The sequence below is a fragment of the Parasteatoda tepidariorum genome, chromosome 3 (genome assembly GCF_982258835.1).
Source record: "Parasteatoda tepidariorum strain Cologne lab strain chromosome 3, Ptep-v5.0, whole genome shotgun sequence".
In the NCBI taxonomy this organism is placed as follows: Eukaryota; Metazoa; Arthropoda; class Arachnida; order Araneae; family Theridiidae; genus Parasteatoda; species Parasteatoda tepidariorum.
Window position 1 is genome coordinate 53,928,668 of NC_141757.1, and position 125,324 is coordinate 54,053,991.

A 125,324-nucleotide genomic window follows, 5' to 3' on the forward strand; every position below is an offset into this window, starting at 1 on the left:
AATTAGTGTATATATATTTTATAAATTTAATCCATCAAGAAAACTGTTTTAAATATGCTGATCAGCTAGTAACTTAATTTGGTATAGTTAATTTAAGTTATAATTTGAAAAAGACAAAGGATTAAAGTAATTTTTATAATTGTTCATACAACGGTAATATAATAAAGATAAGAAACTATAAGGTCAGATGGAGAAAATTAAGAGGCCTGTTATAGGCTGTACATTTTGGCCTGTTTATAGGCTGTAATGCTTAAGAACAAGAATGAAAATTCAGTTGTAATTTTAATAAGAATTAATAACTTGTATAAATGAGTTGAAAAATTTTTTTATTCAATATTTTCAATTTTTACACCCTATCTAATACAGTCATTTGTAATACTTTAATAAATAAAACAGGGAAAAATATATACAAGTGTGTAATTGAATTAATTTGAAGAGGAAATTTATCTTTTAATCGGATACAGAATTTTCACCTTTTAGACAACAAAAGATAATTATTACAATCAAGAGATATGCTTCTTATAGCTTCTCTCAAAAATAAACCCTTCAAATTATGAATCATTAAAATTTTCTAAGATTTGGTCCTATGAATAGAATAAAATAACTTAAAGAATTAAATATGAATGATCTCGAGCCAGCAATTAATTACAAATTCATAAAGTCAATTAAAAAAAAACTTTGTTTTGTGGCAAGAATAAGATCTGGATAACATTTGGTTATCAGGGACATTTTTAGCAATAATGCCATAAGGTAATCTGATTGACTCAGGGTGCGTAGCCAAATTATTCAACAAAAAATAAGCACCTTTTAAGCACTTTTCAAGCACTCAAATAATATTTTTAAGCACTTTAAAAAAATATCATACTTAGGTAGGGTTGGAAAGTTTTTGACAATTGACGGTTTTATCTGGTTTTAATCGTCATGTCAAAAAAAAAAATTTTTGTCATTGTTTTTGAGAGTTGACAAAATTTTTGAATCATGTTAATCGAATGGCGTTTTCATACGCTTCGGATTGACGATGCGCCGAAATAGATTGGGGTTGAATTAATTGTGAAAACGCTGAATTGAACATTGTCTTTCTGCATAATTCTTAGCAAAAATCAGCATGGTAAAGGAAAACCCCCATTTTAAAATAGGGAAAATTAAGCACCTTTTAAAAACACCCAATGAAAAAAGCACCTTTAAGGGCTTTTAAAAAACGAAAATAAGCACCTTTAAGTACTTTTTAAAAATGCTACGCACCCTGTTGACTACTTATGAGTGTAATAAATGTTACAGGACATGAGTTCAGTTGAAGTAAAACAATGGCAAAGCATTGCCATTTTAAAAATAAAATTTTGAACAGGGTTTTAATACTTAAGCCTAAATACAAAATCAAAATTTAACATTCGTTTTTTATGAAACTGGTAATTTTAGCAGCAATAAGGGAAAAAGAGAAAAATTACTGATCTTAAAATAAATTTTTGCTGATTATTTCTTACAAAAATTGATGTCGGAGACATGCCCATTTTTTCCTTCCAAAATAATGCAGATGATTAATGATAATATACACAAATGTTGAGAATTATAAAAAAATTTTAAACATACAAAACAATGTTTAGTTTTCATTAAAAGGTATGAATAAATTACAAAGTCCAACATCATCAGTACTATCAAGGAATGATATTTTTTCTTTAGGTGGTAGTTGGAAGCTCTTTAAATTCTTTATTACTACATTCCGTTTGTACTCTTGACCAACGTTAACCTAGAAATAAACATTACATTGTTGTAAGTACTTTTGAGTTTTAAATTTTTTTAATCTGGCATATGTGTTGTGAAAATATTTTTAAATTTTAGTGCATCTTTCTCCATTAAAAACAAGTTTCACAAAATCATTTGACATAAATAAGTATTTTTTATTCAAGAACTCACCATGGTTGAATTTAAAAGAAATACTATATCTTTCAATCTTTCTGAGATTATCCAAAAACTTGTTTAAAACTATTTTATTTTTAAATTACATACTTATTTTTAATAATTTGTTGCAATATTTTTACCTTTTTACAATACTTTCTTTCAGATCTAAAGTAAACAAATAATATCTCATACCCCAATGATTTTCTGAACCACATTTTTAAAAGCTTCTTTCACTGGTTTAACAGGTGGTTGAATTTTATTCAAAAGATCATTCAACTTCTGTATAAAGAAAAAGAAAAACAAAAACATAAGTCAGTAAATACTTTTTAAAACATTTAAACAATGTTGAAAATATTAAATGAAAGAAAATACTTATGAGCATAATATATGCATTAATTATACCGACATAGAATATCGTTCACGTACTCGAATATTTACACTCAAGGATATTCTTCAAACTTTCAGTAGTCATATGAAATATGTTTTTAGTGAATAGTATGCTAGTTTTACAATAGTTATGACTTTGTTACATTTATTTATGAATGTTAGGTTACGTTTTATCCATCTTTAGTCAGATTCCTAAATGCTAATTATGAAAATGGTGGAGAATGTTCAGATGAAATAATGCTTTTTAGTGAATATAATATGCCATTTTTACAACAGTTGTGTTTTTGTTAAATTTATTCATGAATGTTAGGCTACGTTTTATCCATTTTCCTCTATGCTAAGCATGAAAACGGTGGAGAATATTCCCTTGAAATAATGCTTTTTAGTGAATAACAGGTTATTTTTACAACAGATGTGACTAAGCTACATTTATTCATGAATGTTAGGTTATGTTTTATCCATCTTTAGCCAGCTTCCTCTATGCTAATGGTGAAGAATATTCATATGAAGAAAAGCCTACACCACAGTTTTGTGAAAAAGAAAATTGTTTGTAATCTGTATTATCTGTTTTATCATTAAAAAAATTACTCAAATACGGTATTTTCTCATAATCTACGCAAAAATTGAGAATTATTCATTTATTTCTAAAATTTTTCATATAAGTAGATAAATCTTGAGAAATTAACTTTCTTTTTTAAAATTATAAATTGAAAAAAAAATATTTCAGTTATTTTTTATTTTATTTTTAAGTCCAGACAATTCTTTTCAGCAAAATAATATTAATAAAGTTTATAATTGAAGCCTTACTTCAAAAATAAGACTGTTAAACTGTGGCTTTTTTATTTCCCATGGCTGAACAGCTTTGAACAATACACATATTAATCTTTAATATTTGTATAATATTATAGACATTCTAAAAATATTATTAAGAAACGGCAACAAAATGTCAAAAAACTTAAAATATTGAAAATTAAAATTTTTTTATAAACTGGTCAGTAAAAACAAAAGTTTAAACATAATCCTTAACATTAAATTAAAAGAAAATGCTTACATCAAGACTAGAAGGATTACAATTAGTTGAATCTTGCAGAACCTGACTCAAGTCAGGGAATAAGAGCTTTAATGATTGATAGATAGTAATACCAAAACCTATTAAAGCACTAAGATTGCATTCATGCTGTCCAAGTTCCTTGATGCTATGTAGAACACTCTGAAGAAGGTAAGTAGCTTCTTGAATGGATTGGATTAACCTTTTATCAGCAAGCTATAAATTAAAGGTAAAAATCACTTAGAGGTAAATAACTTTAACCAATGGATTTAGGATTGTGCATAAATCATGTGCTTAAAATATATATGTAATATTTGTCAAAAAAAATTATTATTATGGGGTGAATGAAAGTTCTCATAAAATTATTTGAATAAAATTTTGTAATAATTATTTTTTCCTTCAAAATTATTAAAAAAATAAATAAATGGAGGAAAATGTAGGAACATTAGAAAACATAATTCTTAATGATAATAGTGTAGTCAATTAATGATACATATTTAATAATAGTCAATGTATTGTCCATACATAATAGTAGTAGAACTTTTAGCTGAATGAAAGTGTTTTGAAATTATTTATCCCCTGAATAAATTTAGAATATCTTATATTGTTAGGAAGTGAAAAGCACTTTTATGAATCAAAATTATAATATTCTCATTCACAGCGGTGCAGAGTCTCTCTATAATGAAAAGTGATTGGTTGGTTCTGTTCCAGCTAAAAAATACACCATAGTAAAAATTTTGTTATGCAGATTTTGGAGATTTTTCCAGTGATTAATTAAAATTTTCAGTTAATGATTTAGATAAATTTGTAGTCATTTTGAATTTTTGATATAAGTAAAATGCTTAGAAGTGAACACAGCATATCTATTTGGAGAATAGTAAGTTACTGACATAGTATTAATGTTTATTTCACTTGAAAAATTTCCTGACTTTGCATTGTTTTATTAAAGATTAACATAGAATTAATATGCATTATCGTTGGAATGATGAATAATGCGAGGAGATTCAGAAACAGGCATGCGCAATAGTGAATTGGTTGCACAGAAATTCTAACTTATTTCAAAAATGATGAAAATCAAGGTAAAAATCTGAAAAATCCTGAAAACTATAAAAAAAAAGGCCAAATAATAATTTCTTTGAAAGGAGACAGCAACTACATTGAATGGAGAATATTTTTACTGTAACATTCCAGCTATAAATTTCATTGTAAGTAGGAATCCACAGTAGAAGGCTTTCATTGTAAGGGGACTTGACTGAATTTCTATTTCTGCATTTAAAACAAGGCTACAAAGCAATCGAACTAAAGGTAATAAAAATTAAGTAGTATAAAAAAGAATTTAAAAAAAAAAAACTTACTTGCTTGAAAATTAATTCACAAATCATTATTGATTTAAGATTGAGTGAAGAATCAAGCCACTGTAATGAGTTGAAAGCAGTGCATATTATCACAGTTCGTATATCCTAAAAGAAATTATTTCTATGAATTAGACTTTCTTATATTTATGTATTTCAAATATCACAAAAACTATATGCAGGGAAAAAAATAATGCACACAATAATTTTTATTTAAATAAATAAAAGTAAAGAAATCTTTTTTCAACACCAAATGTAATTTAGGTTTTATTTGTGGAAATATAAAAAGAAATTGATAAGATATCATTAATGTAAAATTTGAGAAAAGTTAAAAAGACCACCCCATAGTCAAGAACTGTTTCCATGGGGTGAGGCCAGAACATGACTGGGAGCTGGTATGACAAGAGCTCACAAGAACTAGCACAAGATCTAAAAAATTACAATGATAAAACAGGCTATTACTTAGAAAACGAGGCAAATCTTCAATCATTAAAATGAGATAGTTTAGTTTTTTTTCTTCTGGAAAGCAAGTAGACTTTTGGTATTGACCTAATAATAATACTTAACAAAAATTAAAATCATATTTTTAAATGATGTTAGTGTAAGTACATTATATTTTTAAATAATATTAAGATTTTAATGTTTCACTGAACTGTTAGCTCTAAAACCATGTGAAGCTGATTTTCATTGCCAACAAAAATGTTAGAAAATGAAACACAGATAAATGTAAATAATGATTTAATAAGAATATTACTAATTCAAAATATCAAAATTATATATCACATGAAAATTAAGTCTTTATAATTAAAGCTTATCCTTAAAGTTTAAACTTTCTAATTAAAGTATAATTCAGAATTTCTCTGGTGAGCTAAGTGCACAACATACTTTTAAAAACTGTTTGGAAGTATCAGATCAGATAAATTTTTAGGTGGTATATGCTGCAGTTCAAAAGTATTTAATTTAGTATTCATCTTATTGCATGCATTGATAATATGCTAAATTCCACATTTCAAAACTTTTTTTCCAGAGTTTATTAATTATAGAAGGCTGCATGAAGCCTGAGTCAGTGAGATACCTATAGAACAAACTTCCCATATCATGCATATGAAAGCAGTTATGGTAGCAATGGTTATGAGGCTTAACTATCTTAAGTAAGGGTATTTTATAACCATCGTTGAACAGTAGACACAATTTTTTGGGTTTATGGCTACTAATGTTCAACGCTGTAGCCTTGTGAATTTGAACCCAATCCAGAAGACAACAGAACTCCTTGATCAAGTATTGGGAAAAATTTGCCTTCCTGGAGAACTTTTTGATGAAACTAACCTACATTTGCATTACATGAAAAGGAAAATTACAAAATCCACCCACGGTTAGCCTGATGGCAAGGGGACTCTAGCCCATGATCCATCTACCACTGAGGATATTTTACGTCAGCACTGAGGTCAGTGAAAGCGGGATGGGCAATTCGCATCGACCAGCCATCGCTGGGATTCGAACCTGGTTCACTTCATTGAAAGGCAAACACTCTATTCCTTGAGCAATCAAGGCTCAAGTAGGAGTATTGGGTCAATATTTAAGATAGGTTTTGACTCAAGTCAGTGAGAGAAAGGGAATTAGGGGAGAGAGGAGATATTATTTTTGAAAAGCGACATTTCTTGTTTCCATAGCAGCGGATGGCATTAAACTTAGTGGCGAGGGGAGTTCCTTCTACTGTCGAAGTATATTGACCATTATATGCTACTTTTATTAGTTACTTTTTTTTGTTGCCATATTATCATATTTTTATCATAATGAATGTATAAGACCCTTAATAAAAGAGGGTACACTTGAACTGAATAAAAAGTATATTATAATAGATTTTTGCCTATTTTGTTTTTTTATAGAACATGAAAGGCGAACTACAAGAAAATACTCTAATGTTAATAAGATGCTAGATTACTACCGCTTATTTGTGAATTTTTAAGTAGAGAGCTCATTTAAGTTAAGTTAATGATTATAAAATAAAACATTTTTTACAAAAATTAATGGCAAGAAATTATTTATAATACTTACTAAAAATAAACTCAATTTGTAATGTTTAATGTAACAATGCCTTTTTCAGTAACTTGATGCAATGTTAGATCACATGAGAGTGTAAGTGTAAAAGTTTAAAAATATAATAGTTTTACTTGCATGAATATAAAGAATAATTTCTCAAAAGAATAATTTCCCACATATGCCAGCATACTAAATAATTCAAATTCGTTAAAATTTACAAAACAAGAGAGAGGAAAATGGATAATACCTCAGCATTCAATAGTGCATTTCCAAGAGGAGAAAGTGCTTTATTGCTAAATTTGAAATTTGTTGATTTAACATCATCTTCCATCGAGTCATTTTGCAGAGAAGAATGTTTGTCACACTTAGTGAGTAAATCAACTACAAAATACAAGTATATAATGTAATATCTCATATATATATGTATATATATATATATTATATTTACAGCTAGGCGAACTTGCTCTATTTTGGTAGGAAATTTTATTCAGTAATCTTTTCTTTCATTAAGTCTTTTCATTAATAAAAACTGAAACTAGGAGCTTAACGTTTAACACTATCATTTTGCATGAAAAATATTTCATTACTATACATTATAACTTATATTTAGTAGAAAAGTGTGTAAGATAGAAACTTGTCAGATAAATTTAACTAAAAATCTTATTAAAAAAATTATTCTCTAGAAGATAAAATCGCATTGAACAATATTATTAACTTTCTTTTAAATAATTATATGATTATGTATGAAAAGTAAATTTATTCTAAAATAAAGTTTAAAATAATAATGAAAAGAGAAAAATGGAATTTTTTCTAATGGAGTTATCACAAAAAAAAATTGATGCCTTAATGTTAATCAGCATTTTTATAATTTATGATTATTTTTTAAAAATTCTTGCTGTATTTTTCTATATTTTTTTAATCTTATGATAATATTGTTTTTGTTTTATACAATACTGTAATATAATTACTTTTAGCATGCTCTTACTTTAATTATAACAATATTTTTAAGAAAAAGATAATAGCATTTCAAAAGTAAGCCTCATGACCTAATAGTCAATGGCTGGCATTTGCTTAATAAATACATTTAAAAAGTTTTGCAATGTGTTCTGCCCAGGGCCCTGCAAAGTCTAGAGAGGACTACATTGAAAACTCCTCAATCTTTTTTATTACTTATTTTTTAAAGAACCACTTATGCCTTGCTCTGCAATTTATGAACTTATATAACTGTAAAATTGCCAACAACTATGACATGCAACTAAAAAATATATTCATAAAAATAAATGAAATACTGAAAATATCAATACAAAGTAAAAATTCAACAGAATATAAGATAGTGATATAGATGTGAATTTTTTCATACTTATAAAATCAATGTGCGTTTTGGATAGTTGACGGTTCATTTGATCTTCAATAATTTCTTCATCTTCTGTTTGTTGTTCCTCATATTTTATGCTAGATAATTTGAAAGAAATATATTGTATTTTAAATAAGCAAGACTCAGTATTAAAAAAACATATTTTGTACAATGATCAGAGATGTTGCTAGTGTTTACAATGCTGGGGAAAAAACTAAATTTTTGCGGTCCTTAACAGCTTGATCTTATACTTTGGGACCATTTAAAACTTTAGATTATGTTAAAGCTGAAGTTCACCACACTTGGCATCCGATTGTTAAATAATACACTGAATGAGATTTTAAAACTTTAAATTATGTATTTTAAAACCACTTAACTCGATAACTTTGTACATTTGCAATTATTTTTTGTTAAAAAATTTAACTATGTATGATATTGTGATATTACGCATAATTTTTCCTCCTTTTCCCTTGTTCACTCAGATACTTCCCAAAACACAATTGGTCAAAAAATGGCAACCAATTTACAACACAAAAAAAAAAACATTTATTAATAAAGGTAAAGGATTAGAAAATTAATATAACCAAGACATCTAAACAATTCCCTTCCGCTTTCCATCAGAGCATCCCCTCCTCTGTCTTCTAACAACATCTACCTTGATGACAGCGCCATCACAACATGGAGGCATGACAGATATTGACATAGCTTTGATTACATCTAGATGTTTTTGAGCATGCGTATTGTTTTTGTCAAATTAATTAAGTAGCTTAACTCAATAAATTGTATTTCAATTGATTATTTTTTAAAGTTAACAATGTATGATATTGACATAGTTCTGATTACATCTAGATGCTTTTGATTAAGTTTATTGTTTTAGTCTAATTAATTGAGTAACATTTATAAGGATACTTTTCATTCAATGTGTCCTTGATTTGTCATTAAAAGAAAAGAAACGAAAGAAAACCTATGAGCAAAGCAAACTACAATAATAATAGATTTCCTACTGAGTTTTTAGGTAAATTGGATAAAAATTTAAAGAAGCTATAGGGCTCGTAATTAGCAAATGAAACTGGGAGTATAAAAGAGAAAAATATTTTATTCTGGAATTCGATTTTCCTGCAATTAGCAATCACTAAAAGAAAGCCAAGGACAGATATATTGTATTGAGAGTACTCTTGTCTCCCTTGCTCGCTATGCCACTGACAAAGATTTACAATAAAAAATTATGAATAAAAATGTATTTTTTAAGGATGAACAAATTTTCAATTAAAATGAGTAATTTGTTATTTTTAGGTTATGTTTTTAATGCTACACTGTAACCATGTAAACAGTGTTTTGATAAAGATTTATTACTACTCTAGAAAATAATAACATGGAAGAAACTTTTAAAACATATAATCTTGTATGAACTCTAATAACTTTATAATGACTTATTTATGTAATTTGTAAATGGTTAAATTAATACAGTTGAAGCCAAAAATTACAGGTCTAACTATTAAAATGAAAAAAAAAAAGACACAATAACAGGTTGTTGCTGTATTGAGAGTGTACAAATATAATGCAGAGATTAATTTAAATATGAAAAACTTCATACATTTTTGCAAAATGATGCTGTCAAAAAATTTGTAAGAATGTTTAAATTGATAGTTTAACAATAAACAGCATTGCTTGTTTTATTTAGTTTAAATATACAACTATATATGTTCATCCTTGATTTTTAAAAAAAAAAAGTTATTTATGGGGAAAATTTTTGCTGGTAAAATTGAAAAAGGAAAATTTGTGTGGGAATTAAAGAAAACAACTTTAAGATTTAAAGTAAAATTATCTATAATTCCAAAGTTAAATGCAATGATTTAGCAAAATAAGTAAGAGTGTGAATAATAAAAGTAAAATGAAAGCGAGCGGAACTAGAATTTTACACAAAAGAGTGAATAAGTAAAATTGCCAAAAAAGAAAAATATAATTGATAAATGAATAGCTTCATTTAAAAGAAAAATTACACAGGTAATAAATGAATCTCTTTTAAAACTTTATGAATACAGAAGTGATAGTGAGTCCAAGTCAAAATTCCAGAAAATTTTTTGTTAAAAAAAAAAAAAGTTTGCATTGAAAAATTAGAAAAAAGTTTTAAAAAGTTTTTTTTAAAAACTTTTTCTCAATATTTCTTAGTTTACTTAAAATATATTTAAAACTTTACATATACCTATACCATTTACACATACCTATGACGACCTGGAGAAGTAATTAAAACTTACAAATGTGTCCTTCTTTCTAGAGTTTATGATTATAACAACTATTTACTGATAAAAAATGAATATTAATGATGAATATAAGCTTATAAAGTATCTCTCCGGCTCTCCCTTATAAACAAATAAAATAAACTGTGTTCTTAAGTTTCACTTTTGAAAATTTGATTTCCGGAAACTTCTGTGGTCAATGATTTTTTGAAACTTCTGGACCTTCGATCTCCGGAAACTTCCGAATCACTGTTAGTGAAAAATCCGGAAATCTGGAGCACAATCAGCACTGTGAATATGTACGAGACAGTTTACAATTTAATATTGTATTATTTTAAATTATTTTAATATTGTATGATAAATGATGAATTTTGAGAGCTCCTGTTAAGTCTCTTTCTTTCAAAGATAATCTAAAATTATTCAAACTTATTGTATCATAATAAAGCTTTATAACAAATAATTCCCTTCTCAATAGAAGGATTTTTGGTCTTGTTTTGTTTTGAAAGCCCAAAAAGTTTAACACTATTTCAAATCATTATTTTAGAAATTATATTGAATGTCATAAATGATATTTGAATAAATGGTAATCTTGGAATTCATAATGGGTGTTAAAATAACATTGCATCTGTAGAATAGCAAACGAGATTTTATGGATTATTATAATGTATGGAAGGATCATTAAAGTAGAATGTTCGCACCAAAGACCATAGACTGTAATATAAAGATGTTAGAAATACTAAACTTATAAAATGAGTTTTATTGAACATATTTACTCAGAAATTTCTTAGTTGAATTCAAAGTTTTAAAATAAAATGTACCAAATTGCTAAAAACTTATATTACCTATTTCCATATTTTAATTTGAATTTATTCCATGAAGAAGTTAGTTTCTATAAAGAAAGGAGAATTCTCTTATTAGAAAAAAAAATGCACAAAAACATTTATAAATTTCTTTTTATAAAATAATAAACGGTGGAATGTTAACCACCTTTTCTGGTTTAACATTTATTAATTCACTGACATAATACTTTTGAATTAATTAAAAAGAAAGCTGTTTTATAAATACGAAGAAATAATAATGAAAATTATTAGAGTAAATTTGATTAGCATTAAAAAAACTTCCATTGAATGTTCATATAATAAGAACTACCAGTTTACTAAATTGTTCATAACTCAGGGCCCGTGCTAAGGATTTCAACTTATTAGCCAAATATCAAAAGTATTCGTAAATTTTTGAAAAGTCTTCCCCAAATGCAAAGCTTATCAATTTTTATGATTAATTTTTTTTCCTACACAAAGCTATTTTATGGTAGTTTGCTTCAGGTTTATATTATTTAGACCTAATTCTAATTGGCAGTACATCTACAAAAAAACACTTTGTTTAGAAAAATTCATTTTGATGAGTTAAATATAGATCTTTCCAGTGGAAAAAATCCTTTGCCAAAGCGCAATTTTATTTGCCAAATTTACACTTTTATCGCATTTGGTGAGGTGACCCTGTTTACAAATAGTCAGAGACTGAAAATTATGAAATTACAACTGTTATTTTTGAAGAAAATTAAATTTGAAAAGAAAAAAATTTCTGTTCCATTTCAAACAAGCAAATAGCAAAAAATTATAATAACAATTAAATAACTTATTTTCATAAATTTTTGTGAGAAAACAAATTAAAAACAACTAATATTAATTTACGGATAACATTGTAACAATAAAGAATTAAGTTTAAATAAAATTGCATTAACTTCATGTAGTTCTAATAAGTGTTTCTGAAATTTGATGTATTCGAATTTAGCAACAATTAAAATAAATAAATATAAAAAGCAAAAAAGAAATTAACAACAAAAAAGAAATTTCTTTTAGTTTTAAATATTTAAACAATACAAAATTTTCATGAGATGCTACATTAATTTTATACTATTATTTAAAATCTGAATTATTTAAAATGATAAGTTGCAAATGAAATTAATTGGTTACAAAATTATCAGTGAATAGGCATTTAGTAAAAGAAAGACACTAATATATTTCAATTTTTATTAAATTCCAGATAATAATTTTTTTAAGGAGAGAAAATTCTATTATAATTTCCCCATATTAACTATAAGAGAGTTATATGAACTCTCTTAGTTAGAGTTATATTTACCTCTTTTTTATATTAAATTTAATAATAATAATACAAGCTATATTTTAAAATATTTCTTATTTTATTTTATTCATTGAAATAATTCGATTGAACTTATCTATCTAAATTTAAGATTGTCAGTTATTTACAGCTTTTTAAAAGGTTATTATTAAAGGTTTGAAAATTTTTAAAAAACATACCTGGACATTAAAATTTACTAAATAGGTTTAAGAGGTTATAAATAAAATGAAACAAAAAACATTTATAAATAATTCAGATGAATTCACATTCATATAATTCTCTGCTGGTTAAATATGGAGTAAGTAAAATTCTCTTTTTTTATCTAAAATTTTTAAGTGTAAATAAAGAAAAGACTAAAACATGCTCTTTAACTAATTATTTTAAATTCTGGCAAATGGTTATTAACATATGTTTAATGAAGTGAAATCTTACCTGAAGCATAAATGTGAAATAAGCCAATAAAATAGACATCAAATCTGGATTTGTAGTTCCAGGACAATTCAAAGAAAATTGTAACAAAAAGCTACTTAAAAACAATTAAGGATACATCAGAACAATTATTAATTTGTCAGTAAAAAAAATAAAAATTTGAGGATTGATTAATATATACACACACATACCTTAACATTTTTGATCAGCAATTTAATAGTTACTGGATTAAATTGTTATTAAGTTACTGATTTAAGTAATTGAGTTATTGATAGTGAATTAGGTTTTAAATTATTAGAACTTTTAATTAAATGGTAACACTAAATTGATGTAAGATGCTATAACTTTTTCACTTTAAGATTTAACAAATAAAATAAATTGTATTCTATGAATTAAAAATATTTTGTGTGAGTTTATAATTACGGTTTATTATAATGCTCTACAAGAATTCAAAATTTTCAGGAGTCAGGAAAGAATTTGAAGTTTTGAACTATTTGTACATTTTGGTGGAAAGAATAACAAAGAATTAAATTTACTTAAAGAATAACATATTTTTTTTAAAAAAAGCTAATAATTTAAACATATCAAATATGCCTCAACACTTTATTTTTTAAATGAAAAAATCTTTAATGAATAGCAAAGATATGATTGGTGAAAATTGCTAAAGATTGAAAGGAATTTAGATTGGCCCTTGTGTCACTAAACTCTAATCAAAGTATGTAATCTTTGATTAGAATTAAGTGATTATTGTTGTCTAAGTAAGCATAATTATTATTAAGTCTCTAATATATAAAAACAATCACTGAAATACAAGAAGACCAAGTGACTCCTGTTTACTTAAGAGGCCTCTTTCCTCACAATCTTGAATTTTAGGTAATTTATTGGATTTTTTTGTTGTTCATTGATGTTCATTAATTCTTTATAAACTTGTTATGACAGACTATTATTCAATCGCACTATACCTGCCAAAATAAGGTGGAAAATAAAGGCCTCTATTTATAAGATTAGGAGAAAACTCGAAAATTTTTAGAATTTAAATAGATTTTTTTCTCTCTAAATGCAAAATAATAAAATTATTCAGTTTGTAATTATGGATTGGTAATTTTACAGCATATTTGTCTGATTTAAAATTTTTTAAAGTTTAATTGCATTATTGCTTAAACTAATCAAAACCAGTTTAGATATTAGTGAAAAGATTTTTTAAACAAAAGTTATACAAAAATATAGATATTTATCAAACATCTAAAAATGGGCAGATGTATAATTCTAAACAAATTTTCAAAAAATGCTGATTGCAGAATAGAATTGCAAGTGCTTTGTCCAAAAAAAAAAAAAAAAAAAAAAAAAAAAACAGAAATCAATAGAGAATTTAAAATATCATATGCTAGATTCCTAAAATTTTAATACAGAAAGGGCCTTGTATTTTACATAATTAAAAAGGTGCTGCTAGCTAGATAAATATCTAAAATTAGTTCTTTTTTAAAAATTAATAAAAGAAAAAGAATTAAAAGTTAAATTATGTTTTTCTCCCTCTGTCACTACTCCATAACAGGAGGAAAGAACACTCTTAACTTGTCACAGTTCAATGGCTAAACAATAAATTATTGCTTTCTGAATTTTACTCATATTTCAAGAGTCATAAAAATATTATTAAAACAAAATTACAACTATAAATAAATTTTAATACTTTTCTTAAAAAAAGAAAGGATATGAATGAGGTGTTTCAGTCTTGTATCAGGAACATGCTGAATGTTGAAGAAGAGACTGTCATATAACATATCTTTTAGATTAGGAATCATATAAAAATCTATTGTACAACTCTCTGCACATGTGCCCATTATTGTAATGCTGTAAAAAAATAGAATGATTAATCTAAATTGGACAAGGACAGTCATAAAGTACATAAATTAACTCAAGAATTAAAAATCTTAATGAAAAAAAGGCAATCAAAAATTTAAAACAATAAATATTTTAAAATTTTATATCTAAAATAGTTGAATGAATAAAAAAATGAACTGATATGTTGTGCCTCTGCACCCAATATGAGGTCTGGAATGGGTTTTTTTTCTCTCTCCAACCACTTTTGGCGCCACTTTCATCACAAGCTGAGATGGTATCAAATATTGAAATTAAATTCGAAGTTCACTTGCATTATGGATACTTTTTAACACAAAAGGTGCATTTCATAAAAAATGCAGATCTATACCAAATGTTATGCAACTGTTTTATTATGCGTCTGCACCTGATGTCAAAAATAAAATCAAACATTGCAATCCAATGAAATTCGAAGTTCACTTGTATTATGGTCAGTTTTAAGCAACAGCGTTCATGGTATGCCAGACAATTACAATTGCACTTAACCTTAAAAAAACATCAGTGTAGTGTATACTAGGTAAATAAATACTGGGCAGTGGCAGTAAACTTTAAAATAACAGTGTAAGGTATACCAGGCACACGTATACCATACAGTAGTACTAAAAGAACAAAACTAAAAAAAACTCAACTTTCAAAAAAATAAATGTCTAGTACACAAGTAGATCTCAACATATTGGGATAATACCAAACTATAACTTAACAACACAAATATGTTTTGTTATATCTCTGCTGCAAGTTCCATACCATAGAAATATAACATATAAATGCAAAACTATTACTTAACGATGCTAAATAAGCATATTATAAAGATGGACGTTGAAATTACTCATTTAAAAAACGTGTATCCTATTTCCTGTCTTCAAAATACCCTGAAATTACACCAATTTTTAATCATCGGTTTAGCAAACGTACACCAATAAGAAAATTTATTCCACAGTCACACATTAACTTTTTCAATATATAGTTAATTTACTTAACACACACTCAATATAGGCAGGATCTTGAGACAAAAACACAAATCTAATTAAAATTACAGTCACAATTGAATATTTTCAATAGCATCTAATGATCCAGAATTTAAATTTTTATATGACAGGGATATCAAAAACTGTTTAAAGCTTTTAAACATAAATGAAAACAACCATAACAAGGAATAGGACACATAAAACAATATTATTCAGCAGGATGTCTTGTTTGCAACTATTAATGAAATAACAGCAAGATTGTTACATTGTTTTTCATAATTAAACAATGCAGAAATATATTAAAACCTGCTGATTTAAGATCTATTTCACAGATAAATTAGAAATAATTACAATATAATTATGTGAATTAAAATATTTTTAATACTTTAAAGAATTTTTGAAATGTTACATTAGATAATAGATAGCTGTTCAAATTTAGATTAAATAAATCAATAATAAAATATTTTGTTTCCACTTGTTAATTGAAAGCTCTCTTTTAAATGGGTAAGTAGATAGTTTTTGAATGATATATGTACAGGTTTTGTCAAAAATAAGAAGGATGTTTCAAAACATTAGAAACTTACCAAGTTTGACTTAGGTCTAGAATATAATTTTTGATTTTGGTCACACGGTTTCTGGACTTTGGAGAATTCAAACCTGAAAAATATCAATTAACGAATAAAAGTTTGAAAAGAGATAACATCAGAAATATTAGAACAAATGCATTGAAAATTTACAAAAGTTGTAGTTGTAATCTAATATAAAATAATGTTACGAATTAATTAAAAAAAGAAACATATATTTACCAAATATGGCACTCATATCTCTTAAGTCAGCACCTAAAACGGGTAAATAACTTGGATGGATTTTTTGTCGATTCTGGGGATTATAGATAGAATTCAATAATCTAGAAGAAAAAAAAAGACATGAATAATGGTGAAAAAAAACCCCACACATATAACAGCACATTAGAAACGAGCTTGTTCTCAATTTTGGTGATACAAGCTCAAGATCAAGAGACATTTTTTTGAGCCCATATACGTTCAATATAAGCATGTCCAAAATCAATAATAATTATTTGATCCTGTGTTTTAATAAATCTGAAAAAAGGATATAAGACTAAAATTTTCAGAGCTAAAAGAAAGAGAGAGATTAAGACATTTACCTAATAATTTTAAGTTGATTATTCTTAATAACTTTACATATTAATATTTTTTTTATATTAAATAACTGAAACAAGCATGTTTTTGTGCAAGGATCAGTTTGAAGGTAGAAAGAAAGTACATGAAAATTTTTTATCATAAGCCTACTTGAGCACAAAATGCTTTTACTGTTAATAAGATCAACTTACTTCTTATAAATATATATACAGCTATTACATTCCATTAAAAGCAATAATCCAAATAAAATTTCCTTTATTCTTAATAATTATTATTAAAGAACTCACTTTGCTAACTGGAAAACTTGAGGTAACTTGGGAATTAAAAATTCAGCTATAGGACTTCTGTAGTAAATTGAGTTGGTTGATTCACTTAATGGATGAATAAAATTTCCCTTCTTAGCAACCTGAAAAATATTTTAAAGTAATTTTGTTTACAAAAGTCAAATTAGATAAGTATTTTTGCCATAACAACAAGCGAAATGGTAAAAGAAAATGATTCATTCTTAAAATGTAGTTGAAAGAAAGAAAGAGAGAGAAAGTAAGGAAAAAAAGACACTGTGTAACTCAAAAGAATGCAGAATAAGTTTTTCTTTAAAATTTTTGTCTCAATAATCTGTGATAAAAAAAATAATGAAGATCATTCAGAATAGATTTACTGCTTTTACTAATAATGCTACATCATAACAGCAAAAAATAGGCTAAATTAGTTTATCCCCATTACAACAATATTAATCTCTGGGATGGCGAACCAATGGCAAATGATACAATAGTTTGGGTACGCCACCTATCACAAAGTTTGCTATGAAACGTACACGAGTGATCCTTCGTTACGGAGTATTTGGAAGCACGAAGCACGCTAGTTTGTTATTGTAGTTACATTGTGGGCTACAACAGCTAATGACGCATAGCATAATAATCAATTTCGTTGTCACAAATGTATTGTTAAGTTCATGTGTTACATTTAAAATTTTTAACTGTTATTTAATATGGCTAGTTCAGTAAAAAAACAAAAAGTGCAAGATAGTAAGTGTATCAGAGAATTTCCAGCTTGGTGGACTGAGAAATATTGCATGATTAGAACAGGCAACAAAGTAGTGCGTCTTATGCTCTGTAACAGTGGTATGTAGAAGATCGTCTGTAAAACAGCATTTTGAAACAAATCACAAATTCGTTAATCAAAAAAGTGAACCACAGCAAAAGGAATTAATTGCAAGTGCAATGAATGACAGAAATAAACAGTTGACCTCTATGATTAAATATGTTGGCAAAAATTATCATAGAAGTGTGGCAAGTTACTCGGCTGCTGTCATTGCTTGGCATAGTAAACCTTTCCAAGAGGGAGAGTTTCTGAAATAGGCCGGGTTAGAATGCGCGGCCTCATTTTTTGATGATTTTGATACAAAAGATAAGATAATTCAGCACGTCAAAGATACTCTTTTATCTAGAAACACAATAAAAGAAAGAATCTTAAAACTGGCCAAAAATGCGATAGAACAACAAAAAATTGACATTAACCCTGTTCCTTTTATATCACTATGTCTTGACGAAAGTACTAACGTCACTAAATATGCATGTTTAGCTGTTTTTGCTCGATACTCGGTAGTAAATGTCATTAAGGAAGAATTAATTGCGATAATATTATTGCTAACAGCTTCAAAGGGAACAGTTATTTGTACGGCTATTAAAATTTTGCTTGGTGAAAAAGAAATTAGTTTGAAAAAATTTGTTTCAGTAACAATTGGTGATGGTCCAAGCATGGTGGGCAAAAAAAAAGAAAAGGTTTCATAAGCTTTGGAAACATGGAATTCGTTACCAGACACATTTAACTGTTTGAAGAAGCCGGCTCAGGTTTAACCATATTTTCATCCACCTACGCCTGTGAGTCATCAAAGATGAATAACATTAAAGCATTGCTTAGAAACTGTCTGACAGATGACTCCAGTGCAGCATGCATTTTGCTAAAAGTAACATCTTACAACCATAATATAAGTTATTTGTCGTATAATCTGCAATAACAGAAGTCCTACTAATGCTACTTTAATTTGAATTATTTGTATAACATAGCAAAATGTATTTTCTTTTTTTGGTAGTAAATAAAGAGTTTTGAGTTGATAGTATTTAGTATTATTATTTACCCTATAATCATAAAGTCAAAACTACTTGACGGCACATCTATGAAACTATAAAATTTGTATTATTTTTTTATAAAAAATGCCACATAGAACCATAAAGGTTCGTCACCCCTGATTTATCTGGTCTAAACACATTTGAAATTTGATTTTTCTATTTACAAAAACTATTCTTTGAATTCTAAGATTTGAAAGTATTGTTATCATCATCAAAGAATATTTAACACATTGCAGTTACAATCCTCAAAAAATAAAAAAGTAGTTAAAAAAAGTCTGAAGAGATTCAATATCACACAGTAAAAAATGAAATCAGATAAAATAAATAAGTAAAACTTGAGAAAGTGAGGAAAAAGGATAATAGTTAAATAAAAAGCTACACTTCTTAGTTTATTATACGTAACTAAATACATCATCAATGGTTTGAGAAGTAATAAGTTCACAAAAAATTTAATAAAACATGCTTGTATTATAATCTACGAAGTAAGAAATTATTACAAAAATAAGAGTCAGTAATTTTAAAATAAGGAATATCTAATACATGCAATTTACAAATGATTCTTCACATTTTTAACTTACTTCGGGATCTGAAGGGTAAAAGCAGCGTTTAACAGTACTGTAAAATACATTTACACAGAGCTTGATCTATAAATAAAAAAAAGAGGAAAGTTCAATACATAAAATTATTTTTAGTTTATACAGATATTACTCAACTAATTTGTCAATTAAAAACTTTATACTTACTTTTTATATTACCCATAAAAATTCCCCAAATAATACAAAAATAATAACTCATCCTTTACTCATAAAAATAAAATTACAACTTTTAGTAGAATGCTGATAATCAAAACCAGATGGGCTGATTTCAATAAAACCAGATCTGGAGATAAAAAAAAATCTGGATAGTTAAAAAAAAAGTTATGGCTAAATAGCGTGTGTATTCAAGCACGCGTTTCAAAAGCGAATGAAACTAGAAAACCCTAAATGAACAGTTGTGCAAGAAAATTGCAAAAATAATAGCGTAATGTTAGAGATAAAATTACACTTAATGCATTTCTTATTGAAAACTCAGTTCGGCAGCAGACTTGGCGATAATTTAGAGATTGGCGATGCTTGTCCACAAAATGATAGTTTTGGAACATTTGAGTTATGAAGCATAGGACTAATATTCACAGAGTTATATGAGAATTGATTTTTTAACCAATTTTTATAAACCGCTAAAATTTATGCTAAGTACTGGTACAAGCATAAATTTTGAATCATCTATGAATGTAGGTTGTGTTATCGAATTTACTGCTCTAGTATGCAGAGTTAAAGATGCTTGAGAATGGTCACTTTATTTGCAAGATTGGTATATAATAAATTCTTGTCTGGTCTTTGTTAGAGACCGGGACTAATTTTATTTTATAAACGTCATTTAACACATGACCTAATTTTGAGTTTACAATTATCAATGTTAAACTTTGAAGCTTTGTGAGTTTGAACCTAATCCAGAAGACAAAGTTAACTCTTGGATTAAGTATTGGGACAAACTAGCCTTTGTGGAGGACTTTTTGATGTAACCAACCAATGTTTGCATTACATAGAGAGGAAAACCATGAAAGCCTCCCACAGTTACTTTGATAGAAAGGGCATTCTAAGCCAAGAAAACTTCAAAGACTTTGGCAACCTTAAAAAAAAAAGAATTTAAGTAAAAGAAAATTTTGTGACACTGCTATAGCTCTGTAACACTTTTATACATTTCATGCCTCTGCCTGACATTTAAAAGTAATATATTGAGCATGTATTAGCTCTTTGGCATGTTTTTTGTCACCCTGTATTTACCAAAATTAATCAATTTCATTTAATGTTAGATGCTAAAGACACACATACATCACTTGCTTGTTTTGATAAACACTGTTCTTCAGGTTTATCATTAAAAGGAACATCAATACCCAATATAGATATGAAGTTTTCAACAGATGACAGAGCTCTGAAAATAACATATGACATAAGAAACTTATATAGATTAAATAATATGGCATTTAATAAACCTCACAAATTGTTTAAAAACTTTCATTTGAGAAAAACTATTTTTTTATTGTTTCATTCTTTGCTTCCGAAATTAAAAACAAACCATTAAGTTTCTTTAAAGCATTCAAAAAAATTTGTGTCTCATGTAACTGACAAACTTCAAGTTTAATTATAATGATAGAACTGTTTTAAAACTATAAAAATCTAAAGTATAAGGAAACTAAATTTAAATCTGGGTATAACACATAGCAAACGTAAGTCAATTTATGAAGTCAAACAAAAACATCACACTATATTTATATTTTCTGTATTTAATTCAAGCATACATTAAAAAAGCGTATGACAAAAACATATCTACAGTGAAGCCTTCATCAAACAAACACCCTCAAAACCGAGAAAATTATAATTTGTATTGCCTTATATACACATTGAATAAACAGATAAGTGCAAATTTCAAATACAGTTTACAATATTATTGGTGCTCGGTGGCTGAAATATACCGCTTTGTGCTCTCGTGACACAAGTCCGAGGTTCTATCCTCAAAACCGCAAGGCTGACTGATTCAGTGGGTTGATAAAACGAGTACCAGGCAGGCGTGGGGACTAAACACTGGGGGTTCTACATTCGGTTGATCACCTAACAGGAACATCTGCTCCTATACCTCAGAGCCCAAGATCAAGAAATTTGGGATGGCCACAATAAGCCTTGGTCCTCCTACGTTTGTCATGCAACTGAGTTTAGTTTATAATTTTGTCTTAAAAAACTTTATTCAAAGTAAAAAAAGAGAGGTAGTTTTATAGTATGAACATTGTAATTTAAGAAAACTAAGTTGACCTTTTGTAACTGGAAGCTTTTTATGCAATCTTATGCAACTAAAAATTTATAATTTATTACGAACATAACTATATCAAGAAAATGGTAACTAAGCCAAATTATGATGCATTCTGTCTCACATGAAATTTAACTATCTTAAAAATTACATTCAGTAAAGCTGATTTTCATATGGCATAAAAAAATGAGAAACATTTTATATAATATGAGGGTCAGAAGGAAAAAATTGATAATTTTGGGTAGTTTTTTGTTATATTTCAGTGTAATCTCTTTTTAGCTTACCACATTTTCCCCAACGTTTCTTCAGCTAGCAGACTTCTGAAAATCTACTTTTTAACCATCTAAAAAGTAGAATTTCAGAAGGTCCTCAAAATAGGAAATCCGTTTGGGTTAAGGCCTCTTCTGTTAACGCAAATCGTATTTCTGAGAAAATTTTTTTTGTGTGTGCGTGGAACCAAATAAAGTTACTGTGACTCAAATCTGGTGGTGAGTATTGTAATATCTCTGCCATTACAAATGTGCTGGTGTGCACTTTAGTGAATTTTTAATGAGAGCAGACAAGGCACCCATTTCAAAAAGCCTTTTTACACCAAATTTTTTTGCAAAATTTAATTTATTTCCTTGTGATACGTCTGTGACCTCCACTATTTTGTGCTCTTTGATTTGTTGGTCACTCAAAATCATTTCCTGGATTCTATCTCTGCCATGGATGTCTCAAAAGATGTTCCTCATTTGCGGATGTATGCTACAATGATACTCATTTACTAAATTCTAAAATAGCTGCTAGCACAGGAGCAGATTTAGCATGAGCTTCATCCAACTTAGTTGTGATCATTTTGAGTTTCAAACATTTAAAATAAAAGTGTTTAATAACCGCACATAGCTCCCTTTTCCCCCTGTTTCAGCTTCCATAAACTGTTGTTTGTTTTTTCAATCAATTATGACAATGAAACACTGTGACAGATAAAGTTGTAACTTTCATATCAATCTAGAAAGGAATGGCAGTTTCTAAAAGCAAACCTTTTTTTAATACTAAGACCCTTTCGCGCTGACTGTCACATATACATGGCAGCAAGAAACGCACTCACTTCCCGGCCAACACGCCGGCGCGCCAGAACGTTTTGTCGTTCAATCCCGGCCGCAACTCATTTGCGCCAGTGTACTGGAATGCTTTAAAAAATAAAATTTCTTCCAGAAGATGGCATTGTATGTCTATATGGTTTCAGATACATGTAGATTTGACATTCTACTCAAAATGAGAGTAGTGTGACTCACATACAAGTGGTTTTTAGGGGTAAGAAATGGAGGAGAAAGAAATGTTTTATGACAGCTCTTTAAATTCACACGTTGTATTTGTTTACAGTAAGCAGGGGAGTTTTTTTTCCCCCAGCTACAGCGTTGGGTATTTTGATTTGCGGTCTAGCTTTTAGTGTAATGTTAGTGTTTTAAAATTTTTCATACGAAAAAAGAATTTTAAGTCATATATTTTGTTTTCAGATATATAATGTTAAAAGTTATTAAATTGGTAAGTACATAATGAAAATAAAATGCGTAAAACATATATTTAAAGAAGAAATAACTTAAGCAAATAAAGTATCTATAGAAATATATATAAAGCATATGTCATTTAAATACTCTACAGAACATTATTAAACAACACGTTGATATTTCGGTAATTTCATGGTTTTAGGGTTAACAGCAAAAATCCCTCCAGCCCTGGACAGACATTCGCGAGAGAGACTGCCAGCCTCAACGATAAGCACGCGTTTGCGCTTCCCTCTGCGAAAGGGTTAAGATTTTCTAAGGACTTATTGAAAGATCCTCTTATGTTATATACACTTCACAGTTATAAATGTAGCAATAAGTTTCACTTACGTTTGAACTTCATTGGACATCCACAACAAACCAAAGAAACTTAAAATATCTTGTAAAAAGTATGATTGTTTATCATAATCACTAAATTCATTGCTAAAAAAAAAGAAAACAAATTTAAATTGAGTTATATTATAAAAAATAAATTAAAACCCTCAATTTTTAGTAAAATTTTTAGTTAATATATTCTATCTATCATGTTTTCTAAATTAAATATAACAACACTAAAAAGTTATTTAATAGGACATACTTGATAAATCAAATTTTACATGTAATCATTAAAGTAATCGTTTTTGAAATGCAATTATCATCAGAGTTCATACTTAATTTTAGAAATATAATTACCTGACCTCCTCAGGTATTTTAGAAAAATTTCAATAAAAATTCTGAAATAATTTTATCTATATTTAGAAATTATTTTTTCAATAAAAATTCAGAAATTATTTTATCTATATTTAGAAATTATTTTTTCAATAAAAATTCAGAAATTATTTTATCTGATTTCGTTTATTTGTTATGTCAAATATTAGAATTTGTGATAAAAAAATATCGTTGAATAAGGATGGAAGCATGAAAAAGTTTTACTAAAATATGAAAATTTTACAACTAATAATTATAATAGATGTTATAATTATTTAACTGGAATATCAATAATGGATTATTACTGACAATTTTAAGAGTGGTTATTTGCCAGATGTGATGAACTTACCAGGTTTTTGTAAAAAATGCAACTTTCCCTGATTATTCCCTGCATATTAGAGTCAAAATAAAATTCTCTGACAATTCCATTTATTGTCTGTTCTCCCTGACCCATGGGAGCTCTGTTATCACTAGATACATTATTTATTCCTAAAAACAACATTATTTATCACAACGTTCTTTGCGAGACGGGTTTTTTAGCGGTTTGTCTTTTGAAACATGCAGAATGATGATGAGGACTTATCATATATACATATTTACTTTAGGTTTTGGATTATTGTGCTCAATATTTACAAATATACAAATTTCGGAATCAAATAAAAGCACAGTTCTGCTTCTATTTCTGGAGTCCCACTGCTCCCTTCGCCTTCAACTACACTCTATCAGAATCATGTCCATAATCGTCTCACCCTTTCACAAGAGAGTCTATCTTTTTTTAAAACCTTTTCCTCCCACACAAATAAGGGAACGACATTTCCCGTGTTCACACCAGCTGACCTTCAGGTCAGAGGTCATTCAGATGCCTGGGAGTGGAATCAGAATCCTGACACAATTCTTAAAATGTTGGTATCTAATTAGTCAAATCTGGCTCAGAGAACACTCATATTTACTAAACATCCTATTTATATAAATGGTAAATAATCTAATTTTTGTCTACATTTTGGCAAAAATAGTTACTTTTTCTCTAAAATAATAAATTTAGTTGCTGAGAGCAAACCTGATTGCTCATAACATATATTTATCAAGTACTATTCCATAAAATATTTAAGCATATTTATTAGATAACATTAGCTATGCACAATTTCATTACAACTTTGCATTAAAAATAAAATAACACATTGAAATTCCAACATTAATGAATTAATTTGTCACAGTAGATTAAAAAAAGTTTCCGGCAACAACTAAGTAACTTTACTGCGAAAATCTGCTTGTTAAATATATGATTACATTATCAAAAATAACTTACCTAAGAATCATAATGGTTTCACAGAAAGCAACTTTATCAGGAATACTAAGGAATCCAGACTGGCTTCCATTAATGTTACAGATTTGTTTGAATATATGCTCAAAATAAGGCTGAAAAAAATATAATTATTTTCTAAAAAGAACCTTAATTTAAAATCTGAAGTAGAATACTTTAAAGCTGAAGAATTTAATAAGAAAACCTAATTGCGAAATTTCTGCTCACTAGCTTTTCACCGGTGACCAAATACTTAGAGCAGGCAAGTATATTTTGACTCGTAAAATAGCGTGTTCAAACTACCATATTGTCCCCACAGTTTGCAGTGGATAAATATTAAAGATGGTGATGTTTCAGAATTTAAGACGCATGCAAAGATATTCATCACAAAAAGACTGAAACCGTTGTCATCATATGTTTTAACATATGGTGATAAAAAAATCTTGAATTTGGGATAGTGATTAAAACATTTCTAATTAAACGTTCATGGGATTTAACCCAAATCTCTTTAATGAATAAATGGATGTTGTGTTATTAGATTGAACAGAATTTAATTCATATTCACTTCATTAATATGGCCTCAGATACTGGAGAAGTTTATTAGTGAAAAGCTTTCAGGAAGTTTTCTGAATTTGGCAACAGTTTTTGAAAAAATAAGGTTATGTACTTAAGTTGCTTGTTTTTATATTTTAATATAATTGATTATAGTTTAGATTAGGGCTGTAGCAGAAAATATCTTAGTCTTTCTCAGAAAATGTCTTTCTTAGTATAACATACCCCATTTATTATCATCAAGAAATTTTAAATCAATTGTTTGCATTTTATAACAAAGTAACACAAATAAGATATTATAATTAGTAACACACAATAAATGGTGATTTAATGTTATGGAAAAAAGTGAAACATTTCAAATATTTAAACAGCAGTTATTTTCAATAAAAGAACACAGAAACCAATTTTGATACAAAATTACTAACATTCCTAACATTTGTGAACAAATTTATCAGATTTGTAATGTTCCGTATAGCAACAAATTAAAAAACGTCCATCGATTGATGTTACTTGTCAAACTTCAGGGTTTTGATTACTCTTAAGAGTTTTGTTTATAAAACTTCCAATAGTTCGGCTGCGATTTGTAAGGGGACAAAACTTTCGGAATGAATGTCATAAGTAAAAAATTAACATATATTTTCTTTTCCAAGTAATTTTTAATAGTTAATATTAACATTAAATGGTTGACTTCAATGATATGTAAATTAGATAGCAGGATTTTATTTCTTCAATAACCTCTCAATTTCACAACTGTGACAAAAGTGATAATAAATTGGTCTTAGTTGTGTAGCCTCTCCTGCGATGAACTGTGTATCCTGAATCTAATGTAAAGCCAAGCCTTGTGTGCAATGAAATATTCTTCATACTTGAGGCTATTATATAGCTATGTTCTTTATCAAGTTCTAGTTCTCAGTTTTCCACTAATTTACCCTGGGCAGCGAACCTGTAACAAAGCTTGTTTACTTCTGCTATTTCCTGTCTGCTTAATTCTATGCGTAGTAAGTCACAGATTGCAGCTCAAGCTTTGACAAATGAGACAACATACTCATTGGAATAAAGTGCACTATTATTTTTTAAATCAAATGCATCAAATCTTGTTAATAAATATTTTCAAAATAGTAAAAAAAAAAAGAGATGCATAGCTTAAAATAGACAAATAAAATAACTAAAATTAAATAAATAAAGTGATAATTTTTAACTTAAAATTATCAATTTCTTTATTGAAGCTTACAAAATATTTTAAAATATACTCACAAACAATAATTTGGGATGATTACTACTTAACTTAATAAGTATAAACGCACAATGTCTTCTCAATTCCTTGTATTCACCATGTTCATCAGTAAGATTATTATTATTACAATAAGCAAAATTTCCAAATATCTGGAATTTGGAAAAAAAAAAAGATAAATTGTTTGGTTATGAATATATCTAAAAAATTCAAACAAAAATAAAAATTGTCAAGAGATAATATTTTATAGAATGAAATTTTAAAACAATTGAGCCAGAATTAACCACAAAATTACAATCATTATATAAGGTAAACATTAAGAAAAAATTATTGCTCTTATGCACTTGCAGAAAAGATTGAAAAAAAAAAAAAAAAACTCCATGACAAGTTAAGCTTAATTTTCTTTATGAAGTTGCACATTACTTCCTTCAAATCCCTGAGGTTCATCTAAACATAAGGAATACAAGCTTTTTTTGCTACAGTTTGGTGCAGACAAGAATTGTAGCAATTAAAAACATTCTCACAGTAATGTCAGAGTGTTTCAGGGTGGAATAAACTATCATGTGGATCTTTTAAGTGTAACTAATAATGCAAATGTTGTAATGCACAAATTGTTATTCACAAAGCAAAAATCATTTTATTCTACTACATTATTCCTTTCATTTACTTTTTGTTGAACAAGTTACTTACTGTCAAAGTTAAATTAATTATTATTTATTCTATTATTACAACTAACACATATACAAATAATAAAATTTAGACAATAATTAGAATTGTATTTTAGCTTTTAAAATTAACTATGGTAATGTATTGTGTATAATGTGTGTATAATGTTCCTTATAAATAATTATTTTCAATATAAAATTAAATTACAGTAACAGGTGCATTCAGGTTAAATATTCTCTTTTAGCTGACATAATAATACAGTTTATTTAAATATGTAAGCAAATAATTTATAATACATTCCTAATTGATTTTTATAAACTTTATGTTTAAAAATATTTTTCTGATAAAAAAATTGAAACTGTCTAGCTTAAACGATACAACATATATTTTAATCAGCTATATGTAGCTTAATAAGGTTTTACAATTATTTCAAATTTTGTTGGAAACAAAATTTTTGTAACAGTGCTAAAAATTAATCCTTTAATTAAATTTAATAAAAATTTTGTTCACTTTACATCTAATTAAATATTTATCAATGTAGATTTTGTCTTCATTAAAAAATTGCTTTTCACTATCAATGCATTTGAAATGATAAAAGTACAAATCTTTTTCAATTTGAGTGAACATTAATGGCAACTAAAAAGGTATAAGTGCGTTGCAAATCACGAATTATTGTCATAATTACTTAAAGGTAATTTTCAGGGTAAACCTTTATAGCACTACTATTCGTAATACTTCTAAAATTGATTTGATCTCATAAACTTATTTAAAAAACTACCGTAAAATTGATCTCCTAAACTTATTTAAGATTTTTAAATTTTAACACTGTAACTTATTCTTGTAGAAAAAAAAAATCTTGAAAATTTCTATTTTTTTTTGCCAGCTACAATAATACTTAACAAAGAAAGCATTAAAAGAATCAATGTTGAGGAACTTTGTGATATGTCAAAAACCGGGGAAATAATATTTAAAACAGAGCCCTATATAAACAAATTATTAAAAAAAAAAAAAAACTCACTTATTATTTATCATTACATAAACAACATTGTTTACCTTTTCCAAGATTTTAATGCAAAGATCAGGCTCGGAAGATGCAGTGAAGATAAATAAACAGGATATACAAGATAATGCATATGAAACAATAACTGGATCCTGAAATTGAAAATATAAAAGTACTATTTCAAATATACGTTGCTATAATACATAATTAAAATTGAATAAAATCTTATAAAAAAAAAGTAAGTCCATTAAAATAGTCATATACAATTGTGTAGAGCATTATTGCATAGAAATGCTAAGACGTTACCATGATTGGTTTCATCTAATAAATCTTGTATAAATAAAATAGAGTTACTAGAAAAGGCAAGACTAAGTTGATTGAAACATAGGCAATGATTAAAATGTGAAATGTAGCAAATGTTGTATCAGAGAGGAGGTTCCCCAAACAACAAATGAAGATGAATTAATGGATTATGTCCTGTTTGTAGATGGGTTAGTTTGACATGCTCAGGGCAAGTAAAAAATATGTAAAAATTGAAAACTTTTAATATTTATTTTTAAACACATTTCAGGGTTATTTCTACTCATTCGTCAAAATTTAAGCACGGTAAATGATTACTATTATTTTATTTATATTAAACACATGCTTGACTAACATTTGATTTTTTTCCCATTAAGCTTAAATTCAAAGATATGTTAAAAAATGTGATTGATATTACAAGTATTTTCAAAATTTTAGAAAAAAAAAAAAAAAAAAAAAACTTACATTGCTATCGAAATCTAGAAGCTTTTGAAGAAGTATGGCTCCCTCCAGAGAAACTTTCTACAAACAATAAACTTTTCATTAGTACAAAAAAACAAAAGTACATAATCATAATCACAGTCAGAACATAAAAATATTAAAAAAACAAACAAACAAAGAAAATAGAATAAAAAGTAACTTATGTGGCATTACTAGTGAATGGAACTTATTTTAATTGTCAAATAGTGGTTATGATTTAAAGGGTGGTTTGCAAAAATAGTACAGTTAATACTAAATACTAGGCTACTCAAAAACATTGAGATAAATAAGGCACATAATAAGGATTGTAAATAGAATAGGAACCCACGACTAGAAATGTCCTTTCCTGTATCCAGCTGAGCAGTGCTCTGAAGCCGATTACTGTAATGTTACTGTGTATTTCAATAGAACTGGGTGGGCGCAGCTAGGTGTCATCCCTCACCTGATTAATCAAACTTTTATTTCTTTCTGTGGGTATCTTTCAAAGATAGAATGTATCACAAGTATGTAGGGTTTCCCCCCTTTTTTTTAATTAAAAATTAACTTGCACACATTTTGTTTAAAAATATAATGTATCCATATATGATATATAATATATTGATATCCCTCAAAAAATATACATCAATGAACCTAGTATATTCATACAATAAGTTGAAAGTATTTTATCCCTACAATAGTTGTATTAATTTTACTATCTTAATAAATGTGAAACAAAAATGGAATTTTTTATGGAAGAACTTCATATTAACACAATTAAAAGTCACACAGTTTTAGTCATTGAAATAAGCGTACTGATAGCAATGAAAATTATAAATCTTTGTTTCCTTTTCTTAAAATATTATTCAAATTTCATTTTTACTTATCAGACAAACTGGTACACATCAATCTGAAGCAGCATAGACTTCAAGTTACAGTTGAGGGTTGAATTCGGAATTTTCCCAATGATATATCAGTGCCTTAACTACTAAACCATTGCAGCTCATTTAATTAAATGGTGTCTAAACAGACATTGTGACCCAATATAAAAAATTCTTTAAAATTAAAATGAAAAAAAAAAAAAAAAACTTACAGGCAAAACAATTGTGTCACCAGAATGAAGATATTTTGATAAAACACTACAGACAGAGTCCAAATAAAAGACAAGTGCTTTCCAACATGCATGAGGACTTTCAGCTAAAATTATTATAAAATGATACACTCAAGTTAGCCAACATTAAATATTCAAAGTTAATAAACATTGACATTTAAAATATTAGTGAAAGATAAAAAAAAAAGTTAAAATGATTCACAAAGTAATAATGTTCAATATAAATAATAACTATATATTACTGTCACACAAAATTAGGTAAAAAATAATCCAGTGCACAATAAAGTGTAAATTAACTCTTGAGCAAACAGTTTTATGATCATGAGAAATAGAGTTAAAGATTTAAAAAATGATATTCAGATCTAAAACATCATTTTAATTGCAGTTGTAGATAAAAATCAGGATAATTATAAAAGAAAATAAACATTTAAATTTAATTAACATAAAATTTTATTATTTTTTGTATAAAACATCGAAAAGCGTTAAACAATTAGAAATGCTTCTTTTTAATTTATGCATAACATTTAGTGAATAAAGACATTTCAGATAAACAAATAAAATGCTTTTATAAATGAAACCAAGTACTGAATAACCATTTCTTGATGAGAAAACATTTTATTTACTACTCAACTGAATATTAAAGATGATATTTTTCAAAAAAGAAAACTAATAGTTTTAATTAACTCTGAAAATAAATAAATTAAAAAAAACAAACAAAACAAATCAAATATTAAATAGTACTTTAAATGAAAATAAATCATATATAAATAATTTAAATTAAAACACATAAGCAAATAGATTTTGCACAAAATGTAAATTTTCCAGAAAATTAAAATTATATTATACATAATTTCATACCAAGAACATTAGAATCAATAAATGAAATCCAATTTCCTTCAGATAACAACTGGTGAAGCAAAGTCTTTGCGAAATTGAAAGAAATTTCCGTTTGCAATCTAGTTATCTCTCTAGTAATGTCATTTACAAATTGACGGAATTCTATAGGAAAAGGAAAACATATGTCACAGGGCAGTAAATTTATAAATTTAAAAACTGAAATAACAATAGAATTTTCTTACTAATACTAAAATTATGAATGTCATCCTCATCTTCAATTTCCAAAGCTAATTTTAATGATGTAGAGTCAGCTTTAGGTAGATAATCAACCTAGAAAAAAAATACATTTCTTTATTTTCAGTGTATAAATGTTTTAAAGTCATAATAATTAAAATGAATTATTAAAATCGTGTCCCCTCCAAATTCAAGAGCCATTTCATTATAATGATTAAAAAAAAAAAATTTCTGTTTCATTGATATAATGTTATTTCACTTGATGCAGCATTGATTATATAAAATTAAACATATAGAATGAAACTTAATACGATAATTAGTAAATTTAATGTAAATCTCCTTATTTAAATACACTAAAAATATGGCAACTGATTTGATGCAAACATTCTTGTTTAATTCTTTTCTAACAGTTTCGTACAATATCATCTTGCTATTTTTGAAATCAGGGCAACACAGAGCCTCCCTGACAGTTATATGCAAGAAATATATATACATATATATAGTAATATACAATATATACAGTAATATACGATATATACAGTAATATACAATATATACAGTACTGTACAATATATATAGTAATATACAATATATATAGTAATATACGATATATACAGTAATGTACAATAAATTTACAGTATCGATTACTCTAAAAAGCACACGACATCATCAGCATAAAATCATAAATATATAAGACATAACAATACGCCTAATAACATTTCTAAATTACTTTTATATTTTTATTTTTGCCTGAAAATTGCATACTTTCTTTTTCTGTAATTGATAGATCCTAATTTAATTATCTTTAATTAGTTGAAAAACGTTAATACTGAACAACAAATAAAATTGCACATTCAATTCTTGATCAAAAGTTTTTTTAACCCTCCTTCATAACTAATAACATCTTTACAAAATAGCATGAAAAAATAATAAATAGCATGAAAAAAGTCATGCAATTATTTAGCTGGTTCTTTTACAAATTTCTTTGTTTTAACACAGCCTAATTTTGTCATTTAAAATATCAATTTAGTACCCTCATGCTAAAATGTCCATCTTTGTTTCCACCACACAGATTGTTATAATTAGCAAGGATTAATTGAATTCGACACATTTTAATATAAATGGTACACCTTCCAAAGAAGTCTGAGTTTAATGCACCTTGATATGCATAAGCAGCAATAAGCACATTATATTTGTTATGGCTGAGATTCTATCACTGGTGCAAAAAGGAACTGATGATTCAAGTTGTTTGATTGTAGTGAAAATCATATGGTGTACTCACAATGGACATTGAAAAATAAAATTCGGAAAATGGGATAGAGGCCTTGTCGTACTTGGCGTGCCTTGTATGCTGAAAGTGGCACCATTAAAATACAAAAAGGCAAAAATATTGAATAAAAGAAAAAAATGTAATGGAGAAAAACACAATTTATTTATAAAAATTGAATATTTTTTGCACGTTAATAATAATATTCAAAATTTAAAAAACTTGAAAATATTCAAATTGTCAGATATACAAATTTTTACCTCTACTTTCTAAACTATGTAGTTTTTCATGACAAAATACAAAATAAATTAAATAGTTCTTGAGGAATGGAATTTTAATACAACTGTTTATAAATTTTACTACTCAAAGACTATTTGATCAAGATTTTTTTCCTCTCTCAATTTATTGTTTTGTCATTTAAAATTAAATAACTTTAAATAGAGTAAAAATTTGTATACTTTACAATTCAAATTTTTTTTAATGTTTTTAAATATAATAATAAAAAAATATAAATGGTAATTAAAAATAATTTTTTACAAGGAATCATTATTAGATAAACGAATTTTACAATTGTGTGCAAACATTTTTTGATTCACTAAAAATTTTTCTCATAAAGTGAAGTACACAAAAAGTAAACTTAGCCTGAAAATGGTCAAAATTTTCAACCATTCTGATGACTGAACTATTGGGATTATATTTTCCAGATTGTACCCATTAGAGCATTCTTGTGTATGTTTCTTTGACTTATCATTGTCTACATGAATTAATTCGCATGTTTGAAGTCACTCTTTTGAACTATTAAGTTTATCACTTGGTTCTAGAAAACCCAATTATAAGAGCACAAGTTATTCTGGGTGATATTTTTTCTTTTGCCCACTGTACATACTAATACAGGTAACTAACACAGGTACAGTGAAAATAGGTTTTTACAACCACTGAAATGAAATAGATACCAAATATGTTAAGGAATTTCATAATATTACCATTAAAAGTTTTTCAATTCCCATTTTCAAAATAGAAGGTATAATTTCAGTTACAGCTGATGTAGTTGAGAAAAAGGAGTCCCGTAGAAGGTGGAAAAGCATATTCTGCCCATCCAAACTAATCTAATGAAGAAATTATGAAAATTATTGATAACATTCAACACGAATTGATAACAATAAATAAATAACATTGAATATTAAACACAATTGCCTCCTTTGTTCAAAAATAAACTAATTTAATGAATATATTTCAAGGTTTTTAAAATTATAAAAACCCAATAAATAAATTTAAAAAAAATTTAAATCAACTTTATTTTATATAGATAAAATAATATTTTTATACTTTTGATTATATTTTTATACAACACAGTTATTATTGATTTACTAGCAGAAATACATAACAAGAGACATGCAAATTGCATGATTGCAAATTTTAAAAGTTATAAAAAAAATTAGCAGACAATTTTGTTTAATTTCTAATGTTGAGGTTAATCAATTTAATTTTTATACAGTCATTAATCATAATTGTAATATAAACTTACAATGCTTGAATGTTTACTGAACAATAACGCACAGTTAACTAGAGCTCCAAAATTCTTATGATTCCAAGGCTGAACTGGCAATTCCTTTTGCTTTAAAAAAATGAACATAAAAAAGTTCAAAATTTATACAATTAAATACAAACATGACAAAATCATATATATTAACATTTATTTTAATAAATTTATTATAGATTTATTTCATCTTGATTTCAAAATAATAAAAATAATAATAATATAAAAATGTATGAACTGAACAATTTAGATGCATTTATTTTTAAATAGTTCTTTAACAATGTTTTGGAACATAGAATAAAAGCACAGACAGAATAAAGCACAATGCATTGCATCTCTATTATTATTTGTTAAGACATAAGTATTTGGTCAAAATAAATTTAACCATACAACTTTCAAATTAAAGCAACACATAATATTTTAAAAACTATTTGACTACAAATAGAAATTAGTGAACGAAATGGGTTACAGGTGGAATAGAGCAAAACTCTCTACCTATGGCAACACTTTCCATGTTTTCACCTTTAGTGGAGAGTCACAGAAGAAGAAAGTATGATAGTTTTCTCTTGATTTTCAAATAGATTAAAATATTGTAAGTTATAAAACTATATGGAACTGAAAACTACATTAAACATAGTTCTAAAAGAAAGCATCATGGAAATTTTAAAAAAGATGTGTTTCATATGGCTTTATTAGGAATTCAATCCAGAAAATTTGACAGCTCACTGCATCACAAAGGAGCAGAAAAATAACAAAGAAACAATTCAATAATTTAGTTAAAGTGAACAAAAAAAAAAAAAAACAAACATTTGAATCAATATACATTTCAACAATATAAAATTTTAAACACTAACATGAAAAAGGTAAAGTTAGTGACATTTCATGAGAGTTCTTGCGTCCCCATACAATTCAGTGACATTCCCACTTTTCAGGGAGTTCCTATCTAGTCCCTTGCACAGCAAGCGGTGATCAATGAAAAAAGATTTTTAACAATTAAATACGAAAAAAAGAAAAGGAAAAATATTGTAGTACATTCCTATACAACTGAAAAGAGAAGGAGAGGGAAGGGAGACGGGCTAAAGACATGGAACCAGTCTTCTTCCCAGATGGTGTATTTGAGCAATGTGATCACCTATACTGGATGTTCCAAAAATGTCTGATCATTCAAAAAACAAATTAAAAAAAGGCAGAATAAGACAAAAATGTACAGTTTGCTGCATTCAGCTTAGAAAACCATGATTTTATTTACACTGAGTATCAATATTAGTTACATTAATCATTAGCAGATGGTGTTGCTAACTGTGGGTGAAATTGCAGCAACTGGAAAAATATAATACATCACTTGGAATTCAGAATAAAACATTTTATAATTTATCCAGTCAGTAATGCCAGCTGCTGACAAACTTCGTATTTGATTTTGAAACTCGATGGCAGTAAATTTCTAGCTGCCATAGGGGAATGTAATGTAACATTCATTTTTCCTTTCATTAATTGAATTTTGAAATCACCGAACCCCCCAATAACAGAAATATACCATAACAGAAAGAGTAAAACTGCAGCTGAAAAAAAAGAAAAAAAAAGAAAAAGGTTACAAGAGAGTTTAAAAATAAATTAAAATTTATTTGATATAATTCATAAGTTAATAATATATATATGTACTTACTTTGAAGTAAATCAGAACTTGTATTAAACTGAGGAAGATTTTACTAAGAAGTTTAAGAAAATTGTGCTTTTGTTCTTGCAGTGGGTCATATGCACTAGAAAATAAACAAATTAAAATTGAAGAGTGAAATCAAATCTCAAAAATTTATGAAAAAGATGAACATTTAAAATTAGCAAAAATTATAGCTGAATAAATGCTCCTTAGGGTAATAAAAGAGAAATATAATTACCCTGTACATATTTAATGAAAGATTAAAATAAATATAAAAATGTCTAAATATTTTAAAAGCTTTAATTTCCATACCAAGTCAAAAAAGTTGCAGTTGATTGAAAAAAAATATCTACATCAAATATAGCTTGCAATTCTTGCTTATCATTTGGAGTCATCTAGAGTATAAAATAAGTCACAATTTGAGAATTTTGATAACATGACAACAATGTTAAAATGACATAAAAAGAAAAAATAAACAATCTGAATTGAAAATCATGTTATTTTAATTCATGATAGTATTGGAAAAAGGTTTAAAAAATTTAGCACTAATTCAGCATAGTGCTGAATTGGTAAAAAATTTTAAACATATTAACCAAGAAACTTTTTCCAACATGCCTAGAAAAATAAATATCATAAAAGGAAATAAAATGCATGTTAAAATAAAACCACTTTATTCACAAAAAAAAAAAAAAAAAAAAAAAAAAATCATTTCCTTTGTAACATTATTTAAAAAGAAATGTGAAGCAGAATTAAAATTTATATTAATTTGCAATAATAGTGTGATCCACATTCTCATGCAAGACTTTAATAATAATATGACTCACTCCCAAACATTGTTTCACTATGTAATTAACTGAAAGAAGTTGAATTGTTCTTTATCAAAGCATGCAGGTCTAATAATGTACAAGACCATCTGACGGAGATATGGCCTTAAATGTAACATCATTAAATCTTGTTACAAAAATAAAATGTTTACTTTTTAGGTATTCAGTTGTTGCATTCAAAAATATTTTTTATTGCGCGGTCACTTGAATGATTCCTATGTTATTTCAGAAAAGTGTTTTTATACTGCCGTAACAAAAAAAGAAAATAATTACAGTGATCACAATGTTCAGGTGGCATAACGAAAAAGCATATATTTTCTTACAAGAGGTCACCAGCTTAAAATCATTGTCGAGGTATTTTTGTTGCTCCCTATTTTGAACTTGACCCTCAATTTACAGCATTTTTTATTAGTTTATTTATTACTTTTTAAACTTTTGTATTTTTGATTTTTTGAAGCAGGCAATACAATGTTTGCTAGTGATAATGAAAACTATCTACTTCATAATACATAAAGAGTAATTGCGACAATCAGCACACATTCTAAATTTTTTGCTAAAATATCTGTAGCATGTATCTGTTTAAAATCAAAAAAATTTTTTAAAAAGCATTTTAAAATTATGTTGATCCTAATTTATACACATTTCTTCCTCTGAGCAATTCTGAAGAAAAATGTTTAACAAAATAAATTTAAACAATGCAAACAAAATAAATTTAGTAACAAATTACGTTTTTGTATCTGCTGTTGTTAAATGACATAGTTTAATTTCTTCATAGATAAAAATTTTACTTGCTAAATGAAGTACACATCTAACAATTGTTTAAAACCTGTAGTACTCTTAGAGATTATTTAATTCTTTACCAATAAAATTGTAGAAAGAAGTTATTTTAATGGAACTCCCTTACTATGCATTTTCAGTTCCTTGAATTAAACCAAAGAACTGCTTGAAATTAGAAAGAAAGAAAAATCAAGAGGTTGCATTAAACATGCAGTTCTTTCTGAAATAACTTCAAACTTTAGTTCTTTACTGGTAAAACTGTAAAGGAGACTCATTTTAATTAGACTCCCTTACTATGCATTTCTAGTTCCTTGATATAAACCAGATAACTAATTGGAAAAAAAAGAGGACAAATAAAAACTATAAAACTAGAATTCCAGTTGACAGGAAGTTTGAACCTAACATGTCATTAAGAATGCAAACTAATCTATACAGTGTAATTTAACCGATTTATGTTTATCTTAATTGAGAAAACAAGCAACAATATAGCAAAAAATTAAGAAATGAAGCTATATCTTAAAAACGCAAATTAGTTAAAATAATAATGATACCATAAAATAATTAAATCACATTAGATAATATTTTTTTAAATAATATTTAAAAGCCTTTCACTTTTACCTGAGTTTCCACAATATTTAATAAACATAAGGCAGCTTTATTTTGAAAATCAGGATCTGCAAACAAGATACACAGCTCATAGAATCCTATTTCTTGGATAAATACGTCAATCGGAAATATATCAGTGAATTGAGTAAAAGTGTCGAGAGCAAGACTCGAAAGTCTGAAATTTGAAAGACTCTAAAAAAAAAGAGAGAAAAAAAACATAAATGGGAGAGAGACACAAGATAAAAAATTTCTTTTGCAAGTACAACTATAATGTGAAGGAATACTTAGACACATACATGCTTAGACGATTATTAGGGGTGGTATTAACAGCTCAAATCACAAACGCAATCATTTTTCCGAGATGATCAATTTAATTCAAATTTATATTTTCTGCAAAGAGTGTTGTTACTGCTTAGAAATGAAGAAGTAATTATTATATTTTAACACAGAAGAGATGTCCTAAGTTTGAAAGAAGTAAATGCTAACTTTAATTAATAAAACTTTCATTTGGAAAAATTTTATTGTTCAAAAATTATAATAATGCAATTGAGAATACTTTTTCTAATGGTTTAGGGGCAGTACGTTTAAAAATATTATAACTGATCCTCTTATTTAGTCCTACATATAATTTTTCTTTATTGTCCTACAAATTATTATATTTCAAACATTAATAATTTAAAACTCTGAAGTTATAATCATATTTCCGTGAGCTCCCAAAAGGTGACAAACCTAAGGTTGGGAAAAAAAGGTCTATAATATGATCGGCAATGTAATGCAGCAGCAAAAACTTCATGTTAATAATGGTTATATTACAATAAACATATACAAATTTTAATTATATGAATAGTAGCAACTATAAATGGACTTCAGTAAGTAATTAAGCTATTAATTCTTTTTAATAATTTTTTTTTTCAGTGGTGCAAGTGGCAAAACATGCTTTGGGAGAGCTTTGGAGAATAAAAAAGAAATTTTGTAGCAAAATGCAGTACTACGTTTTGGAACAGATTTAAATAAGAAGCTGTTATAGGTTACAAATTCAGCTTTTATTAAAAACAAGAACTTCATAAAACTTGAAGTTATAATTATTTAATTTTAAACTGTGGAAAAATGATAAAAAGGATTAAGATCTGAACTTTCAATCTAAGTTTGTATATCATACTTGTTTCTTTAGCGCACCAAATAGTCTTGGAACTGTAAGTACAATTTCAGAAAAGAAAATCATATATTTTAAACAAAAAGCTAAATAAAAATGAAAGTCGATTTGTACTTTCTTTCAAATTTGTGACATCTCCACAGTTCTATTACAGGGACTAACACTTCATAAATACTTCACTTTCGCTGAACAATAATTACACTTTTGGATAAGTAAGTTATTTAATAGCGTACTTATGACAACCCCAAAATGCAAATTAAACATACAGAAAATTCAAAAAGCACTGCAAATTTAAAAATCTGAAAATTTAATAAAAAAAAAGTTTGGCAGAAAATACAAATAAAAATTGACTTCATGCTGTTTGCAAAACAATTATATCGACAAAATTATCTTGTTAGTGATATCACAGACATTAACAGTATATAGATATTTTAATTTTTCATAAATAAACATATTAGTCTTTCTTCATAATTAAATCAGTAAGATAATAATGATAAAATATTAATATTTATATTTACAGACAATATAATAAAAAAAATAAATTAAAAGTGTTTGACATTTTTCGAGAAAATATAAAATTTTGTCCTGCATCAAGTAATGGAACATAAAAACAAAAGTATAACATTTTATCATTTATCAGAGCTAATTTTTTTTCACATCATAAGTCCTTTTTCGATAAGACAAATATTAAAAACAGGTAAAGTTTGTGAAAAATAATTCAAGCAGTAATAAAATTAAGATATAAGGCTTAAGCTGAAAAAAGAAACTATGTATATTGTAGTTTAAAAGCAGGAAATACAAAGCTTCCAAATATAACATGATGTAATATAATATAACATACTATATATAATAATCATATATAACGTAATTATCAAATATAACATAATCATAAAAAAAGTATGTATCAAAATTAATAATTATAATTACAATTTTTTTTTTAAAGAACTGAATTAAATAAAGAAATTGCTTACTTGATCTGAATTTGGATCCATACGTTTCTAGAAGAAATAAAAACAATACTTTATAAACAGTTCAACTTATACATAGAATAATATAGTACTACAAAGAGATATCTACTAGGTACAATACACACTAATCAAGCAGAAAATTGATAAAGAACGATCGATATAGATATTGATAAGAATGAAAATAAAGCAAAATTTTGATTTTTAATTTCTAGAATGGGAAAAAAACTAGTAAAAATAAAATGACATTTAATAAGCGTACCCAACCATATTAAAAAGGTAATGTAGATGCCCATTTTTTTCTTATGAACAAATAAGATAAAATTTTATTTACAGTAAACATGATTATATTTTTTAATGAATTTAACAAGAATTTAAAATTGTAGTAAAATTATCTTCTAAATTGATTGTGGTTGTACGAAAGATTAACCTTCGAGAAATCATAAAATTGTATTTTTCTTTCATTTCTTTTAATTAAATAAGATGCAAAAAAAAAATTATTTTTCTTTTTTAAAATTTCAAATAAAAATCCATTTTGAAAATTTAAAGGCAGAGTACAACAATTTAAATATTTATAATAGAAACAAATTACATATTTATAATAGTAACAAATTACATATTTATAATAGTAACAAATTACATATTTTTAACAGAAACAAATTACATATTTAAAATACATACATATTTCTGATATTTGTACTTGTGATCTTGCAAACTGTAAAATGTTTACTTGCATAGTGAAAATTTTAAAATAGTTGTTAACATTTTTCTCCTCTATAAAATGAAAACAATGTCCTTCAGTTAAGAAATTTATAAATCTTTCTTAATTGAAAGTCATCACTATTATTTTTTAAAAAAAATTTATTTCATCATCTAATTTTTACATTTCTGAATAAATTTTTGTTTTGCATTTTTCTCAGAAATATTCTGATTATAGATTATTTCGTCTAATGCTTTTGCCATTTTAATCCGGCACCACTGTGATTTGACTTTATTTTATTGCTAAAATTACATTAAAGCTACAGTAATAGGCAATTGCCATTTGTCTTGGATTACTTCTATAGTTTATTGAATATACAGTATAGAACCCGTTATCCGGAAATCAGAAAACCGGAAAACCAAAAAACCGGAACGAAATTCGGTAAATTTTCCCGCCATTTTTAAAAAAAAAATTTTTTTTCCTCATAAGATTTTAGGATTTTTCGTTCTTTTTTGAAAGATACCATCATTTTGGAAATAATCATTAGTAATAATTAGACCTTACCATAATTTTGGAAATAATCATTAGTGTATTACTCCATCGTTTTTTCTTCTTTTTAAGATTATTTCCAAAAAAAAAATTTTTTTTTAGTTGGGTTTAACAATAAAAAAACGGCTTTTTGTAGCGATTCAGAAAACCGGAAAAATCAGTTATCCGGAATAGCGATGGTCCCGATCGTTCCGGATAATCGGTTCCCTACTGTATCTATATTTTTAAATTATAGAGTTTTCATATTATATTTGGCTGTAAATTGCAGGCATTAGAGTTGTATTTAACATAAACTCTAACACTCCTATAATAATATTGTACACTTATAATAATGAAAAACAGATTTGTATCAAACTTTTTCAGGTATCAATCCATTTGCTAATTGTTTGTTTTAAATAGACAAAACTTGCAAAAAAAATATTTGATTGAATAAGAAATTAAGAGTTACATAATCAGCTATATTATACATTTATTAGAACAGAGAATAAAAAAATAAATAAACAAAAGATATTCAGTATTTCAGAAAAAATAATTTCCTTAATAAAATAAGTATAGTATGCTAACAACTGTTTACATTTAAACTACAACAAAACATTTGTCAGAATTGTAACCCTGCATGTTCTGTCTTAAATTGTCTTTGGCAGTTGAGTTAAATTGATTTCCTTCCTTTTTAGAACATGTTAGGAAGGTTCAATAAAATAAGATAGCCTATAAAGAAAGCAATCGAATAAAAAAAAATACAGTTATAAGGACTACCTGAATCAAAAACTTGTCATAATTATCAACAAAAGTGCTCCAAAAAAATTTTAGTAGCTTATTCACTTCAGAACATATTGCTTTTCGGATATCCTTACGTCTGTTATCCGCAAAATTTTGCAAGTGTACAGTGTCTTCAATCAATCTCAAAAATACTAGTAAAACAAGCTCAGTCTGTTTATCCTGTAGATAGAAATATAAATAAGTGGAAAAAAAAAAGAAAATTAAATTCATAAGAGGATATAAATTAAATATATAAATTAGCAATTAATATAATAAATAAATAAATTTATAAATTAATCAATATAAAAAATATATTGATTAAATTAATATTATTTATAGGCCATGGAAACTGTTGATGTTTGATGATTAAAAAATTTTTTTAAAGATATTATTCTGAAATTAATATTTAGTAAATATTTTAATTATTATAAAAGCTGCTCCAGGTATCTGAATTAGCCAAAAAATATCCTTAAAATTTATATAATAAAGTCATACCTTAAATTTACTTTTCTAATTTTAATATACCCTTAAAAACATTAAGTTATATACGATAACATACCTTATATATGTATAGACACATATATTTTTAGAAGAACCAACAAATCCTGGTCGCTTAAAATAATGTATCTGGAATATAACATTTTAATTATGCACAAATGAACTTGTTCACAATGAACCCAAATTAAACCAGATACAGAGTTTAATGAGAAAATTATTTATTAATAAACCAATGAGTTTCACCACTAATATAATCCCCCCCACTCTGATGATTGCCAAATCCTAATGAAAATCGTTCAAATTTATATGGCTCGCTTTGCAAACTAAGTTTTCTGTTTGCGACAAAATTGATTCTGTTTCAAATGTGTTCTAAGCAGGAGTGCAAATGACGTCTTTGCGGTAATAAGTCTTATTCACAGAACAATGACAAAGAAAGTGATGATAAGACAGTTCAGCCTTTGTACTCTACAGAAATAAAAAAAATTATTAAAATATTTTATTTACAATTTATACCAAATTGTAAATAGAGTACTTTATTTTTTATTTTATTTCTGTATAAGCTTACGCAATTTTTTCCCAGACCCAACTTTTTACAAGCACATGGTTATAATGAAAAAATATTGCATCCCTTTGTGCTCGTTATGAGCAAGTTCCACCGTTTTCACTTCATATACATTGATGTTTACTATAATCAATAAATTTTACACATTTACAAACAATTAAACGAACAGGAAAATTTGATAATAAATGTAGTCAATACCTAAAGTTTTAAATTCATACAAAAAAAAAAAAAAAAAAAAAAAATCACAAAAATTTATACCGATTAAAAGATAAAAAGGAATGATATTTTAAAAAATATAAAATTTTTATCCTAATTTTAGAACACTAAACAGTTGAGCAAAACTATACATACTCCTAATTTACATAGTTGATCAAGTTCATCTAAAAGAGTAGGCCACTGTTGAGGCCATTCTCGCTTGATTATTTCCACAATGATTCTGCTCCAAGCATCTTTAACAAAAATCTTTTCTCCTGTGATGCTTGTAGAATCCTTTAAAAAAAACAAGGCCGTACTTAAAAATAGTGGCATGAATTAGTAAAATTTGAAATACATAAAAACATTTGAAAAAAATATTTCTAAGAATCAAATTACTTTAGTTAATTATGAGCAACATTAAAATTAACAAACAAAAAAACTGCCTATCAAGGAGATTCAAAAGATTAAATTTTTTAGATACAGTGCCCGCCGTTTATTAAAATCACTTTCGTTTTATGCTCTTTTGATTTTATTAAGCGGCTGATTTTATTAAGAGGTGATTCAGCATTTGAAAAAAAAAAAATCACATTTTTAAAATATATTCTAAATGCACACACTTCAAAAGCTGAAATAATGACAACATTAATGCTTTATTCAACTAATTTAATTATTTTAATAAAGTAAAACCCTATAAAAGATTAAATTTACAAAACTTTTGCAAAAAACCGATCAATGGTTGCTTGAGTTGCACTATTTAAAATTAACTTTTCAACATCATTTGAGAGTTTATAGAAGTTTTTATAGTTTTCGATATTTCCTCCTCTTTGTTCTAAAGCTTGCCGCAATACATTAAGTGCTTTTCTGACTTCCGTTGAAGATGGCACTGATGAGTTTATTTCATCTTCTGAGTCTGATTCCTCCATTTCTTGATTGGAAATAACTTTGCAATTTTTGATGTCAGTAACAATTTCAGAATCAGATTTTTCTCCTGATGTTTGTAGGTGATCGTCAATAGCTACGTAACATGAAAAATTCTCGTCCATTTCATTTTCTTCATTGCTGAGCATTTCTTCGAAACAGTTATCAGCTCCATCACCAGTGCTTAATCCACACTTTTTAAAGCAATTTGATATTGTTTGGGTTGAAACAATGTCCCATGAGTTACGAATCAAATGCATTGATTCCAAAATCTTAAGGGATTTCGATAGTTTGTTTGCAGTTAAGAGTTCCGAAGAGCTGTCACAGTCTATGTCACTAATGATTTTTTGAACAACCATTTTTCTGTAATGAAACTTGAATGATCTTATGATTCCCTGATCAAGGGGTTGAATAATAGCTGTAGTGTTGGGTGGCAAAAACACTAATTTAATGTTTTTCAATCTCAAGTCCTCATCAGCAGGGTGCGCAGAACAATTGTCTAAAAGTAAGAAGACCTTTTCATTTTTCAGCTCCTTGTCCCATTCAAGAAGAAATTTTGTGAAGATGCTGGATGTCATCCATGCGTTATAGCTGTTGGCATAACTGGTGGGCAGGTGTTTTACTCCTTTAAAACATCGAGGTTTTAAACTCTTTCCTATCACTAAAGGATTTTTTTTCACAGTTCCTGTCATGTTGCATGTTAGCAGCACGGTTAGTCTTTCCTTCATTTTTTTACATCCACCAGTCGATTCATTTTTAAACAGCAGTGTGTGTTCAGGAAGTGCTCGGAAAAATAATCCTGTTTCATCTGTGTTGAAAATTTGCTCTGGTTTATAGTCTTTGATGAGTGTTGGCTACACGTCGTTTACCCAATCGGCGGCAGAGCTAAAATCAGCATCTTGCTTTTCACCATGCAATTTACGATAGACAATGTTGTTGCGTTCTTTCCATCGGGTTAGCCACCCATCTGTAGCTTCAAAATCAGAATCACCAAATAAGTTAGCAAAGTCCTGTGCTTTGTGAAATAAAATTCCACGGGAAATTGGAATTCTTCGTTCGCGTGCATTTTTGAACCATTCTAACAGAGCCATTTCAATTTCCTCCGATTTTCCTTCACGCTTACGCTTTCTTGACAGATTTCCATTCTTTTTTATTTCTTTGGAAATATTTATCCTTTGTTTCAGAATGTTGAAAAGAGCAGTTTGGGAAATCCCTAATTTAATTGCAGCTTCACATTGACTACATTTAGGAAGCTTATCATAGTTTTGCAACACTTCGAATTTATCTTTAAGACTCAAATCCTTCCTTTTCAGCATGCTGATAAAATTTAGCACCAAACGAACTTAAAAATGATACGTGCTCTAACTCTAACTATAATTTACTCAAATGGCCTAAATAATATGGAACATGCGCACAGACAGTTTTTGGAAATCTATTCATGTTCTCTGTTATAACAAAAGAAACTTCTTTCTCTCCCTTCTATGGTTCATTCAATAAAAAGTAAGATAAGAATTCAACCCCTTCGACCCTCTGTTGAGTGAGATGGGTTTCTCCAAACTTCATTTAAGTCAAGGAATCGACACTGTTAAATTGATTTCTATGAACTCGCCGCTTACCACCCACATTTTTCCTTAACTGTTACACTATGTATATCACAGGAAAGTGCTAATCACACCTGTTTCACAGGTTTGTGAGTAACTGTTGCTTCTTCTAAAAAAATCTTTAAACTTCGAAAAATTAAAATTTTATAAATAAGAACAAAAAAAGCTGAAATATCGCACTTTTGATTTATTATGTAGTCAAAATTTTGATTTTAAAAAGCGGCGGTGCTGATTTTATTAAAGGATGTTTTTAACATGTATTAATATTGTAACGATTCGGGTCTTGCCGATTTGATTTTATAAAGCGGCGGGCACTGTACTTAAAATAATGAATAGTAACCTCCTTTTAAGAATGTTTGATGCAATTGTTAACAATGATCACCGATGCTTCAAATCACCAGAAATCATTTTTTCATGGTCCAAGTCATGTTTTGGTGATTTCAAACATATACTAATAAAATAAGAAAAAATGTAACATAGTTTTAGGTATTTTAAACATCAAGATGAAAGAGACTGATCTGATTGTTTAATTTTCCATCACTGAATAAATCTTTCGAAAATTAAATTTAAGATGATAATAATGAAATTGTTATAAAATTTTTGAGGTTTTTGTACTATAGTAAACAACTTAACCTATTCATTAACATAAAATTTATAATGCTAATTAATATACTTCATTTAAGAATTTTTTTTTTAAATTATGGATAACAAATACATACTTTAGCAATACTATTCATTACATTGTCCTTTAACCAAACTTTTTCAGAAATTTCAATTTCATTCCAACGGAATCTGCAAGTTAAAAAATATTAATTAAAAAACGAATAAATAAAAAAACACTTATTTTTGATAAATTTGCATTGTACTTTATAGTTTCTCAAAAACTATATTGTTTTAAACAAATCTTTTTCAGGGGTCCGTCTAGGTTTTTTTGAGAGGTACCTATTTTGTGAAAATTTAGACATAATTTGTGAAAATTAAAAACAATATTAAAAAATCAACACATAAATATGGTAAAAATATGAATTTATCGTTTCGTATGGGATACAAAAATAAAATTTTAAGAAAAATTATTTTGTGAAACTACCGTTTTTCCTAAAGTTGAATTTGTGAAGGTACCGCTAAACGGTATAAACTTGGCCTGGACAGACTCCTATATATATATATACTGCTATCAGAAGATAAAAAAATACTTATACAGGGGCCTGTGTAGGTTTCTTTTAAAAGGTACCTATTTCATGAAAATTAAGATATAACTTGTGAAAATTAAAAAGTCAACACTACATGTACACAATATCATTTTATTTAGTATTTTACCAAGTACTCAGCATACATTTAGCATATTGAAATCTCAGTCAGATTTTTAATATTGTGACGCTTATCGTCACTCAAAATTAAAATCAAGAGAAAGGGCTAAGATTAGATTTCTAGAACATTTCAGAGTCTTCGATTAAATGAAACTACTGTGGGAAATCTCCATCGGCAAATAGTAAGTTAAATACGGATAAAGTAATTCAAATAAACGATTAGGTTTAAATCTTACAATGTCACCCCCATCATGTGATTGACCCATCACGGGACAAACTCGAAAACAACAATGACTTTTGAACTTGACCTTTCCTCAGATTTGTAACTTTTTATCACCCAAAAAATACGATATAAAAGCAGCCGAAGGAAAGGGTTGAAAAAGCAATCAAAGCAATCAGCCTAAGTGACAAAAGGCCGAACCATGACTAAACTTGGTAAGTCTCTCTCCATCTATTCTAAAAAGCACGTAAGAATTAATGTATAAATAAGTTGAATTAATTGTATATTCTAATTCTAAAATAGTCCTGTTAATTATTAAATTTTTGTTCAATATACCTATGTTAGTTCTTAAATTGTTTAAATAATAAAATGTTACTAGTTAAAAGTAATACTTCTATTTATCCTTTATTTAAAATTATGCACAAACGCCACAAGTGGTGCCTTAATAAATGCGGATTTTTAAATGAAAAAAATTCTATCAGCGTTGTAACTTAATTGTATAGTGTGCCATGCTTTTAAAACTAATTAATTTAAAACAATTTATTACTTTTTGTCATCTGATCTCTTTGGTTAATATATTTTGTATATTTTGACTGTTTTTTTTCTATGGTACTATGCTTTATTCATTACATATACAATATTTTGTTATCATTACTGTTTGGAATGCAATATAGTTTGTATAGGTTAATTGAGGTTCTATTTTATTATTCTATGTTGTGTTAATATGTTAAGAGAAGATCATAATTAGTTCGTACAACGAATAACTGCTCGAAAGAAGAAAAAAAAATGGATCCGAATCCAAATAAAATAGCGGGGTATCAGAACTTAGTTAATATTTTTGATGGGGAAATTTTTTCAAATGTTAATTACTTTTTCAACAATCTAAAAGAAATCGGTGAAATTGCTGATTGGAATGACGCAGAACTAATTGCGGTATTAAAGTCTAAACTCAAAGGGCCCGCACTTCAATTTTTTATCGAAGATCCGGAACTTATAAACGAAAAAAAATTTGAATCGATAGCAAAAAAATTTAAGAATTATTTTGAAACTAAAACTACGCTAAGTCATAGACAGCAACAATTTTCCAACTGTAAGCAGAACCCTGGTGAATCAGTTCGAAGTTTTTCAACCAGAGTGTCAAACTTAACCATCAACTATTTTGGTTTACAAAACGCGTCAAAAGCAGATGCTGAACCTATAGTTGATCAGATAAAACTCGCTAAATTCTTGGAAGGCTTAGAACCAGCTCTTAAGCGTTTAGCTTTAACTAGAAATCCTACTACTTTCGAAGCGGCTGTTGAAAACGCCCTTTTAGATGAAATAAATTCGCAATTCACTAATACTGAATGTGTTCATAATTATGCTATGGAAACAAAACCAAATTACCAAGAAAATACATTAGATCTTAAAATATCGCAAGTTTTAGATAAACACATGCAAATATCTAACGAAATGATAAGTGCATTAAGTAGCCAAATAAATAAACTTTCAACGCAAATCCCCCCAGAAAGGGAACACAGTAATAAATTTAGAAATCATAATGTTGTTAATCGCAAACCTTGTATTCATTGTGGAAAAACAAATCATTTCTCCTCACAATGTTTTACATTAAGACGATTCGAAAACAAAAACCCTATGGGCATTTATCAAAATACTCGTAATGCCAATCGGTCGTTTGAAAACAGGCGTGATTCATTTGACACTCGACATAATGTACACGAAAATACATGTCAACCAAACGAATTTCCATCATATGCTATCAGGGGTCGAAATCGAAACTATGATCAGCAAATGTCAACTTCAAAGGGTAGAGGACCTTTAAACCGATAAGGGAATCGTTAAAAACCCGCGAGTTCCCTAATCAAGCGGATAGGGTGCAAACAGTAACAGGGGTCACACATTTTAACACTAGTTCTCAAAATATGTTACCCATCATATCAATTACAATAGGAAATAAAACTTTTCAGGCATTATTAGATAGCGGAGCTAGCATTTCATTAATGAGCCATCAAGCATCGCAACAAATTTCATCTAAACATGTCGAAACAGCTCAGTCTGACCCATTCATGAAAATCTCTACGCTATCTGGCGAGGAGATAAAAATAAGTTCAACGACATTGTTATCATTCTCAATAGAAGACAAACCTTTAAGACACAAAGTTTTGATAACTCAGGGCAGTCTCAGTCGAGATTACGACTTCATATTAGGTTTTGATTTTTTGAAATCGTTTAATTGTACCATAAGTTTTAAAGATCAGTCGGTATCTTTTTCAGGCGGCAAAACCTTGATTGTAAAATATCAAAATGAAGTAAATAATAACATAACTGTAAATCACTGCGGTAAACTCTCTCGGAAAATCAAAATTCCAGCACAAAGTTCTTCAATAGTTGAAGTAAAAATTAGTAATTCTATTCCTACAGGAACTAATGTTTTAGTACAACCCACTAATTCCCAACACAATATTGAAATTCATCGTTCTATTTGTACCGTGAACAAAAACAAAACTATATCCTTGGTTGTCAATAATCTTTCAAATAACAAATTACATTTAAATAAACATAGTAAAATAGCTCATATTGAGCCAAATATAGATATTAAATCAAATGAAAATTTTCGCGAATTACGGAGACAAGAACTTAAGGAAGAGCATTTTGATTGGTCAGGTGTTCCTTTATACGCAAAACAAAAATTAAAAAATTTAATTTTTGAATTTTCTGATATTTTTAGCATAACATTGAAAACAATCGGTAAATGCACTCTCGAAGCCCCTCCAATAGAAATCACCAATTCCACACCCATTCAGTGTCGACCATTTCCAGTACCAATTGCATTACGTGAAAATGTTCGTAAACAAATATCTGATTTAGAAGATGCCGGAATTATAGAAAAATCAAAAAGTCGGTATTCATTTCCGCTCATTTTGGTTAAAAAGAAAACAGCAGGTGAATATCGTTTGGTCGTAGATTATCGTAAACTCAACGAGATAACTGTTTCTTCTACTTATAAATTACCCCTTATTTCAGACATTTTAAATTCATTACGAGGAGCAAATTATTTTAATACGTTGGACGCTAATGCTTCATTTCATCAAATAAAACTTTGTGAAAACGATAAGGCTTTAACTGCTTTTACCAGTCCCTACGGAAATTATCATTTTTTAAATAATAAAATGTTACTAGTTAAAAGTAATACTTCTATTTATCCTTTATTTAAAATTATTCAAAAACGCCACAAGTATTCAAAAGCGCCACAATATTAACATACTCAGACAAGTTTTGATGTTGTACTCAGTTAATACTGAGCAGTTGTAAAAATTAAATATCTATAAGTATAAATAAAGACGGAAATTTTCAGCAATGAAAAAAAGAAATATATATTCAAACATAATTTTATTGCATGCAATTATTTACTACTACTTAACTCATAAAAAAAAAGAAAAATGTACTACAAAGTTTCAAAAGGCATGGAGGAAAATTTTAAAATTTGCCTTTTAAAAAAATGTATTTTGTGAAACTACCGTTTGACTCAAAGTAGAATTTGTGAAAGTACCGTTTGATCGAACAATGAATTTGTGAAGGTACCACTAATAGTAAATTTGCCCTGGACAGACCCCTATTATAACATATATAATTTACTTTATATTATCCATTACCATCATATTATTAAAATGCTAAGTAAGACAGAATAATCAAATATTTCCAAAATGATTTAACTCCTCATCTAAACAAAATTTTAAAAAATAATAAATTAAACAATGTTTTATAGTATAATTCACTTCTTTGAATTTTGGTGATGACGTAAATACAAGACAATTGATATTGAAATTAAACATGCTTATGCAAAATTAATAAATTAAATAAAACTATGCAAAATTATTATTCATTGCAGTAAATTGTAAAGAGAGGTGGTGATAAGCACTATTCCATGTAGGAGTAACAATAGTAAATTGGCAAAACTTACTTCAAAAGCAACAGGAATTGAAATTTCTAAAACGAAGATAATATGCTCATGCTCATATAAATTTCGAAAAATATTTGAAGACTTGATAATAAATCTTAATTATCATTGAAAAAAAACTTAAAGCATTATTATGATGATGCTCATAAGTATTTATGAGTGACAGCATCAGTGGCATACGCAAGGGAGGGGTTTAGGGGTTTGAACACCCCCCTTGAGCTCAGACAAAATGGCAAAAATAAACATTTTAGTAGAAATTATGCGGGTATTATTTTTTAAGACTATACATTTTTATTTGCCTTATGCCTACCTTTTTATCTCACGGTATTTCTCAGAATACTGAAAAAAACATTTACTATAATAGGGTTGTACTTTTGAAACCAAATTCACGTGGTACTGTTATGGACTGGTTCCTTTCTGTTCTACCAGTCGCGATAGTTTTTGAGACTGGCTGTCATTCACGAGGTCTTTACGCGATGATTCTGGAATATTAGATGTTCTGTCGTCTTTGAGACAATTCGAGAATTTTGGAGATGCGGTGAAAAATTATATAAAAAGGGGAACGGAGTACAATGTAAGTTTTTCTGTTGTACAGAAATGTGATACTTTCGTTGAAGAAAACGTTTCTAGCATAACAAAATCTAATGAATGTGAAAGTGGCCCTCAAAGTGTTACTTCCCACCCATATGACATTGGACTTTTTTCAGAAGATATTACATGCGAGAAGATATTACATTATGTTCTTAAACTTAAAAAATCAAATCAAAATTTAACTAAACAATGTTGTCTAAATAAAAAGTCAAAACTGTCTGCTGTCTAAATTAGAGAAATAATAGTGCTTTATTACATACTCGAATTTCTTTTAGTAGCTTCAGAAAATTATGAACACCCCCCCTTGAAAAAATTCTGCGCACGCCACTGGACAGCATATTATCATAAAGCATGTTTGGCTAATTCCAGTAATTGTATTATAAAAAAGAAAAATTCTGAACCAAACATCTTCAAATAGCTATCTAACTAAATTAACTATTTATTATTTCCTTTATCCTAACTATCTATTATTTCCTTTTTTAAGAAATAATAAGCGCAATGGGTGAATTTGTGGTTATAAGCAAATTTAGTTATTAAAACTTACTTTATATAATGGTCAATCAGCTGGAGACCAATATGACGAATGGTAGGTTCCTCGTGATTTGATAGAAAAAATCCGCACTTCGCACATAATTGGGAATTATCCTTGAAATCATCAAGCATCTAAAAATGAAATAAACAAACATTTAAACTAGTTTCATAAAGCACCTAAAACTCTAATAATAAACAAATATTAGTAGATTTACACGATGAGCAGCTGTACGAGAGTTATGATCAATTACTGGATTCAATATTGTTTTCACGAGATTAACTATTTCGGAGGAGGCTTTTATAATATCTGAATCCATACTTTTTAATCATGTAACTATTATTATTTTACTTAAATAAATATTGAAATGAAAGTTGGTACTTGTGAAAAAAAATACCGGCTTTTGTTTATTTACTTAGGAATACGACATGGTTAAAGTTAAAAGAACAAAACTTCAAACTTCAGTATACAGCATTCAGACCGACGCACACTCGAGTAAGTTTGGGAGCGCATTCACACACTGGGAGAAAATTCCGATAATGGGAGAAAATTGATTAAATGAATTTTAAACTAGGAAACTGAAAAAAAAAAAAGTAAATAAAAAAGGAGTGTAGGAGGAGGCGCCACTTTTAGTGTAAAAAAACAGCTAGATTTTGGTTTTTATATTTAAATAAACTGTTCAGTTCCTGAGTTGTAATCACCGAAGTCAAGCATCACTGGCTACGGTCAGTGTGCGGGTGGGTGACCTCTTGGATTAGTCTGCGTAGTGACCAAGGGTGTGCGGTATTGGTCCTCGTTAAACTGTTCTACCGTAAAGCACTCGACTTCGCGTTCTGGTCGTTGGGATACCGAAGCGGGGATGCCAGCCCCTCTGCAGAGGATCAAAATTGTGATGGCATGTCTTCGGATCATCCTCAGGGATGTTTCCCAGGCCGTCACCAATAGCCCATTGCGTAGCTCTAATGCGACGTACATGAACAACAACAACAATTATTTCGTTAACAATTTATTTTTCGGTAGAATAATAATGCTTTGGATGATTTTCATCAATACTTATTTCAATTTAAAACTTTACTTAGATTACAGATTATAATGTGAAAAAATTAAAGTGAAGTAAGCAAAAACCATAATTTTATATCATAACTATATCTACTCAACCACTATTAATTTTTCATCCTGATTGTCGCCATCCTTAGTGCGGATGTTCGAATAGCTGTTAAAATAACATTAGGCAGATCAGGGCCGGATTGAGCGCACGTGTGGCCCTAGACTATTCAAATTTTTGGGGCCCTTAGATTAAATTTTTTTCTCTAGTATATTTTTTATTTATTCAGAAGTAAAAGTATTTATATATCTTTTCATTTAAGAAAGCATACTTAAAATAAATAATAACAAATTAAATTTTACTTTATTTTATTAAATTAGAATTAAAAAAAATCATAACATTTTGAAAAAATTTGAAAAATCATTGTTTTTCTTAATTTTTTAAATTTATTTTCAAAAAATCCATTTTAAGGGGGCCCTAATCATTGGGGGCCCCAGGCCATGGCCTAGTCTTGCCTAATGGGTAATCTGGCCCTGGTGCAGATAGAGTAGTAAACGGATTTTTTTGTATGCGTAGTTATATAGAAAAGGTCGTTATAATGAGGATTGTACTAAAGAGAGTAGACATATTTTCCTGTGCGCATGATGAGATTTACATATCGTCATGGCTAATAAGTGGCATTCAGTTATCAAAATAGTTATAGTAATTGTAATTTAATTTATTTTTAAAAATTTTAATTGTATTTTATCAAGCTTTTTGAGATAATATTAATTTTTACTTTTTTCCAAAAGATGATTTTCTTTGTTGGAACAGTGTAAACAAATGAAATGCCTCTAAGATTACTGGGATCCATTGCTGAAAATTTTACATAAAAAAAAATCAATATACTAATAAAATAATTTCAGATATATCCTTCGTTTTTAATCAGGTTAACAGATACTGGGTCAGACTGTGTTGTAGATATATATATGGTGTTAAATATATAATATTATTTATTTAAAATGCAATGCGAAATAAGCTCATGTCTCTTCAAACGTACCAGATTTACAGAATTTTCAAGAAATAAAAATTTCTTTCCTCCAACCTAAAAAATTAGATAAGAAGAATAAATGCCTTTTCAAATGAAAAGTAATTTTTTAGAAATATTTTTATCTGCATATGGTAAAAGCAAAAAGGATAAAATAACTTACTGATGTCTTTTTTCCCAGAGATAAAGATAAAAAAAATTATACAAAACCGATTAAGAAAAGTTTCCTAACCCTTCGCGCGTCTTTGGCTATTAAAGCCTATAAATTTCTTGACTGCTTTTTAAAGTAAGTCATTTTCATTATTAACTTTAATTGCAGCTAATTTTTTAAAATGTGTTTTTGTGTGCTCTTTTTCTTCAGTATCAATCAATTAATCATTTATTTACTTTCAATCATTTATTTATTTTCGCCCTGCGTTCATGCATGCAATTTTTTTTTAACTTATGAGATAAAAGTAAATAATTTGGCAAAATTTGATTATTAATTTTAAAAATTATTATTGTTGTCCAATTATCAAAAAAAAAAAAAAAAAAAAAAAAAAAATTTAAAATCAAGTTTTGATATGATTTGAAGATTAATATTAATTTATTTTAGCTTTAGTTCCCATGTTTTCGAATTTTTAATTGATTATTTCCATGGAATAAAAAGAAAAGTTCTTCCTCCATGTCTGCTTAATCCTTTGAATTTTTTTTTTTAAAGAATTGTTTGAATGAAGAATAATATCATAAATTTTCCATTCCATAATTGAATTCTATTTTTAATAAATAAAAGAAATCCATTTTATGAATCAATTCCATTTTATTATGGATAAACAATTACCAAGCTACAAAAATATATAACAAATAACGATTATTTCCATGGAATAGATAGAAAAGTTCTTCCTCCATGTTTGCGTTATCCTTTGAATTTTTTTTTAAAGATTTGTTTGAATGAAAAATAATATCAGTAATTTTCCATTCCATAATTCAATTCTATTTTTCATAAATAAAAGAAATCCATTTTATGAATCAATTCCATTTTATTATGGATAAACAATTCCCAAGCTACAAAAATATAAAACAAATAACGAAAAGACACCCTTTGCTTATGTTTCTAACTAATCTCTATAGGAAAAGCTTAAACTTGCTCAAATAAAAGTTTGTTTACAAGTAAATGAGCCCAAAAACTAAGTTGAAAATGGTAGTTAACAGTAAAGTAGCTCTGCTATGTTGGAAAAGAAAAACATATTGAACCAAAAAACAAGACAAAAAAATGTTGGAAAATCTTTTAATGTTGTATATCTCAGAACAACGTCATGCGAGAAAAGATTAATAAAAAATTAATCACAAAATGTTAATCACGTGCTTAGTATTTGATTACTTAATAAATAATGTTTCTCCTTTTCCCTCTATATTAAAAAATCGTAACCGACGCCGCTGTTTTTGGGTGTTCAACTTTGAGTTAGATTTTCTTTTGTAGCGAAAAAATCAAGACTCACAAAGTTCAATAATAGTATGGCGATTTTTTACCAATTTCTTAAACGACTCAGTACTATTTCTCCATTAATTTTGCTTTTCAGTACGCATCTTATTATTATTTTTATTTGAAATACCGTTTATTGAGCCGTGGTGGCTCAGGGAATAGAGCGTTCACCTCCCAATGAGGTGACCTGGGTTCGAATCTCAGAGGTGGCTGGTTGATACGAATTAGTTCCATTGGAGTTCCATGCGGATTAGTTCCATCAAAAAGTCCTTCACGAAAACTAGTTTGTCATAATACTTGATGAAGGAGTTCCCTTGTCGTCTGAGTTGGGTACAAAATTACAAGGCTACGGAGTTGAGCATTATTAGTCGCAAACCTTGAATTGGGTCTGCTGTTCAACGTCGGTTATGAAATAAAATACCGTTGATTTTAATTTTAAGTTTTATAGAAATACGTTTTAAAAGCAAGACAGGCTAACAGTGGGAGGTTTCGGTGGTTTTCCTTTCCATATAAGCCAAATGTGGATTAGCTGCATCAAAAAATTGCAGTTGCATCAAATTTCTCCCAATACTTGATCTAGGTAGATTGTAATAAATGTCAAATGTTTATAAATCTATAATAATAATATTGTTACAATAAGTTTAAAAGTTTCATCTTAAACCAAAAGTAGCTAATTGATTTAATAATCGTATTCTATATTCATTATAAGGATACATTTTCTTTTTTAAGGAAAGTAGTCATGTCTGCTGTTATTATTACTGTACTCACTGGTATGTTCTTGGGGGACACTTTTAATCTTGCGAAATATGAGAAGGGAAACGCTAATGTTTTTGATCAGAACGCAATAAACCAACCTAAGGTAAAGTACACAATTAATCTCTTAATACTTGTAATCGATTGAAAGCATGTATAAATTATTTGGATCGATAATATATTATGCTAGAATTTTTAAATGTTTCTGTACTTCTAAATGTTTTTAATTAAGGAAAAATAATGCTTAATGGGTTCAAAGCAGAAAGTATAGTGCGGCTTTCAGGAGAACTCCTCCAGACATCAGTCTCGCGTCGTGGCGTTTACCATGGTTACGAGGGAAAGTCACTTTGAGTAGGGGTGTGGGGTGAATAGTTTTGTCTTGACCTTTGCATTGGTCAGCTTGAGTAAATCAATCGACATCTTCATTTCTCCATTTCGCCATTTAGAGATGTGATCTCGCTTGTTACCATAGCAGCAGACAGCCCCAGACTTTTAGTCTGGGGGAGTTCTCCTCAAAGCCGCACTATACTGAAAATTGTGATGTTAAGTGCAAAAAAAAAAAAAAAAAAAAAAGAAAAAAAAATGAACCATCCTGAATAATTTTTGATTTCATGATCAAATCTTCACTTTCTAGGATTCAATCATAATGGTTCGAGGATGTAACCTCAAATATTCTAATCAGATGATATTCTGAGTTATGAAATCAGACTCAAAAATGTACTTTCTCTGAATAAACATGCCTTTATTGTAATGGATTCAAATTTCTGACATCCAAAAATATAGGGGGTAGATGAAAGTCTGGGAAATATGGTCCCCATAGTTTGGTCGGGAGAGCGATCCTAAGTTTGGACCCTTTAATGTCTATTTTACTTTTTGCGTATTTCGTTATATCTCAAGAAATTTTTAAGCGAATTGAAAATTTCTTTTATAACATTATAAAACTCGTTTATCTAAAAATAAATCATTGCAAAAAATAACTTCTAGTAAACATTTATTGATTTTGTTATTTTATTTAACTAAAGTCAGGAAATTTTTGATCTGTAAGGTATATAAGTTTTTAGATTACTTTAAAGAATGTAATTTTACTCGGCGAAAAACAAAATTTGATCGAAATCAGTCGAATAGTTTTTGAGAAATCGAATTTTAAAAAAGTCGTGTTTTTACGGTAATGAGCAGTCTGTTTGCACACGGTATCTAGCAGAAAAATTTGTATTTGGAGTAGAACAATTTACGTCCACTTCGCGGTCGATCCAAGTATGAGAATTTTATAGTTCTATGAAAATTATATAGTTTCACAATAATTTTGATTTCTTATTAGATTTTGTGATGATTTTTATGTACCGTAAACCGGGGCGAGTCTACCCATTTTTTCAGTTTGTCAACTTTCAAGTGGTCAAACTTTTGTAAATATGAAAGAAAAAAGGCTTTTAATAGGTGTTTCGGAATCGCTATTTATCCCTCTTTAAAGCTGTGAAATCGATTTTAGAAAATACTGTATATTTTCTGTATTGAAATACTGTTACTGTATATTTTTATAGAACTGCTGACAAATCTCTCGTATGAGGCGAGTCTACCCATTCTACTAAAATGAATGTTAACATTGTAAATAATCAAATTTTACTATTAAATTGTTATTTTAGTTACTATATAGGATATTTATGAAGTAAAATTCATAACTTTATTATATATTTCATTTTTTTATTCATAAAATAACACAAATTGAGTATTTGATCGATTATCACATTTTGATCACAGTTTTGTTTTTATAATCATTAACATTAGAATATAAAATTTTTTTCTGATTATTGTTGATAAAAATAAATTAAAATTAATATAAATTTACAATTAAATAACTAATAAATAATTAGGTGGCATTTTTTTATAACATTTAAATCCATTTGTTTTGCGAATATAATTTCGAACCATCTGTAATAATAAATAATAATTTATTTAACTTGCATTAAATAAAAAAAGTTAATTTAGTAATATAAAAATTGAAAAAATAGGTAAAATAAACATATTTTATATTTACATTTATATTTAACCTATAAATTTTCTTATTAATGATAAATTCATCAATGCAGTATTAAAATAATATACTCAAATTCATTTAAAATGACTTAATTTTAATATAAATAAAGTTCTAAATTATATTATTATGCTTTATTAAAACTAAATACGAATGGGTAGACTCGCCCCGCGAATTCTGGCTTTTTGTTTACCACAGCAAAACTTACATTCTTTTTGTTCTTTTTCGTATAAAATTAATGTAATCTTAGTCTTAGATAAGTTTATCACTTAACCAAAGTGAAAAAAGTAATAATAATAATATACTTACGGAGCACCAACTAAAAGTTTGCTGATTTTCAATACAAATCTCTCAAAAGACGTTTGAACAGGTCGGTTAAAAAGACACCAAATAAATAAAAATGGATCAAACTACTACAGCGCCATCTTCCTTAGAGTCTGAACTAAGTCCTCCGTCGGTAAAAATTTTTTTTATTTGCAATTTAAAAATAGTGAAAATTAAATAAAACTAAAATGGGTAGACTCGCCCCGGTTTACGGTAGTTATTAAGGTAGGCATGTCATACTATTATACTAATTACAGTCACTTTTTTTTTGCAATTTTATTTTTTAAAATAAAATTATTCAAATTTCAAGAGTCTTGTTACAGAACATTAGATATAATTCAGCTCTTTGGATCTTTTAGTACTTAATATTCCTCATCAAGTTTACTATAAAAAAGAGAGATAGCGAAAATAATTGTGAAAAGTCTCATTATCAAAACGAAATGTAAAATGTAACGAAATGTAAAAGCGGAAAGTTAAAAGAGATAGGCAACCGTTTCAGTACTATAAAAAGTACTATAAATTAACCACACAGAATGAGGTGAAATACGGGAATATAATAGATGTACAGTGCTTAAAAAACTAATTAATTAGCAATAAGCTGATTAATTAGTACAGACGATATTTTAAGTCACGAAATCAAATACAAAATTGTTTTTTTTCCTTTGTAAACATGACTTTTTTTTCGAGGAAATTAGATTTTCAACCCTCAAAATATAGGGGTTAGCCACATTCTCATGTGAAATTTGGTCCCTATAGTTCGGGCTGGAGGGCGGTCCGAATTCTGTACTCCTTAATGTTAATTTTACTTTTCGCGTATTTCGTCATATCTCGAAAATTTTTTAAGCGAATCGAAACATTTTTGCGCATATTTATAAAATTTGTTTATCCAAGGATGATTCTTCGCAAAAAATATTTTTCAATAATTATTTTATTTGCTGTTGTTGTAGTTCATTTACGTCGCACTATATCTGCACAATCTGCTATTGGTGACGGTCTGGGAAACATCCCTGAGGATGATCCGAAGATACGCCATCACAATTTTGATCCTCTGCAGAGATGATGGCACTCCCGCTTCGGTAGCCCGACGACCTGCATGCGAAGTCAAGCACTGCACGGTAGAACAGTTTAACGAAGATCAATGCAGCACACCCTTGATTCCTACGCAGACTGATCCAAGTGGTCACCCAACCGCACACGGACCACAGCCAGTGATGCTTGACTTCGGTGACACTTTTTTTTAAAATTTAATCATAGTCGAAAACATTTCGAATTCTAAGGTAAACAAATTTTTACATAATTTTATGAGATAAAATACAAAGTTTGAACGAAATCAGTCCAATAGTTTCAGAGAAATCAAATTTTAAAAAAGTCGTATATTTAAAATTGGATTTTTCAGGAACTATTTGCTCTCCTGATCAAGTTATTGGGACCACATTTCCCAGATTGTGACTACCCCTACATTTTGAAGATCATAAAATCCAAATCAATCGGAAAAAAAACATGTTTTTTCAGAGAAAGAACGTTTTTGCGTCTGATTTCGTAACTTAAAATATTGTTTGCACTAATTTATTAATACATCTGAGATCACCTGTTCGAATAACAATTGAGTCTTAGCACGTGAAGATCCGGTCATTAGATCTTAAGTTATTCAGGAAAATTAGTCTTTGTTCCATGCTGATTGTTTAATTATTAATGTTTTATGCACAATTTGTTCTATATTATTTTACTACAATGCAAAAATTCTCTTTCTTTTTTTAAACTCTAAAGAACTTAAGAAGCAAGGCGATATATGTAATTATGTAGTCGTAAATCATTTTAACTTGTTCCTGTGTAGTAAATGGTGACTGATGCAAGTTGGATCTGTCGAGTCGCAAAGTCCTCCATGTTCCCGTAACAAATCAATACCTCTGGGGGTACTGGATTGGAGATCGATCGTTCTCTGATTCAGGTCAAAATTAAGATGTATGGATGAATGAATGGATGTGTGAATGGATCCGCCCCATAAAACGGGCTGTGACGTGTGTGTGTGACTGAAGACAAATTCTTGGCCATAGTATGGCACCACTGAAAAACAAGAAACGCACTCTCTGCCTTAAATCTGCTCGGTTCGCCAAGCAGGCTTGCCCGTGTGGCAAGTGGCATTAGAAACAACAACAACAACAACAACTTTTTCTTTTGTTTGAGACCAAGATACAATTTTAATAATATGCGATGTGATATCTTAGTTTCCAATAACTTTCTCACAAGCCAATTCGTGTTAAATTTAGAATGCTACGAGCATATGAATAGTTTGTTGCTTTGGTAATTTTATCTCGCAGAGAAACCTGTGTAAGTTAGCCGCTTATGAGACAACAATTTGATGATTCACTTAGACTAGTGGTCAACTTATAAAGGGTTAATTAAATTGTTTTAACCAGTTTGGTATTTCATAATTATGATGAACTTAGATAGAAGATCAACTTGGTGTTCAAATTAACAGCTTTCACTATAAATGAATTTTATAACCTAAAACTTAACGCCCTTCTCAATGCAACAAAAAATTTCAGTAAAAAAAAAAAAAAATGTGAAATTTGTTTCTTCCACAGTAGATTAGAGACATAATTCAATTGTATTCTGTCGATATAATTCAATTTAAATTTTTTCAATATGCGAAATATTTTTAATTCTATTTATTTTCAAATTTGAGCTTTGTTTTCGTCGCATTCTATATCTTTAACTTTCTTGCCCAAACGACAAAGTTATATTATAATGTAAACAACGGTTAAATTAATTAACCTTCGGATTATTATCATTAATTATTATAATTATTGTTATATTATAACATATGATAAACCAATTAATTGATTAAATAATAGTTGATTAAATAAATAACTGCCAATTAATTATTAAATAAATAATCCTAATAAATTGAAGAGGTGAGACATTATTTGGTTAAAAATCTCCATTCGCTTCGAAAATATACAGATTGGAAATAACAATCGACATGTTTCAAGCACTCAAAAATAGTCGTCAATCTTCAAGACTTGTCAGACGTGAATGAACGTCTTGAAAATGGGTTTCTATTTTTGAGCGCTTGAAACACGTCGGGTGTTATTTCCAATCTGCATATTTTTGAAGCGAATGAAATCCTTTTAATCAAGTAACGGTTAAATTGGTTAAAATATTGAAGAAATATATTTATTTTTTTCCAACGCATGATGTAGGTGATTGATAGAAGTTTTACGCGGTCCCAGTACAAGCTAGTTGAAACTTCTACACAAGCCAGGGAGTTCTTGGATATCAGTGGTTCTGTTTCATTGCGTATCAAGAAAGGGGACATTGATGTGCAAGGTACATGGTCTTATTTGAAAAATACAGCCAACAGGCAGAATTTTGTGGAGCTGCTTGTTAGAGTACAGCATGAAACGGTAAACTTGGTCTCAGATCTATCCATGATTTGATTACAGAATGTATGTAAATTTGAAGGTTCATTTTTTACAGTTAATTTTTTATTTTAATTCATTTATATTACATTCATTTTTATATTAGATAATAGTGAAATTAAAAAAAAATTGAATTAATCATTCGTTTTTTTTTGGAGCAATTTTACTTTTGAGATATAGTGGCTTTTAGCTACTATAATCACCTTTGTTGGTTTATTTAATTACCAGCAGGGTAAAAAAAGTAAATAATAAAAAAAATCGGTATTGATCGACGCAACGAAATCACGCACAAAACGGAAAAATATCTATCGACATAATGAATTAAGCTAAAACATATCAATTTTCTTATTTATTATTATTTATTGCCTTTCCTGGTTGCTTTGTGTTACAAGATTAAGCAAAACATGTCTTTAGAAATTCATCCCATCAAAATAACTAATTCCAGTACCATTCGGCATAATCCTATTGATGGAAGTCAACGTTTTCTTCATTAATTTAGTTTTTTAGTACAAAACTCTTTTTTTTTCTTTCAATTTGTACCTATAACCAAAATTTAACAAGCATTATTGGCATAGATAACAAAATGTTAGCATTTAACTGTTCTCATAAACGATTAAACTTTTCTTCATTAACTTACCTTTTTAACTCTAAACTTATTTTCTTTATTTCACCCTGTGTTTATTACTTTCCATTACTTTTAGGACTTCTTCCTCATCTCAGGCACTACAGCTGGTTACAGTCTCAGTTAGTTTACCCCATCTAGATCTATTCGATGCTTTATTTTTCCATCTATTAACTCCCAAGTCCTTTTACTAGTTCTTGATTCTATCTAACTATCTTGTTTTAGGTCTTCCTATTTTTCTTTCTCCTTCTGGTGCTTAAAAGATTATTTTTTTAACAGCATTTTCATCGCAACATCGAAATACAGGTCTTAGCTATTGTATTTGAGAAACCTTGATCATTTTTACTATGTTAGATATTCCAGTTCTTATTTCCCTTTCTTTCTCCAAATATCCTCTGATCAATTTTGACCAATAGTGAGTGAGGGGATGGGGGTCATGAAACCCTCTTGCAGTAAATCTTTTAAACTTTCTAGAGAGAGCTTTTGGTAATTATTTTAATTGTTGAATTTCTTCCGAGGAGCTAGAGAAGAGATAAATTCTAAAACATTAACATTTGAAACAATATGGTAGGTTTAGGGGAATTTTTCTCCTTAAATTGAAATGAATATCTACACCATACCCTACTATAATGGAAGAGACACTTTCAGTTTTTAATATTTTTCTGAATTTCTTAAAAAATACTTAGATGACTACTTTGTAATTTTAGAAGCATTTAATTCATGCGATATTTCATACTTAGCAATGAGATTTAAAGCTCTCAGGGGCTTTAGGGACCGACAATAAATTACGAAATAAAACAAGTATTTTTGAACAAACTCTACCAGAAAATCAAGCAATAAACTTGCAACTTGCATCAATTTCTTTGGTTATTACTTGCAATAACTACACAAAACTTCGTAAATCTATCTTAAATATTTATGGGGATATAAACATTTTTATAAAAAACTATTTTTGTTTCTCTTATATTTGTTTGCTATAATTTTAAAAATATTCAGTAAAATTAAAATTTTTTTTGGAGTAATTTAAAATTATTTAAAAATTAATGCTTTAAAATTTGAAAAAAAATTTGTGCAAGATATGAGTATTTAAAGTAATCCTTCTGTACTGCACATGTGCAGAAAAAAATAATTTTTTTTTAATTTAATAGTTAATCGTATTTTATTATAACTAATGGAAAAAAATTTGGTTTAAATATCTCAAAAATACAAAAAGTTTGAAGCAATTTTCTTAGTAGTCTTTGTATTTTTCAAAAGAAAGCTAAAAACGATAAGGGTTATTCACATGTTTAACTTTGTCTTTGATGTCTGGTTATTATAAGATAGTGTAATTTTCAATACTACAGAGTCAAATTTGTGAAAAACTCCTGATTATTTTGAGCTGTCTCTTAAAAAGTACAAAAACTACTTAGAAAATTGCTTGAAACTTTTTATGTTAAGATATTTAAGTCAGAGTTTTTCAGTTAGTTGACAAATATGATTCACTACAAAATTATGAGAAAATAGTTTTAAATTTTTTCCACTCATGTACAAAAGAACTACTTTAAATACTGAAATCTTAATAATTTTTTAAATTTTTTTTTTCAAATTTCAAAACAAAAATATTTTTATGACTAATTTCGAATTGCTCCAAAACTTTTCTTTAATTTTATTAAATATTTTTACAGATAAAGCAAAAAATCATTAGACAAAAAAATGAGTTTTCAATAAAAATGTTCCTAACTCCATAAAAATTTAAGATAGGTTTATGAACTTTTATGTAATTTTATTGTATTGAAAATAACAACCAAAGTAATTGATGCAAGTTACAAGCTCGATTTTCTGGCGTAATGTGTTCAAAAATACTTGTTTCCTTTCGTAATTTATTGTAGATTTCTAAAACCTCTGAAAGTTTCAAACTTTATTGTAAGGTATGAAACATCACATGAACTAAACACTTCGACATTTACAAAACAGTTTTCTAAATATTTATTAAAAATTCGTAATTTATTGCAGATTTCTAAAACCTCTGAAAGTTTCAAACTTTATTGTAAAGTATGAAACATCACATGAACTAAACACTTCGACATTTACAAAATAATTTTCTAAATATTTTCTAAAAATTCGTATTTTATTGTCGATCTCTAAAACCTCCTTTCGTAATTTATTGCCGATCTCTAAAACCTCTGAAAGTTTCAAACTTTATTGTAAGGTATGAAACATCACATGAATTAAACACTTCGACATTTACAAAATAATTTTCTAAATATTTATTAAAAATTCGGAATTTATTGTCGATCTCTAAAACCTCCTTTCGTAATTTATTGCAGATCTCTAAAACCTCTGAAAGTTTCAAACTTTATTGTAAAGTATGAAACATCACATGACTAAACGCTTCCACATTTACAAAATAATTTTCTAAATATTTTCTAAAAATTCGTATTTTATTGTCGATCTCTAAAACCTCCTTTCGTAATTTATTGCCGATCTCTAAAACCTCTGAAAGTTTCAAACTTTATTGTAAGGTATGAAACATCACATGAATTAAACACTTCTACATTTACAAAACAGTTTTCTAAATATTTTTTAAAAATTCGTAATTTTTTGTCGATCTCTAAAACCTCCTTTCGTAATTTATTGTCGATCTCTAAAACCTCTGAAAGTTTCAAACTTTATTGTAAAATATGAAACATCACATGAACTAAACACTTCTACATTTACAAAATAATTTTCTAAATATTTCTTAAAAATTCAAATAAATACCAAAAAGTCCTATCTCTTCCTATATTGTCATTTTATTATTGTAATCTTCATAATTTTCCAAGTCTAACCCGGCTGTAAAGTACGTGGGATAGAGTCGGTTGTATTGAACTTTTCAGTGGTCCAGTCCGAACTTATGATATTTCGTACAATTTTAATGAACAGATGATAAATTGGTAGTTCGTTTATAGTTTACCAAAATTTCGTATTTTTGCGGTTTTTTAAAATATTTTGATGAATAAAATTTTTTTAGTATATGTGATAAGTTTATAAAAAACATAATTGCTATTTTTAATTAGAAATGAAATAATATACATTATTAAAGGAAGTGTTTAAAATAATTTTCTTTGTTTGAATGAATAAGGCGTCAGGCTGCACAAAAATAGACACATGGGAGAGCGAATTGGTTGCACAGAAGATCTGACTTATAATTGCTACCTTCTTCAAAAATAACAAAATCAAATAATTGAAGTCTAAAAAATTCCAAAAATGATAAAAGGTGAAATTGTAAACATATAAAAAAATTGTTGCTAAGAGACAATCAGTTCGTTATATGGAGATAACGGTCCGAGAGAAGTTCCGACTAAAATTTAATGGGGAGTTAAAAAATTCGCTGTAAGGGAATTTTGTTGCAGGGATACACGACATACTTACTTAGTAAATAATTTATAAAGCAGATAAAATACTATTGTAATCAATATTTACAACATTACTACTGAATAATGTCTCACAGATGGACATCATGAACCACATCGTTCATAGAGAACCTATTGTTAGGTCCGCTGATAATTTACTACAGTTTACTATATATATATATATATATATATATATATATATATATATATATATATATATATATATATATATATATATATATATATATATATACACTATCTGGCCATTAATGACCGGACAACCCTCATTTCGGATACATGAGGTGCTAGTATCAAGTCAGTAGGGCGTAGGGCCGCCACGCTCCCGAATCACAGCTTTAACCCTTCTAGGAAGGCTATCCACTAGGTGTTGGTACACGGCGGCAGGTATTGCCCGCCATTCCTCCTGAAACATGGCGAAGAGCTGAGTGGTGGTTTTGGGGCGTTGTGGTCTGGCCCTCAATCGGCGCTCCAACTCATCCCAGAGATGCTCAATTGGATTGATGTCGGGACTTTGGGATGGCCAGTCAAGCTCTTGCACCCCCATTTCATCAAACCAGTCCGTGATGGCATGTGCTTTATGGATGGCAGCGTTATCGTGTTGAAACACAAACGGGCCATTACCGAACTGTTGCCACAGGGTGCGAAGCACCGAATTGTCCAGGATGTCTCTATACCCTTCTGCGTTCAGGGTTCGACGCACTAACACCAAGGGTCCAAGGCCAAACCATGAGAAACAGGACCACACCATAATTCCTCCACCACTGAAGTTCACAGTGCCCGGTCATTAATGGCTAGATAGTGTATATATACACTGAGTGGCCAAATTATTATGATCACCCCTTCAGTACGCTGTTGGGCCACCTTTTGCGCGTATTACTGCCTTAATTCGTCTGGACATGGATTCTATGAGATGTTGGTGGGTGGTAGAAGGTATGCCAGACCATGCTCGCTGAACTGCACTTGCCAATTCCTGCAAATTTGATGGTACTGGATCCATCTGTCTGAGTGCCCGTTCAATTTCATCCCACAAATTCTCAATTGGATTGAGATCTGGGGATTGTGCTGGCCAACGAATCAAGTTAAATTCTCCGTCAAGCTCTTCGAACCATCTGAGGACAATGCCAGCTTTATGACAAGGAGCGTTGTCCTGCTGGAAGTATCCATCCCCGCCAGAGTACAACATTGACATAAACGGATGTACTTGATCTGCGATGATACTTAAATACCCTTGGGCATTAGGGCGTTGTGGTTCAGGAATTAAAGGATCCATACAATACCAAGAGAACAATCCCCATACCATAACGTCGCCACCACCAGCTTGAAGTGTCGTGGCAATGCAGCAGGGGTCCATGCCTTCGTGCTGTTTTCTCCATATTCTCATCCTGCCATCTGTGCGATGCATTTGAAATCGTGATTCATCGGACCACATGACCCTCTTCCAGTCATCTACTGTCCATTGTTTGTGCTCCTTTGCAAATTGGAGACGTCTGCGCTTATTTAAAGCAGACAGTAGAGGCTTACGAACGTCTGCTTCCATACCCTATACGGCGCAATGTGCGACGAACAGTCCGTTCAGAGACGTCCACAGTTGCTCCTTGATTAAGATCACTTGCAATTTGTAGCACTGTTGCTCTCCTGTTGCGCTGCACAACCCTGGCCAGCCTTCTCTCTGATCGAGCATTCAGTATTGATTATTATACAGATTTTGATGCAAACAGGTCGTACATACCTTTGTAACTCTACGCATTGTGGAAAATCATTTAATGCTTCCTAATATGGAAGTGAAAGAGGAACAAGATTCTAAAAATAACTCCTCCTTTGAAATATAAATCTAATTATAATTCAATGGTATGTTTTCAGCCTTGAAGTACAAAAATAGAATTTCTACACCTATTCTTTACCAAAGACATTTAATGAAAACGAAATTATATATATATATATATATATATATATATATATATATATATATATATATATATATATATATATATATATATATATATATATATATATATATATATATATATATATATATATATATATATATATATATATATATATTCAAATATGGCTCACCTCATTGGGGGGCGAGCACTTTATCTCCCGAGTCAGTACAGAGGGTCCTTTTTTTTTAAATGCTGAAAAAAATAAATTGTATTTTTAGATAACAGAAACTATTCCTTCCCATATAAAACCAACAGAGGAATGGATGTCATCGCCTAAAGAGCCAGACGTAACACATTATGTACGAAGTTTAACATATGGTGGTGAACTTATTGCATCTCTGAGGCTCAAAGCTAACAATAGAGAGGAAAGACAGAAAATAAAAGCCGCCGTTGCGGCTAATCTTCAACTTACTGGAACCTTTGATCTCAATGCAAACGGTATAAATATATTTAAAAAAATACTCAAATGATTTTAGTTACCATAGTTATTTTAAAGTGGCCTTTGTCATAAAAGTTTTAGTTATTTTGGTATACTTTATTTGTGGATAAAATTGTAAACGTATTTCATTAAGAAATATCCTGTTTATGTTAGCTCTTGTGAATGTCTTGGAAACTTTGGCATGTTGTTTTACGTTACACTGGGCATGTTGTTTTCTGTTGTAAAAAGCATAAAAATTAAAATGAAAGATTTAGTACTAACTAACTGAACTAACTGACTTGATATAGATGTTTCAATTTATGCTGATATTGTGTCATATCTGTGATCAAGAAAATGATTTTTTCTTAAGTATATTAGAGTTTAAAATTTCATAAGAATAAGTATTGAAATTGAATTTCAAGGGCTTTTAGAAAGGCTAATGAGACTCTGAAAATTTAAACCATATTTGCATAGTTATGTTTTATTCTCTAGATTCATCTATGGATATCATAGATCCATAGATGAATCTTATTAAAAAATTAAATTAAACTATTTCTTATAAACGATTTCTAAAAAACTTTCCTACTTTGTAGCTCTGGCATGATATTTGAATAAATGTTACAGAAGAACCATTTGCAAAATTCTATCAAGCAAAAAAATCGAAACATTATTCATTCTTCTACAATTACACGGGGGAACAAATTTTCTATTGTTTTCTGTTGCTTGAGATTTTAACGGATCTTTGATATTGATTTTAAATCTGCAATCGATTTCATATGCTGCTAGGGGCACTTCCTCTATTATGATTCATCGGGTGCTTTTGAACAGTTCATAATCGAGCCACGTTCTAGCCTCCTACGACGACATTTCCGGTATATCCGATGTCCTTCAATCATGATGGTGAATGCAAACTTTCCTAGAAGTTTGTCGCAACCTTGTAGCGACTCCCTGTTATACATAACGTTTTTAAACTTGTGCATTTTGACGAAGAATAGACCGAAAGAGTCCTCAAAATATCTGCAGAGAAGCAAAACATTTTTCCGATTTGAAACCCGACACCCGTATTAGGAAAGATAAATTATTTGTATAAATATGCAATACAATGATCATGTGTAAATATAAATTTACAATAATCATTCATACAGAATTTGAGCATGTGTGGAAATATTATTTTGCAGCTGATTTATGATAATTTTATAAGTTATAATAGAATAGTTATATTACAGGTAGTTTTGACAAGTTAAAAAAAGATTTAGCTGGTATGTATAACATAGATATCGAAGTTTTAGCAACAAAAACCCCATCTAAATCACCTGAATCTGCGGAGGAATTGATGGAGCTTGTAGAAAATTATCCAAAAGATATCGCTGCAATCAATGATGGCAAAGGAAAAGTTATTAAAGCAGAGCTTTTTCCTTTAACGTCTCTTAGAACTGATTATATTGAATACATGCCAAACAGGTAAGAACTTTTCATGCATGCCTGTAAGCAAAAGCACTTTTACTAGCTTAATCGATGTAAATTTTAGGTCTACTCTATTAGACTCTCTTCTTCTTGAATAAAATAGTCAAATCCACGTCCATGTTTGGTAGGATTTTTTTATGCCCGATCCCACCTGAGTTCGAGATTTTAATAAGTCAGATATATGACAAAATTCACTAAGTCATGAAACCAAAATTAGCGATGAAAAAAAGCCAAATTACGTTTATTATTGAGATTATATATTGATCAATATATTTGCTTTAACGACTTCAGAATAGTCTCATCAGCAGCTACATTAAGTCTCCGAATATGCCAAGCGTTTCAAAACATTAAAAGCATTAAATGTCACCTCAGAATACTGTCCCTCACAGCGTAAGACCACCTATGCACCTACGCAAGATTATGCTTTATGCCTGATGGACTAGTCGTCAAGTGATTCAATATGAGCTGTTATGAACGAGTAAAACGGTCACTGACGGACATGTACCAGCAGCAAATGGAACGTGTGCAATAGGCATTGCTGCAGTAGGAACCAGCACTAGTGTGAATCGCAAAGTTGTACTCTTCTTTCACGACAATGCCCGGACGCATGTTTCTCGGGTGGAAACCATACAACTACTTGGGCTACATTGTGCCGTCCTCCTTACACCTGACCTTTAACAATCAGACAATCAGAGTATTACCTCTTTCACTTCCTTTATAATCATCTTCGTAGAAAATCTTTCATTAATGAAACAGACTTGTTCCAAAAACCCACAAGCTTCCGACAGTTAAGTTCCGCATTACCCATGGGGAGCAGAAAATTTCAAGCCAATTCACTTACTTAAATATTGGACAACTATATTGCTTAGGTATTGGACGAGATTAATGTCATTTTTTGTTGATGTAATCAATTCTCTGAACTGTTGTTAACTGCTCGTCCATCGTGTGAAGATGATTAAAGGCTTAGGTTGAAATAGGAGTCTATAGTAAATAATAAGTCCATTAGTTTAAATAGGGGTTACATAGAAACTGAAAACAAAGAAAGAAAAAATAAGTGAAAAAACTCAACGCCAATGATTGTTCAGCACAATGGCATGGACATGCAGAGAATTTAATTCGGTGCAATTGCACCGAAATAAATTCTATGCATGTAGGTCGATTCTATTCTTGCGTTGAACAGACAGATTTACAGGCTTTCAGAAGCATGAATACGAATGAAAATTGTACTTTTTTTTACTTCGGAAAAAGCGTTAGACTATAAAAATGGCATGTTATTTTTGCAAATAAAATTATTATTCTTTTTTAATTTCAGGGCTATAATGGGTCTATTAAATGATGTTGAAACAAAGTATGATGATATAAGAACCGTTGTACGCGAGTTTTATCCCTGGGAAAGTAAAAGGCTAGTATCCACTGATGAGCAAGATGAACTGGTGATGTAACATTTTATTTCTTTAAAAAATGTTTGAAACTAATATGGATGCTTTTGAAAGATCACTTAAAATTGTATATTTAAAAAATAATTATTTCTCGAAAATTTATCATTACTTAAAAAAGTAATTTAATGTCTAAATTCAGTCCTAAAAAGGACAAATCCCTAGATTGATAGCTAGAAGGCAATTAAAATTTGTAAGGATGCCGTCAATAATGGCTATAATTATATATCCTTCCTTTTTGTTCAAGTGAATACAAAGGAAGGAGTTGTTCCAAATCAAGATATGATATACTTTCTACTACGTATGAATACAGCAAAACAACCTGAATCGAGCACAATTATTATTATTATTTTTTTTTTTGCACCTTGTATTTCCTCTTAATTCAAGCTGTTTTGTTTTATTCAAAGGATATTGTATTTTGATTTCCATAATAAAGCTCTATTGGGGATTTTCTCACTTTACTAGTTCGATTCGTATTCATGACGTTAAAAAAATATGCCAATTTAGTTGTGAAACCAGACCTAAAATGATAATCCCTGTTTCGATATTGCAAAACACAAAATCAAAGACGATCAAAATTAATTTGAATTTTTCAAACTAGTTCTGCCTTTTCGATTATTCTTGCAAATACACTTTTAGAAATTTTAAAATGTTTTGAAACAAAATAGGGTGCATTAATAAGATGCCAAATAGAACAATTTTATCTCCCAAATTAAATTATGCAGAACTTCATTTTTCTATTACTGCGGTTGGTAGAGTGGAAACTTAGTCCCTTTTTTGCTATACTACTATAATATTGCTATAGTATACTCTATTGCTATAGTTGTTAACACTCTCCAGCCTAAGCTTTCTTACCGTTTTATAGTCTTATTTCTGCTCGAAGCTACCACAGCAAAGAACTATGCTGCTTGCAAGAATGGAAAAAAAACATGCTTTATTTTATGTGATATGCTTTGGACATAAAATGTAAAAGTCAAAATAGTGTTTTACATATTGCTTAACCGTAATAATGTTTTTTTAGCAATTTTTTTCCTTGCATACATCATGTTCATCCAACAAATGTTATTACCGACTAATATGATAACTAAATATAAAATTAATACGTCCGCAAAAGGTTAAGATTGTAACTTTGTATGATATTATGGTTCAAGGTATTAATTGATACATTATTAAAGTTTGACATTAAACTGTTTTTTCTCAGGATGTACAATGTAATAAAACTGTCATGTGATTTCCTCCAGCAAATAAAGTTTTATTGATATCACCTTTAAGCAATATACTTCATCATAATTTTTGTTTTTACTCAATACAGCTAAGCATTTAAATTAGCATTTTCCTACTTCTTTTACAACATTCAAGGTTTTTAACATCATAACTTGTACTTTCAGGTACGGCAAATGTACGGTAACTTAACCGCTGCTCAAACAGCATTTCACTTAGCTATTAGCAATCTTGATGAATCTATGAATGGTAAGATCGACCAGTTCAAAGAAGCTTTTAAGTCATACGGCACTGGAAAAAATAATATACCCAACAGATTTCAAAGATGGTTTTGGAAGCTAAGACATGAAGTTGTAAGTTACATAGCAGCACTGGCTTTTAAATAGCATGGCTATTTTTCTGTCGTTTTTAATACTATTTTTTTAAAACATTTAAATTTCTTACTAACATAAAAGTGAACTTTGTATGAATAAAATTTTTTAAATTTTTTTTTTTAATTCGTACCTTGGCATCATGTTAAATATGGGTAGAGGCTGATTACCCAATGCCCTTTATAAAGATGCAAAAAAAATTATTTCTACTGAAAAAAATATAATTTTTGATATTTTGATCTTTCTTTAAGACTGCAGCATCTGTAAAATTACCAGAATTTTGATGCTTAGTTAGTCAATGTTAAATTTAATACACTCATTGCTATAAAAATAAGCGCACCTAGGAAGAGTTGTCAGAATGAAACGAAAGTTTGCACACATAAATGCAAGGTTGTATATGTAAATGATTAAAAAACTCAAAGCAAAATAGTAATTTATTCCAGGAAAAATTAAAAATGATTGAAGAATTTAATACCTTCTTGGGCATCGTTTAGCGCAAATGCATGATACGATACGGTTGGTAGTAATAAAAATTTTTAGTACTTTACATTCTGATCTATTTCACAGTCTTTTGTTTGGTGTATCCTATTTTTATAGCACTAAACTTCACATGGAATCAATTGAATTCTTTAATTAAACCAACAAGATTTTCAGAATTTCAGCTATTAAATTAAATCTTAAATACCTTCATTTGTTCTGTTGTTAATCTTATCAATATTTGAAATAAACATCAATTAAGCTAACTCTCACATATTGGAATTTGGAATACTCTTAAACAATTGGTATATCCTTCCTGAATTTAAAATATGGTTTTTATTGAAAAATATTGACACTCAAAAAACAATGTTCTTGGAAGATTTTCAGACACATCGCATAGCACAAAATGTAAATGCTTTATTATAGCCAATTTAATGCTTTGTTTGTGTGTGTGGAACTTAATTTAGAAGAAAAATAACTAATTCTTATAGATAGCCAAACATCAAAATTAAATATTTAATTTAGTATAATCACTGAGACACATTTTATGTGGCAGAGACTTTCAAATATTTCCACATCAATAGAAAAAAATATTTTTATTTTAAAAAATGATGTTGGTAAACCGTGGGACTATCTGTGGGAAAAAACAAATGCAAAAATAAAATTAAACTATAATAGAGTATATAAACATATGAAATCCCCTTACTGCAATATAAAGTTTGATTTTCTCATAAAATTACTTCATGCAACCAGTCATAGTAGTATCCCTTGCGATTGGAGTTGTTTTACTTTAAAAAAGGAATTTATAAAGCAATCAGTTTTCATACTAAAAAAAAGCTATTCAACTCTTTTTAAGGTTGAATGCCCTGTCTTAATTTTCTATGTGTATCAAACGCTTTGTAATTTTATAGTGCTTGTTACGTAATATAACGTGTCATGTTTTGTAATGTTGTCATGTGCCATGTTGTCATATTACTCACCACTTCTTTACCATGAAGTACAGGAGATTACAAGCTATCCATGACCGTTTCTCGTTAGTCAAACCGTCTGTGAAAATGTACTAAGGTATCTGACTAGTACAAGAACAGGATTTGGGGCAAATCAGATACTAGTCAGCTTCCTTAAACTAATTCAAATTAATCTCTTAATTGTCAATTATATGTATAAAAATTTATAATCAGTCTGTACTTACATCACTCTTTTTAATCTTTTATTTTTTTCTTTATATTTCAGACCGAGGAGCCAATTAGTGAGTTTTTTCTCTTTGCTGTTTATTTTTCAACACTTCAATTCTGAATAATATTTAATAACATATATTTTTAAAAACCAATAATAATTTTATTAAGATTATTATATTAAATTTTCATTCGTCTTTTTGAAAAAAAAATTGGTCACATTCGAGGTCAGATAAAGAAATTTACTGAATGAAAAAAGAAAAATTTTTTTTTTTCAAAAATATTTTCATATTCCACACACGACACACGTGTTTCCGCGTACTTTGTACACTATTAATACAATTGACAAGAATTTGAATGTTATTGTTCATTAATAACATGACAGAGATCGATATCTAACAGCAATTTTAAAGTTTCCAAAAACTTTTCCCCCTGAAATACAACTGGCTTGAATGTGCTTATGTTTCATTTGTCAAAATTCAAATGTTATTGGGAAGAAATAAAGTACTTTTGTTTTCATATTTGGAAATATGTCTACAATTTCAGTTGAGCTTCGATTATCCAAACCTCTTTTACTCGAACATTTTTGCTTATCGAAGTCGATTTATTTGTTTTAGATGATCTCACAGTTTCTTTCTTTTTTCAATTTTAATTAAGTAAAGGCTAATTTCAGCTACATATAAGACTCAAAATGTAAAACACTCTTCGTACTGCATGATTTCAGAGAATAATAAATTAATTACTTATTATTGAAATTAGTTGCTTTTGCTCTTCCAAGAAAAGAAAGAAATTTTTTTTTTAATTTTATTTGTTTTCTCCTATTATTTCTAGTGAATTTTAGTTTGACCATCATGATTTCTACTTTTGCTATAATCTTTGTAACTAGAACAAATGTCTCAAGGTTACTTATCGCTACAATAATTTTGGCAAGTCATGCTTTTTTCTCCATGTCAGTACGTTTCAAAAAAAGTTAGGAGGTTCTGGTACGGGAAAAAACTAAGATTTGCCGAAGCCATGGTAACGAGGAAAGGAAAATTGTGGAGAGTGGGGAAATCGCCTAACCTTGAAATGCCTATTCTGTTGCAAAGAGTGTAAAAAAAGATGTACTATGTTATTTATGCTACAAAATATAGAAGTGCCCCAAAAGTTTACAAAGGAGTACAAAGCAATGAAATCAACTAATAAATCAACAAAATTAATTAACAATTCAGAATGAGATGCTGCTTTGTACAAATGTTTTCGTTAAAAAAGGGGCTAAGGCCGGGAGCCTGCACTGTGTTAGCTAGAATAATGTAATTATGTCAAACTATATTTATTCCTCATTTTTGGTCTAACTATTATCAGGTCATCAGACGAATAGATTATGACTAGAGAAATTAATGGTTTTTATTCTGCGTGTTAAGCTGCATGCAAGAATAAAATGACTACCCAAAATCAATTCTATAAAAATTGATATGCGCTCTTTTTAAATTTTTTTTTTAAAAATTGTAACAGAAAAAATATTAAAAAAAAAAATCTTTAGACATTCGATATAACAATGAGAAATAGAATTGCCATTGTTTGAAACTTCAGACAAGTAATTCTGACTATCCAAAAACCACTGTAAAGATTTGCTACTTTGCGTGAACCCAAAGATCTAGTAGCTTATGATCTAGTTTAAGTGTGTTAAGCATCATATGTTAAAAAAAAATTGACTTGAAATTACATAGTGTGGTAATGTTGGCATATTATGTAATTTTGAGTTCCAAGTTCCTAAACTGGATGTCATATTTTAGAAATATATATGTTACTAGTAAAGTTTGAAATCTGGCTGTATAGAATTCCAAGGAATTGTATATACTTGTAATACCTAAAGCTAGCCGTCAATAATTCATATTCACAAAAGATTAATATTTTTTCACATTTCCTAGGCATTCTATAGAATTTCAAATGAGAAACGGACAAAGTATGATTCTCCGATTCATTTCGATTCACATCTCCGATTCATTTCGAGAGTAATGTCTTCTTATTGATGTGAAAAAATATAGTTATTAATCCAACTAACCGGAAATATCATAGCTGTTTTAAATATCCATGCATGCCCATATGTTGAATATATATATAAAGGGTGATTGTGAAATAACTTTGCCGACATAAGAGAGGATGCTTAGACGAATGGTTTAACAGTAAATGGTGCGATTTTGGACATGACGGAAATCGTGTTTTATAAATTTTCGACGGGCCAATTAATTTCAGCTCTCTGAGGACAGCAGAAAAGAAGGAGATATAATGGTCTCTGTTGCCACTATTCTTGTTAAAAATAGCTTTCTAACCACACCATTTTTTAAAATTTATTTGCTGGGGTCCACGGGACGTTTTGATGAGAAAATTTGTTGTTGCTACTTGAAAATTTTTCAAAATTCTATAACTGTAACCTGAAACTGAGAGTCAGATAATTGTTTATAACACTACTCTTTAGTACGTATCTTAAAAGGTCTTCATTCTACGCCGCTTAATGTAATGTTACGCTTGTTCAGAGGTCATTTGTGGTTAAAGTTAATTATAATCGCCCTATAGATGTGTTATATATACTAATATAACATATCTATAGGTATATACAGGGTGTCCCAAAAAGTCATTTACAAACCTTGTGCATTGGCCTACGAGACCCTTTCGAAATTGGTCTATGTATTCAATTTGCAACAAGTTTTACTCAGGTAATTGGGCCAAAACAGTTGTTTCCAAGCACATATGAGAGTGGAAAAGTAATGTCATTTTAGAACCGTATCTAGCAGAAGAAAGAAGCATTAGTTTAGTAACGAGTAATGGTTAATAAGCAATGCGTTTACTGAGCCTAGACCAATTATAATTCGAGTCATCTGTATCGAAAATTGTTTTTGTCAATATAGTTATGTTAAAGCCATTATCGATTAGTTTCAAATGAGTGTTGTTCACATTCTTGTGGCACCAAGCTGGTTTTCGGTCACAGCTATCTGAGTAAATCTTATTTGTAATGATTTACCAGACCAACAGGTAACATTTTTAAACCACAGTTCAGGACACTTGCATGTAATTATTTACCTTCTTGTTTCTGTTTTTTTTTTAAATATTTTAGTTTGGCAGAAGCCGGAAGGAAGTGGAACTGTTTATATAAATTGGGGACAAAAAACTTGCAATTCATCGGGTGGACAGAAAGTAGAACTTATGTACTCAGGACAAGCTGCTGGCTCTTTGGACAAAGCTTGGGGAGGAGGTAAAGATTACAAATGCTTACCACACTCTCAACCTGCTATATCGAATCCTATTCCTATGCAGCCGAAACCAGCTACAATCGATTCTGTAGAGTTCCGTACTCTCATTGAGCCTGATAAATCTGGACCAATTCCGTGTGCTGCGTGTATGCTTTCTGATGTGAGGGATTTGAAAACATTTCATGCTCTAACATCTTGCCCAAAGCATTGGAGGAAAGAGTATGCTGGTTTGACAATGGCTGATAGTGGATCAACAGTTGATTCTGATTTTCTATGTCTGAATAAAGAGGTTTTCTCAACTCTTGTGATGAACGAAGGTGGAAAATCAGTTTCCAAGTTGAATCCTGTTTGGATGAATTGCGAGAATTGTAACGGGGACAAAGTTGTACCGTGTGTTGTCTGCAGCTACGATAACAAACTTGAAATCTAGAAAATCCGAATAAAGAAAATATATTTCTTTTAATAAAACATGTATTGTACCCCTGTTATTATGTGTGAATGGTTTTATAAATTAAAAACTAACGTTTGTGAAGTACTTTGAATCTTAAAGCGTAAAAAAACTTAAATCAAAAATATTAAAGAGCTACAATTTAAAAATTATACGTTTACATTTTCTTGCAACACATTAAATTTTTAACGAAAATATTGTATTAATAATGTACTTCATTGATAAAAAAACTAAATTTGAATTTGTAGTATAAGCAAACTGGCTTGTAAAATAAATGTTTGAAGTAAAATAATTTTTAATACCTTTTTTATCTTAATTTTAATTTATTTATAATTAATTTTTGACAAAAAGAAAATGTCTTGAGCTTATGTATTCTTTAAATTTAGTACTACGTCGTTCAAAAAGTACTCTTTAAACTCTACAGGAAGCACAAAAGTACCGGACATGATGCATTTTCTTTTTTAAATGTGAAATCCTAAAAGAGATAAAGAAATCTCATAATTAATTAGCTATGTAGTATTTTTTAAATGTATTTATCTCATTTATTAGATCTATCAATTATTTTTTTTAGATTTACTGTATTTATCAATTACAATTGTAAACATGCCAATGCAATAAAAATGCATTCATTTTTAAAAGTTTTTATTTCTATAAAAAATTCTACACTTACTCATATAAACAGTATCATCAGTATTATCAATTCGCTTTACACCCAGAATCCAGATCTATCAAATTATTTCTTAAATAAATCTCAAATTTCTGATGAAATTGATATTTTTTGAGTTAAAATTAAATTTTTTTTTTATCGAAATTGATTTCCACTGAAAATAGAACACAATCTAAATATATCTTTTTTTGTTAAATTAAATGCTGAAACGAGGCTTCAATATTACAGCTATTGCAATTCTCACAAACAGAGCATTTAATCTTGGTACTTACATAACTTTTCTTATGCATAACTTAATTTTAAAAACACCAGTCCATCATTATAACACTCATAACACATTTGAATCATTCTAGAGATAATTCATAATCCTTTTAAATACTATCAAAACCGTTTTTTCTTAAATGTGTTAAAAAATAATAATTACGGAAAATCTTGGAGATTTCATGGCAACCCATTTTTTTTTCACTTTCAACTTCACTAAAGAAGAGTGAATTTATTTAAAATAAAAATTTCGAGAGATAAATAAATTTTCTTTCCTCTCTTTGCAACTCCTCTATGATAGCTTAAAGCAGAAAAAGAGAAGAAACTTGCTAAAAAAAAAGCTCTTAAAATTGCAATAAATTTGGAACGAATTGCAATTTTTTAAAATTAAAAAAAGAAATATTTGCAAATAATAAGGGAATTCAGTGCAAAATTTGCATGTACTACAATATATTATACTGCAAATTGGGTTTGAGTTTAGTTGAATAGTTTTCTCACTATCAGACTTCTACTTCAATAATTGGGTATAATATAAAAAAAACACAACTACTTCCACTTAGTAGGAATAACATTTACCATGACGCAATGCTAAATTCTATGCCACTATCCACATAAATGCCACTATCCATATAAATAAATTATTAATCAAAAATCGAATATCAATTACTTTTCTTTATAATGCAATAAAATCTGGCGAGCAGCTATTTAAACGATCAAACACTTCGTTTGTTTATTTGTGGCTTGAAGTTAGGCTCGCAGAAAATGCCGTTCATGGGTTAAATTTAGTAGGAATAACACAACCTGTGACGTAGGCTATAGTATACCCAATTGTCACTCTGTAGTACAGAAATAACACACCGACGCATTCCGGCATTTATTCTCAGTTCCCCCTGTACAGTCTTTGGAATATTAATTAACTTATAAGAAATTAAAACACGACTTTGTTGACTCCATTCTTACAGAAACCTGTCTCACAAACAGAGCATAAAAAAGTAAAAAGTGATTACTTTTGTGCTTTAGTTCAATTGAAATGACAATAAGGAAATAACGCCTGAAAATGGTCACGAAAGATTAATTTTAATGTCGAATGTATACATTAGTTCACTGATAGTTGAGTACATTAGATTTTATGATGCTTTATAATTTTGAATTAGATAATATTCTCTTCGTTAATATGGTCTAATGTAGATTTCTTAAAATTGAAAAAACACTCGATGGATTTTTTAAATCTTTGTTTTAAAAAATAAAATACGGCACTTATTTTTCATATTGAAATTTATGTTCTTATGAAGAAGGATCTGATTTATTTTCAAAATTGGTCATTAAAAACATTCTTTATCCAATTTGCTAAATTGTAATAAATATTTTGAAAATAAAAGTATTCTTTGGTTACAGCTTTAAAACGTAGTATTGTATTAGAACAGGTAACAATTCCTGCAATTTTAGAAAAAAGGTTTAAAGAAATCTTTTTTTGACATAAGATTTTCTTTTCAGCATGTTTTGTTTAATGCATTTTCTTGAAACGGGGGAGGAAAATAGTTATACTAGGAAAAATAGACCTATAATAGTTGTTTATTGTGATTGTGGAAAAATTTTAATTGCTAAAAATAATTAACATGGATTTGTTTTTGAGAAGTTAATAATGTATATTTGAATAATTAAAATATAGGTTAGGTCAAAAAATACTAATTATTAATGGACAATGCATTTTTCAATAAAAGATCATAAAACTTTTAATCTCTAATTATCTGCTTCCAAGTTTGCTTCTTTTATTTTGTGTATCTTAAATTTGTTTTTAACTTTCAAATTTATATATCATCAACTTTCAAATAAATTATGCAGCAACTTTCAAGATACATAGGTACAACTTAGAGATTTAAAGTTCTACACATCCAATTAAAATTTAAAAATCAATCTTCGAAAAAAAAAAAAAGTATTTTCACAAGAGCTAAAAATAAATGAAACTAAGAAATAAAACGTTTTCTTAAAATAATCTCCAAAAATGGTTTAAGTTCATCCGAATTTAAGTTTGAGTTGGGAGACTCTGAAACTGGATTAGTTTTTAAATTTTAAGTTCAGAACTTCAATGGCGGTCAAAGAATATTTTTTCTACAATTTATAAGCTATTAGGGCGAAACAGGGTAGATTAGACCTAGAGGTACGTTGTTCCATTCTTCACAAGGAATTTTTTTTTAAAGAATTACTATTTAAAAATTACCAACTGAGCATTGTGGAAAAAAACCATAAATAAGGAAAAGTAAGTGATTTGTCTCATAAAAACAAGCAAACTAAATGGTTAATCAGTAATGTAATTTCAGAAATTAATTGGAATAAAAAAAAAGAAAGTGGACCAACTAACTCCGGGTCTTCATATTATATTTCTGCTAAATTCTACTTGATATTGCTTAATCTGCGTAAAATCAATTTATCTAATTTTAAATATACTGTTAAACTTACATAGTACTACAATGTTTAAACAATTCTGCCTTTAAAGAATACATTTAATTAACGATTAAAGTCAACGATTAAAGTAAAGCCCACGCTGTTAGAAATTTCTTGGAAAAAATGGTTAAATGACAATTTATTGACGTTATACTTCTTATGCGACTTCCAACAAGGTTGCGTTAAACGTTTAACGCTACATTTTTATTGGCCGGGAAATCACGTGGTAGGATCCAGTTTTCCCTCATTCATTTCCATATTGTTTTGGTTCTCACTAGCATAAAAATAATAAAAGTCATAAAAGTATTGTTTTTCTATAAATATTTTTTTAGTTTGTTTTGATACACATATAATTTAATAGGGTAGTATTTTTTATTTTCAAATTTAGCGGATAACAATTGTAAAAAATGAGTGAAAACAATCCCACGGACAATGCGACGGATTTAAGGTTATGTCAAGGTACGTCTCTTGTGAATATCAATTGATTGTTAGGTTTTATCTTCTGAAATTACATTATGATGCATTCACATACATTATTAACATTCACATACACATACCACAAGCACTTCCACTGGTTCAAGAGGTCCACGAGGGAAAAATGCACAATATTACCGTGATTACAGAGCACGGAACCTAGCTGAGCAGGAAAAAGAGTCGTTGAATAGAACTAGTGATCCTTCTACGACTGCTGATTCTTCTACAATTAACGTTGCAGGTTGCGAAGTTTAACTTCTTCCGCGGGGAGGGACTCCACGCACTATTTTTTTTAATTGTTATTTTACCATATTTAAACAAGAAAAGTTAAATAATCATAAATAAGACATTCAAACAGTAAACTGTGAGAAAAAATGTTCATTAACTGCTTTCCCCTAATTCTGTTAAACAACCAGAATTTTATCACACCAACTAAGCCCACCTAATGAAGCCACTTAGATTCTTGCAGCTGGGTACATATTACAGCCCAGAAGACAAATCTATCAATCTCATAACTAATGGAGGGGAGTTCGAGTCCTAGCGTTGGAACCACAATATTCCTTTCAACACATGAAGAATTTCCAGCCTCCTGCATTCCCTAATTCGTGACTCTTGGCTATTAGAATACGATACTCTCAAGCACGCATGGATGGCAGCACCATAAATAGCCAAACTATCTCCAATGTCCAGTTAAATTTCTTTTTCATGGTCTTGGAACCATGCTGGTTGCAAATGCTTAAAGAATCATCAACTTAAAACTATAAAGTTTTTACTTCATGGTTTTTTAACCATACTAGTAGTAAACGGTTTCAAAACCGTAAAGATAAAAAAATGTTCTTTACTGTAAACTTTACGGTTAATTGGATGGACAGCCTTCTACTGGTTATTTTACCATAATTTTAGAATGAAAATTCTAACAGTGTAATTCTATAATTACTTTACCTCTCATTATGTATTTTATGAAATATCATTTATAATGAATAGAAGTTAGTTATAAATTAGAAAGTAATCTTTATACCAGAAAGGATTTAAATTACAATTCTAAGAATTTAAATTAGTCCAAAGAGAATAAAACATTTTATAAAATTTACTCATAAAGGTAAAAATCATAAACGGATAATACTTAGAGTCATTCCACTATGACGTCACTGCAGCGCATTTTCAAAGTTTCTTTTTGGACTTATTACAATTGAACTCCTTATAAATTTTTATTGAGTATACTTGCATCTCGAGAAGAGGAGTAATCATTATGCCTAACCATGTGATTTAAATTAGATTAAATTGGAAAACTGTAAGAGAGTATGTCGTGTCTGCTTGGCTTATGAATCAACCAATACCACCTCACTTGCAAGTATCTAATTGTAAACGCTTAGCTGACGTTGTATAGACACTAAATTATGGTGCTCCGTGGAAAACATTATAATTTAGTGTCACTGTCATAATTTTATTATTTTATTATTAATTTAAATATCTCATATAACATATGTTACATGAGTAATTCAAAGGTTCTCTTTTGCCTAGGCGATTTCAAAGGTTCTCTTTTGCCTAGGCCAGTGTTTCCCAAAGTGTGGTACGCGTACCCCAAGGGGTACGGGAATAGTTTAGCGGGGGTACGCGTTCTTATACGAAAAATCTTGCAATAAACGAAAATTTCTAAACATTTTATTTACAAACAAAGCTAGCCATCATGAAAATTTACGATTACGTATTGTTCTATCGGCTATTTTTTGCAGAGTTAACAGTTAATAATTAGTGGTGTCAACTGCCAGTTGTGATTATTAAATGTTGTGCAATTTTTAATAGTAAAAATACATTCATTTTTTTATTAGTGATACACAGTGTTACGAAAAATTTAGAAAGGGTACACCAAAGTCATAAGTTTGGGAAACACAGGAGAAACTTTTAGAAACTTTAGAGTAGTGATAACGTCAAAGTGGTTTGTTCATGCTTATTACCGTACATTTGCTCTGTATACGTTTGGGCATAAAAGTTTGCAATTTTCCCTCTCATTTGAAAAAAAAAATCAACTATTTGCTTTTTTACATGCTCTAGCTCTAGTGCGGAAAATTTATTTTTTTTCTCTCTGTCATTTAAGATTTTTTTAATGAAAAAAAAAACAGTTTCATAACTTAATATTAATTTTCTACTACCAAATGTCTTTTCAGATCAAAGAATTAAAAATAAAATAATAAACATATATAATTTTCTCCCTCAACTTAAAATATCACATAAGAATAATATATATTTTCTAATTATTTTTCAAATATACAATAGAATTTTTTTTATCACTTTAAACATTTACCGGGATGATATAAAATCTACTGATGTCTTTTTTCCCAGAGAAACAGATAAGTAAGACGAAAACGATTACATTGAATTGGCCATTTAATCTACCCTGGCACTTCTCTGGCGATTTTTAACTGTACATTTCATGACTGAATATTAAAAGTAAGAATTTAATTTATTATTTTAAAATTTATTATTTTAAATTTTAATTATTATTTTGAAATTTTTAATTCTTATTTAAGTTTTAATTTTAATTATATTTACTATGATATTTAGATCTTAAATTTGTTAAATATTAATTTATTTTAGCTTTTAAATGATCTGTTGAAATAAAGAAATTAAGTTAAAAAAAAGAAATTTAAAGTTAATTTTGTGATTTTATTAATTTCAATTCACGCTGTAAGAATTTTGGCATGTAGTTGGCACCATTTTTGGTGTTGAGAAAAACTTATAACATTTTAAAATACAGAACAGTAGCTATCATGTAAAAAATTATATAAAATAGACAAAATAACAATTGCTTCTCATAACTAATGCGAATATATTAGTGAAAATGTGCTTATTTTTTAATCGAATAATTTTTGAATCGAAATGTCTTTGAAATGAATCCATTTGTATATTATTATGCGAATGAAAGTATGTGTTTTCAGCGAACAGGAGAAATGTATGTAAAAAAAGGTAATTACATGAACTGGAGAAAAAATTAGTTTACCTTAACAGCAAACACTGTTGCAACTAAACACAAAACTTTTTCACAGTGTTCTTAAATAGTAAAAAAAAATTATATCATTCTGAATTCCATTTAATTGTAAAAAGTAAAAATTGAACTAATTTTCAATTTTATTCCAACTAAAAATTTTAAAGATTGGTTGTGCTGAAGAAAATATTAAAACAGTTTTTGATAAATAAATAATCTGGAGTGGATAACCTAATCTACTATCAAATGGAGGCAAACTAAATGCATCTAGAATTATTAAAAGAAGGATCCATTAGAAGAACTGCAAATCAAGCATGAATATATGAAATAAACAATATAAAGAAGTAATAAGGTGATTGTTGAAGACACCTCTAAAATTTCATCAGGCAATCAAACTGGTTTTCACATTTTCAGTTTCGTCTTCCTCTGAGCCGTTAAATTTCCATAACAGTTTTGTTCTAATATTTTTTTTTTTACAAAATAACTGAAAAAAAAATTCATACATCAATTTTGTTATCATAATCATTTTCTTTATTATCATGTTAAGTATTATTCATACTCTAATTTCATTAACCATTTCATGAGATAACAAATTTCTATAATTATGACAACTGATTCAGGTTTTAAGTTGTCATATTATTTTTAAAATCCATATACTTGTATAAAGAGATTAAGAGAAAGGCGGAAATAGTCAAAGGTGGAATAGTTATGCAATAGTATTAACCGAATAGTGAAACATAATAAAAAAAATATTTATCAAGGACAAACATTCAAAAAACTAGTTAGCACCTTTAATTTGTTTCCTCCTAAATTAGTAATTTAAACTTAACTCTTTAAAAACCATTGTATTCCTACATTTACTTTTTTTTCATACTGATTTCATTTTCACACTGATTTCATTCATTTTCATACTGATTCATCATAAGAAGACAGTCATGACCACCGCCATTATTCCTGTACTTGCTGCCATGTACCTGGGCACCACTTTCGATCTTGTAAGGTACCGAAAAGGAAATGCTGATATTTATGACGAAAAGACTCTAGAGGGAAATTTACAGGTAAAATACACGATAATTAATAGATTTCATAAACGATTAAAAATATAACAATTGCCCAAATTTTTTTTAAAAAAATCACTTAAAAATTTAACATATTTTTTTCATTTTCATTCATTGAAACGATAATATTTGAAATATGCTTGACCAGATTCTTATAAAATCTAAGAACTATTTATGAAAAAAAAAACTCTTATATATATATACATATGAATTTTCAGTTTCGTATTATTTTTTAGGCTTATTTTCCTATTCTCACGAAGGTCAGTTTTTAAGGGAATTTATGGATCGTAAATTAAAGATAAACAGATGTAGGTTGTTTTGTAATCGCAGCTCTTAACCCCTTCCTTCTCGCTCCCGTGAAAATGACGGGGTGAGGTTTCGCCCTCTATTTCTCGCTCCCGTGATATAGACGGGCTGGAGTGTTCTGTAGTAACGCGCCAATAAGAAGAAAACTAATTCATTTCTTTTGCCCGGAAAACATTTTATTTCTCATTTTACACACCAGATGGCAGTACCAGGATATTTTTAAGGTAATTGTAGATAGTTAGTTTATTTTAAACTAGATGTCAGCACTAATCAAATACGTAATACAAATACAAAAGTCAAAAAAATAGGCACTTTTATGGCCGTTTTTTTAAAAATTAACAGATCGTTAAGGGGTTGATAAAAAATTTTCTACTCCTTGTCAAATTCAAATTGACAAAAAAATTTACTAGTTCGGTATCATAAATCAATATTAAAGCAAGAAAAAAGAAAGAAAACGCCACCATTACTTGACAAATCACTTATGGAATATTTTTTTAAAAAAAAGTAGTTTGCTACTAGATATAATTCAGAGGTATTTTTAATAAAAAGAATTTAAATTTTTTAAATATTCGATTGGCATAAATTAAGCAATATTACGTGAAATTTACAATGTCGATACTGAACTGCACAATAATTATAGATGAATTTATTTAGGTGATTGATCGTAGTTTTACGCGGTCCCAGTACAAGTTAGTTGAAACTTCTACTCAAGCCAGAGAGTTCTTGGATGTGAGTGGTGCTCTTTCATTGCGTATAAAGAAGGGGGATATTGCTATGGATGGTACAGGGGCTTATTTGAAAGACACGGCTAACAGGCAGAAATTTGTAGAATTACTTATCAGAGTACAGCATGAAACCGTGAGTATTGTTATTTATGCTATTTTTACCTTTCATTTTGAAGGAGCAATGTTTCTTCAATCAACGTTTGCCTAAATTCTATTTGTCGAGATTTTATTGCTGTTTGGTTGTTGATATCGCACTTAAGCTGCACTAATGGTCTTTCGGCTACTACGGTGTAGGTCGAAATTAGGAAATTTTGTTATTTCCCAGTCGCCACTTTTAATAGTGGCCACTTTTAATAATATGCGACCAATATTTTAAAAAAAATTTAAAGTTTGAAACGATTTGAAAAAAAAATGTTTCATAAAGCATTTTTTTCTCAGCAATTCTCAAAATGTGGTAATCATTAGGGGTTCATTTTAAATGAAGAAAGATTTTAGGAAACATATATAAAATAAACAAATTTTCAGAATATTATAAAATTTTTGTAATTTCATATTCCAAAGAAATCGAATCCACTTTTGAGCAATGAAACTAAAATTCTCAACACGTGTAACTAAAGATGAAACCGATATAACATTTAAGTCTTTTTCACGTATTTTATTTATTGTTCTTATCAGGAATTCAGAATAGTTTCTCATAATGTTTTTCATCTTTAGCTGACAGAAACAATTCCTTCTCATTTGGAGCCAAGAAAGGAATGGATGACAATGGATCCAAATCTAGTCGGTACGCATTATGTAAGAAGTATAACTTACGGTGGTGAACTTATTGCGTCTCTGAGGCTCAAAGCCAATAACAGAGAGGAAAGAGAAATCATCAAAGCTGCTGTTAGTGCTAATCTTCAACTCACAGGCACTTTTGATCTGAATGCTAATGGTAATGTACCGACTGTTCTTGAAATACTCTCTGTTGGTGATTAGTTTTGTTGTAAACCTACATTGCGATATCCATTTATCTAACCTACATTGCGATACCAAGTTGTTTTGGAAACACCTTCGATGAGTGATTCCCACACATATATTTATGTTAATGCTAATGGTAATCTTAATGCTGATGGTAATGTACCGACTGTACTTGAAATACTTTTTGTGGGTGCTTAGTTTTGTTGTAAACCTACATTGCGATATCCATTTATCTAATTATTAAGTTGTTTTGGAAACATCGAGGATGAGTGATTCTCGCACATATATTCATGTTAATGCTAATGGTAATCTTAATGCTAATGGTAATGTACTGATTGTACTTGAAATACTTTCTGTTGGAATTTAGTCTTGTTGTAAACCTACATTGCGATATCCATTTATCTACCAGTTGTTTTGAAAACACCGACGATGAGTGATTCTCGCACATATATTTATGTTAATGCTAATGGTAATCTTAATGCTAATGGTAATGTACTGATTGTACTTGAAATACTTTCTGTTAGCATTTAGTCTTGTTGCAAACCTACATTGCGATATTCATTTATCTAACAGTTGTTTTGGAAACACCAACGATGAGTGATTCTCGCACATATATTTATGTTAATGGTAATCTTAATGCTAATGGTAATGTACTGATTGTACTTGAAATACTTTCTGTTGGTGTTTAGTCTTGTTGTAAACCTACATTGTGATATCCAGTTATCTAATTATGTGAGTTATTTTGGAATGATGAGTGATTCTCACACATATATTCATGTCATACACCGAAATGAGTGTGTAGGGTATGCGATCAGCAAAGTATAAATATAAAAAGAAAGATTTGGACTGCCATAGAATTGCCAATGTAACTGCCACAGTAATCTAATATCATCGAATAAAATAATGGTTTTTTTTACATTTAATTAATATCCTTATCTTCGGCTATTTAGAATGATTTTACACTGGTTTTGACAATTTTATTTATTTAAAAGTGTATTTCGAGTTTCAAAATTCTCTTAAAAAACGTCGTTGTTATAAGCGCAGAGTGAAAAAGTCAGGCCTAAAAGTGGAGGAACGGGCACAACATCTGAATTTTTCTTTCTCGCTTAAATATTAATACCGTAAACCGGGGCGAGTCTACCCATTTTTTTCAGTTTGTCAACTTTCAAGTGGTCAAACTTTTGTAAATATTAAAGAAAAAAGGCTTTTAATAGGTGTTTAGGAATCGCTATTTATCCCTCTTTAAAGCTGCGAAATCGATTTTAGAAAATATTAACAGTTACGCTGTTACTGTATATTTTTATAGAACTGCTGACAAATCTCTCGTATGGGGCGAGTCTACCCATTCTACTAAAATGAATGTTAACATTGTAAATAATCAAATTTTACTATTAAATTGTTATTTTAGTTACCATATGGGATATGTATGAAGTAAAATTCATAACTTTATTATATATTCCATTTTTGTATTCATAAAATAACACAAATTGAGTATTTGATCGATTATCACATTTTGATCACAGTTTTGTTTTTATAATCATTAACATTATAAAATAACATTTTTTTCTGATTATTGTTGATAAAAATAAATTAAAATTAATATAAATTTACAATTAAATAATTAATAAATAATAATAATTAAAGATTATTAACAAAATCGAAATTCAAACATTGGGAATCATGAAAAATCCTTTCCCCATTCTTTTGGGAGGTGTGATTTTTCTTACAATGTTTTCTCGTTGAAATATAATATTAAATAAAAAAAGTTAATTTTGTAATATAAAAATTGAAAAAATAGGTAAAATAAACATATTTTATATTTACATTTATATTTAACCTATAAATTTTCTTATTAATGATAAATTTATCAATGCAGAATTAAAATAATATACTCAAATTCATTTAAAATAACTTAATTTTAATATAAACAAATTTCTAAATTATATTATTATGCTTTATTAAAACTAAATACGAATGGGTAGACTCGCCCCGCGAATTCTGGCTTTTTGTTCACAACAGCAAAACTTACATTCTTTTTGTTTTTTTTCATATAAAATTAATGTAATCTTAGTCTTAGATAAGTTTATCACTTAACCAAAGTGAAAATAGTAATAATAATAATATACTTACGGAGCACCAACTAAAAGTTTGCTGATTTTCAATACAAATCTCTCAAAAGACGTTTGAACAGGTCGGTTAAAAAGACGACAAATAAATAAAAACGGATCAAACTACTACAGCTCCATCTTCCTTAGAGTCTGAACTAAGTCCTCCGTCGGTAAAAAAAAATTTATTTGCAATTTAAAATAGTGAAAATTAAATAAAACTAAAATGGGTAGACTCGCCCCTGGATGGGTAGACTCGCCCCGGTTTACAGTATGTGTTTTCTAATTTGTTTTCAGTTTTGATGAAGATTCTATATAACATTATAGAAAGGACTGTTTTTACGGAACACCCGGTATAAAGAGTGATAGATTCTTTAACCCTCTATAGGAATTTGGAGCTGAAACCGGCCATACGACCGTGAAGCGTTAAATTTCTTCTTACTGAAAGAAGTGAATTTATTTTGTAAATGATTCATGGGTTCATTTTGAAAATGATTTCAATTTCATTTCGAATATAATAAGCCGCAGAACTTTAATAATAATTTTCTCTTGCAGGTAGCTTTGATAAGTTAAGAAAGGACTTAGCTGGCATGTATAACGAAGAGATAAAAGTTATGGCCACCAAAAGCCCCACTAGTCCACCTCAAAATGTCGAAGATTTGATGAAGTTAGTGGAAGATTATCCTAAAGAAATAAGCTCAATTAATGAGGGTAAAGGAAAAGCACTTAAGGCAGAGCTATATCCTCTATCATCTCTTAAATCAGATTTTCCAAATTATTTGCCAAACAGGTAATAAGCTTTCTTTCATACAGTTATGATTCAGTGTATGTACAGTGAAAAAAGTGAACACTCTGAACAACTTTTAAATTAATGATCGGATTTCCACGCAGTAAAGGCTCATTCTTAATGATTCGAATGCATAGCCTAAAATACGTTAATTTATTAGTGCTAACGATATTTTAAGATGGAAAATCAGACACAAAAACGAACTTTCTGTGGAAAAAACCCCTTTTCTGACAGATTTGAATTTTTCACTCTTAGAATATGGAAAATATGATTTCAGTACTTTGGTCAGAAGAGCAATCGAAAGTTTGGACCCTACAATGTTAATTTTACTTTTTGCATATTTTGCCATATCTTGAAAACTGTAAAGACGATTCGAAGAATCTCTTAAAAATAATCACTCACAGTTAAAAAATTCGTTCATCCAAATATACCAAGCAAAATAAATAAATAAATAAAAAAAAAAATAATAATAATTTTATGATAATTTATTATTTTAAAAAAGTTTCTTCATTTAATAATTGCTGAAAAAAATGTCAAATAGTAAGGTATACAGATTTTTTGTCATAATTTTTAGAGTATGCGGTTTTAAATTACAAAATATGAAATTTAAACGAAATCAGTGTAATAATTTCTGAGTTATCCAATTTTAAGGAAATCTAAAAATGTACTCCTTCCTTTTCGACTGGAATAGTAGTGTTATATCGCTGGGCTTTGCTTTAAAAGCCAGACATCATAAAGTATGTGAATGTATAATCAAGTATTTTGGAAATGAAGAAAAACTATGTATTATATTAGGGTATTAAATCTCTGGAAGCAGGTTAAGGTATTATTTCAACCTGGAGCAGGTAATGTTTGTTTTCCCTAAATCCCTTTCATTAATTATTTATTCCCTGTTTTCAAGTTCTCTTTTTCCCGCTCTGACGTACGAGCGAACCACCAATAGGTAGTAGCTATAGCTGTGACGAAATAATGTCGTCATCGAACCTGTGCAGCGTGGACGGTGTGGCGCGCGATCTACGAAGGGAGAGTTTTTTTTTTTCTCTCTCTTAGTTTTCCCGAGGTGATGGTCGTGACTGGCGCCTGCAGGGTCCGAATCAAGTTAACGCGACGTGACGGACGCGTCCCTATCTCCCGATGGACATCACGATAAGTTTTCCTATTTCTTTTCATATTGCTTCGTCTAACGCTAAATTTAAATAAACTAATTTATTTTTTTTTATTTATTAAATCCGTAGGATCCTATCAAATAAGTAATTCTAATAATTAAACTTAACTTCGTGGTAGCTGTGCCACGTGCTCGCGCTAATTTAACTTAATATGAAATGAAAACTTAATATTTTTTTTTTATCTCTCCCTGCTCCAGAGAATCTTTTTTATTGTATTAAAATGATTAGTAATGATTTTCATTGTCATGTTTAAATTAGAATGTTAAACCACATGAGGAATGTTATACTTAATTGTTTTAGAATGTTAAACCACATGAGTAATGTTATACTTAATTGTTTGAGCTGATTTTCAATAAATATTGTAATTTTATATAAACTTAACTCTCATTTATTAGCAGTTATTAATTGATTCACTTTAGGCAGTTATTGTGATTTTAGTAGCTTTTAGTTATATATTTGAATATTTTCCTGACAGGCTCGAACCTGATTTTAGATTAGCTTAAATAATTTATTCGGAGGAAAATGCTTGAATTACTTTGATTGCATAAAAATAATAAAATATTAAATCAAGATAAATAATTTTATTAAGAAATCTAAGCCTAGATGCAATTAGATTTAAGTATTAGTGAAGCACGTGTCGATCCACACGTGTTGATTTAGACTTGAACTAGAATAGTAAATTGTTAATTCTAATTTTTTCTTAATTAATTTCATAATTAAATTAATGAAACGGTTCGATAGTGATGAGTAATTATCAAGGAATATTAATCATTTTTCTCCGCTAACTAGTTATTCAAATTCACAACGCAATTCAAATTAATGAGAGACACATTCTTAGGTACTGTTATATGTCTCCATAAAGCAAATATAACAAATGGTGCCGAGACACCTGTTAGGAAAAATTTTATTTCAGTAAGTAGTAATATTTAGGAAAAAAAAATCTTTTTTTTAACGTCATGTTCAGCAAATGATTTTGAATTTGATGCATATAATTTTCATTTGTGTGTTATTTTGTTATTAGTATTACTGGTATTAAGGTATATTTATGTGAATGTGTGATATATTCCCCTGATGAGATTAATATTAGTGGTTACAAAGCTAATTAGAGTAATGCTTTCGAAATAGCAATTATTTTTAGGTAAACTTTCACTAAGACAAAAATTTTAGTTTACATATTTTTTTTTTAGTGTTGGTTTTTCCGCTCTTTAACTAGACATGACCGATAACCAGTTAGAAGGTCTTTCTACAAACTCTACGGGAGTAAAAACAATAGACATTATTCCAGTAGTCAAAAGTCACACAGTTTCTGAGTTCTTACCCGTGATCCCATCGTTTGACGGAAATTCTAATTTCTCTGCTTTTATAGATAAATTTAATTCGATTGCTGACTATTGTAAATGGGATGATAATGACAAAATTTTGGCTCTTTCGTTACGCCTTATCGGCGAAGCTCAGGAATTCGTATCCACTCAGCGAGAGTTAAGGTACACTAAGGATTTTAAATTGTTAGTTAAGTCGTTAAGGGAAAGATTTGAAACTAAATCGAATATGGCTTCGTATATAACCAAATTAACACAGGCATATCAGCTGCCTTGTGAAAATGCACGCCAGTTTTTCAGCCGTTTAGAAGGGATATCATATAACTGCATTCCAAGTAATGGCGGTGAAGAGTTTGAAAGTTATAGAGAACAACTTTTGTTATCCGCTGCTAAGCAAGGTTTAAGGGTTGAATTGTTAAGAGGAATTGCATCGACCGCACTAGATAGTTATAATGAATTTAAAAAACATACTCTTACGTTTGAGGAAAATTTTAAGTTAATTGAGCCAATGCAATTAGCGGCAGCAATTCAAGCTAAATCGGAAGATAATACAGCAGCCAAAATAGATGATCTAAATACAAAAATCGAACAGCTTACACTAACAATTTCTAAAATGCAAACAAAACTCGATACCGAACAAAACAATCGGGAATATAGAGAGAAGCCGCGTCAAACACATAGTGCTAGAAATCGTTATCAGAATCAGTCTGAAAAGAAATGTTTTAACTGTAAAAAATTGGGACATTTAGCAAAGAATTGCCCAGTTCCATATTGTAATTACTGCAAACGTATAGGTCATTCAGTAGAGAATTGTTTTAAGAAAAACAAAGATTTAAACTAACTAGGGATGAGGTTTCAAACAACTTTGAGACTGCTGTAAAAGTGTTGGACTCTAAAAAAGACAACACGCATGGTTATAACTTAAGGTCAAAACAAAACAAATAAGGTAAAAAAAAAAAAAAAAAAAAAAAAAAAAAAAAAAAAAAGTAACATAAATTTTTGTACGAATGTTTTTATGTATGTGTGTTAAAAATGTTAATTTGGGTGTTTGGGTTTTTCTGAGCTTGGAATTGTATCTTTTGAGGATAAGTTCTTCCATTTTCCCCTCACCGTTCCCTTCTCAACAGAAATTCTTGAGAAATCTTGTTGAAAGCTCCAAATAGAAAGAACTCTTGATAGGACTGTCAAACATGATGAATCACCTTAAGAAATTCTTCATAACATAAACTTTACCTCAGATAATCTAGTTGACTATTTTGTGGTCCAACTGCAAAAGAAGTAAGACCAGACAGAGACCTGAAACGAAAGGAAATTCCTATCTACTGCTCTCGTAGCCTGATCAACTGTGAGGCAAAGGAGAGAATTTACCTTACAAGACAACTTCCCCTTCAGTGCTAAACGTGATGAAATGTTGAAATCCCCGGATTGGCCACTCGAGGAATAGATAATTGATTACCAAAGCAATGATGATGGAAAAAGGCTTCCATGGCGTCTGGAACCCTCAACACACACCGAACTAGTACTCAAAAACCAAAAACATGATGGAAGATTGGCAGACGTATTTGACTCTGAATCCCGGATTTTTTTTCCTTTCCTGAAAAACCATTAAATCCAGGAACCCTCAGTGAATCCTCGAAAGATGACAGATACATTCCAAGCAGGTGAAATGCTAAACAGAAGAGGATCTTTTGTGAACACTTAATAAAAAATTCATCCTCAATGACAAAGTTTCGTTAGCTAAGACAATTTCCAGAATTTGTCCTCTTGGGTGCAATTCCTCCCCTCAGATCCCCGAACTCCCCTCTCTAAGGTTATGTCATATTTACTGTATTTGTTATGATATGTTATCTATGATGTTTGGTAATAAGGCAGATTCAAATTATAATATGTGACGTCAGTCTGAAAGTTTTAAAAAAGTCTTCTTTTGCTTAAAAATATATATATGTATGTCTGTGTACATAATATATATATTTTTTCCCTTACCCGGTTGGTATGTTATATCGCTGGGCTTTGCTTTAAAAGCCAGACATCATAAAGTATGTGAATGTATAATCAAGTATTTTGGAAATGAAGAAAAACTATGTATTATATTAGGGTATTAAATCTCTGGAAGCAGGTTAAGGTATTATTTCAACCTGGAGCAGGTAATGTTTGTTTTCCCTAAATCCCTTTCATTAATTATTTATTCCCTGTTTTCAAGTTCTCTTTTTCCCGCTCTGACGTACGAGCGAACCACCAATAGGTAGTAGCTATAGCTGTGACGAAATAATGTCGTCATCGAACCTGTGCAGCGTGGACGGTGTGGCGCGCGATCTACGAAGGGAGAGTTTTTTTTTTTCTCTCTCTTAGTTTTCCCGAGGTGATGGTCGTGACTGGCGCCTGCAGGGTCCGAATCAAGTTAACGCGACGTGACGGACGCGTCCCTATCTCCCGATGGACATCACGATAAGTTTTCCTATTTCTTTTCATATTGCTTCGTCTAACGCTAAATTTAAATAAACTAATTTATTTTTTTTTATTTATTAAATCCGTAGGATCCTATCAAATAAGTAATTCTAATAATTAAACTTAACTTCGTGGTAGCTGTGCCACGTGCTCGCGCTAATTTAACTTAATATGAAATGAAAACTTAATATTTTTTTTTTATCTCTCCCTGCTCCAGAGAATCTTTTTTATTGTATTAAAATGATTAGTAATGATTTTCATTGTCATGTTTAAATTAGAATGTTAAACCACATGAGGAATGTTATACTTAATTGTTTTAGAATGTTAAACCACATGAGTAATGTTATACTTAATTGTTTGAGCTGAACATGATTAATATGATTTTCAATAAATATTGTAATTTTATATAAACTTAACTCTCATTTATTAGCAGTTATTAATTGATTCACTTTAGGCAGTTATTGTGATTTTAGTAGCTTTTAGTTATATATTTGAATATTTTCCTGACAGGCTCGAACCTGATTTTAGATTAGCTTAAATAATTTATTCGGAGGAAAATGCTTGAATTACTTTGATTGCATAAAAATAATAAAATATTAAATCAAGATAAATAATTTTATTAAGAAATCTAAGCCTAGATGCAATTAGATTTAAGTATTAGTGAAGCACGTGTCGATCCACACGTGTTGATTTAGACTTGAACTAGAATAGTAAATTGTTAATTCTAATTTTTTCTTAATTAATTTCATAATTAAATTAATGAAACGGTTCGATAGTGATGAGTAATTATCAAGGAATATTAATCATTTTTCTCCGCTAACTAGTTATTCAAATTCACAACGCAATTCAAATTAATGAGAGACACATTCTTAGGTACTGTTATATGTCTCCATAAAGCAAATATAACAGTAGTCATATAAAGGAAATATGATTTGGATTTGTTTCAAGACTCTGATAGTGTCCTTGTATAACCTTGATTAACGGAGATACTAATATCATGCAAGAGTTATGTGCTGATAACAGCTCCCAGCATAGCCGATCTTCACTGTGTAATAACTCACTGGGAGAGCCGATTTTCCAGGTCATTGATTTGTCAAAACTTAGCAAATCTTAGCAAAACTTTACAAATCTCCAAATGCAACAGATGGTGATGCGATCATCATCTTTGTGAAAAATGAATGTAAAACATTATTTCTCCTGTTATTTGTGAATTTCATATCATTATTGTTGTTTTAAATTTCAGGGCTTTAAACTCACTTTTGAATGATGTCGAAACGAAGTATGATGATATAAGAACTGTTATGCATGACATTTATGCATGGGATAAAAAGAGATTAGACTCTACTGAGGAAGAAGATGATTTGGTAATGTAGTCTTTTACTTTTGTTGGAAATTTAAAATTTACCGAAAAATTTTCCAAACTTTTAAATTATGATTTTGAGACTTGAAGGCTGTCCATCTTCCTTATATTCATTTTAATAATTATTTCAACTCTAAGTATAAAAGAGTTTCATTTCCGCTATAAGGTTATCATTTTCAAATCAAAAAGCATGGGAATTTGTGAGAGTTATGCTTTTGCCCAATAGAAGGGAATGGGGATCTATTTATTTTCATTTATGGTCCTCAGTTTACCCTATAGATATCAAATCAACATGAATATATAGATGACCAAAAAACTCCACATTAATTTCGAACAATTTATGAAATGCAGATGAGTTTTCATGCAATCAAGATATTCATCTAGACCAGCAACCAGAAAGGCGTTTTGCGGAATTCTAGAGTTCCGTGCTAGAGTTACCGGGGTCTTGACTCTTAAGATTTATTGATTTGAAATCGCTAACGTTCACGATTACACAATTACCTTAAATATTTGCGATCGCAACGAACTATAGGGGGCGTTGTTGTATGAGACGAATTCGTGCGATTTCCATATGAACAATCATTCAGTTGCTCTCGAGACGTCTTTAATGTAGCGTGTAGCATTGTAACGTTTCTTCTTTATTGTGGCTTATTAAATTTAAAAAAGAAAAATGTTTGATATTCTTTCTTATGCAAGCGAAAACAAAATGGTATCTCTTCTTTTCAGAGATGGAGCATCTAAAAAATATTAATAATATCCGAAAAAATATATAAAAATATCCGAAAAATATTAGTAAATCAACAGGAAAAAAATACGTATCTTCTTATTAGAGTTAAAAATCGTTTTACTAAATTAATTGATGTAACATGAAAGGCCTATTTAAACTTTACATTCCGTAGTTTTAAGAATCATATTACTTCAAACATTAAAGTAGGCAAAAAGTATACATAAGCTCAGAATTTTATGTAATTTAATTTTGCAAAAAGAGTTTTTTAACAACAATTTTTATCAAAAAATTTTAAGTTTCAATAAAAATTATTATTTGGATACTAAAATACATAAAATATAGAATGCTTGCGAAAAAAAAACCGATTCTAAAAATTCTTCAAATTAAAATAAAAAACTTTCATGCTTTTTTTTATTTATAATCGGACGTAGAAAACCATTCGATAGAAAATTATGATCAAATGAGAAAAAAAAAATATTTACAAGTAAAATTTTTCATTATAAAAATCATAACACTTACCTGATTTATATATCCGGAGAATTCTAAAATGATATGTTCTTTGTTTGAAAACTTTATTTTCAAATAATATATACATAAATTGTCACTTCATTACTTTAAGATGACAAACTACACAATAAAATTGTATAATTGCAAGATCTCGATATGAATTTCAATATGTAACTTAAAAACAGAATACCTGAATTCTAGTTGAAATTTATCATTCAAAATTAAAAGATACTTACCAAGAAAACGATATAAATTTATTAATAATCAACATAAATGATATTATTTCAAGTAATTCGGATAATTCTTTACTGTTGTTTTCCGAATTATAAAGATTCAGAAATATATACTATTTTATAACTATTACAGTTCTGCACATTTATTCACTGGAATAAATTAAGCGATGTTGACTTCACTTTAATTTGTAATGGATTGAAGACAAAAAAAAAAAATTATTTTACCGTAATACACACATCTGTAACAGTAGGCAATCACGAAATCGGATGTTATCGGTTGCAAGCTTGTTAATAATAGAAAGGTAAAAATTATTGAGAAATTGTTTTTCAAATGTTTGGCGTGTTCTGCTTCAAAAAGATTTACCAATGTTCCGGTTATTTTGTCAAGCTCTTCTGCCTTTTCCTTAGGGAAATTTTGCGTCTTATTTGCTACTAAGAAAATGGTGTCAGACTCTGCCAATAATTATGATAGAACAACTTAATAAATAAATGCCTGATATTTTCAGGCTCCACTAGAGGGCGTACTCAAGCGTAAGAGCTGGGAAAAACTGATCCAAATTACTAATGGCTCTATTATCAAGAAGAATTACACCTAAAACAACGAGTCAAAACTCAAAACTTCGTTTGTCATATGGATTTTGGACTAATAAAAAGACCACCTGATCAGTTAAAAAAGTCAAAAGAATAAAATGACACTTCCCGTTTTAAATGTCTATCTCTTTTCCTGAGAACAATAAACAATGAAAATAGCTTTGGTATGCATTCTATGTTTTTTTTAATACAAACTGGTATTTGTGCCAGTTGTAACATATAACTTCGAAATAAATGTATGATAAATCTGATACAATCATAGATATGGTATACAAGTATCATTTTAAATAAAATAACATTTGAAATCTATGTTTTAGATATTTCCACTTCGTGTTTCTTTAAAATAATAAAATACACGACGATGAAGTAAACCAAGTGTAGTGAAGGAAAATAAAATTAATTTTATTATAATTTTTTTTTCTATAATTTTTAATTAACCAAAAAGTTTGTAGAGGATAAAAATGACTTTTTGCACATTCTTGGGGGATAATAAATATCTTATTCGCGATCGCAACGAACTATAGGGGGCGTTGTTATATGAGAAGCATACCTGCGATTTTTATATGAACCGTCATTCAGTTACTCTGGAGACGTCTTTAATGTAGCGTGTAGCATTGTAACGTTCCTTCTTTAATGTGGCTTATTAAATTTAAATAAGAAAAATGTTTTATATCCTTTCTTATACAATCGAAAACAAGATGGTATCTCTTTTTTTTTTAAAGAAGGAACATCCAAAACACATCTGAAAAATATTTGTAAATAAACAGAAAAAAATATGTATGTTCTTATTAGAGTTAAAACCTAATGCCTGAGAACTAGTTTTACTAAATTTAATGATATAACCTGAAAGGCCTATTTAAACTTGATCATCTAATGACCAAGGTTGGAATTCGCTCCCAACTTCCATTTTCGTTCATTTTGAGATTTGATTGGCAACAAGTGCAAACCAGATGCACTCAGATGAAGAATCAGTAGCCTGAAAATCACTCTAACATCACATTGAGCCGCTACAATATGCGACGCAATCGACGCACACCTACCTGAAAGACTTTGACAAAATCAGTACAAGATCCTTTAATGTTTACCGTTCAATGTAAATATCTAGATTTAGCATTTGAACGGGACTGAATATAAAGTTCGCATAAGTTTAATTTTATCACAGTGCAGAAAAGTGTAACATTCATATAAAAAAGGAGGCAACAGATTATATATAAAAAATTAAATGCTTCGCTTTAAAATATTTGTCGTTGTTTAGTAAAATGTTCTTTAAAATATCTTCTTGCTTCTTAACTTCCTTTCATTTAAAATAAATTTCTTGTCCTTATCAAGTTTAAAAGTTTGCATAACGTAAGTGCATATATTTTTAACTATTAGGATATTTTATTGTATTTGATTTAAATGTTCTCCTAAGCATATATTTAACTATGCAATTAAAAACCGTTTTCTAAGAGGCTTGACTTCAAATATGTAGTTTTTCTTTGATAGACGACAGTTCTTAAATTTTGTAGGATCCAACAATGCTTCTTTCATTTAATTCAAAAAATAGAAGAATAATCTTTTAATATTTGTTCCTTTTATCTAGGTTTCAAAACTCATTTTTAATCGTTTTTTTTTTTATTTTAACTTTATATTGTTGTAGTGCCCGGTGTCCTTACGGCCTACGACCAAATAAAAACCAATTTGCTGTTCTTCCAAATTTTGCTGTAAAATATTCTGAAGTTTTAAAGGATTAAATGATGCATACTAATGTTTACTATTAAGAACTTATGAATATGCAATTGAAACTAAAGCTAAGCTACTAAATTAACAAAAACAACAGTTGTTGCAATTAGTAAGTTTAAATATTTAAAAAAAATTTAGCATTTAACTTGAATGGATTTTTGCGGCTCTAGAACAAAATATGGCCCTACCTTTTATGGTGAAGATTTTGGGGATTATCATCGGATTCTAAACATAGAATTCCAATTGGATTCCGAATATAGGATTTGAAATTAGCTGTAAAATTTTCGATGACATTTGAAATAACCTATTTCGGACTTTCTTTGTCACTCATGTATATTAGAGATCTTAAATGATACAAGATGGATTACTAATTTATACTTTATTTTCGACGAAATTGTGTTTTGAGTCAAATAGTACAAAGTCTTGTAGTTGCACTAGTTTGAACTTTACAAAGAGTGTAAGAGGAATTGTATATCAAAATACTTACAATAAGTAGGGTCAATATATTTTTGTAAAAGATGTACTTACTGTTATAAAAATGGCTGCAAATTAAATATAATATATATGAAAATCTTGTACATACTACATTCAAAACATTTTCTAAGCTTTTTAAATTTTTTTTCAATGAAATATTAATGACAAAAAACTTATGTTTACTATTTATTTAGAAAATTTGTATTTATGAAATATTTTTTGCCAGTATTTTTTGCAATCTTATGCATTGTTACTCATGTTTTTAGTTTTTACTTGTATATTCAGGTGAATGAATTATATGGTAGTCTGAGAGCGGCACAAACAGCATTTCATACAGCTATCAGTGATCTCGATGTGTCATTAAATGGTAAAGTTGATCAGTTCAAGGAAGCTTTTAAGGCTTATGGTACTGGAAAAGACAATAGTCCCAACAGGTTTCAAAGATGGTTTTGGAAGCTTCGTCATGAGATTGTAAGTTTCAGGCAATTTTTTTTCGCATTTTAAAGCTTTTTTTTAACACTATTATAAAAAATGGAAATCCGATTTTTAGAAGATATTTAATACTAAACTTAAACTTGAAAAATATTTCATAAAATGATTGTTTCTTAAAAAATAAAAAACTTTCGTAATAAACTTCCATTTTCAATCCTTGTTTCTCATAAATCTTTTTCACCTCCGCATCTAATCAAGATTCCTTTCATTGCTAAGATATGGAATAAAAAGAAATAGTATGATCAAGAAAATAAAGGTAATAAGGAAAAGTTCTAAAATCTTATTTGACCTATAATTTTTGACCCATAGTGCAGTAGGGACTGTTGTGTTCCTCTTGATAAAAACAATACATTCATTTATCTTTTATTCATGTTGTCACTCACGGCATATTCATATTCATATTCTATTTTGAAATATTTTGTCTTCTGAGTTCGGGTGAAAATTATAATGTCAGGGATAAAATGAATTATTCAAATAACTGATGATGGATTACAGTCATATTATCAACATGAGGAATTTCGGAATTTTCTTCTCTGTGCAACGCACATACTAGTAAATTGTTATTCAAAAAGTCTTTCAAAATAGTGAGATTGCTTTTATTTTTTATTGGAGTTTCTATACTGTAGCATACCGTAACGAGTGGTTTGTCCTTTTTTACCGAATAAAACATAACAACTGAATAATCATCTAAACATCAGATAAAATCAACAACGGACAAATAAAATTTTATTTGACATTTAACAATTACACATTTTGGAGTAACAAACACATTCACCGTCTTAAATCCATAGATCACTACTAGACTCATTTTACCAAAAATTTAATATTATTCAATTTAGGTTTCATTTCTCTGACGCTCTGTAATTTAGCTGTGATTTCATTTCTCTGGCAACCTAGTGCTAATGGAAGTTTCATTCATCCCAAGGTCATCAGAACACCTCTTAGGTTGATTAAAAGGGTGCAGAGTGAAATATGCGCACTTCTGCAGTGTGAATCGGCTGTTCATTGCAGGCAATAAAATGAAACAAATTCAAATTACTTAAGGATGGGATATAATTCTGCGATGGGATGGAGATTTCGGTTCTGATGCATGTGACCCAGGTTTAAATTCTGGAAATACCGTCCCATTGTCAGCATGCCACTATTGCATGCCTATAAAGCAAATATGATGAAAGAATAATTTTAAAACGACGGAGATTCTCAAAATTATCGGGAAGAAATGGGAGAAACTCTTGCCAGAAAAGTTGATGGTAAAGACAAATATCATGATACAAAATGAGATCTAGATTGAACAATAATATGAGATCTTGAATAAGGAAAATCAAAATGTGGTAAAAATTTATTTACCAAATTGTTCCACTTTTAAGTTCCTTTAAAGCAATTACAAATCCACTACTAAATTTTCTTAAAATCAGTTCTTAGGAATTTTATCAAAGAAAAATATATCTTTGACCTCCATTTTTTTTTGAATAAGTAAAAATAAATCTACAATTTCGTTTTTGTAATTCTACTACTTATTACAAAATTGTCTTCGCTATTGTTTTGAAATGAATCGGAAAAGTTGGTTTTCACTGGGTACATAATTTTTTCATGCAATGTACATTGAAGAGCCATTACATTATGACCACCCTGCTAATAACATGTAGGACAACCTTTAGCCCTCAAAACAGCTAGCACCCGCCGTGGCATTGATTACACAAGGTGCTGATAGGTAGTCTGAGGTATCTGGTACCAAGCGCTAACCAACTGGTCCTGCAATTCCCTCACATTGCGAGGAGGTAGCGTGGCAGCACGAATTTGATTTTCCAAGTAGGACCACAAATGCTGTATTGGATTAAGGTCAGGTGAATTTGGGGGCCAAGACATGGCTTGAAAATCACTGGAATGTTCCTAGACGATTCGACCCTTATGACATGGTGCATTATCCTGTGGGTAAACACCACCCCCCGCAGGAAAAACTGCTGCCATGAATGGGCGAACCTGGTCTGCAACTATGTTCAAGTAGCTTACAGACGTCAGGGATTGTTCTATGAGGATCATGGGTCCTAATGTGTACCATGAAAACATTGTTCCTGGGCGAGAAACCATGAAAACCTGGGCGAGCCCATTGTTATTGATGGAAGGTGGTCATAATGTAATGGCTCTTCGGTGTATAACTTTCTTTAGTAAGTTAACAGTATGTTCAAATGTATATCTTAACCTATCCCTCAATTTCTGTTAAATGTATATCCCTTTCCTTTTCAATATTTTTTATTGTTTTGTATGTTTCAGACTCATGAGCCAATTGGTAAGTAAAATTTTCCTTCCAATTTATGGCGATTGTTTGTTAACGTATGTAAGATATAATTATAATTCCAGTTTTTTTCAATCCTTTTCACCTTTTGAAAAATAACGTGTATAAAATAATAACTTCATGAAAAGTTACTTTCATCTTTTTGCTAAGCCACATTTGTTATCCTATCAGATCATTTATCGATTTAAAAGGGAAAAAAAAAACAAGAACATTGTTTTTAAATGATTAAATGAAACTCTCACATAAATGAATTCTTAGGTGCCTTAGTTTTAATAAGAGTTTCAGACACATTATTTCAGAATAATCTGGTAGAAATTGTAATCGCTTTACAGTTCTTTTATTAAAATTAAATTGATATAATCAAGTAGCTTATGTATCAATTTAACTTATAATTAAACTTATTATAATTACTTAACTTATAATTTAACTTATAATCAAACTTATGTATTTTTAATGGAACTTACATGACTCCTACTGTTATTAATAATTTTTTTTATATTTGGAAACATGTAGCAAAATTTTTTAACATCTCAGAAAAATAAATCTGTTACTTAATGTAAAAGACAATATAGTCAATTATACAAAAGCACGTTTAAATTATACCTTAACTTTTTAATTTTCCTACCTTTAAACACAAAATATAACTTGAAATTTGTACAAAAAAGGACTTATTTAAAACATAAACTAAAGAAGACGGGCAAATGTAAAAATGGACAGTTTGCTGCGTAATGCTTTGGAAACAAATTGTTATTTATTCTCACCAAGTTTTAAAATTAATCCATCCAGTATTTGATTGAAGGGCATAAGTTATCCTTATAGGTTTTTTTTATTTATTATTTTTTTTTATCGTGCCCATGGACAATCAAATGGCCTCGTGTGCCTTCAAAACTGCATCCGCAAGCTCCAATGCATCATTACTGTAGAGGATCTCACGAAGTTCTGAAGTCAGTGGCACCATACCCAGTTGTAAAACATATGGGGTAAGGGCTGGGCACTCGAGAATGTGATCCGGGGTAAGTTGGATATGGGTGCAGTTCTTGCAGGGAATATAAGTTCTTATTTTGTCGGGAAGAATTTTCATCCCCTTAAAGTGGTTTGTTCTTAATCTTGTAATTGTTGATGTTAAGATTCTGGAACAATCAAAGTCAGTAATGAGGGCTTTCCTGAAGGAATGGGGCAGAAGTCTGTGTCATCCTTATAAGTAAAAGCCGACAATGTGCAATCTTATAACATTGACACCATCTTGTCATTGGTCTAGAAATTGTGGAGCCTTATTCTCCATAGTTGCAAAGTTTTTCAAAGTTTGGTGAAGCGTTGCTAACTGAGAAATTTTTCTTCAAAATAATTACCAAATGCAGAAAAGACGTATGATAATAAAACAGACTCCTGTGAAAATATTTTAGCTGAAATAATTTCAGAAATATTGCAGAAAATACGCGGTTTAATATTTCTTTCCAGTTACCAACACCATTTGTTGACGAACATTATAACTAATTTCAAACCTTGGCAAGAATATAATTTCTGCTGTTCAAAATGTGCGCCGAAAATAGTACGTTGCTGTTTGCTTCTGCTTTTCTATTACTGATTTTTAATTTGTTTTTTTTCATTTTTAGCACACTTGTTAACTAATCAGTTACTGAATCAACAATGAAGGAAGAAACTAGCCATATAAACTTCGTGATATAATTCCTTAATTCCTTTAATAACTTCAGAAAGATTTTTTTTTTTTGCAGAATTAATATTTTGTCATTTTTGTTGTTGTTGTTAACACCAATATTGTTTACATTTCAATTTATTTAGGTGTGCGTCTCTTTTTCATGCTATTTTTTTTTACATTACAGTTTGGGAGAAACCAGACGGAAGTGGATCTATTTATATAAATTGGGGACAAAAAACTTGCGATTCATCGAATGGGCAGAAAGTAGAAGTTTTGTACTCAGGCCAAGCTTCCGGTCCTCTCACTAAAGCTTGGGCTGGAGGCAGAGATTACAAGTGTTTACCACAATCTACACCTGCTTTATCCAATCCTCTAGCCATGCAGCCCAAACCTGCTTTAATCGACTCTGTAGAGTACCGTACTCTCATAGAGCCTGATAAATCTGGACCTATTCCATGCGCAGCTTGCTTGCTTACTGAGATCATCGGGATTAAAACATTCTATGCTCAAACATCTTGCCCTAAGAATTGGAGGAAAGAGTATGCTGGTTTGACAATGGCTGATAGTGGATCCAATGTTGATGCTGATTTTATATGCCTGAATAAAGAAATTTACTCTACCTCTGCAGTGAATGAAGGAGGAAATTCAGTTGCTAAGTTAAATCCCGTTTGGATGAATTGCGAGAATTGCGATGGTGACAAAGTTGTTCCTTGCGTTGTCTGCAGTTATCTTAACAAGGTTGAAGTCTAAATCTCTAAGTGATTAAAATTTTAGAATAAAAAAAAGTTGTATTTCTGTCAATAAAGCAATTTCTAGACACATGCAGTGGCAACAAATACTTCATCACATTAAACTTATTTTTGAATGAGTAGTTAACTGGTCTGATGTTAGTAAAACTTTTGAATTTCGCATTCTAAATTGTGGTGCTGTTTAAGGGATAGAAGGTAGGGGGTGAAGGCAAAGAAAACTTCTTTTTTTCCTATAGTAGTCTGAAAAATTTTAAATGGCAGTATTTTTTTTGTAATATTATTTTCCATACAAAGTCTTTGCCAATATTGAACGTCACCAAAACTAGTAATGACAGTTTTAAACTACAGTCGCTGGCTAAATTATTAGACGCACTGTAGTTTTTTAATAATTATATGTTTTGCACGAGTTTATGTACAATACTTTCATCTTTAAACATACGCGTAATGGGTTTTTATATATTTCCTATTTGTATTGGTTTTTAACGCATTGCGTTAAATTGTTAACCAATTGATACACGAACGTAAAGAAGTGCAAACAGGCTTTACTTGTGGACGTGTTTCTGTGGCTTCATGCGCTGTGTTTATTTGTTTCTCAGTTTTATACAACGAAGTTATTTGCTTATTTTGTGTGCAGTATTTAAATAATCAATTGGAAACTTTTTAGAATGGGTAAAAAAGGAGATCTTTCACCATTTAAAGAAACTGTAAGTAAAAGCCCTCGTGAATGCTGAAATATTTTCTTACCGCGAAATGTCACGAAGATTGAAGGTATCTCAAACTAGCTTACGACGCAATAGGAAAAAAAATTGAGTCAGGGGACGAATTGAGCCCGAAACGTAAGAAAAGATGCGGCAGAATCTTAAAGTGCGTCTAATAATTAGACCAGGGACTGAGGTTCACTAAAGTTCTTCAAATATAATACCGATTCATGTGATGAAATTTTCGAAGATTTCTTACAAGTCTTCAATTATGCTCGAATTTCTCTTAGGGAAATAAAAACTTATGCCACACAGAAAAGCAGCCGATACTGAAAAGAGAACTACTTTTCTTTTTTTTCTCAATCCCGACAGCTTCTCATTATTATCATCACTTATTGTTAAATATGTACAGTACGGAAAAATAACGGAGCATCCTTAATAACTCTTTATCTAGTCATCGGATCTTGGCAAACTAGGACTCAATCTTAATGGTTTAAGGAAGTTGCAAGTCAAGTATGATAATTAATTAGTACAGGCAATATTTTAAGTTGCGAAATTCGATACAAGAACGTACTAAAATAATACCTTTTTTATCAATTCAGATCTGGATTGCATACTCTCAAAATATGGGGAATAACAGCTATTTGGGAAATTCGGTCCCAATAGTTGCTCAGGACAGCGGTCAAAAGTTTGGATCTCTTAATGTTAGCTGTACTTTTTGCGTGTTCCGAAATATCTTATAATGGAATTTTTTCTGTAATAATTTTTTTTTTGCATACAATTATAAAATTCTTTTGTTTGAAGATGATTCTGCGCATAATGTAACTTGTAGTAGATATTTATTACTTTTTAATATTTTATTAAATAAGTAGTCAAAAAAATTTGAAATTGTAAGGTAAAAACATTTTTACATCATTTTATAAGAGGTAATTTAATATGGCAAAATGTTCAATTTGAACGAAATCGGTCGAATAGTTTCTGTTAAGTTGAATTCTAAAAAAGGCTTATTTTTTATTCTTATTTTACGCATTCATATTTAATTCGAATGATTTGAAGGGCAAGCTTAACTTTTAATAAGCTTATCTGTTAGTACGACATAAGTTATTATGTAGTAAATTATTATTATTTATGGATTAAGTTACGAAATTAGACTCAAAAGCATATTTTCTTTGAATAAGCAAACTTCTTTTTCGGTTAATCTAGATTTTTGACCCACTTCATTCTTTTTGTGATATCTGCAATCATGAAAACATAGTTTCAGCAGTTTAGTTTGAGAGGGAAAAAGTTAAGACCCCTTAATTGGACAATTTTTGCTTTTGGGTTTTTACTCGATATCTTATAAACTAGCGAAATAAATCAGTTTTACATTCATTTACGGAACTCCTTTGCCTAAAAATAATATTATATAGATAAATACACCGAAGAGCCATTACATTATGACTACCCTCCATCTATAACAATGGGCTCACCCAGGTTTTCATGGTTTCTCGCCCAAGAACAATGTTTTCATGGGGCACATTAGGACTCACAATCCTCATAGAACAATCCCCGACGTCTGTAAACTACTTGAACATAATTGCAGATCAGGTTCACCCATTCATGGCAACAGTTCTTCCTGCGGAGGATGGTGTTTACCAACAGGATAATGCACCATGTTATAAAGGTCAAATCGTCATGAATTGGTTCGAGGAACATTCCTGTGACTTTCAAGTCATGTCTTGGCCCCCAAATTCTCCTGACCTTAATCCAATAGAGCATTTGTGGTTCTACTTGGAAAACCAAATTCGTGCTGCCACGTTAACGCCTCGCAATGTGTGGGAATTGCAGGACCAGTTGGTGAGTGCTTGATACCAGATACCTCAGACTACCTATCAGCACCTTGTGGAATCAATGCCACGGTGGGTGCTAGCAGTTTTGAGGGCTAAAGGTGGTCCTACATGTTATTAGCAGGGTGGTCATAATGTAATGGCTCTTCTTCGGTGTAAACAAGTAATAGTGATTACTTATTCAAATAGTTTTTATTATTTCATTTTGCCAACCGGACTATGTAGTGGTCAAGGAGTTGATCTCTCATCCGAAAGGTCCTGGGCTCGAAACACGAGCAAGGCAGGGGTATTCTTTCATTTTCTGTACTGTTTGTCCTCACTGTGGGGGCAACGCTGACCTACCTAATATGGTTCCCTTGAAAGAGTGACTGACAAATCTGTCCAACTGATACCTGAATGACAAGTGTCAACCGGGTGTGAATTCTTTTTTCATTTGTAATTTATTGAGTTATCAAGAGTTGACATTTTCAAATGCTTTCAGGATTAAGTTATTAAGAATTTGGGTTCTGTATTTTAAAGATTGCAGCTAGTTCGATAAAAATGCATTTTTATTCAGAAATATTTAAATGCTATGAAGGTTTGATTATTAAAATATATTACAAAGTAATACTGAAAACTAATAAATAGAAACAATGTTTTGTTGAAATATTTATCATAGTGTAATAGCGTACATAACGTAAGCATGTATTTAGTTATAATTACAAATATTAGTGTTATCAATGTTCTCCATTAGAAAAAATATTCAGCAGCTCTCTTGCAAGAGTCATAGAATTCAGACTTGAAACACTGTGATCTACAGATAAATAAAATAATAAAAAAAATTATTTTTTTTAATTATCAAATGACATACGAAAACTAAAAGAAATGGTAGTTTAAGCGTTGGTTGAAAACTTTTAAGAAAATGTATAAGGCATATAGCGTAACTACCACTACAACTATTAAATTTCAACTCACAAGTATTTAAGACGTGTTAACTCGGTTCGATCTGGAGGTACCTTTAGATTGATGACGGTTCACATTGTCGGTAGCATAGTCACGCACAAAAGACATTCGGCCGTGAACTGAATACGTCCACCTCGATATGAACAAGCCTCGTTCAATGGTTGGAACACAGTGAATACTTGACTTACTATTTATGACTGCTGCATCGTCCTTCACGTGCAGTTACTACTCAATCTCTATCCCACACGACGGTCCCTGCACATACTCGACTGTCGAAAGCTACACAAAATCGACTACACAAACAACTGTAATCTCTATACAGCCCTCACGACTAGCACTTAAAGCCCGGAAATCTTAATACAGCTCTACCGGCCTCTCTCAAAACAGCAAGAAATCAACTTGTGGTATCCATTCATTGAATTCTATCGTAGATAAAATTCTGGTGGAGGAGTTATGTGATTTAGCTACTGCTACAACTATTAAATTCCAACTCACAGTGATATGTTAACTCGATTCTATCTGGAGGTACCTTTAGATAGATGAAGGTTGACATTGTCGGTAGCCTAACCCCACAGTTGACCATTCTGAAGAAAACGTGTTTATAGTCTAAATACTTCACCCATACTCCACCAAATTTACTATAAATATTATCTAGATAATTGAAATTTAATTACGGACATTTTAGAGAAAAATAAGCATAGCCTGTACAGGACGAGCATTTTAATACAGTAGTTGCATATATACATTCATAATAACGCTTTACACTTGCAATTCTGGGTTAGGATATCTTGGCTGGTAGGGCATTGAGCCCTTATCCGAGTGGTCGAGAGTTCCATCCCCGCCGGCCAAAAGTAAAATAGTGACTGGTGCCCGCTGAATGTGTCGGGGTCACAAAGTCGTCCAAGATACCATAACATAACCTCTGGGAGTAATGGGTCGGAGATTGATCGTGTTCTGGTTCAGGTCAAAATTATGATCTGTGGATGGATAGATAGTGTGTGGATGTGACCTCCTTGTAAAACGGGATCTGACGTATGTATATTGTCTCCAGATCATCCTCATGGATGTTTCGTAGACTGTCACCAATGGTCCGAAGTGCAACTATAGTGTGTGCGTAAATAGAGTACCACTTACAATTTATAAAACACTTTTGCAGTCATTTCCACCCTTAGCAGTAACATGTTGCAAGCGTATTTCCAGATAGAAAAGGGGTTATTTAAAGTTTGCTCAAGATCACTGAGAAACTCAATGCTTGCAAGTGAAAAGTAAGCAAGTACTTAATTGAAGTTGGGCAAACTAGAAATAATCTCGTACCTACGTTAAAATCTCCATACAACCATAGTAATGCTAAGGATAGACATAATTAAAAACCAAGTGTAAAATGTTATTGTGAATGTAAATATCAAAATGCATGCAAAATGTCAATTTTCTGTACTTGAAATTCTTATTTTACCCCGAAATTTTCCTTACAGTTTTGTTTTATGCCATGGTGGGGTAAAATTGAACTATATATTTTTTTCTTTTTGAAATCAAATTACTTAGGTTTAAATAGTTAATTAATCGAATTAGGTTTTGAAATTTTCTGGTTATTGAGCTTAAAATACTTTTACAATAATTATGGTCCTCCTGTATTATTATTTTTAGTTATTAATCATATCGCCGTAGGTAACGAAGTCAAGAAAGTATAGGAGGACACTAATTGAAACTAACTATAGAAGAAATAAAAACGTTATGGAAATTTTTTCAAATCACTAGTGAGGAAGTTGGGATGAGAAATATCAAAATCAGCTTGATTTTTCTAATGAAGCTGGAAGAAAGTTTAATCTCTCCCTCTGTTTCCTTCGGCAATCAAACAGGTTTCGATGTTTTCTACATTGCTTTCCTCAATGGATATTCCTTAAATTCCGATAACGTTTTTGTCTCTTCCTCGTTTGAGTAACCTAATACTATCAATGTGTATTTGTAAATATAACATGTTTTTTCTAAACTTCATTTTTGACAAAGATTATAAAAATATAATAAGGTCATTACAGAAGGTCATATAAAGTCATTACGAACACCCCGTATCACAAAACTGTGCTTTAAACTTAAAATCTGTTTAACTTACTTATATTTTTTAAATAGCTGTTTTGTATTGCATCCTGTTAAATTTTATCAAATTGCACTGTAACTAAATTATTTTTTAATTTCCCCCTGGAATTTAAAAGTATAAATAGTTCTAACTATTACCTATTTTTATTATTATCCATTTTTTATTTTCTTACTTTATTTTTGTTTTCAAAATTCCTACCTAGCTATGCATCACATGAGTTAGAAAGTTTTATTATGGAGTGTTTGGTCAACACTTTACCAATGAATCTGGATTTTTTCGGAAAACATTGATTTTTTTCCGGATGAGGATGAACGAGTTGAAAATTAATTAAAGAAAAATGGAAGCATGCAAAATAGTACGATGTGCTGCTTTTAGTTCTGGGAACCGACTATATTTTCTTGTCTCATTAATCTCCAAAATCAGCCACAGAGTTCGACTATAGATATCACTAGAAAAATCTATTAAAAAATGTTTTCAAAACAATCATTTACATCAACAAGGAGTATCGCAGTTTGATGACAGAATTAACAGACGCTTATGTAACTATTTCAGTTTGAATGGTCTGACATGCCGCCTAAAAAATATACCATAGTTTAGTTTTCCTAATCACTTACGCCATCACTTGAACAATTTCGAAAATGCTTTTGAAACTTGAGGAGAATAACACACCGAAGAGCCATTACATTATGACCACCCCACCCTCCATCTATAACAATGGGCTCGCCCAGATTTTTATGGTTTCTCGCCGAGGAACAATGTTTTCAAGGGGCATGTTAGGACCCATAGTCCTCATAGAACAATCCCTGACGTCTGTAAGCTACTTGAACATAGTTGCAGACCAGGTTCACCCATTCATGGCAACAGTTTTTCCTGCTGGGGGATGGTGTTTACCAACAGGATAATGCACCATGTCATAAGGGTCGAATCGTCATGGATTAGTGCGAGGAACATTCCAGTGACTTTCGAGTCATGTATTGGCCCCCAAATTCACCTGACCTTAATCTAATAGAGCATTTGTGGTCCTACTTGGAAAACCAAATTCGTGCTGCCACGCTACCCCCTCTCAATATGAGGGAATCGCAGGACCAGTTGGTGAGCGCTTGTTACCAGATACCTCAGACTATTTATCAGCACCTTGTGGAATCAATGCCACGGCGGGTGCTAGCAGTTTTGAGGGCTAAAGGTGGTCCTACTTGTTATTAGCAGGGTGGTCATAATGTAATGGCTCTTTGGTGTATATCTAGTTTCATGTGCAGAAAACTCCAAACCGTTCATTTCTATCTCAATAAGTATTTCCTCAGTTAATCCATCAAATTTCAGTTTTTAGTCTTTTCTTTAAAAAAGCTAGAATGTTTTTAAAAGTGCCTTTCTAAAACAATCGCTTCCTAATTTAAGGCAAAACTCAGTAAATTTATTCTAGTTGCCTTTATTAAAGATATGTGAATCTTACCTGCACGACGATCGCATAGTCGCTTTATTTTCTTCGTATAAGTCAAAGCATTTTTGGCAAACTACATCCTTTTCGTTAAAATCAGCTTCAGGGAAGTCTGCCTCACAATCTGATTCATCAAGAGCTTCCGGATCGATTGCACACAATACAAGGCCGATGATACTCAAAAAAACTATACAAGTCTTCATTTTTCTATCTAATAACAATATATAAAGAACAAATAATGATTATACTAATGATACACTGCAAATATAAGTTAAATGAAATTGTTAGCTTCGAAATTACTTGCCAAATATTTTTTGTAGAAACGTTTCAATGTGTTCTTCCACTAAATCTTAATGTGTTTAAAACAGTATCTCTAAATTGGGAAGTAAACAGTGTTCTGTTTCGCATACTGGGTTCTTTAAAAAGACGGGTTCAATTTAATTAATTTGTATTTAATGAAGTATAAATTGAACATAAACAATCCTCCTACTGATGAAGAGAGGAAATTTTTAAAGTTATTTAATACAGGTGATAAATGTTCTATGTTTTCTCCTTTGCTGCATGGCATATCATTAGGAGTCTAATTCGTCTGACACGAGAGGAGACCACAATGTACGTAAAAGCAAGCAACACGGACCTAGCGGCGAATATCATCGACAAAGTGGTGGCGAAAAGAAATTTTGGAAATTCTTCATTCCTGCAGTATTTAGACTGATTACATATGATTCCGTATTTATTTGGACATCATTTGAATTTCCCCACACGTGCAGTCACAATGGTGTAAAAAATTGTTTTTTGTACTTTAAACAACAATATTTCTACCAGAAAAGTATGAAATCTATATCAACTCTAAATATTGATTTGAGAAACACATGAAAAAGATAAATGACTAAAAATGTTGTTTATATATATATAAAATTATTCTTCATTTCGAAATGTCTCTATAGCTGTTGTAGAAAAATGTGTCCTTAGACTGAAAAAATTTTTTTTTCACTCAAGGAGGAATTCCCCTCTCACAGACTTAAGAACAATAAGATTAAATAGAAAGAACGTCGAAACAGCTATTAAACAAATCTTTCTATCTTTTTTAGAACTCGGAAAAAGTTAGCTCAATCTTTTTTGAGAAAATATGATTTTGATCAGCTGGAAAAAACGTATTAGGCGAGATTTTCTTTAAAAGGGTAACGTAAAATCGGGAATAATTTAACATCATCCGTATAGGCAATTCGGACCAGCAGAAAATGACATAGGAAGTGGGATAACGTAAAACTTGGGTTCGACTGCATAATAATTTTATTGACACTAAAATTTATTATTGTTCTTATTTTTTTACAAAATTTTAAATTGTGAAATTAATTTAATCCTTGTTGAATCTTTGTTCAATCTTTGTCGAGAAAATATGATTTTGATCTGCTAGAGGAAACGTATTAGGCGGGATTTTCTTTAAAAGGGTAGCGTAAAATCGGGAATAATTTAACATCATTCTAGGCAATTTTAACGGACCAGCAGAAAATGACATAGGAAGTGGGATAACGTAAAACCTGGGTTCTACTGTATAATAATTTTATTGACACTAAAATTTATCATTGTATTTATATTTTTTACAAAATTTTAAATTGTGAAATTAATTCAATCCTTGTTGAATCTTTGTTCAATCTTTGTCGAGAAAATATGATTGTGATCTGTTAGAAAAAACGTATAAAGCGGGATTTTCTTTAAAAGGGTAACGTAAAATCGGGAATAATTTAACATCATCCGTATGGGCAATTTTAACGGACCAGCAGAAAATGACATAGGAAGTGGGATAACGTAAAACCTGGGTTCTACTGAATAGTAATTTTATTGACACCAAAATTTATCATTGTATTAATTTTTTTACAAAATTTTAAATTGTAAAATTAATTTCCCCTATTTTTTGTATAACATAATTTAAAGATAGATTTTAAGAGATGATAATTACCATTTTGAGAGCATGAACTAAGATATCTTGTGCAGAATAAAATGATAAGAGACAAATGGAGTAACAGAAATAAGCACATTTCATGACAGTTGAATAACTGTCCTTATATTTTAAAACTAAAAATATAATTTTTTTAGTGATTCTAATGATATAATAGTATTTTCTAATGATTATATTAGTTTATAGTGTTATACTCACTCGCAGTATCTTTATAAACAGTGAAAGAAGTTTTCTGAAAGTGGTAAGAACGGTTGTACACATGTTACTTTTCGAGGTTTGATGTAATCGTCGTCTAATAGTCGAATATTTAGTTATAACATGCAGAAGTTTGAGCCAATACTGTAATCGACCACTCTGTGCGTTTTTTGAATTTTTCCTGCTAATAAATAGCTAATAAGTAAATAGCTCCTGCTAATAAATAATGTTATTTTTAATAATTTTTATTCTGACCATCTAAGAAACACAGATCGACAAAATGCATATGCAACTACTGCAACAGGGCTATTTGTGGCACACTTTTAACATCTGTCAATAGTGCAAACAATAATTTTTACCATACTTCTAGTTTTGGAACAGATGAACTTCCTTAGAACACACCTAGAGCTCCCCTTGATGAGCCAAAAAAGACAGATCAACGCGAGCTGTGAGACAATATATGTCCTACGGTACCCTGCTCTAAATTTTTCTTAATGTTTAATGTTTTCTGTTAAATGTAAATTTGGTACAATACTTGTGTAATTCGTGATCTAATTAAACAGCAAAATTACTCCGCTTTCCTTAATTATATTATAGTTTCCAGTTGAAATATTATGAGACTTTTTTTTAAAAGTTATGCTAATTTGTCTGGAAAGAATTATTGTAATATAAAAATATATTTGTTTTTAATTCGTAATCTATTAGTCGAATGATTAGTTACATGCTAACACTGATTTAAGTTTAGTTATCTATGGTTAAAATAAAAGCATCGCTATCAGGAGAAGGAAATTGAGTCATTATTGATAAAAATGTAAAATACAAAAAGTGTGGGTTACTTCAAAATTAACAACTAAACGGCAACTGCAGGTTCCACAAATTTTCTTCAAAAAAATTTTGTTTACGATTGTGTTTCTATGTTTTTTTTGTTGTTTTTTTTTGCCCCCTGACTCCCTTCTTAACTGAAAAAAAAATCAGCACTTGCAAAGAGCTTTTAGCATGAAAGGGTAACTAGTGGAAACTTGTTTTCACCTGAAACAAGGAAAATTTGGTAAACAAGCTTTTAATCGTTTTAATATGAATGAAAGTGATACTTAATATTCATTCTTATAAGGCCAAGAAGACTTTGATCTTTATTAGTCTTCAAATTCGTCCTAAACAGGCTTAAATTACCGCAATCAAGTAATCAAATAAATCTACAGTACAATCAGTAAATCTACAATACTACAGTACAAGTAAATTTACAGTAAAAAAGTACAATCAAGTAAAGATATTCAGCTGAGTGCCAAACTTAGCTGCCAAGAATGATGTGCAGGGGTCTACGGTCGTAAGAGCATAATTTTCTGTTTATGTGAGAAATTATGTGGGAGCTCATCTAGCCTATAGTGTGGATGATATGGGCTCAATTTAGACCTTCAGAAATGCATTTATATATTTGTTGATTAATACATCAGTAAACTTCCCTTTATTTAAATTCAAAATAAACGTACATTGCATTATTAAGGCAGATTCACTGAGTGTTTTTATTTTATAATTTAGTGAGAAATTGTTTACTTAGCTTACTTTCCCCTCAATCATCTTATCTAAAAATAAGAATATGGAATTTAAAGCAACCATTTTGAATTTGCATATATGTTCTAAATTTTTTTATCATTATCAAAAAATTAAAATTGTCAAAATATCAACAAATGTTTCTTGAGGTAATTGTATACACTTCCAGTAAAAAGCTGTTTTATATTCGTCATTAACGTAAATTCGCCATAACGTAAAACGTTCATAAAAATATCCGCCGCATTTATAAACACAAATAAAATGAAGTGTTTTTTCTTTATTTTTTTTAACTCAACCAATTCCACCGCATTACTTCCACGTGTAGGCATAGTCTAAAAGTTGCCTTGCTCTAAAATATTAAATTTATAAATAAATTAAATTTTAAATTGAAAAAATGATTCACTGCTACACGTTAGTTAAGCAGAATTTTTAAAACTATTCCGAATTTCTTGCCTCGAATCATAGTTTAATTTCAAAAAATGTAACTTACCTTAGGAATTACTGTAGGAATTTTCTTTACAAATTTAGCAGTGTAGGTTTAGAACCATATAGAACACTCTTGAATAAAACTGATGACGTTTTCTAACTGACATTGTTATATAGTGCTACAGCTACGTTGCATTAACTGTAACAGATGACTAACGAATTGCCATGCAGACTTGAAACGTTGTATGCGTTTCATTTTCTTGACAGAACAATGCAAAAACATGTGGTATGTACAAATGAAAAGACACGGTAGATCTTAATATTAGTAAAAAATTTGGAATATTATTATCTAATAGATCATATTCTTGTAATCAATAAAGCTTTTGTTGGAGATTGACAGATAATTGATTTCTTTTGCGAAAACAAAATTACACGTTGCTCTAATCTTTCTCTCAAAATTTATAATCTTCAGAACAAACATTTATTTTTAAATGTATTACTTTTTGGTCGTAAAAAATGATAAAAATTTTCTTTTATAAAAAATGTAATCAATCATAGAAAGCAATAACTTGGTAAAGTAAGTAAAAGTTTAAGTTGTAATGTAAAATTATAAAAATGCTAATAAATAATAAACAAGTTTCAGACACATTTCGATTTTATTAAAGTAAAATGCATTTCTTAGTTCATTTAAAAATTATGAATGAAAAAAAAATTAAAACACAATAAATTGATTAATTGAGATCCAAAGAATTATATTAATATCTTCATGAGTCGCGGTGGCCCAAGGGATACAGAATTCACCTCCAAGAGAGGTAACCCAGGTTCTATTCCCAACAGTGGCTGATTGATTCGAATTCTGCCCCTCACTCGCACTAACCGCAGTGCTGAAGTAAAATATCATCAGTGGTAAAATATCCTCAGTGGATTGATAGTGAGTTAGAATTCCATTGCCGTGGGGCTAGGGGTTTTCCTGATTTTCCTCTCAATGTAACGTAGTTCCAGCGAAACGTCCTCCACGTCAGCTAGTTTGTCTCATTGCTTGATCTAAGAGTTTCTTTGTCTTCTTATTAAGTTCAAAATTGCAAGGTTATGGAGTTGAATAGTCATAAATTCAGAATTGGGTCAGCTGTTCAACGTCGGTTATAAAATAACATATTCTTGCAATGATAAAATATAATTCACTAATATATTTCTGTAATGATGTGCCGAAGAAATTTCATTTGAAAGAATAGAAAGAATTCTTTTCTTCGCAAAAATCTTTTCTCAACGATTCAAAAAATAAAGGAAGTTTTGAGGTTGGCTAACATTAAGAAATTACACATGAGGTGTTACATGAGGTATTACACATGAGAAATTGCACATGGAGATTTACTAATGAGGCTATGTTTTGCACCAAAAACAACCTCATCAATAAACCTTAATTTTAACCTCATTTACACCTCATAAAAATCAACCTCATATGTAGCACAGCAATATATCGAAATTCGGTAAAATGATTCAAACTTCAATTATACTTATTTGCTTGAAGAGTATACAAAATAACCTGAACACCTCAAAAAGTACCACTCTCAGCTGGTGGCACTAAGGTAGATTTCTATAAACCTCAAGAGCGAATAAAACAGCTTCATACACCTTGATTATACACCCATTATACATATTGATTTTTAAATGTTTTAAATTCAACTTCAAATAAACAACAAAGCTACCTAATAACTTCAAAAAATCCTCAAATAAACCTCAGAAACATCTTAATTTTTTGTAAGTGCGTGGTAGAACTACGATACTCTGTTGCAAGTTAAGAAAAGACCATTGTGGTAAAGGATTTAAGTAATCATTGGCGGTCTCGCATGGTTCTGTTTTATTTTATTATCAGATCATAACGTACGTTTTATGTTATGTCATATGGTACGTTTTATGTTGGCATAAAAATGATGCGTATTATGCTAGCATACCCTTAACAGATCATATGCGAGATAATGAATTTTACTTTTGTTTCGCTGTAAAATAAAATAGTCTGCAAAAAACAATATTTATTATTATTCTTTCGTACGTTTTTCTTTGAATGCGAACAGAAAGTTTCATTTAAATATGATGCAACTTCCTACTTTTGCGGGAAACAAAGAAAAAACAATAGTTTTTATTCAATAAGTTTTGTTTTCCTCATTTCACGCGATTTAAGAAAGCAAGCAAAAAGACTGTGCAGCGATAATGTTGTTGGCGATGTTGATATACGTTCACGCTGGGAGCTTGGCATCCATTTCGCGCGCACTTAGTTGCAAACAGGGTCTCTTCATTGGAATCATAGTTTTTTTTTTAAACTTGCAACAGAGAGTAGTCCTTATCCAAAAATATATCAACCAATTGCGATTTAAAGTCATCATTATTACCAAAATTTTTTCCATTTAAAGCATTTTATAAGCTTCCAAAAACATGATAATCCAATGGTGCCAAATCGGAGGTGTATGGAGGATGCAGCATCACTTCCCAACCAAGTTCCAATAATTTCGTATGTGTTGCTAAAGATGTATGAGTTCTTGCATTTCAGCAGTGGAACACGATTCTTTTGCTATTTACAATCCTCCATATAGCCTCGACCTTGCACAAAAGGGTTTTATAACCGTCGTTGAACAGCTGACCCAATTTTAGGTTTACATCTACTAATGTTCAACTCCATATATCATTTATTTCAAAATCAATAAAACTTTTTAGTAAGAAGTTGAGTAATAACAATGATCTCAAATTGCACTTGGTTGAAATTTTCGCTGATAAGGATCAGAAGTTCTATGAGTGCGGGATCACGAAGTTACCAGACCGAAAGGTCATCAAACAAAATAGAAGATAGTTGACTGATTAAAAGCTCATTTTTGCATAGAAAATGAAAGAATTTTCTGTAACACTAAAAACCAAAATTACTTTTTGCCAACCTAATATTTCAATTATTTTACATTTTATTAAATTCCAGCAAATAATATTCAGAAATTTATCTATGGTTATAGGGTGGAGGAAGGAGGATAGAAAAAGTGCTAAAATGATTTTTCCTCCATTTTAAAGAGTTTATTAACAGTGTGATACATCCCTTAAACTTTTGAAGTTTTCACGAAAAAAACGAGGAAGTTGACATTGTCAAGTTAATGAGGAAATCAAGTTTGAGTATTAGATATCAAAATTTTGAGGGGAGAGCAATTACTATTAGGTAGCATTTCAGAATTAAAATTAAATTTGGTAACTCGCATCTGTATACTGGCATTCTTAAGTTATGTTAAATCTAAGTTTTATATTCTTGATAGTATTAATAAATGATTTTTATTTTCGCATAATTCGGTCCTTCCGAAAATTTTCACTTATCTTGTTTTTCTTGATGCTTTCATCGATCTAATTTTGAACATTTTTAACAGCTATAATGAAAATAAAATTGTTTTAGATGATTTGCATCACTATTGCAATTAAATTTTATCATTACCTAAATATTTTTTATCATTATGTTTTTCGTATTAAGTGTGGGAAAATATAATTATCTTCAAGCATTCAGGTCTATCAGAAAAGCATTCAGGTATTTTTTTTTTCAATTTTTAAACCTCTTTTAAGTTACTCAGGTGCCATCATTATTTTTTAAATAAATAAAGATTCATAAGAAAATTTTGAAGCATGTTCAAGTACAATTATCTTAGTTACTTTCAGAAACGATTATTTGTATCTTTTAGTTCAAAGATTTCAAGTAAAAAAAAGTTTTTGATTGGAACCCTCTAGGCAATAGAAAAAGAGGAAGACCTAAAAATACTTGGATCAGAACGATTGTAAGTTGCAATAGGAAAGACATAGAAAGTGATTAAATATCTGGTCACAAATGAGTGAGATAGAGAGCTACGATAGAAGTCCTATGCTCAATTTGGAGTGAAGAGTAATTTGTTTGTATATTTAGCTCCAAATCTTTTTAACAATCACGTTTTCCAATTTACCAGATACACATGGGGGAGTATCCTTTTTTACTATATATCAATTTCGGAAAAGAAAGAATCACTTACCATGCATTTTGAAAAAGACCACATGTGCATCTTCTTCTTTCAATCACTGTAAAAAATAGCTACTCAAATATCACGAAACTTTCTTCGTTTTTAATAAAACCATTTTCTGGTGTGTGCTCCGAGCAAAAATTTAGTTAAAGAGGCGAAATAACTATCATCATTTCTTGAAGGAAACTAATTTCGTCGAAACTAAAAAAAATTATTTCATCATTCTATTTTATTCCCCATCCCCAAAAAACAACAACCTCGTAGTGATTAATGTATCTAACTTTCCTAATAATAATCCCTTTATCGTGAGCCCGTTGTTGGCAAATCAGTGTCACCCAAACAACACAAGAGAGACAGATAGAACAGTGAGATAAATTACATTCATACCCGAAGCAGGATTCGAACCCTGGATCCCCCCGGTATAAGTCCATCTCCCTAACCACCAAACAGCATTTATCTTATTTCGTCACTTTAATTTCGATAGTCTAGGCTTCATCCTAGTTTAGTCATTCTAGTTAATCATCTCCCACAATGCACTACGTTGAGGTTTCGAGTTGAGGAAACATTTTTGTCATATATTTAAGAGTTTGTCACAAATCACATGATTCCGTAACGAAATGATTCTCTAAAAAAACAAATTCAGCTCAAGGATTGCTGAATTGCCAAAAAAGAGAGTTTTATTTCTACAAGCGAAGGTTTCGCGATATGGTGTTCAGGTAAGTAATAATTTCTAACAAACTTCAAACAGTTTTTCAAGACTTTTTTGTTATCTTCAAAAAGTGATTAGAAGAGTAATATTGTAACACTAGTGGGCTGCGCCCCCTGCTCGCTAACGGTCGCCAACCCCCGAAAATTGCTACGCAATCTTATATGGTTTGCTTCGCTCGCTACTAACTTAGGTACATTGCAAATGCGCAAAATTCTAAGAATTCAAAACAATCATTCAAATCCATAAAAAAACTTTTTTTTTAAAAAAATTACATCTTTTTAGTAAATATTAAGTCATTAAAATAAATTTGAATTCAAATAAATGACATATAATTCGTTAAACCTATTAGAAATGTGCTATAGTATAAAATCTGAAGATAAAATTTCTAAAACTGATATCTCTTTAAAAAGGTTAAAATTTTGCCTATAATTAAGTCTATTAAAAATTGAAATAAGTGAATTGCAATGGAAAAACCTGCATAAACAAATAAATTCTAGTAAAACAAATAAATTCGTGATATAAATCAAAAATCGTCAAATAATTTCGCAATATATATAAATTCGTGAAGAAAAGCGTTTTCGACAAAATACTAAAATAGAGATCTATCAACAAAGACTACTCACTTCTGCCTAGCTCATGCTCTCTCTGGATATTTCAGTTTCCGTTTTTAAAAGCGCTATATGTTGAGCCATCTCAGCCAGGGCTAAAGAGAATACAAGGGCTAGTTCACTCCGCTCTTAGAGCTGAAGCTACGATTTCCCTCCTCATGACGTCACTGTGTCCACAGATCTCGGAGATCGCAAGCAAAGATATGATAACTTTGCATCTTTCTCTTTGTAAAAATAAGTTAGACTTTTTCTGGTTATTAGCTTTCAAACTTTACGTAATTAACACATTATTTCCGTTCATAAACATAGTTCAAAAAACACTTTCTTGGTTATTATATTTAAAGAAATACCATTTTAAACTTATAAAAATGTTTTGCTAGTTGGTGAAAATGACACGATAAATACTTTATTTTAAAAAGTTCAGTTTTAACTTTAACTATTAAGAAAAATGAAGGCATATATCGACACTTCTATTATCTACATATTCTTTTATAAGGATAAGTTAAGTTAAATTTAGAATCCCTGATTTTAAAATATGTCGTAAATAGCAATTTGTTCATACTTAATCATTAGGAAACATCAACCTTAAACGCTAATTACTGAAACAAAATAATAATTTAGGTTCATAATGACATTAGAAATTTTACAATTGTTTATAGACATTTAAATTTACGATGATATAATTTATAGATATTTAAATTGAAGAGAATATAATTTTTAAAAAAATCATAAATATTTAGAATAACTACATTAAAAAATATGTTATGAAATTAGGAGAATTTCAACTATATACTATATATTTTATTTATACTTTTTACTGACATTTTAATTTTTTTTGACTTTATCCATTTTTTAATTCTTTTCACCTGCCTTTCTTTATGAAGTAACGAAGCGGTTTCTATTTAGATAATGAATTTTTATAAAAGTTCTTTACGACAGAATAAACGTATTGCTGTTTTATATTAACTGTGTCATTTCGGAATCCATTCTTTACATAGTTGTTCATTTACTTTAAGGAACACGCGAAAAATTATACTTTTTCCTTTTGTTTTTGTATCAGAATTTTTGCAAGTTGCAATCGCGCAAACTGGCCTTTCGATAATAGTTTTAAATTCTTGTAAATTCACTTCAAAAACTGAGGAAAGTAATTATAGAAAATAACAAATG

General features: G+C 29.3%; 4 protein-coding genes across 5 annotated transcripts; 2 read left to right on the forward strand and 2 right to left on the reverse strand.

Annotated features, from left to right (window-relative positions):
- Positions 1 to 309: 309 nt before the first annotated feature.
- Positions 310 to 53,464, reverse strand: Ranbp21 (exportin-5-like protein Ranbp21). The gene is made up of 33 exons (XM_087159345.1): positions 53,161 to 53,464; positions 52,959 to 53,077; positions 47,058 to 47,130; positions 43,976 to 44,113; positions 42,562 to 42,744; positions 40,563 to 40,589; positions 38,451 to 38,630; positions 36,544 to 36,626; positions 36,241 to 36,334; positions 34,566 to 34,655; positions 34,024 to 34,146; positions 31,782 to 31,869; positions 31,561 to 31,701; positions 30,685 to 30,788; positions 29,601 to 29,657; positions 28,889 to 28,987; positions 27,193 to 27,321; positions 25,393 to 25,502; positions 23,730 to 23,822; positions 20,883 to 20,982; positions 19,590 to 19,655; positions 17,170 to 17,288; positions 16,529 to 16,629; positions 16,307 to 16,379; positions 14,594 to 14,730; positions 12,886 to 12,980; positions 11,157 to 11,203; positions 8,084 to 8,175; positions 6,971 to 7,104; positions 4,687 to 4,791; positions 3,335 to 3,547; positions 2,089 to 2,175; positions 310 to 1,744 (listed from the first exon to the last, which is right to left on the reverse strand). Exons 1-33 carry the CDS (start codon positions 53,260 to 53,262, stop codon positions 1,598 to 1,600), a joined length of 3,549 nt encoding a protein of 1,182 aa, XP_087015471.1. The 5' UTR covers positions 53,263 to 53,464; the 3' UTR covers positions 310 to 1,597.
- A 1,737-nt stretch (positions 53,465 to 55,201) lies between these two features.
- Positions 55,202 to 79,243, forward strand: LOC107436749 (uncharacterized). The gene is made up of 9 exons (XM_087159346.1): positions 55,202 to 55,301; positions 57,207 to 57,336; positions 62,787 to 62,990; positions 69,184 to 69,403; positions 70,610 to 70,844; positions 72,160 to 72,280; positions 73,672 to 73,857; positions 75,586 to 75,601; positions 78,622 to 79,243. The coding sequence occupies exons 2-9, from the start codon at positions 57,217 to 57,219 to the stop codon at positions 79,185 to 79,187; spliced, it is 1,668 nt and encodes a 555-aa protein (XP_087015472.1). The 5' UTR covers positions 55,202 to 55,301; positions 57,207 to 57,216; the 3' UTR covers positions 79,188 to 79,243.
- Positions 79,244 to 84,970: 5,727 nt separating this feature from the next.
- Positions 84,971 to 107,780, forward strand: LOC107436748 (uncharacterized). 2 transcript variants are annotated; one of them, XM_071179731.2, is made up of 9 exons: positions 84,971 to 85,497; positions 86,959 to 87,090; positions 88,051 to 88,254; positions 88,836 to 89,055; positions 91,742 to 91,976; positions 98,147 to 98,267; positions 102,803 to 102,988; positions 105,281 to 105,296; positions 107,144 to 107,780. In XM_071179731.2, the coding sequence occupies exons 2-9, from the start codon at positions 86,968 to 86,970 to the stop codon at positions 107,707 to 107,709; spliced, it is 1,671 nt and encodes a 556-aa protein (XP_071035832.2). In that variant the 5' UTR covers positions 84,971 to 85,497; positions 86,959 to 86,967; the 3' UTR covers positions 107,710 to 107,780. The 2 variants fall into 2 exon arrangements, with proteins under 2 accessions (XP_071035832.2, XP_071035841.2); XM_071179740.2 differs by having other exon boundaries at positions 85,385 to 85,497; positions 86,962 to 87,090.
- Positions 107,781 to 110,867: 3,087 nt separating this feature from the next.
- LOC107436747 (alpha-latrotoxin associated low molecular weight protein 2-like) lies at positions 110,868 to 119,031 on the reverse strand. Its single transcript, XM_087159348.1, has 3 exons — positions 118,895 to 119,031; positions 114,717 to 114,912; positions 110,868 to 111,025 (listed from the first exon to the last, which is right to left on the reverse strand). The coding sequence occupies exons 2-3, from the start codon at positions 114,902 to 114,904 to the stop codon at positions 110,962 to 110,964; spliced, it is 252 nt and encodes an 83-aa protein (XP_087015474.1). The 5' UTR covers positions 114,905 to 114,912; positions 118,895 to 119,031; the 3' UTR covers positions 110,868 to 110,961.
- Positions 119,032 to 125,324: the final 6,293 nt, after the last annotated feature.

Bases quoted from the DNA above. Each gene is read 5' to 3' on its own strand.
- LOC107436749 (XM_087159346.1), top strand. From the start codon at position 57,217: ATGTCTGCTGTTATTATTACTGTACTCACTGGTATGTTCTTGGGGGAC. The intron at 57,337-62,786 runs GTAAAGTACACA...CGCATGATGTAG, and splicing joins ACGCAATAAACCAACCTAAG to GTGATTGATAGAAGTTTTAC. The intron at 70,845-72,159 runs GTAAGAACTTTT...TTTTAATTTCAG, and splicing joins ATTGAATACATGCCAAACAG to GGCTATAATGGGTCTATTAA.
- LOC107436748 (XM_071179731.2), top strand. From the start codon at position 86,968: ATGACCACCGCCATTATTCCTGTACTTGCTGCCATGTACCTGGGCACC. The intron at 88,255-88,835 runs GTGAGTATTGTT...TTTCATCTTTAG, and splicing joins TCAGAGTACAGCATGAAACC to CTGACAGAAACAATTCCTTC. The intron at 89,056-91,741 runs GTAATGTACCGA...TTTCTCTTGCAG, and splicing joins TTTTGATCTGAATGCTAATG to GTAGCTTTGATAAGTTAAGA.
- LOC107436747 (XM_087159348.1), bottom strand. From the start codon at position 114,904: ATGAAGACTTGTATAGTTTTTTTGAGTATCATCGGCCTTGTATTGTGT. The intron at 111,026-114,716 runs GTAAGATTCACA...ATTTATCTGTAG, and splicing joins ACTATGCGATCGTCGTGCAG to ATCACAGTGTTTCAAGTCTG.
- Ranbp21 (XM_087159345.1), bottom strand. From the start codon at position 53,262: ATGGATTCAGATATTATAAAAGCCTCCTCCGAAATAGTTAATCTCGTG. The intron at 12,981-14,593 runs ATATCCTTTCTT...AATTGTTTTTAA, and splicing joins AAGACTGAAACACCTCATTC to GTAGCTTTTTGTTACAATTT. The intron at 2,176-3,334 runs GTAAGCATTTTC...TTCTTTATACAG, and splicing joins GTAATCCTTCTAGTCTTGAT to AAGTTGAATGATCTTTTGAA.